The sequence below is a fragment of the Ipomoea nil genome, unplaced genomic scaffold, assembly GCF_001879475.1.
Source record: "Ipomoea nil cultivar Tokyo-kokei standard unplaced genomic scaffold, Asagao_1.1 scaffold2805, whole genome shotgun sequence".
NCBI classification, from domain to species: Eukaryota; Viridiplantae; Streptophyta; class Magnoliopsida; order Solanales; family Convolvulaceae; genus Ipomoea; species Ipomoea nil.
Window position 1 is genome coordinate 3,886,035 of NW_017619233.1, and position 144,179 is coordinate 4,030,213.

The window sequence follows — 144,179 nt, forward strand, 5'->3', positions numbered from 1 at the left end:
AACCTTTACGCCTCTCCAACCTTATATCAGTTCCAACCTGTACCTCCAGGCCACCCTACATACCATCATCCTTATCCCTCCGGACCACCACATCTCCCCGCCTACATAACCGTCAACAAGACCACCGATCTCTTAGCACCCGCGGTGCCATTAAATCACACACTGGTACCGCAGTACCATCACACACAAGCACATGTAGTGCATCAAACCACCAACATATCTTTTTCACCAATCTCATATCTTTTCTCATCATGGACAACAACACAATAAACAAGACTCGACAACGACTCCATAAGGGGATAATCAAGAGAAGGGCGCATCATGCATATTGACTCTCAACAACAAGTGACCTCAAGGCGACCACAAGACTCATAAAGACCATTATAGACCATACTTTGGTACCACACGACACAAAGTATGGGCCACATGCAAAGACACGATTCACAATTCACATTACGGTACTTAAGACATCGTACTGGACTCACAAATATCAAACGGGGTACATCGGGACACGGGGAAACAATCAACAGAGACCGACAAAACACCCCACCAGGTACGGCGGGAGGACAACCTCCTGCCGGACTGCCCGCCGGCGGGCTGCCGGGTTCCAGCGGGCATTCCGGCGGGTGGTCGTCCACCCGCCGGCCACCCGCTGGAGCCGTGGCCCTTTTTCCGACGGGTGGTCGGGTGGGGGTTTGTCCTCCCACCGACTACCCGCTGGAACACAAGTTTCTTGGCATTTACCCATCCCGGGAATTCTCTAATTTTATCCAAAATCAAGTCCAAACACGCCCAAATACATATCAACAACAATAGGGACTTGAACACATAGAATAGGCCAAAAAACAACACAATCGAATCCTAAACACAAACTCTAAACATGCCAAGACTCAAGGATAACCACATAACGATTCAAGGGCATCAAGAACCTCAAGAACATTAAGAACCCATCATAGAAAAACCCTAAAGACAAGCTCTAACATGTTTAAACACAAGAACATGCATATACACACTTACGAATATCAAGAATATCAAGATCATCAAGATATCACAATATAAACCCTAAGACAAGTTCTATCAAGGCATAATCACAAAAGCACACATACAATCATTCAAATGAGCCAATCAATAAAAGATAGCAAGGAAAATAGGTTTTGTAAGACATGGGTTACCTCGTAGCTTTAATTAAACTTCTTACGACTTCTAGGATCTTTCCTCAAGGTCCTCTTCCTAACGATCTTTCCTAAGCTTGGTGGCGGTGGAATTCTTTGTCTGGATTCTGGGAGGGGATTTTCGAGTGGTAGAGAAGTAGTTGGGAGGGAAAGTGTGACACCCCGTAAATCCAAAATCTATTTAAGGATTAATTAGATAATTAATCCTAGCTTATTTGGTAATTTATTCCTAAAATCCTGAAAATTCAATAGTCGGAGGACTAGAAATTGACTAGTCAATCCAAGTCAAAGAGTTGTACTCTATGCCTTATGAGTTGTTCCCTTGTCTCCTTATTCTCCCAACTTTAGTAAGGGCAAAGAAGTCTTTCTACCTTATGTTTGTGCCCCAAGCTAACCTAACATCATCCATTCATTCCATCCACTAACACCCTAAACATAAAAGCTCCACCTTCTCTCTAGAAAATTGATAGCTTATTCTTCAAGCCAAATTTTGGGTGTCTTAAATCCTACAAGTTGGTCTCCAAGATTCAAACTTTCTTAACCTTGAGCATAGGGGAGGGTAAGATCCTTGATCTCTTGGTGTTTTTAGTATCTTTTTCTAAAGATGGAATCTTTGTTGTCTTTGGTGTGTTTATGAAGTTGAAGTTGAAGGAGAGCTTTAAGATAAGCCTTTAAGGGTGTGAAAAGTGAAGTATTAGGCTACAAGAGGTAACCCATGCTTTACAAAATCTATTTTCTTACCTATATGATGATTTCTTGACTTCTACTTGTGATTTTTGTTATGAAATGTGAGTTTTGATGCATTGTCTTGTGGTAATGCATATCTAGAGCTTGTTATTAGGGTTCTTGTATGCCATTGTTTGGCTATTTCTTGGATTCAAGTCATATTGTTGTATTTTGTGAGATTTTGGGTGTTTTGGACTTGAATTTGGACTTGTTGTTGAAAATCCCCGAAGGGATTATTTTGTGGTACAGGGTGTACCCGCGGCGGAACAGCGGGCAGAGCTCCACCCGCCGCCCCACCCGCGGGGTGCATATGGTTTTGGAGTGTGGTACCCGCGGGCGGAACCACGGGTGGAGGTCCACCCGTGGCCCCACCTGCGGGGTACACATTTGTAATCGGTCGGGGATTTGTTCCCTGTGATTCTTTTGACTCGGTAATTGATGTTTTGACCTCCCGATGTTGTTTTATTGGGCTATTGAGTGTCTTCTTGATGTTTCGTATGTCTAGAACGGTATGTTAGGAATCTATGTAGGATTTTGGTGTCTTGAATCGTGCTAAGTGTCCAACTTTGTGATTCGTTGGACTATGATGAGTCTTGTATGTTCTATGGAACTATGTTTGGTTTACCCGTTTGATAAGCATGCTAGTTTGATGTTGAAATGCTAGTGTGTGCGGTTTGTTCTTTCCTATTGAAGTTGGCAACTTGTGTTGACCATCGTTGGTGTCGGATTGTAATCCTTCCTTGTTGAGTATGATTTCATATCTTTGTTGTGATCCATTGATTGATGTTTGTGATGGAAACGTGTGTATTGGTTGTACCTTGATTGCACGGTTAAGGGTATGAGACCTTAATCTCCAAGGTACAGATGTGGTCCTCATGGTGGCCATGAATGAAATTGGTGGTGTAATCTGAGCGTAGGCTCACTTGTTGGAGATTGTGTGAATGAAATGAATGGTACCCTCGTGTACTCATATGCCGGAGACTTTGTTGGAGATTGTTGGAGTGGGGACGACGGTCCTCGGAGGCATAAGGTTGGACTCAGAAGTACATGGGTTCTCGGAGGTAATGGTTGGAACTGTAATAAGGCCGGGGGTAACCATAAGGTTGGAACAGGGCATAATGTTGGAACTTGTGACATGAAGTGTCACTGAGGCATGTAGTTGCCAATGTTTGAATGTCTATTCTTTGTTAATGAGCATGTCGAGTGGTATTCTACTTTGTGATCAGTAGAATACGCATCGAGTTGTATTTGGTTATTATTGTTGTCCTTGTCTTATCGTTGTCTTGGGATGTTGATTTCCCTTGTTCCTTTGAGAGTGAAATAGAGTCTTTGCAGTTGATCTCTCTATATGATGTTTGAACAGATATATACTGTATTTCGTTTCAAAAATGGTTTTGGTTTATACTATCTATATATGTTATTTAACGCGTATTGATGGGTTACCAGCAATTTTCGCTGACCGGGCATCGTCCCCTTTCTTTATGTGCTTTACAGGTCCTGAGTAGCTTATGGCGAGCGCATTAACTGTCGGTTTGTTAGTGTAGCTCCCTTAGACTGATTAGTTAGTGTCTTGGGCCTGTGTGCCATAGTTGTATGGACATGACTTAATACGTTTGCTTAGATTTTAGCCTGTACACCTATAGATGTATAGGTGTGGCGTGACATTCCCCGTATTTTGTCTTTTGCTTCCGTGTTAATCTAAACTTAATGAGTAGACTTATCTCTTTACTAAGCTTTAAATGTTTTTGAAAATTGTGAAAATCGGGGGTGTTACAGAAAGGGTTCTAAAGGCCTCCTAATTCATTTTATATAGGTTTAGGACTCCTAATTAGAATCTGATTAATACTGGTCCAACTTCTTTATTCTAGCGGGCTTTAAGGCTTAAATATAGGCAAGGGTCCACGGTCCACCGCAGACCACACTAATTAATTAAGGGATTTTGACTATATTAAATCCTTTCTAACTATTCTTAACGGAATTAATTAAATAATTAACCCGAGTTTAAAGGGCGTAACACGGGGTGTTACATAAGCCTATCAAGATTACTTAAGACATTGTTCTAAACGTACGAAACATCAAATGAGACACACAATTACACAACAGTTCAACAAAACGGAGGCCAAAGCACAACGTACCAGTGGGCGGAACGGTGGGTGGACAACCACCCGCCACCCCCTTACACTGTACCAGCGGGTGGGCAACCACCCGCGGCTTCCCTCGCCGGCCATCACCAACGTTCCCCGTGGGCGGAACAGTGGTAGGTTGCATGCCCGCTGTTCCGCCCGCGGGTTCCCCTGAACTCAAAAACAATTTCCCTTCGAGGGGAAAACATTAACAATGCCAAGTTCAAGTCCAAAACACCCAAAACCTCACATTCAATAATAAAGGAACTTGAACACATGAAAAGCTCAAAGAATAGCATTTATGAACCCTAGATACAAGCTCTAACATGCATAAACACAAGATTATGCATCATTTCACTCATGAATGTCAAGAATAGCAAGAAATCCATATTATCAAGTGTAAAATAGGTTTTGTAAAACATGAGTTACCTCTTGTAGCCTAAGTACACCTTCTTCAACCTCTAATCCTCATCTGGGAACTCTTCTTCTACAAGGTCTTCCCAACACAAACCAAAAACCACACAAATAACCAAAAATTTAGATAAAGTCAAGGAAGAACTAGGTAAAAACACTATCCAAGACTAAGCATTACCTTTCCTAAGATCTTGGTGGAAGAAAGTTGTAATCTTGGAGGGTTCTTGGCAAGATTGAGGAAGGGTTTTGGTTGGTTTGGGGAAGAGGCTAGGATTTTAGAGAGAAGGTGGAGAGAAAAGATCTTTCTTGCCTATTGTGGGAATACAATAGTGGTGTGTTAGGGAAAATATCTTGGATATCAAGTAAGGGTGTGAAAGGACTATAATAGCCTCTCTTGACAACAAATTTGTTATGAAGAATTTTAAAGGCTAGGTACAAGGCATAAGACTCAAGGTACAATTCTTTGATTAACTCAATTGACTAAAGAATCTAGTCAATTTATGTCCTCCGACTATTGAATAAGGAATTAAGAAGAAGTTTACAAGGCAAGTCTAGAATTAATTAAATAATTAATTCCATTTAGAGGATAGATTTCCGGGGTGTCACACTCTTATATCATATGGCAAGCTCTGATTTGCCTATATGGTACTGTTCGCTACCATTTTCGACAATAATAGATAAGTGTGTTGTCAAACACTAAGGTAGTATAACGTCAATCGTTATGCTGTGGAACTATAACCACCTTGCAAGGTGGACACGGTTTTATATTCATAATTACTGAACTATATGTTCATAATTATAAAGCTATATATTCATAATTTTTTAATTTCATATTCACAATTATTGAATCTCTATATTCATAATTACAGAATTATATGTTCATAATTATATTCACAACTCTATGTTTAAAATTATGGAACTATATGTCCATAATTTTTGAGTAATATATTCATAATCTCATAAATTGAATCAAACAAAGTAATATACCGAACTCTGATTACCTAAATCAAACGCACCTTTAAAATAATATAACGTTATCAGGTAATCTCATAATTTAAACTAAATATGGTGATATAATATTACCAGATTACCTAGGTAATCTAAACCAAACGCCCCTAGGGTTTTCCAAATCCCTAACCTCTGTGCTCCGCTTGCTGAGTGCTGCCTCGTCGAGTCGTCGCCGGACCAGTCACCAGAGACCAGTCGTCCAGTCCTCCACATTGCCTGCTGCCGGCGGCCCTGCTCCAAGCGACGAACGGACCGTCACCAGAGACCAATTGTCCAGTTCTCATCGACGCACCACAGCTCCGGTCTCCTCCCGGACCTCTCCTGTGGACGAAGGTACTCACTACTCAGGCTTGATTTCTGATTTTTCTGATCGCATACCACAAAACCTTGATTTTTTATTTGAATTTCCTTAAATTCTCTTACGGCATGCTTTTGCTGATGCTTTAATGAATATGGCATACCAAAAGCAATGGCCCTTGTATCTCAGTACAAAGAATACCATTCTCAAGATATATGATGGGAGCTAATCCACTTTTCATCTCCATTGGCCTTCTTTTATATTTTACTTGTTTACCAAATTGTATTTCTTCATTTGAGCTAAGCTTAACAGTTTCGTGAAGGTTTAAGGACATCTTTCAACAAGTCTATGAAGCTTAATGGAAATGAAAGCTTAATGGTGAGAATTCTCTTTCTTGGGATAGATAGATCTTGCATTGATTATTGACTTATTGTTGAGACTAATTGTTCCATTTCTGGGGTAGGTACGAACATGGTCTCATTGATGATGATATCATTCATATGGTTGCTTATGCATTGAAAAGTGATGGTGGTTATGTATGGGTATGCAAGAACTATGATGGGGATGTGCAGAGTGATTTCTTAGCTCAAGGTATGCTGAAAATGATTTTATGTTTTCCCTGTCTATCTGTGTGTGAATGATATAGATTATTCTGACTTGTATAATGTATATTTTAGTCTTTTGTGTGGATACTGTTGGTTGAAAGTTGAAACCTTTGTGTACATCTGTGGAAGTAGTTTACTGAAGGACTTGTTCATTTCTCTTTCAATTTTCAGCTCATTGTCTCTTTCCTAGATACCTATTCTCTTTATCTTTGTAACAGGTTTTGGATTCCTTGGGTTAATGACATTTGTCCTAGTATGCTTCACTCTGTCCATAATAAGTGCGGAATGATAGTGTATTTTAGTTATGATCAAGAATGATTGAAGTTTCAAAGTCATGAATTCACAAAAGAGAAATAAGATTGAGATGTTGGAAAGATAAACTATTCATTCAAATATGTGTTTTGGTTTCCCTGTCTAGATTTTGGTTAATGTAAATTATAAGGATTGGTTGAGTGATGAATACATTCTTGTTCTGTTTACTATTATAGATGTTTGCTTGTTAGTTTGCGCTAGAAAACTAGAAAATGATAGGAATTGGGGTTTCCTAAACCAAACTGAAACCAAACATTTTTAAATCGAATAGAAACCAAACCGAACTACAATGTTAGACCGAATGGTTTCATTTTTTAAAAACCGAACAAATACTAAAACGCCCACCCCTAGTCTTCTACTTCCTCAGGCTTACTATTTGTAGGCTAATGAAGTAGGGAACTAGTGATGATATAAGCCCAAATGGTCCAATGATTGTGAAGGCCCAAACACTGCTAGAAAGCATCTTTTTCTGACCACCCAAAAATTTGGTTGCAAAAAATGCCTTTGTTTCATTTTTTCTTTAGAGGGTCGTGGTGGTCAAAAAAGTTTTGCCAAATTTAAATTTTAAAATCAGTGTGTATTTGCAAGCACCTTGGTGGTCGGAATTTCCAACCACTATTCAAAAGTGGTTGGAAATTCTAACACCAAGTTAGGTGGTGGGAAAGTTTCGGCATTTTGAATTTTTTAAAATTGGAGACCTTTATATATATCTCCCCTGCACATTATTTTATAATTGAAGAATATGTAGTGTGCATATATATATATATATGTGTGTGTGTGTGTGTGTGTGTGTATATTTATTTATTTATTTATTTATTTATGTATAATGTATGTGCTTAGAATTATTTGTATATTTATGATTTTTTTTACCTTGCATTTTATATGTGTGTTTATTTATTAGTATTAGTATATTGGTATATAATTATTTTAAATATTTATATTATTTGTAATATATTTATATAGGGATCCCTATTTATATATGTTGTGTTTGTATTGTATATACTTTTGCAGTTGTTTAAATGGGTAATGTACATGAACGTCGGAAATGGATGTATAACCGATTGTTACCCGGAAAAAGGGGTTACACTGATGAGTTTTTAGCGGGTGTTGAGGAGTTTATAAATTATGCAAGCACACTTCCTGTATACAAGGCTTCAATGCAGATAAGGTGTCCATGTAGTAAGTGTAAGAATAGAGTACACTTGTCTGCAGATGATGTTCGTGTTCATTTGTATAGGAAGGGTTTTGAACCAAATTATTGGGTTTGGACGTGTCACGATGAGCTTGACCCCTCAATACAAAGACATATGAATGAGGGCCCGAGTGAAAACAATCGGTATGAACAAATGGTTTTTGATGTATCTGGTCCATCATCTTTGCCATTAAATGCCGATAACGACCAAGATGAAGAGCCACATAGTAGTGCAAGAAACTTTTATGATTTGTTAAATGTTGCGAGACAACCTTTATCAAAGAATGTTGGTGAGGAAACAGAATTGTCATATGCATTGATGATGATGAATATCAAGACAACTTTTAATATACCACAGCTAGCAATGGATCAGATATTTCAATATAATAAGCGTATAATGGGTCCTGATAATCGAGTACCTACTCGGTATTGTGATGCCAAAAAGTTACTTACAAAACTTGGTCTTGGACATGAGAAGATTGATTGTTGTATAAACAGTTGCATGTTGTATTATAAGTCTGAAATCAATGATAGACACTGTAAGTTTTGTGGTGAGCCAAGATTTAAATCGCGCCCACCTGGATTTGCTCGTGCAAAAGAGGTGCCACGCAAAAGCATGCATTACATTCCTCTCATCCCTAGATTGCAACGTTTGTATGCATCACATAGCTCTGCTTCACATATGCGGTGGCATTATGAAAATCGCCGTGAACCTGATATTATGTGTCATCCTTCAGATGGGGAAGCATGGAAGCACTTTGATAGTAGGTTTCCTGATTTCGCAGCAGATCCTCGAAATGTGAGATTAGGCTTATGTTCTATTGGATTTTCTCCTTTTGGTTTTGCAAAGTCGTACTCTTGTTGGCCTGTTATGGTTGTTCCGTATAATCTCCCACCTTCAATGTGTATGACTACACCATACACATTCTTAACTTGTATTATTCCTGGGAAGAAGAATCCAAAAGCCAATATTGATGTCTATCTGCAGCCTTTAATTGATGAACTTCAATTGTTATGGGAAACAGGTGTCTTAACTTATGATGCGTCACTTAAACAAAATTTTATGATGCGAGCTGCGTTAATGTGGACCATCAATGACTTTCTTGCTTATGGTATGTTATCTGGATGGCAGACAACTGGGAAACTAGCATGTCCTTATTGTTTTCAGTATTCTAAATCATTTTACTTGAAGAATAGTCATAAAACATGTTGGTTTGATTGTCACCGTCAATTCCTTCCAATGGATCACTCATGGAGGAAGAATCGAGATGCTTTCATCAAACGACGGGTAGAGAAATCAAGACCTCCACCGATTTGGACAGGGGATGAGTTGTTTTGTAGTTTGAAAAATATCCCAAGGATTATTGATGGCCCAATTGATCGCATTGATGGGTTTGGACAATCACATAATTGGGAAAAAAAGAGTATATTTTGGGATTTGCCATATTGGAAGGACAACTTGCTACGTCATAATCTTGATGTGATGCATATAGAGAAAAATGTGTTTGACAACATCTTCTACACAGTTATGGATGTCAAAGGCACAACTAAAAACAAAGACACGCCTAATGCACGTCTCAATATGAAGGACGTTTGTAATAGGCCACAACTTGAGTTGGTAGAACAGAATGGACGTTTTCTTATGCCCAAAGCGAGCTACAGTTTGAATTGTACTAATCAATTGGCTGTTTATGAGTGGTTACGAACTTTGAAGTTACCTGATGGGTTTTCTTCTAATTTGGCTACATGTGTTGATTCCGCATCTTCTAAATTAATTGGGATGGAAAGTAATGATTGTCATATTTTTATGCAGTTTCTTTTACCTGTAGCCTTCATGTTTTTACCAAGCTGTTACTGGAAGCCTTTGACTGAGTTAAGTTCGTTTTTCCAAAATCTTTGCTCTACATCTCTACGTGTAGACAAAATATGTGAAATGGAAAACTCGATTGTTTTAACATTGTGTAAGTTAGAACGTTTTTTCCCTCCAGCACTATTTGACTGCATGGAACACTTGCCTGTCCATCTTCCCTATGAAGCACGTTTAGGTGGCCCAGTACAATATCGTTGGATGTATCCATTTGAAACATTTCTCAATCAGTTGAAGTCCAAAATGAAAAATAAGAGATATGTTGAAGGTTCAATGGCTGATGCATATATGCTTGAAGAGTCAACACACTTTGCATCATTTTATTTTGATGATCATGTGCAGAGTAGAACAAGGGTAGGTCGGAACCTAAATGATGACGGCATTAATCCCAACTTGCCAATTACTCTGTCAATATTTAATCGACCAGGTCGATCGATGGGCAGGAGAAAGTCAAGATATTTAAGTGCAGAAGAACATTTCTTAGCTCATCAATATGTCTTACTTAATTGTGAGGAGGTTCAACCTATTTTAAGGTATGTGTGCTTCATTTTATAAATGTATTTCTCTATTTTGGATTCAAATGTATATATCTAACTGAACTATTGTAGGTTGTATGAAAAAGGTTTGCGGCGTTGCAATCCTGGTTGTACTGATCAAGATGTAGAGGATGAAGTCGAAAGGAGTTTTGCACATTGGTTTAAAGAATACGTAAGAAGTTAATGCTTTGTGATTCTTGATTCTTTATTATTCATATATGTTGTTACATGACTTTTTTATATTTATTATTATTAGGTATATAACTCAAAGAATAATGTGAGTAACCAATCACTCATTGATTTGGCATCTGGGCCGTTAATGGAGGTAAGCACATACACTGGATATGTTGTTAATGGTTTCAAGTTTCAGACTGAAGCACATTGCCGTATAAAGTCGACTTCTAACTTTGGAGTGTCTATTAAGGGAACTGGTTTAGTTGAATCAAATTGTTTTGGCACGTTGCAAGAGGTTGTTGAGGTTGAGTACCCAAATGTCCCAATTAAAAAGGTAGTTCTCTTTAAGTGTGAGTGGTTTGATCCAACACCGAATGTTGGGTCGCGATTGAATTCTGAATATGGTATCACTGAGGTCCATTGCAATAAACGATATGAGAAGTATGATCCTTTTATCATTGCACAAAGTGCATGTCAGGTGTGTTATATTCCATACCCACGAGGAATAAAGGAAAAAATGAATTGGTGGGTAGTGTTGAATGTACGACCTAAAGGAACTATTGACAGCGGGTATAGCTCTAGTTATACATATCAACAACAGAACATACCGTTGCTTACATATGGGGATAGTCAAAGTATTGAAGATGACATGCAAGACTTAGTGCACAAACCCTTACAAATGAATGAAGTGGAATTAAATCAAAGCGGAAATCAAGGTTCCGAAGAACGTGTCCAAACTGAAGATTTTGAAAAAGATGATAGTGAAGAGATTGAAGAGGATAATGACAATTATATAGAAGATGATAGTGGAGATTCTGATGACAAAGATTCTACACCGTTAGAGGATGATGATAATGAGCAATCCGAAGATGACGAGGGTGAACTTTAATTTTTAGATTTGAATTTGAATTTATTTTAATGTTTATTTTAATTTGTGATTTATATGTATTTTCATTTGCCTAAAAACTTTTGAAGTGATTTATATGTATTTTCATTTGCCTAAAAATGTGTGTACTTTATAAGTTAATTTATTTTTGTTAACAGTAGAATGAAGAGGCGTTTTTTTTGTGCTTGAAATTTTTGCGCTATTTTTTTCTTTCCGGCTTTTGACAGAGTCACTGCTGGGTTTGAAAGCCATTTGAACAAATTTCTGCTAGCTAGGGTTTACTCTCTCACCACTTCTCCTTTGCCATTTCTCCGTTGAAAAGAAGCCCGTCACAACTCAGGTACGCCATTTTTATGTTTTGATTTTTGTTTTGTTTTGTTTTTTTTTTTTTCTCTAAATTTTCTACATATTTGGTACTTGTTTTTGCCTAGATTTCCACTTGTTTATTTTTCTAGATTTGTATTTGTTGTTTTCTCAATTTCTACTTATGCTATGGTTAACTTCTCATGATTCTCTATGAAAGAAATTTCTGACAAAAGAAAATATTGGGCATGTTGATTGTTAGTATTCCATTTTCTTCTGGTTTTTATTGTTCTGCAACTGTGGAAAATAGAGTTTGAGACATCCGTGTCATATCAGAATGATGGAATGAGTATGTTGTGTGCTATGATAGGTAGTTCACTGCATCAAACCTAATAAGTCACTGCTTTGGAATGAGACTTTTGGCTGGTTTTGCTATAGTGGTTGGAGTAAAAAAACTTGAGTTGTGCGAAAGTCTACTTACAACAATGTAAAGCAATAAAGTAGCATGGGTGCATTATTCTGTACAGTCCTCAATATACCCTTTCCAGAAGTCTTTATCCTCAAATTAGTTTTCCCCTACAGAAAATTTTTCACTTCTTACCCTTGCTTATGAAGTTACTTTGTGCCATAGACTGATCTTCTGTCATGATATTGCAAAAGCTTTGCAACAGTTGACAGAGGAAGATTATCAATCATTCTTATTTCGACATTTTGCTTTCATCAGTAATATGAAAAAAAAAAAAAAGGTTTCAAATTAAGAAATAAATATGACCATATGCATCTAACATTTAGGGTGTGTTTGGAAACCCGGAAAATGATTTCTGGAAATCATTTTCTGGGTTTCCAGTGTTTGGCAAAGTATGGAAAATCAAAGTCAATGGAAAATGACTTTGGGTCAAAGGGAAAATGAGGGTGTTTTTATGGAAAATGACTTCCCCCAATTCTCCAGAGCTACAGTGGCTACACGAGTACATGACAATCTTTGTTTTCTTCTTTCTATCGTCTTCTTCATTTTCTTCTTTCTTTCAAACCTTCTTCTTTTTCTTCTCCCAAATTCCTTCTTCATTTTCTTGTGCAAACGACCAAAGGCGTTCTCCATCTTCTCCATCGACTTTCTTCCCCGTCTCTCTTGCCAAAAGCCACAGCCGAAAACCAGACCGAAGCAGGGAAACTAGTATTCTGATTTCTGGCTTTTGTGTGCAAAAAAGCTCAACATGTCATGGTAAGATTGCAAAAAAGCTCAACAAGTCATGGTAAGATTGCAAAAAAGCTGAACAAGTCATTGTGTGAAATGCATTTTTCCTGCGGTTTTGCCTAGATTTGGTTTGATATGCATTCCACTTGCAATAAATGTTCATATAATCTGTGAATTGAATGTCAATGAAACCCATACAATTTGTAACAATTGAAACTGTTATTGTAACAATTGAGGTGTTGATTGATAAGCATAACACTGTTATTGTTATCAAAATAGTTGCTCAAACTTAAAAGGTGTACTATGGATATTAAACTGGGGTAATTTTCTTCAAAGTCTTGCATGAGCTTCTAAATATTCTCAAAATTAGTGGTGCTATCAAATTGCATCCGCTAGTAGATTTTCTTATTACAGGTTGAAGGATTTATCATTGTCATTCTTGACTCCATCCATTTAAACCAAATGATACTTTCAAGTGTGGTATGTGGTAAAGTTGCAAAAATATGCAATAATGCATTACAAATGTGTGCCTATGGTTTCTCATGGACTGTGTAGTTTATTGTCTTTCTTGTTTTTCATGTAGCAGATTATTAAACAATTAAAATTGTGCCACAGAGAGGATCTATGAAATAGAGATATTAACTCTTTTTGGTGTGCAACGTAGTTTTGCATGTTTTCTCTCTTATACACCATGGGTCTATATTTTAAGAGTTAATATCCAAAACCCATACAAGTTACTGGCTAAAATTGGTAAATTTTCCAAACCAGGTGAGTTTTGCATTAAACTAGCTATGCCAATGCGTTCATGGTTAAGGAAACTTGTTTCCAGTGTAGAGACTTGCACTTCAATATGGGAATTCCGAATTTGAATACTGTAAACAGTAAACTTCACAGGCTGTAAACGACTTTACACATGCCAAAACTACGGGAGGGCATGTGTACCCAATTGAGGGGCAACATTTACACTACGGGGGGTACTATAGGTACCGTTTTAAAAATTGAGGGGTAATATTCACACAATTAATAATTCAGGTGTGACATTAATAATTGACATATTATGGAGGGCATAAATTATAATTTTCCCATTATTTTTTACAATAAATATTTTTCATTGAACTTAGTTTTTTTTAATGAAAAATTGAATTAACTCACACAAAAAGTGTAAATTATTTTTTTTAAGGCAATTAATATATTCTGATATAATTTTAATTGATTTAAAAAAAATTAAAAAGTATAAAAATAAAAATAAGGTATAAAAAAGCAAGTATTAATTGGTGTGCTGGCTTGGGCAACACGCACCTAAAATAAAGCACAGTTTGACTGCATTATACACCACATGGACATGTTGACAACTTGACATGGACTTGCTCCCCGAGTATTTTCCCATTTCTGTTTCTTCTTCTATTTAAACTCTTCAATCTTCATTTTCCCTTCCAATATATCTCTCTTAGCTCACAATTGACTTCCAATCGACAATGAAGAAAGAAGGTCGCCAATATGGAATGCTCCCATGGAACTCAAGATTCGGCCCCTACAAGCTGTCCGACTCGCCCCCAACACGTCCGGTCCAAAAGCTTCCGGCCACCATCCACATCCGGTCCAAGTGCTTCCGCCCCCCTCATTCGGTCGGTAAAACCAAAGACAAGGGGACGCACAAGCTCAAGTCCCGCGACGTTGTCGTTTCTAACTCTAGATTGACCACTTGGCGGGTCACGGAAGGCGGGCCCGACTTTAAATTTTCTGGGTTATCGGCCACTGGGATTTTGGATCGCTTGGCCATCGCGGATTACATGGATTATGATTACGATTACGATGATGTGCATGAAGAATGCGATAGTTTGAGGTAATGTCCACCTTTGTGGCTTGGTGGAATTGTGGGGGCTAAGAGAAGGCTCAGAATGGCTAGAGATATGGGATTAAAGAGAATTTGTTGAGTTTCCCTCATATAAGGAATATGAATATGAGTCTATCATATCTTATATAAGGAATAGGAGTGAAGCGGTTGTATCTTTAGGTGTTGTATGGACCATCACTATGAATTAAAGAATAGTTTTACTCCCGTGGAGGTAGGCATATTGCCGAACCACGTAAATCATGTTTTTTTTACTTTCCGTCACTTTTATTGTTTATTGTTCTTCTTAATCCCAACAAATTAGTATTAAAGCACTATTGAGATAACCAGTTCAAGTGTAAAATTTGAGGTATCAAAGTTTGATGGTACAGAAAATTTTGAGGTATGGTAGTTTAGGTAAAGGGTTTGATGGTAGTCTAAGGCAAAGAATTTGTTGGCACAACAAGACATTCTCAAAACCTTGATGGCAAAAAGTTGTAGACTCAATCCATGAAAAAAATCTCTAACAAACACATTTTATCTAAAACAAAGGTTTTATGAGCTTAAGATGCAGAAGGATTCGACTTGGTGCATCATATTAATGTTTTTAGCCAGATAATCTCAAATTTGGTCAAGATTGATGTCAAAATTGAAGATGAAGACAAGACAATGGTCTTGCTATTTTAACTGTCTCTTTCCTTTGAACATCTAGTAACTACTCTTACATACAGAAAAGTCACGATTAAATCTAATGAGATCAATGTAGCTCTTCTGGCTCTTAATCAACGCAGACAGAATGCATGGGAGGGCTCTATTGGTGATAGTTTTATGTTAAGATGAGTCAGGATTGTGGAAGGAAGAGCAGGAGAGTTATAATTGTGGGAAGAGATAAAGTCTAGGTCTAAGTACAGAAATAATAAAGAAATTGGATGCTACAAGTGTAAGGAGATTGGGCACATGAAAAGAGACGGTCCAAAGTTGAAGAAGCAGAAAGCTGGAAACGTGGTACAAGCTAATGACTCAGATTATAGTGAAAGTGGTGTTCTAATGGTTTTTAGTAACAAGATGAACATTTTTTGGACTTGTTGGGTGTTTCAAAATACTAGATGAACATGTGAGTGGTGTTATAGCGATGGGCAACACGAGTGCTGGGTGGGATGAGGACTTAGCATGAGTCGCAGACGGTATGGCAAGTCGACAGTTAGGGGCAAACGACTTGTGATAAAGTAATTCGTGAGCATGCACCGGGAGAACGCTAGATGGTGCATGGTGCATGTGGTTGGCCAATTAGGATGAGCATGGTTATTCCGATTCATTTGTATATGTGAGATAAGTCTTTTCTCTTAAAAATGCATATTCGTCAAGGTGAAGATTACTGAATTTGTCTCATAAATAATATGAATTTGTCTCATATAAAGAATATGAGTATGTTTTCATATAATAAATACGAATGTAGTGGATTGGGTCGAACTAATTGTATAGGGATATACTCCTATAAATACATTAGTTGTATCCTAGGTAGTGTACCATTATAATCACCATCATTATGAATAAAAGAATAATTTCATTGTGTGGAGATAGACACATTATCGAACCACGTAAATCATGTCTTCTTTACTTTCTGTCATTATTATTGTTTCTTATTCTTATTAATCTCAATAGAATTGAAGTGGAGATGGACTCGGAGGCGTTAGTTCAGGTAATAATTGGAATGGATCGATTGAAGACCTGAGGCAAACACGTTGATCATAAACTGTAGGGAGCTACTTAATTAGGAGGGTGGAGAGCTTAAACTTGTCACATATTCAAAGGGAAGAGAATCAAATGCCCCTACTTCCTAATTAATTTGGGTTAAGCTAGGGACTGAGGAAAGACTACGATTCTTGAGGAAGTGCCACCTCCAGTGGAATGGTGGGTTATTAGATTCAGACGAGAGGAGTTTGTCATTGAGGAGAATCAAATAAATGTGAGCTCCTCCTATGCAAAAAAAAAAAAAAAAAAGATTAATCATATTACTTTTTTACCCCTCTTGATTGAAGAAGATATCTTGGAAAAAATATATTTTTAATACACGCTTTGAGAGCTACACTGCGTGGGTTTATATACATAAGATCTAACAGAATATTAGCTATATAGGCTATAGGGGAATACATACTCTTTAAACTGAATATATACATAAGATCTAACAGAATATAAGCTGAATACCAGTTTAATGGCTATAGGGGAATACATACTCTTAGCTCCTAGGTTTAAAAAAATGGGGAGAAATCTCAACCTTTAATATGGTCTAGATCAACGCCCCTGAATGTAGAGAAATTTTAAATAATGTGGTAGCATTTAGATAATTTTTTATAATTTTGAAGTGCACAAGGTTATGCACTTATACTATGAGTGTAAAGAGTAATAACTTTGAAGTGCACTAATTTTGTAGTACAAGTGCACAAGTTTTGCACTACTGGTGGATAGGTTTTATACAACAAGTGCTTAGAGTAATATAAGTTTAAAAACGTAGTGACATTTTGGTAAAATTTTCTAACTTTGAAGTGCACAATTTTTACACTACAAGTGCACAATTTTTACACTACAGATGCATAAGTTTCACACTACAAGTACAAAAGGCTATACTATGCATGCAGGAAAATTTGCTCATTTTTTAGAACAATGATATGGAAAAATGAATAGCTCAAATTTCTTCGCATGTTTTACTTGGACACCTCTTCTCACCTAATCTCATCTATATCGGCTCAAATTGCTTGTCATATTTTACCTGGATGCCTCTTCTCACCTGATCTCATCCACACACACATTATTTATTTATTTATATTTATATTTAAATATGGTGGATCAACTGCGATTCTAGGTGGTTTTGTATATAGAACCCGCATCTAACCCAGTTTACCTCCCGATCCACCACCAATTATTATCCAAAAAAAATTCAATCCATGCAGGTGAATATTCGCGTAGCGGATTGCAATTTCCACCACTACTGCCACCGCCAAAAAATTATAATATTTTACAAAAAATGAATAATTTTCTAAAAAATATTTTTCAATTTTTGTTTCCAGATTTCTAACAGACCTTAAATTTAACTTTTTTTTAAAAAAAAATGAAAAATTTGAATTACCTCAGACAAGAAGTGTAAATTATTTTTTTAAAAAGGCAATTAATATATTCTGATATGAGTTTAATTGATTTAAATTTTTTAAAAAAGTATAAAAATAAAGAATAAGGTATAAAAAAAATATAAAAAAAAAAGCATTTTTAATTTGCTTGGGCAATACGCACCTAAAATAAAGAACAGTTTGACCGCATAATACACCACATGGACTTGCTCCCTAAGTTTTTCCCCATTTATGTTTCTTCTTCTATTTAAACTCTTCAATCTCCATTTTCCCTTCCAATATATCTCTCTCTTAGCTCAATTCACTTCCAATCGATAATGAAGAAAGAAGGTCGCCAAAATGGAATGGTCCCATGGAGCCCCAAATTCGGCCCCTCCACCTCCGCCAACAAGCTATCCGACTCGCCCCCAACGGCGGCGGGGCTCTTGCTCAGAGTCTCCCCGACTCGCATCCGCTCCAAGTGCGCCCATCACGTCGGTAAAGCCAAGGACAAGGCCAAGGGGACGCACAAGCTCAGATCCCGCGACGTCGTCGTTTCTAGCTATAGATTGACCACTCGGGTCGCCGATGGCGGACCCGGCTTTAAATTTTCCGGCTTATCGGCCACCGGGATTTTGGATCGTTTCGCCGCCGCCGATTACATGGATTATGATTATGATTACGATTACGATGACGTGCACGAAGAATCCGGCGGTTTGGATTATCTCCCACCCGGTTTATTTGTCGATTTGGATTTCGTCCCGTCGCCGTTGTCCGTCCAAATTGAGGCGGACGATTACGGTGACCTCGACGGCGGCGATGACGTCGACGTCGACGTCGATGACGATGCGATAAGCTTCTGTGAGGTGGGATTCCTGTTGGAACAAGTAGAGGGAGATGAAGGTTGGTGTCTAGTTGAAGAAATGTAATTAATTAATTAATTAAGATATGATTAATCACAGAATTAAATTTAATCCGTATCTTTTAGTCATATAATAATTGTATGTATTACTCTTATATATATATATTTAAAGTTTTATGTTAATAAATGTAATGTAGGTGTATTCGAAAAAAAAATGTAATGTAAGTGTTACGTGTAGGCGGGTGCACGCAATTAATTGTAAGTTTGTACAGTGTATCTCATTATTCAATATTCATATTCATACGTGCACATTATCACTTCCTTTAAATTATACACACACAGACTCTTAAAATATTATTTTAAATTAACAGGCTTGGTTGGTGTAAGTGATTGTGCATTTTTATTCTTCAAGAGAGGTCAATATGGTAAATTATTGTTGTACATTATTTTTGTACTGAATGTACATTATACAATATAATATACACTCAGTACAACAATAATGTACATCCCCTGAATACAATGTATATTATTTTTATGCTGAATGTACATTATTTTTGTACTGAATGTACATTATTTTATAGTCTACAAAATATGATCCATACAACTTGTATAGATCATGGTCCACACAATAATAGTTGGGTCAAGACTTCGAACCTCCTCTTGTGTGGAAAAATCAATTTGGCAGTACATTGCTCTTTAATTGGGCCGGTCCACCTTGTAGTCTGTCAAAAAAAATGTGCTTATAAAAATGATGACTATTTTGTGAGATTGTTTCACGTGACATTAGATTGATCAGATCTAATATTACATGGGTCCAACATTCTTCGCAAATTATGCTGTGTAACCGTGTGCACCATGTATGGTGCACACGGTTGCAAAAACGACGTCGTTTTGACTAAAAACGCGCGTTATACTTTAAAAAAAAAAAAAAAAAAAAAAGTAATGCTGTGCAACCGTGTGCACCATGGTGCACACGGTTGCAAAAACGACGTCGTTTTGACTAAAAACGCGCGTCCTACTTTAAAAAAAAAAAAAATATTCAGGTTTGATTCCCAGCGATAATATTTTTTTGTGCATAATTTGAATTATTTATCCACAAATTCATAACTATATATCCACAGTGAATGAATAACACAAAATTCAGAATGAATGAACTAAATATCCATAAATTCATAACTATATATCCACAAATTCATAACTATATATCCACAGTAATTCATAACTATATATCCACAATAATGCTGTTGAGGGAAATCGAAACTGATTTTTTTTTTTTAAATAGGACGCGCTTTTTTAATCAAAACGACGTCGTTTTGCAACCGTGTGCACCATGGTTGCACAGCATAACTATCCAACATTCACTTGCTTCTCAAATTTTCTTAAGTTGAGCCCTAGTTCTCTATCAATAAATTCTTCCAATCCATCCAATCCAGGTAAAAATATCATCTTTACCTTAAAATTTTAAAAAAATTGTTGAATATATTTCAATTTAGTAGAAAAATATTACCAATTTTGATTAAATATAGAATTTCAAGTTATTATCACATTAATGTATTTAACAGAAAATATTATTAATATGGAGTGTGAAAATTCACATTTTTTTTAGCACTATGTTGTAGGATGACAATCGAGTTAGTCCTTTGATTTCGGGCTAGTTCTATCAAGCTGTCGGACTTATCAGGCAAACTCAATTAAAACTTTTGACATTTTCAAGTTAACATTATGAAATTTCAATTTTGAACTAACACATTTACATTAATAAATATAAACTTATACATCATTCAATCAATATAAATATCCATTTCTAAATTCTAAGTAAAAATAATTAATATATTTATACTATATAATGTAATAATAAAAATAAGTTGTGTTATTTTTTTTAATTTATTTTCATACAAATATTTTATTTTGTAATGGAAAATTGACACTTTTTCACGCTGAGTTATATGCTTATAACACTTTTTTCATGAATTATTCATGTATCTACATTTGTCCCTTCAATTATGTTAAAAGTTGCAGTTTTTTCCCATTTATTGTTAAATGAATATTTTTACATTTAAAATAATTATTTTGTATAGGTTAATTTGACTTAGATGGTAAGACCATTATTTCTCTCTCTCTCTCTCTCTCTCTCTCTCTCTCTCTCTCTCTCTCTCTCTCTCTCTCTCTCTCTCTCTCTCTATATATATATATATATATATATATATATATATATATATATATAATATAATATAATATAATATAATATAATATAATATAAAATGATGAAATGGTCAATGGTTCAAATCCCGTATTAATAGTGAGATTCATGAAATTTAATTTTTGATATTTTTTAATATTAGTAGTGAGAATTGTAATAGAATTTTTTTATTTATAACATTGTGACTTCTTCTCTTTTTTATTTTATTTTTTTATTTTTAATATTAATTAATAGTGAGATGTGTGATTTATAATATGTTTTTCATTCAAATTATTTTATCTAATTAATTATATTTTATATTTTATTTTAAATATTTTTTAACTTATGTATTTTGTTTTTTCATCTCTAATCAACAATATTTATGATTCGATCTCTTAAGTGTTTTATTTTTTTTTCAAAATATCTCATTAATTTTAATCTTTTGCTCCCACTGAAAAATATTTTTGTATCCGCCCTTGGTCACAAATTAGTTTTGTCTAACTTTATCTAAATTTTTAAATTTTTTTTTTTAAAAAAAAAATCTAAAATTTAAAATAGAGTAAATATCCAAAATGGTCCCACGACTATAGCTAAATTCACAAATTCAACCTTAAGCTTCGGAATTTGACTCAATTTCGTCCTCTGCTAGTCTCCCCGTTTAATTGTCGTGAAATCGAAGGACAGCTTGGTAATTTCACATGGTTTCTCCATCGCCTGTTTAGTTGTTGTCTTTCACATGGTAATTGCCATAAAAAACTCCAGTACTCCAACATCCTTTTCCCCTGTCGGCGTCGTCTCTCTGGCGGAAGCTGTCTGCGAAGGCTGAGGCGAGAGATGGTGTGTGTCGCGAAGATGCCTCGGCCATCCGATCAGAAAGCTCTGTGTGTCCCTCGAGTTCTCCATCCTGGAATTTGCCGGAGATTGAGCCATTGCATGGACGATCGAAGGGTGTAGATCGCGTTGGGGATGTGCCGAGAATATCCCCGCTGGTCAGATTGTCGATCGGAAGTCTCTGGACTTCTCGGGATTTGTTGTGCAACCGGCGAGTTTCCGGCGAACAAAGGAGGCCGACAAAGGAAACGACGGTGGTGATGGTCTCAGTGTGGTTGTGGCTACCTGTTCACCTGACTTAAGCTCAATTCGACAGCCCCCTTGCGACAGAGTCGCGACCTGCCGGTGGTCCAGTCGTGGGAGCTCTTGGCTTCAATTCGACGAAATACAAAGAAAATTGGGTAGAAATTGCAAAGTTGACGGTAGAATTTAGCCCTCGTCGCCACGATTATGATGAGCCCCAAGAATCGCCCTATAAGACATTGCCTGTCTTGTATCCGCTCGCCGGAAGGCTTCTTGAAGATGGATCAACAAATGAGTGCAACGATGAGGGCGCGGAGTTCGTCCGAGCTCATGTTACAAATTACGATTTGGGTGAGTTTCTCCGGCAACCGAAGCTTGAAGATCTACAGCAGCTTCTTCCAGTTGAACATTCGTATAGTTTGTTTATGTTTATGAACAGGTTCCGGTGCGGTGGAACTGCGGTGGGGTTCTGCAATTTGTACAGGTTACTGGCCGGTCACTTGTAGGAAGAGTGGTAGATGCATTGGGTTTCACGGTTATGAGCGCAACAATGGCTTCAAGTGAAATTACAACTTGAGTGAAGAGATAACGCAACATTCTTCAACATATTACAACATGCTGGTGAAGGGATAACGCAAGCATGATGTGAAATTACCACTTTGTTCTTCAGTTTCACGGCAATTAAACGAGAAACTAACAAAGGACAAAATCGTATTAAAATTGCAAAGTTAAAGACTTAATTGGTTGAAATTGAAAGTCGAAGACCAATTTGTGAATTTAGCTATAGTCGAAGGACCATTTTAGATATTTACTCTTTAAAATATTACCTATTTTTGCTTATCACAATGTATATTTGTCTATTTCAGTCAATTCTCTTCTGCCTAGCAGAGTAGCAGGTAAAGGTAAAAGGTGTATATTCTTTGGCGGTGCAGGGTACTAGCTGCATCTGAGAACACAACATAACTCCCCTCAAACATTTGTAATATTTTGGCTTTTTTATTTTTATTTTTTAATATTAATAGTGATTTTTATTTTTTAATATTAATAGTGAGATGAGTGAAATTTAGTTTTTGACATTTTTTAATATTAATAATGAGAATTCTAATAGAATTTTTTATTTGTAACATTGTGACTTTTTTTTTTAATATTAATTAATAGTGAGATGAATGATTTATAATATGTTTTCCATTCAAACTATTTTATCTAATTAATTATATTTTATATTTTGTTTTAAATATTTTTTTATCTTAATGTATTTTGATTTTTCACCTCTAATCAATAATATTTATGACTCGGTCTATTAAGTGTTTCATTTTTTTTTTCAAAATATCTCATTAGTTTTAATTTTTTCATTCCCACTGAAAAAGATTTCTGGATCCGTCCTTGATCTCAAATTAGTTTTGTCTAACTTTATCTAAATTTTAAAATGTTTTCAAAAAGAAAATCTAAATTTTAAAATATTACCTATTTTCGCTTATCACAATATATATTTGTCTATTTCAGTCAATTCTCTTCTGCCTACCAGGTAAAAGGTAAAAGGTAAAAGGTGTATATTATTTCGAGGTGCACGGTACTGGCTGCATCTGAGAACACAACATAACTCCCCTCAAACATAGCCGTTATATCTGGGATGCCCTGCCCAAAGATTCAAAATCTAACGGTTATTTCAAAACCCTAGCGCAGGGCGAATTCCGACATGAGAGAAACAATGGCGAAGGAAGAGGAGTGCCCCCACCCCCAGAAGCCAAAATCTGAAGATGGAGAAAAATCAAGCACTCTGTTTAGCCCTGGGTTCCGGTCCGTGGCGGCGATGGCTGGTTGGGACGAAGAGGCGCTTCTGATGGCGTCTCTCGTAGTAGAAGACACTCCCGACCGAAATCCGGAACAGAAAAAACGCACTGGTCTCCTCAATTCCACCACTCCATCCACCAAATCGAGAAGGTATTACCATACATCTCTGTCTGTATTCATGGCGTTCCATTGTTTCCGTCTAAAATTCGGTGTTTCCAGGAAAAGGAGGGCTCAGATACGCGTGACGGTTCTCGATCTCGAAGAAGTTGAATGCGAGAAAAAGGAGACAGAAACCACCGAGTCCGGTGGAACTTCCGACAGTAAGAAAGGAGGAAATGCTGAGTCAAAGGCAAAGGAACCATCAATCCCCTGCAGCATTGATAAGCTTCGTGAAGAACTTTCTTGTGCTGTAAGAGTTACTCCCCCAATCTCAATTATGTATTTATAGCTTGTTTCTTTCTATGATCTTGCAATTTAGAAATTGGTCCATGGAATTTGCAGATTTGTTTGGAGATTTGTTTTGAACCAAGTACCACTCCTTGTGGACACAGGTACAATCTAACTTACCAATTCTAGTCCATTCAGTCATTTAGTAGTTGAAATTTATGAGTAATTTGCATTCAATTGGTTTGTAGTTTCTGTAAAAAGTGTTTGAGATCTGCTGCTGATAAATGCGGGAAGAAATGCCCAAAATGCAGGCAGCTTATCAGGTACCTTTTGGATATCTCTATCACTCCGTGTTTTTAGCATATAATATAATATATAAACATAAATGTGCAATCAAACTATCAGCTTGTGTTGCTTAGATTCCATCAATCCAACTATCAGCTTAAACTTTTAGTTGAGATGGAGCACATGTTTCAATTCTATGTAGTAAGCGTCAGTAAGGTTTGTTTGTTTGTTTCAAGAATCATGGTTGATGAATTATGTATATATAATCTTCTGAGTTTTGATCTTACAGCAATGGAAGATCTTGCACTGTGAATACAGTTCTCTGGAATACAATTCAGTTATTATTTCCACAAGAAGTTGAAGCAAGGAAAGCTAGTAATGGTAAAGTTCAGCAACAAAGTCCAGCAAGAACTCATCATCATCATCATAATAGTCGAAATCGAAGAGTTGGGATGTTAAATAATAATAATAGTCCAGAGGCAGAAAGTGAGCAGCAGCAGCATCAAAGCCTGGGAAGAGCAAACACCAGCAGGAGTAGAGTAAGAAGAGAGAGTGGGAGGCCAAGTAGAGGCGATTTCGTGAGTGTAAGGTCAAGAAGGGAGTTGCCAAGCCAGGATGAGGATTCTGCATTGGCATTGAGATTGCAAAGAGAGGAATTCATGGCAGCTTTCAGGGATGATTCTGAGGAACAGGAGGAACAACGCAGGAGGACCTCCTCCCTTGCAGTGGCCAGAGCAAATCTGAGAGCTATGGCGTCAAGAGCCATTAACATTCGAACTAGAAGTCGGGGAACATACTGAACTCTGGTTGGCATGTTTTAACAATTACTCTATTGTTATGGTTTTTTCTCCACCTTCTCCTCTGAATGCCCCTTGGAGGTTAGAATCCATCTGTTATTTTGTACTAATACATTGAAATGGCATTGAAACTTAAAAGATATATACAGCCATTTTTAGTGAATGTATTGTAAATTTCTTTGGGGTATGAATTCAAATCACTACAAAAGGAAGAGAATTAGGATATATTTCATTACAAAAAAGTTTTATTCACAAGAGATGGTACAAAAATGTAGACAACTGCAACAGTGTTTCCTGCTACATCGCCTCAAAATATTTTACAAGGAGAAGAGTGAACCTCAGGAGAAAAGCCCACCCACCATGAATCGAGTATGAAGACACCTAAACTATAACTCAACCATCAACTTACTTAGTATGAAAACTCATGGCCTCGAAGTGAAATATACTTCTTAACCCAGATCGAAATGTCCTCAGCACAAGCTTGAGCTTGAGGAGTATTAAGAAGCATGCCAATTGTTGCAAATTCATGGACCGCATCCTTATAGTAGAGAACAGGAGCATCAACATTGACCTTCCGGAGTTTCCCTGCGTATGCAATGGCTCTATCTTGCATCCAGTCATGCTCTGCCACTACTGTCAATGTTGGAGGCATCTTCTTTAATGGAGGACCCCTTCCCGGGACAAGTGGATTGGCAGCAGGGTGGTCTAAATCGAACTCCTCCTCGGGAAATAATAATTTCCATGCAAGTATACATGTCTCCTTGTCGTAGAAGTAGGAATTTGCCAGTTTTATCTCTGAATTCATTGGAACACTTCCAATGAAAAAAGGGTACATCAAAACCTGTGCAACCACCCTTACTGGGTCCAAAAGCTTACCTGCCTCTACAGCTTTCCGAGTCACATAATCTACAATGTTTCCCCCACAGCTTACCCCAAGAAGGACACATCTGCACAAGATGAGGATGCAGGAAGTGTTAGGCTTTTAGCAGGGGTTACTGGGTTAGGACACATCAAGTAATATATGAATTTACCTTATTAGAAATCATATGCAAATGGCCTCTTAGCATTCGTATCAAGTAATAAATAAGTAGACTTATAGGTTTGTTCCTATTAAGAATTCTACATTGTAGAAAGTTCACAAACACCCACACATAACTGAAGAATTCAATGATCACAGATAATATAAATTTCTTTGAGGATCTACCCTAGCCATTTGGAAATTGCTTATTGACCAAAACATACACTTCCTTTTCTTCTGTTCTCAATCACTTAATATGATTAAAATACCTCTGCACTTTCCAGTTCTGGAAGGAGACATGGAGTAGCAGCCTAGGAGGCACTGAAGAATTTCGCTGTGTGTGTGTGTTAGACTTTGGTGAATCTTAATGTCTCAAAAGTGAAAAGACCAAGGAGAAATGGAAATAAAGATTCCTACCAATGAATTTTGGGAATACTTGTAAAGTAGGTAGTCATATGGGGCGTATGCACCATGTATATGTTGTTCATTACCACCATGCTCACATCAATCTATGTTGGGCAAAGGCCGGTGAAGAGCCAAGTCCAGCACCTGGTTAGGGAGATCGTTGGGTGGAGGCCTAAAAGGGCCAAGTTCAGCACCCTGTCTCAAATGTGGCAAAGTTGCGCTATTAGCTATAGCTTTTGGCATAGTGATAAGCGCTTAATCCCAAGTCACGGGGAGAATTGCTACTACACTATAGTTTTTGGCTTATTCATACTAGCATTAGAATTGTAGCATTAATAACCAGAAATAAGGCAATACAACAGATATACACTTGTCAAATCCACATTTCTGTTTGATCTTCAGTTCAATCAATCAAATTACCACAATAGAAGAGAATAAGCACCACACCAAAAGATGCAAACTAACCTTGATGGATCAGCATGAGCAGCCAACCAAGGCTCCACCATTGATGCTCCAAAGGCATCGGCAACATGCTCCTGAACATCAGACTTTCTCAAATCTGCTCCTCCACCACCACCGCGCTTGCTCCTACTTTGTGATTTACTACATCCTGCCAAATTCGACTGCTTCGCCAACCAATGCAGCACCTTCAATCCATCCTCAAAGGCTGCCGGGAACCGATTCTCTGGAGCTAACCTGTATCCAACTCCCAAAACAATCACATCGCACAGTTTTGCAATTCTCCTACAGAACAAATCATTCGCCACCGTATTGTTGCTCCCGCTAACAAATCCGCCAGAGTGAAATTGCAACATCACCGGCAATTTTCTAGGTTTCTTACCGGCCGGTGAATATCCGATGTACACCCCATTCTCGCCGCTTATCAAATTCAAGTCAATGTCACGCCATCCGTCGCTATTTCTCCGATTATGACCTTTCCTCTCCGTCTGCGAAACATCCGCGATATTGTTAAAGGCAAGAGAATCAATGCTGTTCCGGCGAAAAAGAGGCTGGTTAGGATCGGGTCCTGAGAAGGAATCCGACTTTTTAAATGAATCGTTGTCCTTAGATTTGGATTGGAGCTTGGGATGGGAGTCCGGGGAGTTGAGGCAGGTATCGGGAAGGAATATTCTGAGGGAGAGAGAAGTTAAGGGATCGATATGTATATCCTTGGTGGCGACGGCGTCGGCGAACACAGGATTAGCGGCGGCGATCGGTTCCTCCTCCGGGCGGGACGTGACGCCAAATGAGGTGGCGCCATCGGTTCCATCTACGTTTTGGATTCGGTTCTGCAGCCGATGCTTCAACATATGCTTAAAGACAACACTAGAGAATTTTACACCGACGCTAGGCATTTCCACCCACCACCCAACCCCAGACTTTTCTCCTTCCTCTCTCTTTCTCAAGAATCATAACCTTGCCGGAGACTCTTTTTTGAATTGGATTCCAAAACAGACCGATTTTTAAATCATATCAAAACAAGGAATTACTTACTTTTGAAAGTTTTATTATCCAAGATTTTGAAAGTTTTATACTTTTGGAAGCCGTTTTGTAATAACATTATGACTTATGAGGAAGCAATTGAAAAACATTCTCAATTATTTGATTTGATATCTGTATTTTTTATATTAATGTTAAGAAAGTTGAAATGTAATTTTTTTATATATAAAATGCAATTATACTTTGAAAAAGAAAGTTAAAAAAGATTAGTGGTATTTTTGTGAAACAATGTTATGGGTTGGACATTACATACAAAAAAGGATAGTACACCCGTCAAAAAACAGTTGAAAAAATATATGAGAAGTTTGAACAATCGTACACTGAGCTCCCAAAATTTTTGTAAACGTTGAAGAGTTCGAATCTAGATACGGTTGTTGAAATACAAGTCAATCCATGTTGGTGATAAAGAACCAAAATCGATTTAATATCTCAAAAATAATATTTATATATACACACATAAGTATATAAAATAGGCTAAAGTGTCATTCCGCACCATAAACCAATAGCGATTCTTCATGCCGCACCACGAACTTTCATAAGTGCTGATGAGATGCACAAATTAATTTTTTTTTTTTCATTTAGAACTTTTAACAAGTTATCCGGTAAAGTTGATGACTTGGCGCCGGTAGTATTGATGTGGACTTATTAAACCTGAGAGATGGAGTCCACAGAAGCATTTTTAATTATTAAAAAAAAAAAAAAAAAAAACTTGACACCAGCGTGAGCTCTCTTTCTCTCTCGCTATCTGGACGAAGAAGGAACAAGAGACGGAGTGAGCTCCGGCGTTCCCTTCCGGCGAAGCAAGCAGGCAGCAACAATATCTATCTATCTGAATCTGAGATTTTTTTTCCTTCCTTTTTCTTGCCTATTCCCTTTTCGTAACGGTGATGGAGAGGCAGCACTGGGGAGTGAGAACCCCATCGTATCTTCAGCCGGCGACGGTGCCTCAACCGCACCAGAATTCTCCACCGCAGAGGAGCAGCTTGCCGGAGATTTACCCAAACCCCCCGATGTTCTTGGCCTCGAATCAGTTCTCTCCCATCTGCGTGTGTCATCGGATTACGGGCTCCGTCGTTACCACCCTCTGACGGTGCCGGAGATTCCTTTCTTTCTTGCCCATTCTTTTTCGAATGCTCTGACCTGTAATTTGACCAAGAAGAATGAAATTCATCAAGGAACCTTGAATCTTGAGGATATTCGAGGAAAGATAGTTTCTTTAGCAAAGGATCAAAATGGGAGCAGAATATTGCAGGATAATCTCGTTTTCTTGGACAATGAAGGAACTGAGATTGTGCTATCTGAGGTTATAGAATACGTGGTGTGATTTAATTTGCTGAAGAACCAATCTGGGAGTTACCTTATTCAGAAGTTTTTCTCAGTGGGCAATGAGAACAAAGAACTAATATTATTATAGCAGTGCACGACGGTGTTTGGCGGCGTCTAGAAGCGAGACAAAGTGTAGTTGCCAACTTGCCATCACCGTTGTCCGTCGTCGAGGAAGAAGATGGAGGGCGAGATCGAGTTGGAGAGATCAAGTAGGGTGTTGGCTAACACTCTTCTTTCTGCGTCGATAAAAGAGAACTTCCCGATTATCATCGCCGTCAATGGCTAAAAGAGAAATGCTAAACATGAATAAGTCCACGATTATCATCGCCGTCAATGTTGAATCAGCGAACTTCCCGAAATAAACTGTGGTGAATCCTCCACTGCTTACAGAGCCTGTGTGATCGGGTCTCGACGCTGAAATTAGAGTTTGACCGGTTATAGCGGGAGAAGAAGAAGACAAAAGTTGGGGACAAGAAGTACACCTGGACGTCGGAGATCAAGAGTTCGAAGGAGGATGGGTTTGACCGGAAGTACAAATGGGTGGTGAAGATTAACAACGACTGACGGGAGCAAGGGAGCACCCGAGAAGAGCTACAAGTTGACGGCTGAGATCAAATTAAAGGAGAGGGGAGGGCGAGAAGACTGTGTTGATTACATGTGTTGATGAAAAATAAAAGAAAAAATCCATGTCAGCAAATTATAACCTGCAACCTATAAGTAACCTGTAAAAAGTTCTAGATGATTTTTTTTGTTTGGTTTGTGCATCTAATTAACACTTATAAAAGACTAGGGTGCGGCATGAAAAATCAATGTTGGTTCATGGTGCGGAATGACACTTTAGCCTATAAAATATTATTGGATATTTATCCGAAATATATATATACACACCAATATATATAAACGGACTTAAAGGTTATATATACATGTATATCTACGAAAAAGATATACCAATATATATCAACCACGAATATATCAAAAGATGGAGAACGGATTCTTGCTTACAAGTATAATCTAAACAAGAAAGAAGGAGAAGGAAGAAAGAAATGTACGAGTTAGGCGAAGTGTCTTTCTTTCCTTAAAACCTTATTTGCCACATCCCAAAAGTGCTAGGAGCGTTGTGGGCTAGGTCTCCCAGGATAAAACGTACAACGGTTCGACGTTTGAGTACCCAAAAGAACGAACCCGGCGAACAAGAGCACGGGCAAAACACAGCTTCAAGAATGGAGTAGGAGCAGAATTTTGAGAGGAAAAGAGAATTTCTTTGTGTGTGTTCTTGTGTTGTTTCTCACTTTCTTTCTCACATTATCTCCAAAAAGGTTGCTCCCACAACATGTTTATATAGGAGATTGATACTAAATAGCATCATCATGACACATTAACCAACATAAATTCAATTTAAAAATTGAATTCTAACGTTTGAAACGGTCGTACTTATTATCGAAATAATATTAACAGTCACGAACTTAATATCCGATTAATTCGTACCAACCATAACGACCTAGTTCAAAATATCTGATTGACCGAGAAGTTCGTATAAACCCGAAAGTTTAACGAATTGGGACCGGAAACCACACCCGAGTGGTCTGCAAGCACCGAAACGGTGCAGCACGAATCAATGCATAAAGCATTGACTCGTGCTGCTGCCACGATAGGAGCACAAAAGGAGCCAAAGATTATTAAAAATCAAGGCACCACACGAAAGCTTAAAAATAAGCTTTCAAGTTTCGTGCATGCATCATTGAGCCACGAAACTTGTGCCAACATGAATTTGTGCTTTCAAACCCAAATTAAGCTTTCTAATTAAAGCTTACAATTCTTAAGCTTATCCATGCACCTTTGTCCCAAATTCCAATTAAACTTTCCAAAGCTTAATCACACTTAAGCTTTTAACACAAACTTTCGTGCAGGCAACGAAAGTTGTTAAAATGCTAATTTTTTAATTAGCATCTAAACTTAAGTTTTTGACGTCTCTCAAATAGGTTCACTTTGATAATCAATTTCTCATTCACCTATTACCCATTTTGAGCGTACATTATATCAAATTCTTCGTCTCACTACGAAGAACCTGAATCCACATTGACCCGACCCAAATTGAAAGTGGATCCCACATATATTTGTACCACAAAATAATCACTCAAAATGTCATTTTAATGCTATTTTTCCAACAATCCATCCGAGAGGGGTCCGAAGTATGACCATTTTTTGTATTGCTTTCTGGACTTTTAAGTCATCGATCGACGGTTTTCGTTTTTGCCTCTCTGTTATTAGTGTTGACGATTTTCGTTTTTACCTCCCTGTTATTAGTGTTGACCGGCGTACCATCCTCTTTTATATGTAATGTCCAACTTTTAACATTGTTTCACAAAAGTACCGTTCATCTTTTTCAACTTTCTTTTTCAAAAGTATAATCGCATTTTATATAAAAAATAATAATATTAAATTTCAACTTTCTTAACATTAATATAAAAAAACACAGATATCGAATCAAATAATTGAGAATGTTTTTTAATCGCTCGCTCGTAATGTTATTTCGTTAATTCAGACCAATGAAAAAATATAAACCATACGAAAAAAAAAAGAAAAACAAAAACAAAAACAAAAAACAAAAACAAAAACAAAACAAAAAATCATTTGGCAAAAGTACTTTTTATGGTCTTTGATAACACGGCTTTCGAAAGTACATGATTCCTTGTTTTGCCATAATTTAAAATCCGGTCTGTTTTGAAATCCAATTCAAATTACCATCATCCTCAAAGAACGCATCCCTTTCTCAATGGGTGGGGGTATACACATGATGATTACTTGATGATCATTAAATAATACTTTTATCCGTAAATTATACGATATATTGGTAGAACTTTTTCTAGAACTTATAGTTTATTTTAAGTTATAAATAAGTTATAATATTTTAAATTTTTATCATTTATTATTAACTCATTCAATCATTTTTTTTAAATCACTCATTTTTTAAAAAATTGATAAAATAGTACTCTAAAATATTTTAAAGAGAAAATTTCAATTTTGATCATATAACTATAGGGGTCTTGTTAATTTCAGTCTCTGACTTTTAAAAGTGTCAATTTAGTACCTTAACTATGCAATTTTTGTCAATTTTGGTCACTCCGGTCAAATTGTCGGCCAAATTGTGCCGGAAAATTTTAATTGTTAAAATAATGAGGGTATTCTGGTCATTCACGTCTCTTTTCTTCTTCCCAAGCGAGTTCATCACTTCCTCTCCCGTTTCTAGCGAATGCAATGAACTAAGATGATGCGGAAAGGAGGCTTGATGATATTAAAGATGGGGTTTACAGGGAGAAAGAACACCGGAAACGGGAGAGAAAGGGATGAACTTGCCGGAGAAGAAGAAAAGAGGTTTGAAATGACCAAAATACCCTCATTATTTTAACTATTAAAATTTTTCGGCAAAATTTGGCCGGCAATTTGGCCGGAGTAACCAAAATTGACAAATATTGCATAGTTAAGGTACTATATTGATACTTTTAAAAGTCATGGGCTGAAATTAACAAGACCCCTATACTTTTAAATGTTTTCACTTTCAACGAACTTTATATTAGAACATTCTAAATATTTAAATTAAATCATAGTTGAAAGTGATCATGGTGACGAGGTCGCTATCAAGAAATAGGTCAAACCTATATTAGATTCTCTAAACATCACACCAATGTCCAACATACATCATGAGTGACCTAAGTCACTAGTGCACCGTTGCGTTAGACTTGTAACTTGTTGGTGAGAGTTTAGCATTGTGCTCTATATTCTAATACTATAATAGAGGTCGCTTTTAGCTAGTTGAGGGTTCTTTAGTAGATCTTAGCAGTCTCGTTCACATTATATTCCAATGAGGCTAGAGAGTGCAATTTCTCACACAACGAAGTCTTCAAAGCGCTTTGACAGTCTTGTTACCCAAGCCTATGATGACACACTTATTTATTTATTTATTTATTTATTTATTTATGCCAGATTGTTTTGTTTTGTAATTTAATTACTTACACATTTTACTTTAGTATGTCTATAAATATTTCCACCAACTCCTTGTGACATTCATTCAATGCTTTGAGACTAAGAGCATCCACATTTGTGGATTATTTGGAGATATTTCAGACATTAATTCTCCCCACTCAAGATAATAGCTAATGTGGAGAAGAATTATTTGAGAGATAATTCTCCTGCAAATGAAGGGAGATTTCAGACAATGGTGGGCCCCACCAAAAAATTAAAATAAACCATCACAGGTGACAGCCACGCGTGGCTGTCACCATAGCGCCTGACTGGCGCGTGCAGTGCACGCGCCTGACATTCTTTTTTTTTTTTTTTTTAATTTTAAAAATTTAATTTCCCTTTTTTTTTTCCTTTTTTTCTCTCCCCACCCATCTTCTCTTTCCTAATCATTCTTACATTATCCCCCAATTCTCCCCAACAAATGTGGATGCTCTAAATAAAAGAAAACCTAGGCGGTTATTTCTCTTGAAAATTCAAGTTTTAATCAAACCTTGTGAATTTTTTCACTTATCAAGGTACTCTTCCTTGTGGCGTGTTGGATTTTACACCTTCTAGGTTGCTATTATGGATCTCATAGAGGTTTAAAAGTAAAATCATTTCCTTGTTTTTAGAAATTTTGAAACCTGATTCTATTTCACGACATTAGTTACAACATCAGGCCTTGTATGGGTGACATCATTTTCTGACATAGTTGGTTTAGGTGAAATATATATTTCAATTATTACTCCATTAATATTTATTTTAATATATGTTTTATAATTAGAGAAATTTTCAATTTTGGTCACATGACTATAGGGACTTTGTTAATTTCAACACCTAATTTTTAAAAGTGTCAATTTAGTACCTTGAGTATGTAATTTTTGTCAATTTTGATCACTCCGGTCAAATTTGGCCGGAAAAATTTAATCCAACATTTAGTATATAATCTGAGGGGCAAAATGGACTTTTGATCCTTTCTCCTAATTGTTGTTGACCCGGTTCATCTTGAAGAAGAAGAAGAGCTGCATGACGGAAGGCGCAGCGTCGACGCCGATCAGAAATCCTCTTCCTTCGCTCGCTCTTCGCGAAGAAGAAGTGCGGTGCCGAGGAAAAGAGCGGCCCGCCGCGCTCGACAACCTTGAATTCCACGTTCGGCAAGAGCCAGAGCAGTTCCAGCGGAGGTTCAAGCATTTTCTGAAACTTAATCTCTTGCAGCATCGTGGATACTAATGATTAAGTTGTTATGCCGATGCAGCAGTGCCAACCGCCATCCTCCAGCAGCCCGTTGTTGGATAATGACGCCAAAACCTCGGCGAAGATATGTAAATCGGAGAAGCTAAAGTCGAACCTGGTCAAATGTGTATGAACTGGGTCAACAACAATTAGGAGAAATGATCAAAAGACCATTTTTCCCCTCAGATTATAGACTAAATGTTGAATTAAATTTTTCCCGTCAAATTTGGCCGATAATTTGACCGGAGTGTCCAAAATTGACAAAAATTACATACTCAAGGTACTAAATTGACACTTTTAAAAGTTAGGTGTTGAAATTAACCGTCATGGGACCAAATTTAAAATTTTCTCTTTATAATTGTATGTATTTATAAATTGTAATTTTGATCATCAACATATTTATTTGTGAAATTTAAATATTCATCAATATTCAAACCAAATGTATGTTACGATACACCATAACTGCAAAATAATTTAAATCAATAACCAATTAGGTTCACTCAAAATCTAAAACTCTATTCAAATTTTAAGTTTTAAGTTGAATATTAGAACAACATTTAGCCCTATGTTTGAGCTAGGTAAATGTGAGGTACCGTAAAAAAATGACAGTGGATAAAGTAAAAAAGAGATGATAATATATGTAGTTGGAGTAGTTAGTATGTATTTAGATTACCGTGAGGTGTATATATATATATATATATATATATATATATATATATATATATAGTAGGGCTAGAATACACAAGTAAATAGTAGTGAATGGATGAAAACAACGATTATAATGGAATTACATATGATGAATAGGTGGGTAGATGGGTGCAAGGTGTGATAGGTAGGTGATGAGTGGATTGGTAATGAGATAAGTAATATGATGCATAAATAAGTTTAACACAAATGACAAATAGTGTGACAAATAAGTTTAACACAAATGACAAATAGTGTGACAAATGTTTTTCATGATTGGTTTAGTGAATTATGAATGTTCTAGATGATAATGAGATTATTTATGCAGTGGCTCTACTATATTATATATGGCGAGCAAGAAATGGGGCTGTATGGGATGCATGCTTGTCGAGGCCACGGAAAATAATTGTTGCAGCATTCTCAGCTGTACAGTCGTGGCGGCTTGTCCACCCCGACCGGGGACACCTGGTGGCCGAACACGCTGGTGGAGTCAACGCCACAAATGTGACCCCAGGCCAGGATACCACTGTCGCACTGCCCAATATTACGGATGCCGCTACAGCTGCACCACGAAGCCTTCCGCCTACTGTCTTGCCGAGCCAGAGCATAGCAGCCACACGTACGGCCACACCCCACGTTGGCCCTACTACAGTACGGAATCGGTGCTACTTCGACGCCGCTTTTTGTAGTTGTAGGGGCGATCCTCCTCGACGAACAAGGAATGTATATCTCAGCTTTTTCTGCACCTATGACAGACTGCTTCTCCCCGCTTATGGCAGAGGCGTTCGCATGCAAAGAAATCTTGTCTTGGTTATGGGACCGTGGAGAACGATCGGTCGAGCTCTTTACAGATTGTTTTAACGCTTCAACAGTATCTATCATCTGCGACTAGTTCGCCTCGCTCGTATCTTGGCTATGCTATTGATAGCTGCAGAGTCCGTATGACTTCTTTTAATTATTGTTCGCTTCAATTTGTTTCTAGATCAGATAATTACTTAGCTCATACTTTAGCATCTACTGCTTTTATTCAGTCAACTACTATGTATTCGGATTCTAGCCTGCCAGACTCTATTTCAGCATATTTTCAATAAATGCCGCACATGCTCCTTTCAAAAAAAAAAAAAAAGTTTAACACAAATGAGTGAAACAAAAGTTTATAAATAATCCTTTCAAAAAAAAAAAAGTTTATAAATAATGATGGTAGTGGTTAGGGATGAATTGCAACATGTGGAGCACACAATTTATTATTATTATTATTATTATTATTATTATTTGTTGAGTTTCCAAATTCCTTTTTTAATTTTTCATTTGTTTCCATTTTAATTTGAAAGATAAGAATTTGAACCAAAAAATAATAATAATAATAACTCCAATTTTCCTCCAAAAAAAAAAAAAAAAAAAAATCTCCAATTACATACATGAGATTGAGAATAATACATACATGAGAGCTCATCTCATACTCGGCAATGGAGAGACTAGGAGATGATGTACTGGCCTTGATTTTCCACCGGATCCAAGACCGAAATGACAGAAAGTCATGTTCTCTAGTTTGCAAGCAATGGTTCATAATCGAGGGCATGACATCTTCAAATCTCCGCGTTTTCGAGCCCAACCTTCTCCGAAACTTCCTTCCCAGGTACCCAAATCTTCTTAAATTCGAATGTTCTGAGGTAATCTCGAATTCCCATGTCGAATTTTTGGCCCAGACGTGCCCAATAATTCAGTCATTGAACCTGAATTTCAAGGAAAAAACTCAACTTTATTATGAAACGGATGATAATCTGAGCTTTGATGATTTTGATGATGAGGGTCTGCGTGCTATTGCAAAGGGCTGTTGTGATTTAAACTCGGTTTTATTGAGGAAAAGAAGTGGTGTAGGAGATGCTGGGGTTTCTTCACTGGTTAATTTTGCGCACAATTTGAGGGTTTTGGACTTGAGTTACTGTCGAAGGGTTACTGATGAAGGGCTTAGATCTATTGGGACAGCCAATTCTTTGGAGAGTTTGAATTTGCAGGGTTGTTGCTTGATATCGGACTTGGGTTTGAAGTCCCTAGCTTTAGGGCCTTTGTGTCATACCTTAAAGAAATTGATGATTGCTGAATGTGATCGGATTTCAGACTCTGGGGTTGAGAGTTTGATGAAATTGAGTTGTTTGGAGGGGTTAGATTTGGGGGACTGTGGGCCAAAAGTGACTGACATTAGTGCAAGAGCTTTTGCTGCAATGAGAAATCTGATGAGATTGAATTTATCCTGGCTTGTAAATGTATCGGATCAAACGCTTATATCTTTGGCTCAAAATTGCAAGAACTTGACGTCCCTTAATTTGACAGGTTGTGAATTCGTTACTGGTAATGGGATTTGCTCCTTCCAGAATCACGAATCATTGAAAGAGCTTATTTTGAGATATTGTAAAAATCTCTTGGTTTCTGATTTGGTGTATTTGGTGCATGGATGCGAGACGCTAGAGCGGATCGTGCTTGATCGAGCACTGAAGATATGGATTCCCGCACTAGCGGATCATAATGTAAGAAATACTTGTAGGATTGAGTGGAAATGATAAGCATGAATACTCATTTAAAACAAGCCTACGATCAAAGTGTTCTAGTGGAGGAAAAGGGGCAGTCATCCACAACCATTGTCGATCGGGAAATGCTTCTTACCCCTACAAAAACCACAAGTTTGGAATGTGTTATGATGATGCTGGTGGTTATGGAAACATAGAAATTGTAGTTTTGGAGCATATTAGGTTTTATCCATTCTGAATTCTGATAACTCTCTGCTGCAGATTCTGTTTGTGTTAATGGCTGACTTTTGGTACAGACATCATGATTATCTGCTTCAGGTTGGAATGGTTTTCGGGAGGATCCTGGACTGGATTTCAGGGACTGTTAGAATTGAGTTCCGAGGATGTTGCGAATAGCTAGCTGCTTTCTTTTGGCTGCTGGAGTTTCTGAAAATTTTGTGTTGCAGATTCTATTTGTGTTAATAGCTGATTTCTACAGACAAATACTATGTTCCACTGGTTTTTGAAGGATGCTGGTTTGGTTTTTAAGGACTCCAAGTTCTACTCCCAAATTTTACTCCACTCTTATATTCTTGATGTAAACATTTCTTTTAGAACCCGCATAATAACAATAGTCTATCATTGTCTACCACATCAAAGAGTAAAAGTGAGAGTGAGGGAGTAGAATTTGGGAATACATGTAATAAAACTCGTAAAACAATTGAGTTTGGTTTTTTGGGTGCTGGACTTGGAAGGACAGGACAGGACAGTTGCTGCTAGTTTTATTTGATCTAATACTTGTACAGGGATTTGCATTTATTCATTATTAATGTTTTGACAACATCCACAATGGTTCTCTCCTTTTTTCCTTATTTTGTGGGTACAACTCCTCCACATCACCATCTAATTTCTTATTTTATTTTCTTTTGAGTTTTACTATATATACTCCTAAATCTTTCTCTGATATGACGGACTCTGATAAGTTATTTTTTTATGTGAGTCCCAATACAGATGTTTATATCAAAATTTTGTGTGTAAAAGTAAAAGTTGAGCGTATAAAAATATAAATAATATTTTCCTTTCTCTCAATCCCCCTTTTCATTTCTACACATTATTTTTTATTTTATTTACTTTTCTATAATTAATGTTTCAACTTTATTTTATTTATTTTTCTATAATTAATAATTTTAGCTTTATAATTTTTAATTTTTAATTTCAATTATAAATATAATTAAATAAATTACGAAATAAAATATATTTTAATTTTATAAAATATAATTTATTTATAAATTTAATTCAAGCAATTAAACTCGTAATTAAATAAAAATATAAAATTATAAATTAAATAAAAAATCAAAAGCATAGAGGCTGATTTAAAAAAAAAAATTAAAAAATCATGAAATGGGAATAAATTTCAGCCTCTAACGGCTTTTGATTGTTGAGGTTGAATACCCATAATTTTTTTTATTTCTTTTTTAAAGTAGCATTAATAGTGGGGGACAGACTTATCCCCCACCATTTGTGTTGCTGCGTGCCGCGTTTCGTTATGTTTGTCTCTGAAAAACATATTTGCTCCTTTTCAATAGCTTTCTTCCCTCTCTTTCTTCTTAGTTGGAGATGCTCTTGCTAATATTGTACTTCAAAACTCAAGGGTGAAGTTGGTATTTCAATTATTTCTAAGCTTGGTTATTTTCTTTTGAAAAAGAGGTAAATAACTTTATACGAAAAAATTATTAACTTGAACTCTAAAAAATTGTAACTAAATACATTAATTTTTATTTTTGTGCATTTGTCATTTATTCACATGTAAAAATTGGTAATGAAGATTATTTTAGAGTTGTCACCGGTCAACTTCTTCAGTGAAACATGCGATCAGCCAGTCGTTAGTCTTTGGGCTTGGTTGTCAAAAACTTAAAATAACCTTCATTACTAGTTGTTATTGGTGTATCACCAAGTGCTATTGGGTCCAAATGATGTATTTAATTATAATTTTTCTTTTGTATAAAATTCAAGGGTTTATTTGACACTTTTGAGTATGGCAAGGGACATTGGCACAACTTTGAAGCCTCTTTACTCTGTTGTTGAAATATGATATGGTACGATACAGGCACAGGTCCATCTGATTCAGCGCAAATGGCATTTTAACTAAGCAGTCAACACAAGCCAAGATTTGTAAAGCAAAACCTGTCCGCCACTGCACTGGTAAGCAGGTCCACCATCTTCAACAATCAAGAATCACTTTTTTTTTTTTTTTTTTTTTTTTTTAATTTACATTCTCCCAAGTCCTCAAAATCCCTACCCAAGGGTGCTGGAGGAGATAAATCGTGAATCGCTCAGTCAGTGCTCAATTGTTTTCGCCCCTTTATGTACACTCTGCACACAAGAAATCTTCGCCCCTTTATGTACACTTTGCACACAAGAAATCTTCATTACCTCTGATTATAAGGGCACTGGAGGAGGTAAATCGTGAGTCGCCCAATCAGTGCTAAATTGTGTTCACCCTTTTATGTCCACTCTGCGCACAAGAAGTCTTTATTACCTCTGATTATGTCTTCAGTGGGAATCAAATCTCCACCCTGCCACTGGAACAAGACTTTTACGGTGACCCTTGAATCATTGAGCTAAGTCCCGTGGTGCACTTTTTAGTCACTTCTGTTCATGTAACATCATCATCATCTATGCATCTTTCTTTTAAGTCTAAACTGAAGCACTTTTCAGTTTTCATCCATCCACAGTATACCTAAAGTACTTTTCCTACAAAAAACACTTGCTCTCAAGATTATGGCAGAACTCAAGTCTTCTTTATCAGTGGAGGACACAAAAATGCTTTGGCATTAGCCTTAGATGAGCAGTTCCTGAGCATATACCTACATTTCATTCCAAGAATATTAATTTGTAATCATCCCATCAACACAACTGGACTTCAATTATTCACCCTTGCATGCAGGCATTCATCAGCTTGCTCAATCATCATCAATCAACACAACACACATTAACTATAATACTCAATTGTTATACCATGGACCAGGGTTCATATTGCATTGTGAACCCTTATACAAAAATTCTGTATCTACCGTTAACAATTTATCTACATGTAAACAAATAACTTGATAATTGCTGACACATAATACGATAGCTATTGGTACAGAAACTATCAACTGCAGGTACAGAATGTGTCAACTATAGATACAAAATCTGACTTGATAATTACTGACACATAATATGATAGTTACAGGTACATAAACTATCAACTACAAGTACAGAATGTGTCAACTATAGATACAGAATCTGACTTGATAATTGCTAACACATAATATGATAGTTACAAGTACATAAACTATCAACTGCAGGTACAGAATGTGTCAACTATAGATACAGAATCTGACTTGATAATTGCTGACACATAATATGATAGTTACAGGTACATAAACTATCAACTGCAGGTACAGAATGTGTCAACTATAGATACAGAATCTGACTTGATAATTGCTGACACATAATATGATAGTTACAGGTACATAAACTATCAACTGCAAGTACAGAATGTGTCAACTATAGATACAGAATCTGAAAGTTATTTTTGGACCAGGGTCTACAATGCAAGGTAGACCCTAGTCCTTGGTATAATTTGCCTATAACACTCCATAGATTTGAGTGAAGAAAGAAAAATCCATATACCTGGCTTCAACAGAACTAAATTGGCTTACAAACTTAGTTGAGTTAGTTGCATTTCAAGGCAGGCAGCATTTGTCAAGCATATTATGATAGAGTACGATATTGACTGCGGAACATTGTACATAAATTTCAAACTACAAAATTACCTAAACAGACTACCAGCAAAATGAAGCCCTTTCAGTCTCATAATTTCTAGAGCAATGAAGACCGAGTTTACTAACCAAATTCACTCAAGCTAAGCGTGCAGTGCAGACTAAAAGCTTCAGCCACTTTCACCCAATTCCATATGTACACACCTCGTGTCTAAATTGAATAGAGGTAACCTGGTATCCCGTATGCAACATAGTGTCCCATTTACCCCATGTGACCTGTGAAACCAAAAAATTTCAGGAATAATGAAAACGCCAAGAAAGAAAGACTAGTGTGATTTTCCCATTACAATAAATCGAGTTCCTTGCTTATGATTCCTATCCTTGTACATACCACCGAGCGCAATGAGGCTATTTCTGCATAAATAGCATATCGGGTACCACCTAGCCAGATGATGCACGAGGAGTCAGCTTTCGAGAGACGAGCACTGGTTCGTTACTTGCAGCTTTCATTGCAGCAATCTCTTCAAGACGCTTCCAAGTTGCTTCACGTTGCATTTTTTTCTGTTGTTCTTGGGCCTCGCCTTCCTGAAATTTGGTCATGCACTCTTCAAAAAGTTCGGGATCAATATCAGAGAAAAGTTTGCATACATTCAAAGTCAAGCTTTGCACTGCTGGATTCCAGTGGGTTCTTGAATTTTTCTCCAAGGCAGGGTAGATGACTGGCAGTATAACTTTGCGATTTTGTTTGATTAGGTTCTCGATGTGATCGTTATTCCATAAAAACAAGGCCCTCTCAGCCACCTACATGAATAAAATTGAATAACATGATGATATAGATACTATTATTGTCCATAGACTAGTGGAAGTGAAAAGGGAATGTGAAAAGCAAGCAAATGTAACAATCAAGTTAAATTTTTAGTCTATACTACCATTACACAAGAAGGCAAGAAGCAATCTTTTATGTGCATATTACTCCCTCCGTCCCGAATTGGTTGTCTCATTTGCTTTTTGCACGCTTTTTAAGGAATTAAAGTAAATGCTATGTATTTTCCAATTATGCCCTTCACTTTTTCACTTTTGGAAATAAAAGCAAAAGTCATAAGGGTAATTTGGGAAAAAGTAGAATGATGGTGATGTTCAATTTTAGAAAGAGGACAACATTTTGGGACAAACTAAAAAGGAAAGTAAGACATGCAAAATGGGACAGAGGGAGTACTTTTCAGCAAAGGTTCACACTGTTGAATTTGAAAGATCCAAAGGCTTGGCAGGTGGAGAATAACAACCACCCGCCAGTTAGGCAGAAGCAAAGATGAAGAATCTAGGAATGAAAAAATGTATATAATACTGAAAGGTTACAATATACTACTATAATTCTACGTTTCTAATGAAGAAACATAGTACATATATACAAACACATAATTGTTAATTTAAGCACCTATTCATAAACAGACATAACCCTTTGTTTTTCAACACTCCCCCTCAAGCTGGAACCTCTGGAAGTTCCAAGCTTGGATTAAAACATACACTCCACTTTACTCTAAATTACAAATGAAGATTAAATGTAACTAGAGGATAACATTGTTGGATGGCTTCAGAGAGACGACGCTATGCACAACCCTTGGGAATGAAGATGAATGCACCAAGGGCGAAGCTTAACACGAACAACCTCACAGCAACATAAGCACTCTAGGTGAGTCTAGGACTTGCCAACAACAATCTTCATCAAGAGCGGCAGAGCAAACAAAGCATGAGCAGCAAAGGGGATGTAGTAGAGCCCATAGTAATGACAAATATACCCAAAGAATTAAATAAAGTATGAACACCGAGAACTCCAAAGGCCTGTCGGGTGGAGAACAACAACCACCCGCCAGTTAGGCAGAAGCAAAGATGAAGAGTTTAGGAATGAGAAAATGTATATAATACTGAAAGGTTACAATATATTTCTATAATTCTATGTTTCTAATGAAGAAACATAGTACATATATATACAGACACATAACTATTAATATAAGCACCTATTCATAAACAGACACAACCCTATAGACAGACATAACCCTTTGTTTTTCAACACACACCACTCAAGTCTAATTTCCCAGTTCCTCGTTCTTTTGCAAAACTAAGAACAGGTGAGGATGCAAGAAATGTCTTTGTAACAAGGATAGTTAGTGGAGAAGATAAGCAGGCAGTATGAGTAGTCAATGTTGAAGGCACATTAAATGTGCCAAAGAACCGGAGAATGCCAGGAAAGAAGTTCATTGGGACCTAGTTGTATCTACAAGGAATTTATTTGCTAAGTTCTCTTAGAAGCCCTTGGATTCTTCTCCATCTAAGAATTACTAGGAAAACGCCCAGATTTCAGGCAAGCTGATATACATTAATTTAACGAGTATTAAATATCAAGTTGAAAAGTTTCAATGAGTTCTATCAGCTTTTACTGAAATTAACTAATTCAGTGAAGTGGCAACACCAGTGTATAAAGAACTAAATCAACTAATAAACTAAAACCACTGACCTGAAAATGCGAGCTGCTCAAGCAACGACCAATTTGTTGAAACAAGGGAACCATACAGCGCTGGAATTCTGGGGGCTGTGTAGCCTCCAAGACCTCCTCGAGCTCACCTAAGAACATAACTTCCTTCGAACTGTTTGTGATTGGCCAATATTTCAATAAACCCCTAATAACAGTATCGGCAAGCTTGCAGTCCTTCTCCACAAATTGTGTAATGCAGTAAGATAACTGCTGATGGTACATTTGTATGCACTTGGGCCTGTGAAGTGGAATAAGAGCTCGAACGAGGAACAGTTTGTGCTCCTCCTTCAGTGGTAATGCAAACCCATTAATTATGCTGCCCAAGATTTCCAGCAGCTCTGCAATTCCATTATGTTTCTCGGTTTCAAAGATGAACCTATAGAATATATTATTGATTGTTTTCCTAATGAATGGGCGGTGCACCATGAACTTTCCATATATCCGGTGCAGAACTGTTTTCAGGTATTCCCTTTCTCTTGGATCTTCAGAGTCAAACAGATCTAATAGCTTCACGACGAAAGAATGATCAATGTATCGTTTTGCCAACTTTGCATCTGTTTCAGGTGATGCCACAAACCTGAGAAGGAATTCATACACAATTTGCAGATGGGGCCATGCAGGGTCCATCAAGGGCTCATCTTCTTCCAGGTCAAAAGCTTCCAATATTTTGTTCTCACGAGGCTGAGGAGTAAGCACCCTGAATAAGTTAACGGATACCATTTTAACAATTTCTTGCATGGAATTTTCCGTGAATTTCCCATTTGCAGAGGAAACATAATCAACAAGCTCTACCAGGGTCTGTCGTTTGATGTCTTTCTCTTTCAAGTTTTTTGTGGGATCAGTAAAATCAAACGGCACAGAACATAAGTTCAGTTTCTTTATGAATAAACTTTGCTTCTCGGAATTGGGAACATCTCTAAAACTCGGCAACAAGGCTTCATAGGGAGAAACTCCCGAACTCCCATTCTCCTTTGCATTTACAGCCTGGGGAAGTTTAGTTCCATGATTGAGCCCGGGAGCAGAGTTGGAATTGACTCCTATTGGACTTGGAGAGAAAGCAGAGCTTCCGCCATCACGATTTTCCACAGACCTAGATGGCTTCCGAGGGAGCTTATTGAATATCTGTTTGATCATCACTAGGAACTACACACTCGAGTTTCTTTTGTATGAACCCAACAAGCTAGGTAGATCAAACAGTGTTTCAAAACAGACACATCCCCAAAGATAAACGACACTAGAAACCGAAATCCTAACAGCAACTCAGCAAGATCTCATCAGATCATAAACCTCTGCTGTTCTCCACCACCATAAACCAATCCATCCTTCATATGGTTTCAAGTTCTTCCAGTCTAAGTAAATAACTTCCCCTCTCATCTGGGCATTACAAGAAGGTGAGAACTCCTAAATGAAGAAAATTACAATTATCAACTGTATCAAAACTCAGATTTTTCAGTTGATCCTACATCAATAAAAGTCAATTTCCCCATTCCCTTTAGTGGAAAAAAATTGACACCAAGTCCATATTTTAGAAATATTTACACATATATATCAAATCCCCCTTTATCAGCAGACTTAAAATCATGTTCTTTTTTCTTTTATGCCATAAACAGAATAGTCCAAAAGCTCAAATTCCAGTAAAGGTTCAAACCACAATCATGCAATTTAGGCTCTTCTCACCTGAGAAGAAAAGATGTAAACTAACCGCAGCTCTTCCTTGTGTCAAAACTTAGAGAGGTTCACAGCCTACAGCGAGATCAAAAGATTAAAAGATCTGGCCATGATCTACGAAACCCAGATAACATTCCTTATCAAGAATCACCTGCAAAAAGCGCCCAAGAAATACAAGCATAAGACACTCAATAAACAACAGGAGCAGCACCATTCACCAGAAGGATATTTGATGCTTACAAGAAGATAGATAGCACAAGTTATTGGTGATAAAGAAAAGCCGGAACTGAAAAAGATTGAATCTTTCTGGGTTGGGTCAGTAATCGCAATCTGAAAAACAGCCCAAGACGAAAGAAAAAGGGGAGACGGGTTGAAGAAAAGCAATTTCTGGTTGTTCTCGATGTGTTTGGTTCGCTGGCATTATTGTTATTTTGATTTTCTCTATGCTTTATTTTCTTTTTATCTTTTTTTTTCAATTTTAAATTTTTATTCTTTGCTTTTTTGGGAGATTTCAATTTTCAACTTCTCAAAGCACTCCCCTTTTGGGGTTCTCCAGATGGAAAGAAACGCCCTGATTTGACTAGTTTCGCCCTTTATCTGCTAAAGAATTTTATGGAAGAAAAGGACTATATGGTCCGAACAGCTGATTTTTTTTTTAATGGTAAAATAAACCTTAAACTGGTATACAAAAAATTAATTAAATCATAAAATTTTTAAAAGTTACAATTAAACCATTCAACATGTTATTTTTGTGCATTGGATGAGAACTGATTGTATTATATTTTCTGAACTTAATTACAATGAGATCAGATGATGTGAATATATAGAATAGAGAGTCACAGTGTGACAATGATAAGAAGTAGAGAGTCACAGTGTGACAAGGATAAGAAGTTCTAAACAGACTCATATACATACAGTCCTAATACTCCCCCTCAAGCACAGTGTATACTAGTAACCTGTAGCTTGTCCCTTAAGGAAGAAAATCTAGGTCCAGGCAGAGCTTTGGTGAAGATATCAGCAAGTTGATCCTTTGTGGAGATGAAGTTGACTTGGATATCGCCCGAAGCTACTCGATCACGAACAAAATGATAATCAATCTCCACATGCTTGGTGCGCGCATGAAAGATTGGATTGGCACTCATATATGTAGCTCCTAGATTATCACACCATAATTTTGGAATGGAAATACCCGGAATCTGTATCTCACGCAATAATGACATAGTCCATAGAACCTCAGCACAAACATCTGCAAGAGCTTTGTATTCAGCCTCAGTGGATGACCTGGCAACAGTTCTCTGTTTCTTGCAAACCCATGATATAAGATTACTCCCCAAGAAAACAGCAAAACCACTCGTGAATTTTCGATCGTCAGGACAACCAGCCCAATCAGAATCAGAGAAAGCATGAATGTCTCTAGATGAGCACCGTCGTATGCGTAAACCATGATCAACTGTTCCCTTAACATACCCGAGTACCCGTTTGAGCTGCTCCCAGTGTGATATGGTGGGGGCATGCATATGCTGGCATAACTGATTAACTGCAAAGGATAGGTCAGGTCGTGTGACAGTGAGATATTGCAGTGCTCCAGCTAGACTCCTGTACTGTGTGGGATCATCATATAGATCTGAATTGAAGGGGACAGTTTTCGAGACAGAGATAGGTGTAGAAAGGGGTTTGCATTCAGACATTCCAGCCCGTTTTAAAATATCATTCATATACCGTTGTTGAGATAAAATAATCTCATTGTCACTCTTAACTGTTTCAATACCCAGAAAAAAATTTGGTTCACCAAGATCTCTGATTTTGAATGTAGCAGACAGTTTGGACAAGAGCTGAGACATAATATCTTGATCACTTCCCATTACAAGAATGTCATCCACGTACACCAATAGATAAACCAAAGCAGAGTCTTTAGAGTAATAGAACAGAGAGACATCTGTCTTGGATGCTTGAAAGCCAACCGATAGTAAGAACGTATGTAGTCGATTAAACCAAGCTCTGGGAGCTTGTTTTAACCCATACAGAGATCTTTTTAACAAACAAACATGATTCGGGAAGTTAGCATCAATATAACCAGGGGGTTGCTTCATATAAACTGTTTCAGCCAGATTACCATTCAGAAAAGCATTATGAACATCTAGCTGTTTGATAGACCACCCAGATGATAAAGCTAGAGATAGAAGGAGTCTTACAGTCGTAGGCTTTACCACTGGACTAAAAGTGTCGAAGAAGTCCTGACCTGGAACCTGATTAAAACCTTTCGCAACCAGCCTGGCTTTATGCCTTTCAATAGCACCATCAGCCTTTCTCTTCGTACGAAACACCCATTTACAACCAATAATATTCATACCTGCAGTGGGTGGAACTAGAGACCATGTGTGGTTATGCAGGAGAGCATTGAATTCTTGGTCCATGGCTTCACGCCACTCAGGATATTTGACAGCTTGAGAGTAACATGTGGGTTCCGTGGGATGCACTTGAGCTGCTAGAACAAAAAGAGGAGCATCTGCGTTGCTGCGAGTGGCCATAGAGTGAGTACGGACATTGGGCCTGATGGACCGCCCACGTGGACGGCCTCGCCGGCGAGCAACAGGCTCCACAGGATCACCCGACGAGGCAGCCTGTCCAGGATCCACGGCTGGTTCGAATGAAGCAGGTAGCGGCGGTTCTGGCAGCTCATCATTGGACACGGCAGGAATAGGTGTGCTGTGACTGAGAACAGATTCCGCCCAAGGTCCAGAAAACGGAGTAGATAGATCCTGCAAAGAAGTTTTAATAGCAAAGGGGAAAACTTCTTCATCAAATCTGACATGCCTGCATGTGTAAATCTTATTAGTATGTAAGTCCATGCATCTGTACCCCCTAAAGGACTCAGGATAACCTAGGAAGACACATGGAGAAGACCTGTATGACATCTTATGACGATTATATGGTCGAAGATGAGGGTAGCATAAACACCCAAAGACACGAAGAAAAAGATAGGAAGGAGGGGATTTATGTAACAGGAGATGAGGACTGGAGTTATTTAATACAGAAGATGGCATTCTGTTAATTAAATAGACAGCAGTCTCAAAGGCAAAATCCCAAAATTTCAAAGGAACAGAGGCATGAGCTAGAAGAGCCAGACCAGTTTCAACAATGTGACGATGTTTTCGTTCAACACGACCATTCTGTTCATGTGTATAGGCACAAGATTGTCTATGTTGAATTCCTGTACTCAGCACCTAAATCAGACTGAATGGCCTTTATTTTGCAATTAAAGGACCGTTCAACAAGAGTACTGGTAGGGAATATCCCGACCGACATAGCTTCACCACGACCGAGGAGCCTTTGTCTCTTTCTCCTTGTCTTTGCAGGTAACAGGTCGGGCTCCACGAGAAGAACCCGGTCGTAGATCGACCGGGAGTTGCCCGAGCGACGGTGTCGACCACCGAGCGATAGCCCTTTGGCGAAAGAGCTGACGAAGGACACGTGGCGGCTCTCTACATCGACAGGCAGGGCACCCGGGAGGATGACACGTGGTAGCTACGTGGAGGGCATGCCGAACGGCTGGAATCTTGTCCCCAGCATAGCGGCTATAAATACCCACAGTAGCTACAGTGTAAGGGACTTTTGGACGATCGATAGGTTGTTGTTAGAGAATCCCGACCGCAGTCAGTCGGTACTCAGAGCAACCAAGTAGATTGTACTTAGGGCCTTTACCGTGATCAATAAAGATATTTACTTGCTTTAATTGGTCTCGTGTTGTTATATATTGCTTACGTGTAATTAGCAGTATCATTTTGGCGCCGTCTGTGGGGACCCGTGCAAGAAACCAACGTCTTGACGAGCACCCGATCACCATATCGACATGTATCCGTGGGCACACAACAACTTTGCTGACGACCAGGCGGATGCGGCGAGCTCCTCCGACCACTATGCTACCCAACAGCAGGGTCAGACGATGGACCTCAACCTCAACCTCTCGCCACCGCATCCGTCAAATACATACCCGGCCGCCCAGCAGCCGGTGAATTACATACAACCAGGATACCCAACACCCGGTCTGCCATACCAACAGCAGCCGATGATGTATCCCGCCCAGTATCCGTACCTGGTCCCACCTCCACCGTATGGGTACTGGCCAGGCCAACCAATGTGCTACACTTCCCCGGTTGGGTATCCACCGTATACGCCAGCTTATACAGCTCCAGCCGCCGCCCCTCCAGTACAACCGGCCGCCCAAGTAGAGCCGCAGCGTCAGTCCGTGTCCCGGGCTCGACGCTCGGCTCATTCGCGGTTGGGGTCGGGGGGTGCTGATGCGATGGAGGCACCAGCTCAGGCCGTTCAAGCGGAGGACCCTGAAGAAGTTGCCCGAGCGGTAGCTTTTGATCGTCTTCGACCGGAGATGCGCCAACGTTTGGGACCCCAAGACCCGGACCGCGGGCACGAAGACGTACAAATGCAGGAAGCTAGCCACGAGGCTTCATCCGGGTATAGCGGGTCGAGATCTCACCGGCGGCGACGCGCTCGGGATACAGCCCAAGCCGCTCAAGCCGCCGAGCTCAACGAAACCCGGGGACTACTCTATAACCTCCAGGCGGAAGTTGCGCAGCTCAGGAATGCGTACCCAGGAACTCCCCCGGTCAACCAATCAACCTTGCACCAGACGCCTTTCACAGCAGCGGTAATGGCCCAGCCTTACCCGCTCGACTTAAAGGTCTCGGGAGAGAAGAGTTATGACGGACGGGCAGATCCTGAGGCCCACGTGAATGATTTTTTCAGCAACATGATGCTGAAGGGCGTTTCGGACGCCGTGATGTGCAGAGCCTTTTACTCGACCCTCACCGGTCGGGCAGCAGAGTGGTTCCGTACCCTGCCCCCGGGGTCGATCGACAAATTTGAGACCCTGGCGATCAAATTTGTGAGGAAGTTCATCACTTCCAAAGTGGTGAGGAAGTCCTACATGTATCTCGAGAAGGCCAAGCAGCTGGAAGGGGAAAGCTTGACCGATTTCCTCATCAAATGGAAAGCGGCAGTCGGGGAGGTCGAGCCTATGGACGATGCGACCGCCACCCACATGCTTCACATATCTCTCCGGGCGGGACATTTGTACCAGGACTTCATCCTACACCCCCCGACCACTTACGAGGAGGCCCTTCGGAGGGTCACAGACTATGCCAACGCCGGCGAGGCGAATGCCGTCAAGCGCTTGCAGGAGGTCGGCTCTTCGTCCCGTAAACCGGCCGGCCGGGCGGAACATAGGTCGGGAGATGACAACCCCCGATCCCGCACCAGGCCTGGGGAATTTACGGCCTTGAACCGATCCGCAGCGGAGGCCATGCAATACGCCCAGTCCTGCAATCTCATCAAACTCCCCCATCCCGATCGAGACGGCCCTGACAAGAGTAAGCACTGTGCTTACCATCGATGCGCTGGGCATGACACGGAGGAGTGTACCCACTTGCGCCAATTGTTGGAAGATCTGCTTAACAGGGGAAAATTGGACAAGTGTGTGGGGAAGAGAGAGGAAAACAAAAGGAACACCGATCGGAGGGATCATAGACGTTCCCATCACCGCTCTGATCGATCTGGGCAAGACAGAAGGGATGATCATCATGACGACCGACGGGACCCCGACCCTCCGTCCGGCAGCCGCCCGTCCGGAAAGCCTACCATCCACGTCATTTTCGGTGGGCTGGAAGATGCTTCCCGACCGCGGGCTAATTGCCCGGTCGCAATAGTAGATTCCCGCGGAATCGGGAAGAGGCAGAAGATGGAACCCATAACCTTCACCCTTGAGGACCAACCTACCAGCAGCGATCACGGCATGGAGGCGCTCGTGGTCACGATTGACGTTAAGGGGACAGACGTCCAGAGGGTTATGGTCGACACGGGCAGCAGTGTGAACGTCCTATACTTGGACGTGTTTGAAAAGCTTGGCCTCGACAGGAAGGAGCTGACTCCGGTCGGTGTACCACTGTCAGGGTTTACCGGGGCTCTTATCTACCCCGAGGGAAAAATAACGCTCCCGGTCGAGATCGGCACGCCTCCAAAGTCGATCCAAACGAAGCTGGAATTTGTTGTGGTCAACCTCCATTGCGTCCACAACATTATCTTGGGCCGACCCGCCATTATGAAGATCGGTGGGATAATTTCTATGCCCCACCTGTGCATGAAATTCCCCACCCCCAACGGGGTCGGCGTGGTCCGTAGCGATGTCCAGTCCGCCCGGAAGTGTTACACCCGAGCGGTCAATAGACGTGACTCCGGTCCATCTTCCCGGGTGAACACCATAGCCAAAGAGGAGGCTAAGGAACGGAAGGAGCAGCCTGAACCTTCCGAAGAAATTGAAGAAGTTCCCCTGTCCGAGGACCGCCCGGACAGGAAGATAAAGATTGGACGAGCCCTCACCCCCGAGATTCGAGCGGAAGTTCTGGCCGTGCTCCGGGAGTACGCTGATATCTTTGCATGGGGGCCTGAAGACATGCCCGGGATCGATCGGTCGGTCATCTGTCACAAATTGGCCGTCGATCCGGCAGCTAAGCCGGTCGTCCAAAAAACCCGGCACCTTTCCTCCGATCGCCGCGAGTTTGTAAGAGAAGAAGTCAAAAAGATGGCGGCGATCGAACACATCCGTCCGGTAGTCTACCCCGAGTGGGTGGCAAATATCGTTCTAGTTCCTAAGCCCCCAGCCTGGAGGATGTGTATCGACTTCACGGACCTCAACAAAGCCTGTCCGCTCGACCCGTATCCTCTACCGAGCATTCATCAGATGGTCGACGAGACGGCCGGGGCCGAGTTAATGAGCTTCATGGATGCCTTTAAGGGATACCATCAGATCATGATGCACCATGAAGACGAAAGCAAGACAGCCTTCGTGACCCCGGATGGGCTGTATTGTTACCGAGTGATGCCGTTCGGCCTCCGAAATGCAGGAGCGACCTACCAAAGGATGGTCAACATGCTCTTTGCTGATCTACTGGGCCGAACGATGGAGGCTTACATCGATGATATGCTGGTCAAGAGTCGGGACCGATCCGACCACACTCGGGACCTTCGGGAGTGCTTCCAGATCATGAGGAAGTACCAGTTGCGGCTGAACCCGACCAAGTGCACATTCGCGGTTCAGACCGGCAAGTTCCTCGGCTATATGATGACCAAGAGAGGAATCGAGCCTAACCCGGCCAAAGTAAAAGCGATTCTGGACATGCAGCCACCTTCCACCGTTCGGGAGGTCCAGCAATTGACCGGTCGGTTGGCAGCCCTCAGCCGGTTCCTCTCCAAGCTAGCCGAACGCGCTTTACCTTTCTTCAAGGTATTGCGGAAGGTTAATGGATTCGTCTGGGACGAAGAGTGCCGAGCGGCTTTTGATGAGCTGAAGGAATACCTCATGTCACCGATCGTGCTCTCAAAGCCTGAGCTCGGGGAAGAGCTAGACGTGTACCTCGCCGTGTCCGATCGCGCAGTAAGCGCAGTGTTGTGCCGAACCGATCCGGAAGGGGTCCAGCGACCGGTGTACTACGTAAGCCACGCGCTACATGGTCCCGAGCTCCGGTACTCCCGGCTAGAGAAGGTCGTCTATGCCTTATACATTGCCGCAAAGAAGTTGGCTCCCTACTTCCAAGGTCGAGCAATTCGCGTGTTGACCGATCAGCCGATCGGGCCAGTCCTCCGAACTGCTTCATCGTCCGGCCGCCTAGTCAAATGGGCGTTAATGTTGACCCAGTACGCGATCGAGTACCGACCGAGACCGGCTATTAAAGGTCAAGCTCTTGCGGATTTCTTGGTTGAGTGCACCGCCCGGGATACCCGGCCAAGGAGCCTTTGTCTCTTTCTCCTTGTCTTTGCAGGTAACAGGTCGGGCTCCACGAGAAGAACCCGGTCGTAGATCGACCGAGAGTTGCCCGAGCGACGGTGTCGACCACCGAGCGATAGCCCTTTGGCGAAAGAGCTGACGAAGGACACGTGGCGGCTCTCTACATCGACAGGCAGGGCACCCGGGAGGATGACACATGGTAGCTACGTGGAGGGCATGCCGAACGGCTGGAATCTTGTCCCCGGCATAGCGGCTATAAATACCCACAGTAGCTACAGTGTAAGGGACTTTTGGACGATCGATAGGTTGTTGTTAGAGAATCCCGACCGCAGTCAGTCGGTACTCAGAGCAACCAAGTAGATTGTACTTAGGGCCTTTACCGTGATCAATAAAGATATTTACTTGCTTTAATTGGTCTCGTGTTGTTATATATTGCTTACGTGTAATTAGCAGTATCAAGTACGAAATTTATCAAAGATGACATAAAGATCAGACTTTAATTTCATAGGAAAGAACCATGTATACCGGGAATAGTCATCCACAAAGATCACAAAATAACGGAAGCCAGAAGTAGATAAAGTGGGCGCATGACCCCAAATGTCTGTGTAAATAAGATCTAGGACTTGAGAACTAGAGGAAGCAACACGGGGGAGGGGAAAACGGGCAGATTTGCCTAATTGACACGCATTGCATAAAGAATTATGACAACGAATATTATCACGAGACCCACTAACCAAACAAGAACGAAGTATATGGCTAAGAACACGGTTATGAGGATGACCTAGACGATTGTGCCAAGTGTAAGCCGAGGCACGAGCGGAAATAAACGCTGACGGAGACGAACTAGGTAATGAAAGTGTGTATAGTCCCCCCGAACTATTGCCCCGAAGAAGTATTTCCTTGGTATTGATATCTTTTACAACAAAAAAGGAGGGGTGAAACTCAAAAAAGACTTTATTATCGGATGCAAACTTCTGAACAGATAATAAAGAATTAGACAAACGCGGAACGTGAAGTATATCAGACAATGTAAATGATCTAGAAGGGGTATTAAAAGAGGCATGGCCAACATGACTAATAGATAAACTCATACCGTCACCGACACGTAAAGTGTCATTACCAGTGTACTTCTCCGATGTAGGAAGGGTAGCGATGTTCGGAGTTGCATGATTTGTGGCTCCAGTGTCCGGAACCCAAGTATGAGAATTTGACGAGGTTTTAGCAACTAAACCATTCTGAAACACCAAATTAGCCTGAGAACCCGGAGCCCCTGAATATTGCCGAAAACAGTTGACTCCCGTGTGACCGAAACTTTTGCAAATTTGACACGGATCATTATAGCGCCAAAAACAATTGGCTCCCGTGTGACCAAAACGTTTACAAATTTGACACGGATCATCATAGCGCCAAAAACAATTGGCTCCCGTGTGATCAAAACGTTTACAAATTTGACACGGATCATCATAGCGCCAAAAACAATTGACTCCTGTGTGGCCGAAACCTTTACAAATTTGACACGGATCATCGAAGCCACGTTGCTGACCTCCACGGTAATTAAGGTTGCCATCGCAGCGCTGCATCTTCTTAATTTTATGAATCACAAAACCCTAGCTAACTGATACCAGATGAGAACTGATTGCATTATATTTTCTGAACTTAATTACAATGAGATCAGATGATGTGAATATATAGAATAGAGAGTCACAGTGTGACAATGATAAGAAGTAGAGAGTCACAGTGTGACAAGGATAAGAAGTTCTAAACAGACTCATATACATAGAGTCCTAATACATTGAAGTTCAAATTTGATCAATGACCTGTAATAGCATGTCACTAGAATTCTGGACAAGAATTTGATTCTCCTAATTGAAAAAAAATTGTACCTCCAATTTGTATACACTGTGATAGTCAAGCTGCAATGGGAACGGTACAAAGTAATATGTACAGAGTATAATGGTAAGTCTAACTAGAGATATACGTCGTAAACATAACTCTATTCAATAAATTATCACAATGACACAATATAATGGGTGTTATTTCTGTTGACTACGTGAAGTCGAAGGAAAATATAGCGAATTCGCTAATCAAAGAGTTAAGTAGGGAGTTGATAGAGAAGTTATCACGATAAATGAGACTAAAGTTCTTGAAATAAAAATTTTATTGTGGATGTTCAACCTAACTGGCACTTAGGTTCAAATTGAACAACTAAATTATAGAATGAAATGTGGTCATTGCGAGGGTCTCGAACTCCTATCGAATCCTCATTGAAATAGTGACTCCTACATGAGGTTAGCATGTATGCATGTTTTAATGATTCTAAATGTCTGTTGACATGAGTGCAGTATGCAGGATACTTGGGAAAAAAATCACGAAAGAAAATGGAACCGCTTCAAAGGAGAATTGTGCTCGCTCAATCCATTTGAAACTTTGTTTATACATTCTTTTCATTTGTAGTATACTGTTTATGTACATTAAATTTTATTTTTATAAACATATAGAAGAAACATTATGAACTTGCTATAAACTGAATGGAAATACATATGTTGTACATTTAATTTAGTGTTTATGGTGACTGATCCCTTTGTTGAATTGTAGGCACTTCTAACCGGAGACGAAGAAGATTTCTTTGTCTCTGGCCACGAAGACGAAACTCTTTTTTTTTTAAATCATTTTAAATTTGAGTGACATGTTAGAAATTGAAAACCCCTGCAAATTGAACGAATTGCATGAAATGGGTTAATTTAGCGATTCAATTGTAATTTTTTTTAAATTCAGTGACCTAATTGCATTATCGTGTGCAATCCAATGACCTACTTGACCCTAGGATTCCTAAAAGTGAAAAAAGTTTTTGAATACCAATAAACTTTATAAACTCTATAAAAGGAGTTAATACCCAAAATGAGTTAATACCCAAAATCGTCCTCGACTATAGTGGTTTTTCTCAATTTCGTCCTAAACAACTTTGGTGACCTAATATCGTCCCAGACTTTTGTGTTTCGCTCAATTTAGTCCCAGACTTTTGTGTTTTTGCTCAATTTAGTCCCTCATTTGTTATTCTGTCCATTTGGTGTTAAATAAATAGACAATTCAATAATTTTAATATTGGCATCTCTTTACTCATAGACATGTGAACTGCGAAATCCTTTTTTTTTTTACGAATTACTCCCAGAATTACTCCTAAAACTGCGAATATAAAATTTGATTTGCAGGTCCGGGAGTAATTCTGGGTGTAATTCGTACAAGAAATAGGAATTTCGCACTTCACAAGTTGAAAGTAAAGAGAGATCAATATTGACATTACTGAATTGTCCCTTTATTTAACACCAATTTGACTGAATAACAAATGGAGGACTAAATTGAGCGAAACACAAAAGTCTGGGACGATATTAGGTCACCAAAGTCGTTTAGGACGAAATTAAGAAAAACCACTATAGTCGAGGACGATTTTGGGTATTAACTCTACCCAAAATTGTCCTCGACTATAGTGGTTTTTCTCAATTTCGTCCTAAACGACTTTTGTGACCTAATATCGTCCCAGACTTTTGTGTTTCGCTCAATTTAGTCCTCCATTTGTTATTCCGTTAAATTAGTGTTAAATTAAGGGACAATTCAGTAATGTCAATATTGATCTCTCTTTACTTTCAAGTTGTGAAGTGCGAAATTCCTCTTTCTTGTATGAATTACACCCAGATTTACTCCCGGACCTGCAAATCAAATTTTATATTCGCAGTTTTAGGAGTATTTCTGGAGTAATTCGTAAAAAAAAAAAAGGGATTTCGCAGTTCACATGTCTATGAGTAAAGAGATGCCAATATTAAAATTACTGAATTGTCTATTTATTTAACACCAAATGGACAGAATAACAAATGAGGGACTAAATTGAGCAAAAACACAAAAATCTGGGACTAAATTGAGCGAAACACAAAAGTCTGGGACGATATTAGGTCACCAAAGTCGTTTAGGACGAAATTGAGAAAAACCACTATAGTCGAGGACGATTTTAGGTATTAACTCTCTATAAAAGTCTGAACTAAATACCAGTATACTTTTAAAGATTCTTTAACGGGTCATTTGGTTGGAAGGAAGGAATTAGGGAGGAAAAGAATTGTAATTCAGCGGGAAAAGAATAAGGTGGAAATAAAGTAGGAATTCAAATTACGTTGTATGGTATGGAGAAATAGAATTATTGGAATCGAGAAGGAAAAATAAGTGGTATAAAGATTAAAATACCCTTGTGTAATAATAATAGTAATAACAACCAAGGGTAATGATGTCATTTCATATGTTTTTCCTTTCTCAAATTCATTGAATTGCAATTCAACAAAAGGAGAGAATTGCAATTCTGTAGAATTGCAATTCCTTCCAACCAAACAATGTAATTGAGGCATCCACTAAATTGCAATTCAACTACAGCTAAAAACGCCTTGTAAAACTCTAAATTGAATGCCGATAAACTTTTAAAAAGTCTTTAAAAATCTAGATCGAATACTACTAAAAATTTATAAAAATTTTGATTGAATATATCCCCTAAGAATGAAGGTGGATTGGATTGGGCACCAGAGACAGACTGCAGAACTTGCAATCATGCTCTCTTAGCCAAAACTTTGTGGAATATACATGGTGGGAAGGAGTATTTGGACACCTAAGCTTGAGGATTCTCCCTTATTCCAGAGTATAGCTGGTGGACAACCAGGTGAATAACAAACTCTGAGATGAATATATGATAAGGATTAAATCTGAGAGCAAGCAGTGGATGTCCTCAAGCAACCTGTATGCTGAAAATCAGGATAAAAATTCTGTTCTGTCAGAATAGCCTAGACACCTGAACAGCTTCTTTTAAAAATAAAAAATAAAAAAATAAAAAATAAAAACTTAAGTGATCACAGTTTCACCGTACCATCTCCTTAGAATCATTAAAAAGATAGATAAATTACGAGTAACGCAATCAACCTGGACCGCCCAGTTAACAGAATTAGTCATGTTGAAGATTTCCTAAGTACTTCAATGATACAAAGCAAACAAGTAATTCAATAAGGAAACTAGAAGATAATGCCAGATAAAGATTATGAAAGGTCATTCTTTAACCACACTCACTCAAGCCCATCAATCAAAGAATATATATATGGCATAATGCAAACATGATAAATTAGTTGATTAGTAATCTTGCTATCAAACTAGTACAGGATACATCAAATAATAGAAGAGCTTTTGTATCCCACAGCAGGCCATGAAACAATCAAAGATTTGAGAGGGTGTTCTTCCCATTGCACGGTCCACACCACAACTCCACAATGCATATCCAAAAAAGAGCTTTAGGCATCCGTGACCGGGTTTGAAGAAGCATAAGCCTTAAGGTGAAGGATTCAAATTTGAGGCATCTGCCAAGCTGACCAAGAAATATTACCAGATATCAAATCCTCTGGACTCCTCAACCCTTAACCATTTGAATAGATGAATTTGGTGCAGAAATGAAGAAAGAAATCATACAATGATCACATCTTAAGTACAAAATAAGAGAGAGGCTGAGCATCCCCTATCAAATGAGAAGACATACAAATTTCCGGCATCACTTTCAAGGCATATCAGCAGACTAATCTCAATGCTCTATTAAAGCAGCATCAGTTTCTGACAATGGTGCTGCAAGGCAACAGAAATTTCAATTAAAAGGATGAGAACATAATGAAGTAAAATGATCGTCAACATAAAACTAAAAGAAAATGCATTTACAAAACGCAAAGAGAAAATACTGAACAGACCAAACTCCAAAAGCAAAGAGTAATTAACAGATTGGTCTTTATGTATGTTCCCCTCCAAAACCTCAACCATTATTAAAGAACAGAAAGATGGGGCAGTGGGGCACACATATGAGACCAAATAGGTTTTTTTTTTTAAAAAAAAAAAAGAGAACAATGATAAAATCATTACAAACTACAATTACATACAATCTGACCCGCAAAGGAAAACTTTTAGTTGGCATCTATACTGCCCATCTTCACTTGTTCATTTAGTATTATACTCTATTTATATTTAAGAAAACCATTGACGAAGAGGGTTCATTTCCAGAGTTGGGAACTATTCCTTAGTCCCGTGGTTAAGAAAATGATTCAATAATAGCAATTTTCAAGATGCACATCTACTCAAATAGAAAAAGCTGTTCACATGCAATACTTCTAGAATTTAGATAATGATTTCAATGAAATTAAAAATGACAAGTTGAGTGAGCAACAACAGTGGTTCAAGCATCAAGATTAGCTTAAATAAGCAGGATTCATAAATTCTCAACATCATGTGTTTTAGATAGGAAAGGAAAGCTCTGGGCAGTAATGAATTCAAATGTACCAATGAGATTTTCTAAAATACATCTAAACTCCACACAAGCAGGCATAGAAACATACCAAGCAAGTCTTCGTAACCATCAGCCAATAATGAAGTGTCAATGAGCAAAGGGGGTGAAAATACTTCATTTGGAGTTTCATCCATATCATAAAATGACCTGGGTGCATCAGAAACTGAGGAGTTTGAACCCCCAGCAGAAAGAAAACCATTCACAGCATCAAAGTCATCAAAAGAATCCAGATCATTTAGTAAATCTGGGATTCCATCAGACTTGCCCCCCACATTATTTTCTGAACCACTAGTTACTAGATAGGATGACTCTGATCCATAAGCAAACAACTGTTTAGCACTTGATAAGCTTGATTTGTTCTCTTGACCAACACGAGTAAACCCAGCTCCTGAGAGCGGTACAAAGTAATGGTCAGAGCTATCATCAGCACGACTATCTTGAGATGATTCTGGATTGTAAGATTGAGACAAAAGTGCAGCTTCTCTGACTGATCTTTTCAAGTTTTGTACAAAATAAATGTCATTATCTGCAAGAAGAAATGAGTAGCATTAAGAAACTATAACTACAGAGAGAGAGAGAGAGAGAGAGAGAGAGAGAGAACTGCAGCAAAGTAGCATATGCACCCAGCAAGAGATTAGACAGGAAAAAGAACACAAACCTTGTGATGGGTTATCCACATGATTATTTAATAGAGGTTGGTCAAGGAACTTTTTCTCTGAAATGTTTTCTATGTGACTGCTTTGTGCTGGCATCTGTCTCTTCTGAGTGTTCCCACCCTTCCCAGAAGAGTTAGGTGTTAGACTAAACAATGGTGGGAGCTTTAAAGCAGGGGGGCTAGCTGATACTTTTTCAAGCTGAATGGCTGACAATCTAGAATTCATTTCAGCAACCTCATCATTGCTATTTTCCTAGAAAAGTCAAGATTGTGTTGAACTTAGTGAGAAATTCAGAATCTAGCATCTACATATATCATTGAAGCTTATGTTCTCCATAGAAAATACCAATGCTCTTCCACTGCTCTGTGCTTGGATAGGTGAGTTCGATCTTCCATGATGCCTGGTCAACACAGGCATACTTGATGAAATACTATTAACCTCCTCAGTCAGCTCTGAAACTGAATTCTGTATAGCTGGAGCAACTTCCTTCAGTTGATTAATGAGGACCTGAAGAGTAGAAGTATATTCATCAGAAAAATTTTCAAACTGTAAATCACAAGAATAAAGGAGAACCAAAATCTAATATACGAATCAGTATGAGTTGAAAATGACTACTCTCATTCCTCAAGTAATTTACAGTACTATCCAGCAGACAAATTGCATTAGTATATATCTTTCACCTGTATGCTAGCTAGATGTTGCTGATGTTCAGCAAGTGTTGCTGCTAAAGATTCAGCATGACTGCTTGTGCCACCATCATGTGAATTTCGTAGCAGCTCCGGTCCTTCTCCGTCATTTGCTTTTGCCTACATAAAAACATAGCATACCAAAACCTCACTGTACCACTGGAAAAAAACAAGTGAAAATGGTCTTAATGGAAAAACTACTGTAAAAACAGTTTACTTTATCATATTTGTCATTATACAAAAATAAATAAATAAATAAATAATCAAGGAGTTTTCCCCCCGGTAGCAATTAAGAAGATGCCATAAGAAAGAATTTGACTACAAAAGGTTCATCTTCAGAATGCTTACTTATATATTACATTTTAGATGCTTCACTACAACATATTGTGCAAACTCAAAACCTCTATCAGGTCAGAGCAAGTAGGTAAGATAGTTACTGAATGACAGTGAAAATCAAGGTTAAAATCATTAAAGACCAAGCAGTTAACAAATGAAGATATGGAGCTGTATGCATGATTCATTTGATGAGTACTGGGAGTTCTGGCAGTTACAGTAGGACATAAAATGCAATGTGTCCACTTGGAACATTGAAATTTTAGGACACGAATTTCAAAACAAAGAATTGCATTAGAATAGCTGGCAGTTTGTTGGCAGTAAGTGTTTAAATAAGAGCAATAAACCTTTGGTCAACATAAATAGCATACCAGTTGAAGTGATTGCTTATGAATACGTTGTAGGGAATGTGTCCAACGCCTTAAGACTTCTGCTACATCAACAGTGGGGTGGCCTCTTGAGGTTCGATCATCCATTCGAGAAAATTTTTCATCATTTCCTTGAATATGGGAAGAATCTGAATTGGCTTTGTAATTCTCTCTAATTACATCTTCGTGTGATCTATCATTTTCATCATTCTTATCAGAATGTGATGCAATTATATCACGAGGAACTGCAGAACTTTGATCCATCGCTGCAAGCAAAGATGACCCAGAGATGCGATACCTAAACATGTATAAATATGACTATTAGCTAAGTCCCTCCTGTAAATCTAAAATTAAATCAACATGACTATTACCTATGCTCACGGTGAGCTATAAGATCCTCAATGGGCCCCGAGGCGAGTACTTCATGCTGGCCTATAATATGCAAACAAATATTGAAGTAGGTGAGTAGAATCATGGAACAAATTAAAATGCATAGAGAAGCCTTATGATAAGTAACTCACCTTATACTTTTGGTAAAAGAACTCGGTAGACAATAGCATTTGAATAAATTGCATACTGATTAACTGTTTGATGAATCTAGATATATCAAAACTAAGCAGAAGTATCAACAGTGCCGACTTACTCTTCCGAGATAGTAATGAGTCCCACAGGCGAGTAGCTCTTTGAACCATGTGAGAGTTTTGACTGGAGCTAGACACAAGTTCATCCCATTGCTCACCTTCCAACTTGACTTTATTTCTCAAATCATGAAGTTTTTCAAGTTCTTGCTGCAAATATGCCTAAAACAAGAAGATACCAAGGAAGCACAATGAGGAACAATCATTCACTCCCATGAGTAAAGGGATATAAAGGTCCTCAATGAAAACCATGAAGAAACTTTTCTTACCTCTTCAGCACAAAGGCCACGAAATTCTGCTGTCATTTCATGAGCCAAATTAGACCACATTGCCTGTCTGCGTACAGCTGTTTCTGCATTTTTCAGAAATCTTCTTCTTTCAAGAGCAATCCTTGCCTAGTTGAAGAAAGGACACTCAAATTAGCAGGCATCTGCAGAACCAGAATACTTTTGCAAACAACTAACAACAAGCATTCACAATGAAGGTAAATAGATTAGATCAAATGCACACAGCAGTGTATGCTTGAGGATTAGAACCTGTGGGCTATGCCCTAACAGTCAATTGAGCACTTGGATAGTATGCTTAACCCAAGACGCAGTGGCTTTATTCTCATTTCCTTGTCAAATAAAGAGAAAGAACTGAAAAATATGTTACCTTGGTTACAGGAAGTAGCGAAGCAGCATGTGAGAAAGCTACATCTGTCAATGAGGCAGGCAATGGACTAGAGGCTACATCAGCTGCAAAAGTTCGTCTATGAACTTCCCTCAAAGCATGCAGAGAAAGTTGCCAAAGGAGTTCAACAAATCTGAAATTACATGAGAAGCATATCATGAGCTTTCGTGCACCTTGAAGGCTACCATGATGTGATAATAGAAACATGTTTATGCAAACAGTGTTGAAGAATCTGACAAATATGACACAGAATATGGAAAGACAAATGACAATGATATTTGATGAGTCTACAATGGTCTTGCCCACAGAAAATTCAAGATACAAAATAAGGAAACTCATGGTCAGGCACTATATTCATTTATCTGTTTAATATTCAGAAGGCTCAAAGTATAATGGTAAGTATTCTTTTCACTACTAAGTTGAACTCCTTGGGGGCCTAATAAGTGCCAGCAGTATGTATGAGTTCTAAATGTGTTATTTCAGCAATCCCATAAAGATGAAGGTAATAGAAAAGGAGTGACCCAATGACTTTCTGCTAGATTCAACAATGATATTAATTAGCCCCATACACAATGGGTACTTAATCTCCAACACAGACAAAAGCTTGAATAGGACAATCAGGCTATCCAATGACTGAGGCTCAAAATAAAGCTACAAGAAAACAACTACGGAGTATCTCATCCAAACCGAAATCAAATCCAATTGAAGTTGGAATCAGGCACAAACTAACCTTGGTCCACAACATGTGGCAAGAGACGATACCCTCGAATTGCTCCTCGGTAGTGCCCCTTGCGATTCCAACTCACTTATAATTCCTTGTACGACCTAGATATTCAAAAAGGCAAAGCATTTAACAAATGTCAGCTTCCTAAACTACAAATTTATATTTAGGGCATCCATTCCATTCTCACCAACGTAAAACCAAATTACCTTGCGGAAATCGCGAGACTGCGCTGAATCGAAAATTGGCCATACCTTATCAAAGTCCTAAAAGAGCTTCCAAGTTAGGAAACGGAAAACAAAGATCCAAATGAAACAAAAAGCAATCAAGTTGAATGTGTGTTCGTACTTTAGCGGATTGAGTTGGGCCTCTAAGAGAGGATAAGATGAAGTAGAGAAGCTGTTCGCCCAATTTAGGGTTGGAGTGGCGGAAGAGCCCGACTCGAGGCGTGCCGTTGCCGGCTCCGATACCGATGATCGACGGATCCAATCCTAACAACAAACAGTTGGTGTACATTGCACTCTCCAGCTCAATCTCTCTTTCCTTCTCACGGTCCATCGTCATTCCACCTTCCACTCTCCCTCTCCCTCTCTCTCTCTCTCTCTCTCTCTCTCTCTCTCTCTCTCTCTCTCTCTCTCTCTCTGCAATTTTGTGTTCCTCTCTCTCTCTCTAAAGTTTGGTTTCCAGATTTGATTTTTGTGTAAATAAAATTTCAAAAAGTAGGCCTCCGGAAATAAATAAAATTGCAGAAGGGGCCTTGCTGTTGGACTGGCTTGAGACAGCGGCTTCAAAATTTGGGGCAAATTTTTAAATTATGAAGTTTGGTGGGGGTGATTAGTCAACTCCTAAGAGTAGCGAATAGCGATTTCAGAAAGTTTGAAATGCGTGGGAGGGGTGTCACTATTCACTAACGTGCGCCGTGCCACTCATCATTTCATTTCTTATTGCCGGCCGGCCGTGCTTTGCTGTCGTCATCTTCCCATTCAGTGTCGTCGCTTAACAATTAAAGGAGTATTTGGTAAATAGCTTAATTAATTGGATTAGTAAGTTTGATTAGTTGATGACATTAGCTTATTAATTAGTTGCTAGTTGATAACTGATTATATACGAAATGACTTTCTCAAAAAAATTGATTGATAAAAGTTGTTTTGAACCGTTTTTTAAAATTTTAGTATTTTGAAACAATATAAGTTGTCTAATTAGTCAAATACTTGTATTAAGTTTAACAAATCAAACAGCTATTAGTTGTCAAACAAACAAAAATTTATTGATAGGTTAATTATTTTACCAAACAGGACCCCGTAGGACGAAGATATATGATGTTTTCTTTTTCCAATTTGTTTTAACACCAATTACGTACCCTAAAATGTAGTTAAAATTGGAGCATAATGGTAACATTTTGTGATTTAGTTAAAATTTTTGTTATTAAATATTTATAGTTGCAACTCCTTCAAACTATCTTTGGAAAAAAAAAATAGTAAAAGTTGTAACATTTTCATAGCTAGTTAAAGACCGTTATGAATTTTTATTATTGTTAATATGTCTTTAATTGTAACTAATTATTTTATTCAATTTTAAATTTCAAATTCTTGATCTTATTGAACTATATTTTAATCCATTCCTAGTTTCCGACACATTTGACGTCCATTTTAATAAAGTTTAAAATAGTTTAAATATTTCATAATTAATTATCACTTTTAAATTTTATTTGTCACACTTCTAATATTACTAGCATTTTGTACGCGCGATGCGCGAAAACTTATGCCCAATATTAAAACATTGATAAATAGAAATAATTAAAAAATTACAATTTGAATTATATATACACAAATAATATATGTATTTTGTACACACACATATATAATTTATCATTCATAGAAATTTAATTAAAATATAATTAAGCATTAACTTAATATATAATGATTTTAATAAAATGATAATTAAGAAATAAGAAAAGATATGATAGATATAGGTGTATGGTAATAATGATGGGTTATCAATGTTAGAATTAAAAACTAACGGTGTTATAACGGTGTAAGGATAGTTTTGTCTAATAACATTGAAATGTACAACATTTAAAGTAAAATGTACATATTTATTTGCATACAAAAAGTGGGACATAAATCAAGGATATAACCTTAATTGAGGCTTATTATGTTTTTAGATTATAACTTTTTCAATCTTCACTATCATAGTTAAACTTGCATGACAATGAATTGCAAAGAAGTATTTTCTTGCACCATTTCATATGACCTTTGTGAGTCATCACCATTCTCTTTACCACCCACCTAGTACTGTCAAAGTGGGTCGTCCCGCCGCATTAGGCCCACCCCACTGCGGGCCGACCTGCGAGCTAGGGTTTATGCAACCCTAACCCGCCCCCACCGAGTAATGGGTGCGAGTCAGCCTACGGGCTTCAACTCACTTTGACACCCCTACCACCACCCCATTTTGGCCTTTTCCCCTATTATTTCTATCTATTTCCCCTTTCTCCGTTAAACCCACCCTATGACTTCCCCATATATATCCTACTACTACTTTTACTATTAATTTCTTTAATTATATATCTAATTGCTATTATTCCAGAATGACCCAAGGAACCATAAGAAACTGATCCCAATGATGTTGAGGTGCATGTTGAGCTAGATTTTCCTAACATCTTTGATTAAAGTAATGAACTAGAGGAAGAGTGGCATAGCTCCTAAGTGACCCTATCTTCAAACATTGCAAGACAAGTGTTGGATTTGAAGAACAAGTTAGGGTATTACTTGAGGAGGCTAATAGACCACGTGGAGCCAACCTACTAACTGACTAACTGGAGGAAGTTGAGAGAGGTATAGAAGTACCTCAACTTTAAAAGGTTGTGTATGGAGTAGCAAAAGGAAGCGAGTCTGTATAAAGAGCTTAAGAAGCTAGCATTATACACAAGAACCTATGGGTGATATTCTTGAGCCCCAACCGGTATAAAGGGTTGAAGGAGGAATAAACCCTACACAAGAACCGACGAAAGGAACTTATTAGTAAGAGTTGGTGAACTTGAAAAAAGCTATCAATGCAAATATTTAGAAGATGTACCAGTTCATAGAAAAAAGTATAAAAAATTAGGAATGGCATTCTGAATTTCTCTAATGAGAATGATTATCTTCTGAGGTTTACACAACTCAAAATCAAATTGCAAAGGATGGGCATTGAATTTTCCATTCTTAAAGCCAAGTTAACCAAAATGAAGAGAAGGATATGACATCTCTCACCGAGGCAGCAACCAAACACTCCTCTAAACTGCTCAATGTTAAATTAAAATTGTTATCTCAGGCATCACCAAGGATTTGGTCACTTTTGAGAATGAGAACTAGAGAAGACATAACCTCATATAACTATGGAGCAGTTGGACTTGTTGGTGGGACTTCTCGCTTCTAAGGATGATCCCAAAAGGGGGGAAGGAAGTAGTAGAAAAGGACTTAGGTTTGGAAATACCACACAAAAGGAATTTAGTCGGAAGTAGTATGACAAGCTCTACTCTAAGTCATCCAAAAACAATTGATGAAATTCTGAAAATAAAGGACCAAATTCTGCAATGGAAACAAGCAAGAGACGTCTATGCCACCTAGAAAGAATCAAGAAACGTATCAACTTCTTTCGTTAGAGAGACAATGAAGGTTGCCTTAGATGAAACAATAGACAAACTTGTTGGTGAGATTTTACAAACTCGTGGAAACCCACTCTAGGTCAAGCAATATAAGAAGAACACGGCGAGCAAATGTACTAGGCGTGGATTTGCCTAAAAGAATTCAATTACGCCTTCTTGGATGGATGTTTTGGAAGAGATAAAAAATATGCTTTTTAAACATTCAAGAAAGGTGGTTTAGAACACTATAAGAAATTTAACATTTAGTGACAACACAAGTTGTCACAAAAAAGTATCAATTTTGGTCACTAATTTTAATATATCCTCCGTCACCGGTTGTCACTATTGTAATAGTGACGACATTTGAAAAGTTATCACAGTTAATCAAGATTTTTGTGTATTATTTGAGTGATAACAATAATAGGGGTCACAATAAATTTACATTTTGTGACCAAATTACTTGGGTATTACGAAAAAAATGATAGAGCGACAACTAAAATCCTTGCTATTAATCATTTTATTGTGACAGCACTTTAGTCACAACAATTGTACTTATTTGTGAGAATTGTTGTTGACTAAAAAATGGCTATCAGTGATCTAAAAAATGGTAACAAATAATTACTTTATTGTGACAACACTTAGGGCATTTTTGATTAATGGAAAATATTTTCCTTGAATTTGAGGAAAACTAAGATTTCCTTTGTTTGGTTCATGGAAAACATTTTCCATGGTCCCCCCCCCCCCCCCCCCCCTCCCCTTGGTATTTTGTTTTCCATGAAAAATGTTTTTCATGGAAAACAAGTAGGACAATTATGCCCTCACCAACTTTTCTTAATTACCATTATTATTATTGTTGTTACTATTATGTAGGTGTATAATTGTCTTTATACACATTATTCCTTACAATTCCAAACTCAACCAAACAATGGAATCGATGTTCCTAGTAATTTATTTTCCACCAACCAAACAGTATAATTAATCTTCCCGATAATTTTTTTTCCATGGAATTTCAATTCCATTTCCCTTCAAATATTTTCCGCGAACCAAACAAGGTTATTGTGTCCCCCTTCAACTCTTTAGATGGGATATTCTACTACTTGGTAATGCCCTTTGATCTGAAGAGTTTAGGTGCTACTTATACCTAGATGGTGGGGTTAAACTCTTCATAAATGTGCTTGGCAACGACATGGAAGCTTATATAGATAACATGATTGTCAAAAGTCGTAAAGCCACCACCAATGTCGAGGACCTGATTGAGGTATTTTCCATTATGAAACACTTCAATTTGTGACTAAACCAAAAAAATGTGCACCTTGGGTTTGATGGTCATGAGGAGCGAGATAGAGTCAAATTTAGAAAAGGTAAGGACTATCATTAACATGGAACGTTTGTGGTCCATCAAGAAAGTCCAAAGGCTTAATGGTCGATTTTGATCCAAGTCCACTCAGTGGTCCCTTCCCTTTTTCAAGATGTTGAAGTAAAACAAAGAGTATGAGTGGACCCAAGATTTCAAGCAACGTTTGATTAATTGCAAAACTATTTGCTATCCCTGCCCTTGATTGCTAAGCCTGAGGCGGGTGTCACTTTACTTTTGTATTGTGGTGTGTCATATGGTACAATAAGCTCCATGCTGGTCAAAGAAAGAAGGACCCAATGTCCCATCTACTATGTCAACAAAGCCATACATGGGGTTAATTGAAGTCCGATACACCTTGGTGGAAAACATTTATTTATAGTGGTGACCTCAACAAAAAGATATTAGCTCATTATTTATAAGATCATCCAATCCATGTTCTAATGCACTTCATAAAATGTATTTATATTTAAATAGTTGATAGTATTAGAGTTTAGTAAAGAATAATAAGTAATTTTTTTCAATATTAAATTCTTTCATCTCTTCCTTCTTCATAATTGTCTTAGTATTATTTCTTCCAAGGAGTTAGCCACCGCTCCAAGCAGTGTTGGTTTGATACGAGACCATATCAACTTTTGCCACCACCCCCAAACTAATGCTCAAGGCTATGTGGTGCGGTAGCTTTAATTTCATGGGTCAAATCATTTTGAGGGATATATGGGCACTACTGGAAATTATGAAATTTCCGACCACCTGAAAGTGATATTAAATCAAGTCGAAAGCCTTGTTTCGATCACTTTTGATATCCGGAAAAACCTTTGTTGCTATTTCCGATCACTTTTTGGTATCAACTTGATTTAAGATTACTTTCAGGTGGTCAGAAATTCCATAATTTCCAGTAGTAGGGTTACGGTATATATGGTCGGTTGTTATGAGACAAACATTGGAAGAGCAAAATGTGGGGGCATGTTTAAAAAATCTATAGGTGAGTGGATCACTAGCTTTACACAAACACTGGTGGATGACGGATAGAAGCTTGGGTAGTAGTGTAGTACTAAGGTGGTTTCAACACACTTGGACTCGACATTTATGTAAAGTGATATTAAAATCAAATTCATTGATGCTAATCATCTAGCTCTACCAAGGTGAGTATTTACATGGTCCTTTAGCTAACCTACAAAATGCTTGTGGTATAGAGCAAGGCCGTTTCTAAGAAAATTGAGGTCCTGTACGAAAATTAACATTGACCCCCTTTTTGTATAATTGTAAATATATAAAAGATATATTGTATTGTACCAAAATATATAATAGTCTATAAAAAATTTTATTATTCAAAATTTCACTTGAAAAGTAACATTCTTCTTCTTCTTCAACCAATATTTAGATGTAAAATTATTCACCAATCCATTGAGTCTTTTTTACAATATAGTTGATCTATCACAAGTAAGATTTCAACAACTTTAACTTTAAAAAACTTCTTTATGCATAAATAACAGTAATGAAAATAGTCCAGACTAATTGATATTGCAATTGTAGTATCAAAATGCAAGAAATTAGATTGTTATTCACCAATCAAAAAAAAAAATCCTAGCTAGGGTTAGTTATTGAATTAATAATTTTAAAATTTTGAATAAAATTAAAGAATTAAAATATTTAATTATTTACATACCTTCATCCTTTTATCGTGAAGAATAAAAAAATTTAGGATGCCAAATGAACAAACAACGCACTTCAAATTAATGATTACTGAGACCGAATTCTTGCGTAGTAAATACAAATCTTGTGTGCATGCATTATAATAGGAATAAGAGAAATTTTTTACTCTTTATATATAATAATTTTTACAATAATCAAATAGGCCCGCCTCAATTCCTATAAGTTATAGGACTATAATTATATACGCAAATCAAGTCCTTAAAAATTAGGAATATAAGGGGCCGTTTACTAACTGAAAATTTCCGGAAACTGGAAAACAGAAAACAGAAAACATGTTTACTAACATAGTTTTCATTTTCAAAACTGAAAATAATTTCTGGAAAACTGAAACACACTTAAAAACTGTTTTCGAAATGGAAAACAGAATCATATATCATCTATTTAGTTATATGTCACTATAACCACATTACTATGATTACATTCATTATCATCTTATTTTACTTATCACTATCTTCCATCTTTTCTACTTACTTTACTTATTTAAACATAATTTATTTGCTTACACTTTAAAGTTAGACATTATTTACATTATCAAAATTAAGAATTAAATTCTATATAATGTTTTAGATTTTGATTGAACTCAATAGATTATTAGTTCGAATATTTTTAATTATGTTATATCATAATACAAGTTCGGTCCAGATATCGGATATTGAAATCTCACATATATTAGAATTCAAAGTAAAAGTTATATATTCATATACATGTCATTCAAATGAATATATCCAAAAAAATATTAATATTATCTAAACTAAATTTTAAGTGAAAACTGAAAAATTAGAAAACATAGAACATTTTTCTGTTAGTAAACAAGTTTTCTTAACAGAAAACAGAGAATGGAAAACAGAGAATGAAAACTGAAAAATTAGAAAACAGAAAATAGAGAACAGTTTTCTGTTAGTAAACGGACCCTAAACTTTTTAGAATTTTAGACCGTCTTGATTTCTTTATACATAAATTACACCTACACTAATATATAAAATATAAATATAAAATAATAATTTTTCTTTAATAAAAGTGCCCTCAAAATTTGGGGGCACAATGCACATATATACTACGTATGTAATATTTGGGGCCCCCATTTGGGGGCCCTGGCTAGACATGGCCAAGAACGACCATGGTATAGAGCTATCAAAACAATAGAAAATATAAATGGTGTATAGATATAAGCAGGGGCGGAGCCAGGAAATTTCAGTTGGGGGTCAATGTAGTAGAGAAAATTTACAATGTTAATCGATATTATAATTAATCGTACCATATTATTATATATACTATACATTAATGTAATTATTATTGATAATGGTTTCAAATTATATTCTGTGTAATAAAGTATGAAATACCAAATTATATGAGTACGATCGACATATGTGTCGATCATTACTTTAGAAATTTTTCACATAACACAAAATATAATAAAAATAACAATATTTATTTAAATATAGATTATCACTTAACATCAAATAAAAAGTTTTGTCAATTATTTTGTCACCAACTTTTTTTTCTTCATAATTAACTGATTCATTTTACTAATTAACTGAATATTTCAAAATTTGAGAGATAAAACAAAACCAAGATCAGGAATTAAATAATTAATATTAATTTTTTTAATTTCAAAACTAATCATTTAATCTAGCAAATGTACATCTTAAAAGTGTAAATAAATAATTAAAACACACAATAAATCACTAATTAATTAATCAACATCAACATAACTAATAAACTTAAAGCATATATCTAAACTTTTGAGATTTTTTTTTGAAATAAAAACGTATACTTGATGCCCCATTATTAAATCTTGATAAAAGAAATTAGATAATAAAGAAAAATGGTGAGTTTAATTATTTAATTCATTTCTTTTTATTTAATAAATTTGAACTTTAATATATATTTTGAGTTCATTTAATTAATATAAACATAATAGATTGTTTTTTTTTTTTTAGTTTTAAATTAGAGGGGAATCAAATGTGTATTTTATCCCTACTATATCAATATATACATACATATTTACTAAAAACATACTAAAAACAAATTAGGGTGAGGGTAAGGGTGTGGTGGGATGGGGTGGGGGTATGGGGGGCAGGGCACCCTACCCTTTAAGGTAACTCCGCCCTTGGATATAAGGAGGTTGTATTTATATGGTGCCAAGAGCCTTGTAGTCTATTTACACCAAATTACTTTTTATACAAAAAGTTATGAATGTATGTTCAGGTGAAGACAATATTAACTCTTTGTGCTTCAGTAAATTGAGGAAGTAGTTATAATCACAGAGCTAATGTTATTGAAGGCTCTAGAGTCCGGGATGAAAAATTTATTTGACACTTGTAATCAAATAAAATTGTCTAACAAAATTAGGATAGCACACCATAAAATTAGGATCTACAGCATTCCAGATGCTCGTGAGCACCTTGCTACGAAGCTAATCGTTCATTTCAGAGAGAGAGAGAGGGTCTCTGTGTGTGTTTTAGTTTGCAGTGACTCGGCGATTTCATAGGGAAATGGCAGACGAACAGACTAAGATTATGATGGCAGTGAACGAATCGACGATCAAGGGGTATCCACACCCATCTATCAGCAGCAAAGGGGCCTTCGAATGGACTCTCGACAAGATCGTCCGCTCCAACACCGCTGGCTTCAAGCTCTTCTTTCTCCATGTCCAAGTTCCTGATGAAGACGGTTCTCTTTCTCTCTCTCTCTCTCTCCCCCTGTGTGTGTATCTCTTGCTTTCAAATGTCAGTATTAGGGGGTTATATACCTTGATATTGCGGTTTCCGATTAAATTCGGGAAAATGGTTGAAAGTCCTGAAAGATTTGTTTCGACTTGTATTCCTTTGTTTATCATAAAGCAACGTTTTTGGATTTAGAAGTTTCCTGAACTGTTCATATTTTGAGAATAGGTGAGAACTGATTTTATGCGCTTTGTGGATTTCTGCAATATGTTATCTTGTCAATTTTCAAAATAAAAACAGTAGTAGAACGCTGTAATGTGCAACTGGTCTGGATTTGTGAACTGTTCACAGGGGAAGGTGAATTTTGGAATAGGTGTTTGACCTATGTGAGCCTCAAGTAATTCCTCTCATGGTTTTGAACTTCCACTTCCTCTGAGTCTTATTTGATTTGATTGGTTTATGTACTACTTTTTTGTATTTGTTTTGACTAACTATGTGCATCTGTGGTATCTCCTGGCATTTATCAATCTAAATTTCATATATTGGAAGTGAAAAACTATGAAATTGCTGGGTTAGATCTAGTTATCTGTTTGAATTTCCAGGGGAAGTAGGATGCTCTGACAGACAAACTCCTCTAATTGTGTTGAAAGCTTGGTGACTGTAGGTGGTGGTTGTTGAGTGTTTTTGTGTGTTGTTTTTTTCAGTATTACACAAGCCTTTATACTTAGTTGTTTGGTTTATGTTGTAAATACAATCTACTTTTAGCCAATCTATTAAATCTTGTCAAACATTTAATCAACAGGTTTTGATGACACTGATAGCCTCTTTGCATCACCTGAGGATTTCAAGAACATGAGACACAAGGACAAGATAAAGGGACTCCATCTGCTGGAATACTTTGTCAACCAATGTCATGAGCGTGGGGTACCAATAGACTCCATTCAACACCGCTTTTCACTCTATTGTAGTGATATACCATATTTTCTGTACCACTTTAATATGTAATGCGACTACTGAAGTTTAATAATGGTATGTGAAAACACTTGCAGGTATCTTGTGAAGCATGGATCAAGAGAGGAGATGCCAAGGAAGTCATCTGCCATGAGGTGAAACGTGTGCATCCTGATCTTCTTGTAGTTGGTTGCCGTGGTCTTGGGCCTTTCCAGCGGTATGCCTAGTTTTAACTTCAGTTAGAAAAGATATGGATTATGTTCTATGCCCTTGGTAAACCATGCACTCTGTTGCTGTGTTTCCATCATCAATTGGGAAGTAGGCTCTAGCAGCACCAGACTCCCTCTTTTGGGTGACGAGGGAAACCCACAGCCACTACCCGAGTGCACATCTGTGCACTGGGTATACCCCGTCTTGTGACCCTAGTAAGCAAAGAACCATAAAGAGGTAAACCAAACTAGGTTGCCCCTAGTTGACATGCTCAAATCAAGAAGGCTGAGATTTGAACTTGTGACCTTGTAGTTATAAGTTTGTATCCTTTGCCATCTTGGTTGGGGTTACGCCCACCAGGCTCCCTCTTCAGATGGTTTACTTGTGTTCTTCTCACTATGCATGGGGCAACAGTACATCACCTCAATTTTGATTTTTTAAAAAAAATTTATCTATTTTTTTTTGCAGGGTATTTGTAGGAACTGTTAGTGAATTTTGTGTTAAGCATGCTGAATGTCCTGTTGTCACAATCAAGCGCAGTGCTTCAGAGACCCCTCAGGACCCTGTTGATGACTAAAATGTTTGTGCTATCTATGGATAGATTTACAAATTCGATAAAGATTTGTTTCATTGTATAAGAATATCGAGTAGATATGTATATGCTCTGTAGTACATTGTGGGTTGATTTGAATAGAGATATGCCTGGATTTTCTTGAGACAATTTAGTATATTATTAATGTGTTTTTAAAATGGCACTTGATTCTGCCAAGTTCAGTTCAACCGAAGATTGTTCTTGTCTTGTGCTTGTTTGGTCATGCGACCAAAGAACATCAGTGAACTGGTCGAAGAACATCAATGCTTATTGATGATGTTTTCCAGACTGTTAAGATCCTCAGAATCTCCATAATGAGCTCTTGGAGAGCAGTTCTCCATAAAAAAGACTACAAGGGAGAATCTCATCAATAGATCAGGGGAAGAAGATTCAAAACCACACAAGCATTTCAGCCATCATTTTAGAGTAATAATAACTAGCTTCTAAAGAGCAGTAAAGTATATCTTATGAAACTAGTTACAACTGTCCCTCTGAAAGTTCATGAAGCCATATTCCAATCTACCATCCTATATAAATAAACTGTCCATCCCTCTACTTCCACACAAGAGTCTAAGAAGTCATCTGATTATTTGAATGTCCATCCTTGACACAAAAAGGTAGCACTAAGTACTATATATATAAATATATATCATGGGGCTACTACATCCATTGTGCTCACCTTCTCCAGCAGTCCCTTGATCTCACCCTCCAGGTCGAATTTCTCCTCTGGTGATATTTTTCCATTACACTTTCTCAGCATAGATTTCAGAATGTTGAGGTTCTGCTTGATTGAACCAATCTCCGAAGCATCATCGCGTTCCAACTGCGAGTCGAGCAAGACTCTGGGATCCTGCTTGTGTGGAGAGTAACGGAGCCTGTAGTTAACATGGGCACCGCCAAATGGGCTTTGCTTAACAGATTTCCTGAAGGCCGCTTCTGCATCAGAGCCATTCTCATAGACAACTTGAGCGCAGTTAGAGTTATAGAAGGTATTAGTTTCCTTTTCATTCAAGTCACCATACCTGCTGAATATTCTAACAAGCTCTTCTTTAGATGGCAGAGGATACCCAGGTGAGAATGTTACGACGAGGGATACAGGAAATGTTTTTCTAGCAGCTTCCTTGTCTTCTGCTTCCCCAGAAGATGTTGAAGCGGGTTTCTTGAGCTTAGATGTTTCTGCCTCGGCCAGTTTAGTCTTCTTTCCTCGTTGCTGTGACTTAGCATTAGTTGCACTCGGTCCATCTACATGGTTTTCTATCGGGGAGCACGGTGATTTTCTCTTCCTCCCAGATTGCCTACTGGTATGCACCTTGTAGTTTGTTCGATTTAAATAGACTGACTTCCTGAATGCACTAATGAATTCTCTAACCATATCAAGGGTTCCAGAGTTGCTTGAAGGGTCAATGGCAGTAGATTGAAACTCTGTTAGGACTTGATTTATAGATGCATTCGTATAAACAGTGCCAGGTGTCTTCTCATGATTTTCTTTGCCAATTTGAGTTTCCATGTCAAGATCATCAGGTTGTTCCAGAACCTTTTCCTTCATTTCCTCGGAATTAGGAATTCCGACTCCTTCTGCAGCAGGCTTCATCTGCTCGCCAACTCTAGCAGTTTTGGAAATTTTTTCAGAATCTGCTTCAAATTCTCTCTTAGCACTCGACCTTCCAGTAATCCACCTAGGGCTTGTGTATGGAGGTGATAGATACTTGCTCTTTTTCCTTTCCCTTGAAGCAGGACTCTTTTCAGATTCTTCTTTGGCCTCTCCTACATTGTTCCCAGAACCATTTTCACTGCATTTAATGGACAATAAAGGATTCCTCCTTTTCTTTGCAATTTTTGCTGAACTATAGCAGTCGGTCTCCTTCCCACATTCCTTAATACCCGTTTCAGTAACCTGAGCAACACCATCACCGCTATTCCCAACATCCGACCTGACGTTTTCTCCCATTAGTTCAGCCACGCTTTTTTGTTTCCTACGGTGGTAAAGCTTATCATCAGCAAGTACTGGGCAATTTATAGGGCCGGTATTTTGGCAAGAACCCCATTCGTCATCCAGGGGACCCTTGATAGGTACCTCAATAGAAACACTGAAATCAGTTTCATCCAAAGCATTATTTCTAGTCTTATCCTCCAGGCCTTCAATTAGACTGGGCTCAGAATACAGAGATAACCGGCAACCCCCTTTTGCCCGATAGAAAGCAGATAGCCAACTAGTGAGGACAACAAACTCAAGCCTCCCGGGAACAGAAGTGGTCCGAGCAAGATCCCTCAACTTTAAAAGTACCAACCGAGGGTCATAACTAGGAAGGGAAAGCGTACGGGTGTCTCCTTTTGGTACAAGAGCTCCTGTCTTGATTCCAGCGTTCATTGCCATGGGCCAACCACACCCAGCAATGTGGTCTCGTGGTATACATTGACAAGTCATTCCCAGTACCAACAATGTGCCAATTTCATCGAGAGCCTTATCCACCGCATAAAGGAAAGTCTTGATACTGCTCTGCTTCGACATCTCCTCAAAGTTATCGGCAAAGGGCTTCAGCTGCGATGGAAGGCACCAAGAGAAAGAGCCATCCCCAAAGTAAACCACGAGGAGCCTACCCGTCTGCCTGTACTTCTCCGCAAACTCAGAAGCATCAGACGGGTCGTAAATCCGGCCAGGCCACCATGGATGACTCTTGATTTTACCCCAAACATAGTCACCTACAGAATAGGTGTGTTCAGAAACACCTTCATCAACACTATCCTTTCTCTCATCATCATCATCAGCTTCATTTCCTAATCTTCCATCCCCATTAATAGCTTCAGTTTGTGGCTTCTCCTCTTTCTTCAAAACAGGAGAATTATTATTATTATTATTATCATTTCCTCTTAGTGCCAATTCCTCTTTCTCAGTCTCCAATGTACCATGGACTTGTACCAAAAGAGAAATCCCATCACCAATAACGGCATCCTGTTCATTAACGGACAAAAAGTCCCCATTTTGATCACTGCCCAAACCTCCATTATCACCAGGAGGGGGGGTTTTGGAATTGGTGAGTTCAGTAAAACCAGCCGCTAGGGTTTCAGCGGTCTCTGATTCTTTCTGCGTTGCCATTTTAGGGGAAATATCTTAAAGATTGCCCTGCCCTATCTAATACCCCGATAATCGCGGGGACCAAGTCTGGAACCAGAGAAGTAAAAATAGTATTATAGTTGGAGAAAAACAAAAATAGAAATAGCCCCAACATAGGAGGATATGATACACAGGAAATCTAGGGATTTCGATTCCTCATGGAAACATTAGTAAACACACAACACGAGTGAAGAAAAGGGCATTATTACCTCAACAAAAATGGGACCTTTGGACTCTCTTCTTCTTCAACCAGTCAACACAGATTTCTGCAGCTTCTAGATAGGCTTCTTCTTCTTCTTCAGAGCTTCCCAAACCAAGAAATGAACAAGTCAAGAAAGTTTGAGAAACGAATAAATAAAGTGATGAATAGGTAGCGCTCTTCTTTTCTAGTTAAACGCGATTTCGACCCGGCGCTTATCTCAAGATCAAAATATCACATCATTTTACTGCTCGAAACTCGAAACCTTTTTAATTAATATGTTTTGAGTTTTTTTTATTTGTTTTTTGAGACGGTGAAGTGAGGATGATTGATCGCGGAGGAGGTCTCACTCACTCGCTGGGATGCAAAAATAAAAGCATACTCGCTTGAGGCTGAGGTGGTGAGTGGTGGGTGGTGTGCGGTGTCGCCACCCAATGAGTGACAGCCGTACAGTAAAGATTCCACCAGAAATAGGATGTACGTACGGCAACCTCACATGTTTGAGAAGAGGGGTGTTTGAGTTTGAGTCTTTTCCAGCTTGAGCTGCGTGAAACAAACAAAACAACGTTGGGCAAGGGGCATGGGCATGGGGTTTGGTTTGGTGTCAATAATGGCAACAATGGAGCCACCCAACCAACCAATTCATATTTTGTGGATCAACTCCATCTTATATTGTGAATTTTGATCTAAAAATTATATATATGTCGTTAATATATTCTCAATAAATTAGGTGTCTAGGTACATGACTATGTAATTTGTATCATATTTTGTTCTTGACTATCAATTATTTTCAGATTAGGTGCATGACTATGTAATTTGTTTCACATTTAGTCCTGTCGTCCAATTTTTCGGTCAAGTTTCTGGCCAATTATTGCAGGAGTTTCAACGAGAAAAATAATATATTCTAATTAAAAAGCTATTTTCGGCCAACTATTGCCTACAAATTTATTTTTCTTGTTGAAATTTTGGCAATAGTGGGCTGAAAAATTGAACGGCATGACCAAATGTGATACAAATTACATAGTGATACACCTAATTTGAAAATATTAATAGTCAATGATCAAATTTGATAGATGTACAATAGTTAAGGGATCAAAAGTGAATTTTTTTTTTAAATAAATTAAAGGCTTATAATATGTTAACTGCAGACACATAATATATCAACTATAATAAGATGGATCATGGTTCATGGTATAATTTGCCGATAAACTGTGGACTAGGAAGTAATACAAACTAGTTTAAATAATTTGAGCAAATAAATTATGATCGTTAACAATGGTAGACGACAAATTTCGATAAAGTCTATGTAATAGTCTCTCTCATGTTCGTTGTGATCTTGTCATTTGCTTCTCTCATCTTTGTTTTTCTTCTAAGCTTCTCCTATATTTGTTTTGTTGAGTGTATTATCAAAGTTTTATCGATCATGGATCTCAATCAACAGATAGAAGCTAAGCAACAAGAGTTCAATAACTGCGTGGATCGTTCAATTTCATTTAATACACATTGTAGTTTCATTACAGCACCACTAAAGTATCATTCTAATTCAACTACGGTTTAATTACCAACTACGGTTTCAACTACGGTTTCATTTAATACACATTGTAGTTTCATTACAGCACCACTAAAGTATCATTCTAATTCAACTACGGTTTCATTTGACAATATACACTCAATACGTGATACATGTTATTTAGTTTCATTTTATATACATTATAGTTTCATTACAACACCACTAAAGTATCATTATAATTCAACTATAGTTTCATTTGACAATATACACTCAATATGTGAGACATGTTATTTAATTTTATTTTATACACACTGTAGTTTCATTACAGCGGGCACCACTAAAGTATCATTATAATTCAACTATAGTTTCATTTGACAATATACACTCAATATGTGAGACATGTTATTTAATTTTATTTTATACACACTGTAGTTTCATTACAGCGGGCACCACTAAAGTATCACTCTAATTCAACTATAGTTTTATTTGACAATGTATACTCAACATGTTTGACATGTTATTCAGTTTTAATTTATACACACTACAATTTTATTACAATACCACTAAAGTATCATTCTAATTCAATTATAGTTTCATTTGACAATATAGACTCAATATATGAGACATGTTATTCAGTTTCATTTTATACACACTACAGTTTTATTACTGCACCACTAAAGCATCATTCTAATTTCTAATTCAATTACAATTTCATTTGACAATATACACTCAATATGTGAGACATGCAATGTTATTTAGTTTCATTTTATACACATTGTAGTTTTATTTCATCTTGAGCATGTCGTAGACATAATCATTTGAACGTAACAGCTGCTGTGTGGACCCATTGAATGTAACAACTACTGTGTGGACCCGTTGAACGTAACAGCTGCTGTGTGGACCCATTGAACGTAACAGTTACTGTGTGGACCCGTTGAACGTAACAGCTACTGTGTGGACCCGTTGAACGTAACAGCTACTGTGTGGACCCGTTGAACGTAACAGCTACTGTGTGGACCCGTTGAACGTAACAATTATTGTGTGGATCCGTTGAACATAACGGCTGTCGTGTGGACCCGTTGAACATAACAATTATTGTGTGGATCCGTTGAACGTAACGGCTGTCGTGTAGACCCGTTGAACGTAACAGTATAATTGCCGTGTGAACCATGGTCCACATGATTGATAATTTGCTCCACCAACACAACACAATGATCACACTTCACATTTTCATTTTCAAATTAAGATGAATAACAATAATACAAGGAAATTTCTATCTTCATTTTCAACTTTTAAAAACTTCTTTTTAAAATCTTTAATTCAAAATTTGAAAATGTGTTCAAGTTCAATGATATTTTAATTTTCAAAATACGAAATTGTTTAATTCAAATTATTTTCTTCAAAAAATAATAAATGTCATTAATATTTATAAAATGTTGGTGGCGATACATGTAAGTACACTGCATTGTTATGAGATAGGTAATGCAGGAGCGAAGTTAGAAGTATTGTTCAATGGGGAAATAAATTAAATAGGGTAACAAAATATAAAGGTTTATTGTTGGAACAAATTTAAACATTTGCACTTTGTTGTGATTATATCCAAACACTTGCGGAGTACATTTCTTTTAGCAATTTTACCTTATTATACTACCCAACTTACCATTAGGACGATACAATCTAAATTTGTTGAATTGGACTATTATTTGGCAATAAAGCATCTTTACAATCACAACATTTTTCAAATTATCATTGTTGGTCTCAAAACAGTGAGAAAGTTTAGAAATGGGGGAGGGGGAATGGGGATGAATACACTTTCTACGATTTTTTGAAAAGAGTTAATACCCAAAATAGTCCCTCGACTATGTCGTAATTACCAATTTGGTCATCGACTATCATTCTTACCCAATTAAGTCCTCAACTATACAATTTTTACCCAATTTAGTCCTTTGTCAATTTGACTGTTTGTTGACTGTCAAAAGTGGAAATAAAGTTGCAATTTTACAAGTTTTCTCCTTCCTCCTCATTTAGCAGCGCCAAACCATGTAGCAATAAGCTCCGGTTGGGTTCTAAACCTGTCAGTATCGAAGTAGTGGTTATGCATCGGATAGCCCATGAATTTGATTTCCAACGATTTTTTGACGATCGAAATCTGATCGGAGTGTATTGCTGCATGGTTTGGCGCTGCTAAATGGAGAGGAAGGAGGAATCTTGTAAAATTATAATTTTATCCCGACTTTTGACAGTCAACAAACAGTCAAATTAATACAGAGGACTAAATTGGGTAAGAATTGTATAGTTGAGGACTAAATTGGGTAAGAATTGTATAGTTGAGGACTTAATTGAGTAAAAGTTACATAGTTGAGGACTTAATTGGGTAAGAATGGTAGTTGAGGACCAAATCGGTAATTATGGCATAGTCGAGGGACCATTTTGGGTATTAACTCTTTTGAAAATATTAGTGAGCTTAAATTTCCAAATATAAGTTTTTAAACCTTTAAAAATATTATTTCAATCAAAAAATTGAAGTGTGTTGCAAAAGGCTTAAAGAAAATTGACTAAATAATTTTGTAGCGGTTTGCTTGGAAACGTTTGTGTGTGTGTGAAGCTCGAATAGATAAATAATCAAAAATAAAAAACATATGGTTAGAGAGATTGAGTCAAGTTTTTATAGTGATTCGGGAAACCACATACTCCACTATGCTCTTAAATACATGAGCGATTTCACTAGTATTTCTTCCAAATACAAGTGACAACACCATCAAGTCAGTAAGAACGACTTTCTTTACAAAGCTGCATGTTCTTCATTGCAACACCTTCGTCTTCAAGGGTATACCACCAAGTCGTTTTGAAAAGGATGAAAGATGAACTGAGTCGTTAGTCAACAAGAATAATCTTTAGACAGAATCGCAAGGATTCTTAAAGTGCTTAGAGCTGGAATGGCTGAGGGCTTTAAGAAAATTTGCGTAAGCTTGTAGAGATGCTCGTTACTCGTTAGTCGTATTTTCGTCTTGACTAATGCTTTAGGGGGGTGCTCTATTTATAGAGTTGAAGACTTTGAGAGCTTAAAGTTTGAAATATTTCCGTTGGTTTCTTTTGAAATGGTATGTGTCCAAAAGCTTGTAACTAGGGATGTCAAATGGGCTAGCCTGCTGGGTTTTGGACTAGCCCTACAGGGTTGGTAGACTTGTTGGTTTGGGCTAAATGGTTTTTTATTTTTTCTTTTTGAGTTGGCTTGGCCCTAACCCTAAACAACGGGTTGTTAAGCTAATTCAACGAGCTAAATCACTAAACAAAATTTTTATTACAAATAGAGTAGGTTCATAACTATATATATATATATATATATATATATATATATATATATATATATATATATAGTGTGTGTGTGTGTGTGCGCGCGTATAGTGTGTGTGTAGTGTATATATAATGTGTGTAGTGTATAAAAGTACATTATTTTATATATACTATCAAATAATGTACCTTCAATACACAAATAATATACATTTAGTATATTAAAAATATACTCTATATTCATGATCCACACAAGTTGTATGGACTATGATCCATCCAATAATGATTGGATATTACACGGGCCAGCTCAACAATCCATGAGCCGGCCCAACTCAATCGGGCCAACCCAATGAGCTTACTTTTTTATTGGATTGATCTTTTTGGATTTTAACCCTGCAATTTTTAGGACTTATTGGGTCAGCCCATTGGTTCAGGGCTAAATTAACATCCTTACTTGTAACTTCCTCCTTTTATGGCTACACGCAATTGACCTTTGGGTAATGCAAGCTTTTTTCCCAATTTGAACATGATACGACCAACCGCTTTGTTGTAGCGGTCAAAAAACATGGTGGCTCTTTGTCACAAGATGTGAGTCAGATATCTTTGAAGAATATGCATAACATCTCTTATCACCAAGAGACAAATGACTTTCCTCTTAGGCTCCATATTTCTTTATCGGTTATACTTGTTGAAGATGGGCTAATATGAGACTTGGAACTGATGTAACTAAGGTTGGATGCTAAAACATGTATCGGAAGACCCTACAACATGTACATTAGATCTACCATTTTGACCTTACTAATGCTACAAGAGGTATGCTTGACTGGGTCTACCGGAAGTGAACGCAATCACCTTCCCTTAGGCAATATTTTGCAATTTGTCGGACCTCTACTACAACTCCTAAGATTTTCCGAAGGCAAACCTCTGTTGAAGGCTCTTAAGATTGATACAAAAGAAAGGGGGGTCTAAGTTCTTAATATACATCTGTAACATCATCAAAATCTATATAAAAAATAAAATAAAATTAATGGCCTAATGTAATATTACACAGCAAAGACCAAAACCTTATCTTTCTTCATGTTGCAACGAACTACAAAGGGTGAGCAACAATTAACAAATATGAACACTAATAACCACCAGACTACCACTACCACAAGACGACGACAACCACCACCACAACTACCACATCACCACCACCACTACAACCACTACCACACCACCATCACAACTACCACCACCACCAACACTACCACCAAAACCAACCACCACCACATAAGTAATAGTAATTGAAGCAGTAAGGAAAAAGGGAGGAGCTGGAATTGAAAACTACTCCGTAAAAATTATTACATCCATGCATCAAAATCGTTACAGATTAATTAGCAAACTGTAAATCTGTAATTGTTAAAGCTTGCGGGAATTGCAGAGGTTATTTTATCAGCAATAGTTAGAATTAGCTTGAAAGGAAGCTGTTACTGTTATGAGGGGTATATTGGAATGAATTCCTGAAAAGTGAAGCCATGAAGATGGCTATTCAGTGGAAATCTCATGAAGCTGAAGCAGAAGCACAATGAGTGTATGACCCAAGTAAATTTCTATATTGTATTAACGTGGTGGAGGCAAATCCTCTCACCACCTTCGACGCCTCGTACCATACCAATAGGCGAAGGCAGCAATAGATGCGGCCAATACAACACCAGCCGTAGCATGCCAAACATATAACGGTTTCTCCAAAATAAAACCAGAACCACTGGCATCAAGAGGCTGTGAAGTTGGTGGCGTGTGACTCAATGTTAGAGCGAATCCCACCCCTTTCGTTTCAAGTTCAGCTAAGTCTTCAATTCGCGGTCTCAGCCGTGTGACCTTGGATATAGCTTCGTACTCTTCTTTGGTTCCACCCTCGAGAAAAGATCCGACAAGGTGGCCGTTGTTCACCCAGTATGCCCCGAAACTATGTCCTGAAAAATCACCAAAATGAACTACTTCACCCGTATTGTCTCCATAGAATTGCCATGAGAGCGTGAACACTCTGGAGTAGAAAAATGGCAGGTAATCAAAATCTGTTGTGTTCTCTGGATCCAAGATTGCACTCACAGCATGCCTCGCTGATTTCCGTGCAGAGTCGACATGCTCAAGCCTGCGTGTTTCACCAAAGATTTTGACGGGAAAAGCAGCAACATCCCCAACTGCATACACTGAGCTATTGCTCGATTGCATTCTCCCATTTACTTTAATCCCCCCTTTCTCCAATGTCAGTTGGTCTTCAAACAGGCTAGTATTTGGATGGATTCCTGTTCCAACCACAACCATATCCGCAGGAAGCTTAGTGCCATCTCGGAGATTAACCGCAGTAACCTGCATCAGCAGATCATTGGTCCAACTTTCACAATTAGAAGTAATTAGCATACATGGTTGAGAATCAAATGTCTAAATGCATTTATTTCAATAAATACTTGTATCTGACTACATGGAAGAGTCACTATTGTCACAGAAATGGAACTACAGCATTCACAAGAGCATACGTTTCATATGACTGCAGATAATCTTGATGCACTAATTTCTTCAAGCCATTTTTTTGCTGTAGAATATTTTTATAGGTTCAGCTTAGTAATGGAAGTATACTTACCTTCCCATCATCATCAAAATCAAATGATGTTAAGACAGTTCCTTTAGTAAACTTCACTCCTTTAGACTCGTAAAACTCTTCATAGTAACTTGCAATCTTTGGAGTAAAAAGCCGGCCCACTAAACCAAAGGAAAATAAAATAAAGGTGAATATTAAGAAATCTTGGATTAAACCTAAAACTAAGCTTTTAGTATAGACACTAATACATGACAGAGAGAATGAAAAGAACATTAGTTGTATACAATATGGTTTCCAATAACTTCCTAGGAAGTCTCTGGTCTGAGAAACAAGACACACAGGAACTTATTCCTCAAATAGTCTAATGAAACTCACATGAGCCAGGGTTGTGAAACAATATAAAAACCTAAAGTACTTCCTATATCAACTTTGCCCCAAAGAACATTTTTAGAATTTCAGGGATCTAGATACTTATTATTTGATGATTGCAAAGAAGTGCAATAGATAAATAGATGGAATTCCCTGACAACTCAGAGACAAATTGTTCTGCCAAAGTTTCCATCTGCTCTTCAAGCACCCTTTAGAAGCTTGCTAAATGATTTTAAAGCATAAGATAACTACTCACTACAGTGTGCTTCTGGGAAGACCATAGTGACATTTATTTTGTTTATTGCCAAAGAAGCAGCGCACTCCATCCCAATGTATCCACCACCAATGACCACAGCATTTTTACCAGAGCATGATTGGATAACATTTACAAGCCTGTTTGCATCATTCAAATCTCGTAAATAACAAACATTATCAGCATCTGATCCACGCACTCCAAACTCTTCAAGCTTCAACGCCTAATTCAAACATGTCAATCAAACTTAGATCAATTTATACATGTTTGACATTTCATCGGAAAAGTTAACTTAGTAATATGCTTCTTGTTGGCAAGAAGGTTATATACACATTCATCGATCATTAATTCCAAACTTTTCACTACAAGAATTCATTGAGTTTGTTTTATGCAAATCAAAGATTTGCTCTTATACCTTTGTACACTCATTGTCTATTATAGATCTTAGTGAGTAAATGGCATTATCACTGGACAAGACATCATCATTGTTCACTGGTCAAAAATTGTACCGTTGTTATTAACTCAATACAAAGAGTGGCTGCTAAAGTATTTCTAATTTTCTATATTAAACTGCCTGTCCATGCATCATGCTGCAAAACTAAAAATTAATCTGATGTGGTGAAGAAATCAATCAGATAGGTGCAATAATAATTTAAGTACCAGAGCACCAGTTGCAATAATGAGAATCTTGTATGTTATAGTCTCTCCAGTTGCAGTTAATAACGTCTTCCGCTTCACAGCAGCTGACTTAACCCGAGTTCCTAGAACCAATTCAATACCTATAAACAAAAATGCAATCAAACAGCAATCATGATAAAAGTAAACGTGCAAGTGATCCTTAATATTTTAAGGATTAGTAATTCAGTAACTGTCCTTGAAATTTTGCAGTTCAAAATCAACTTTTGCATAAGGAAAAATCAGATATGCAATTACCATGTTCTTTGTACCATTTTGGTGTTAACCTCTGCTCATTAGTACCTACGCAACAGTGAAATGCATTGATACGTGCAGGAGCTGCATGTCACAAAAAATAGTTTTTGAAACACAGAGTTAACAGGTGTCCATGAAGTTTTGATAGGATTACAGGGGAAGATTACTTCTTCTGAGAAATTCAAAACGGAAACATGTTAAGCAACAAAATCACTGGATTAAGGAGAAAATCAAGCTAAAGAATTCCGTGATGCAACCAGGAACAAATCAAGAAGAGTACCTTCTGGAAGTATATATCCTTTGCTCAATGCAGGCCTTTCATATGGTGCAACCTGAAAACCCCATAAGAATTTCAACATACTCCTAATGAGCGCGAAGATAAGGAAAATCAAACTGAAATTTAGTGAATACTGAATAGTGATTGATAACACAGAAGAATCAGTGAGAGTTCTCAGCTTCCATCACACTTCACTGAACAGTATGCAGTTTCTTAAATGCAGCAATAAGCAAAAGAACAGAATTACCTATCAAAAAATTCCCAAAGAAAAATGAAAGGCGGAAAGGGAACAAAGAGGGATTGAGGGAATAAGTTCTTTTGGATATAAAGGAACCTGTGACACAGTTTCACAGCAAATTGAAATTAACATTGAACCGTGCCACAACCATCAAAGCAACTCCCTCAAAATCTAAAAGTTCATTCTACACTCTTACACAGTTCATAAGAAGCAAACAACTGACACTTTAAAATGTGTCATTAGACCTAAATAAACAGCCTCCCAACAACAATTTGCCTCAGAAAATTTCACTGCAAAAGTCCTGTCCTTAACACACCTAATCAGAACTTTAGACCAAAGGTCTAACTGCGTCATTTACTCTACTTTGCAGTTTGCAGCATTAGATAAAGGACAGAAAAATGTAATATACCAACCAAATGTTAGTTCTTATAATTCAAATTGCCTTAACCCCAACTCCATACCACCAATCGGGATTAACAACTATCCAATCGAAAGGTTTAAGCACAGACACGACGCGGAGCATTCATTTCACCAGATGCACAGCACAAATAAATAAATAAATAAATGAATCAACAGAACACGCAAAAGGAAACTTTCTGTGAACATAAATTTGTTTTTAAAGAAGAAATTCATACAGTTTCTTCGGAGATGATGCAAAGTTCGCCGGGAGAGACGCCTCTCTTCACGAATTCATGGGCTGCATACCCAGCTGCCACTCCTCCGCCGACTATCACATACAGAAACGCCCTTCCCATTTGAATTAATGAATTGATTAATTACCAAATTAATGAATTAATAATAATAATATTATTGATTGATTATATCATCCAGATTCCAGGCAGCAAGTAAAAGTGTAAAACCCTCCCGCTCTTTCTTCCCCTTCGCAGTGGACAAACAAATTTGAACACGATATGAGCAACCCACGCAAGTTCTCACCATTTATCATTTTATCCTCCATCCGTAATCCTATTATGAGTTTATTTGAATTGACAACTCTACCCTTCCATTCCATGGACCCCGGATATTACTTATTAGCAGCCATGAAAAAGTTATGATTATTATTAGAAAAAATGATCAAATAAGCCTTCTAACTTCTAACTTTAGTTAATTAAATTCCTAAGTTTTTTTAAAAAGTAATTAAATCTATCAACATTGTATTTTGGTGCAATGAAGTTTAAAAATTAATTATTAACCTATTATCATATGTTACTATGGTTTCTGTCAATATTTCAACCAATTCCGACAATATTTCTGACAATAAAGTGACCAGTGACCGTTCTAAAGTTGTTGGTGAATCAATGGAAGAGTTGGTCGGAACCCTAATAACCTGTGATAACAGATTATTAACAAGTTTCTGAATTTTATTGTATCAAATTAAAATACAATATTAATAAATTTAATTATTATTTTAAAAATTTAAAGACTTAATAGACTTTTAAGTAAAGTTTATTATTATCTGGTGCCTTCATCATCACACTTCTCTATGCGAATGCATTAGAAGTGAAGCACGTATACGGTATACAGGTATTACTTACCCTTAAAGAAACGAAATAATTACCTACCACCAGCGAGAGCAACGAATTCGTTCTTCTCCCAACTACTTAAGATATTAAAAAATAAAAAGGTAGAATTGTCAAATAGTCTTATTTATTACTTGTAAATGTTCAATTAATTTTTTATTTTAAAATAAGATTTAATTAATCACATTTACTTTTAAAATTATGTTCACTTAATATTTTCTCAAAGTTTTTATAAGATAATTCTTCTATAGTGCTAACATTGAATTTAAATAAAAAATAATTTGATAACTTATTTCATTGTTGACTTATTGAAATTCAGAGAGAACTAATACTCTCTCCCTCCTCATCTTCACCACAATCATCACAGCTGCGGATCTGAAAACAAATTAAAATCAACAGCTTCTCTTGGCTTTGCACTACAATTTAGGCTCTTCCTTGTGTGCTCGTGAAAGGTTAGTGATTGATAGCACTATCGACACTCTACACCTCCAAAATGAACAGAATGTAAGATTTTCCCTAATAATATATATTATATATTATATATTATATATTATATATTATATATTAGGGCCTTAATTAAGTGGTGCAAGTTGACTAGGCTTATTAAGTGGTCTGGTTGGACTTAATAACTAGTAGTTGTTAGTCAACCAAACTCTGTGCCTAATATAAACCTGGATTGATGGGATACAGGGTTATGGATTAGATAGCACATTCAGTTACGGTACTCAGACCGCTCAGTAGATACCAATACACCATCTAGGGTTCTGAGTCAGGTCTGAGGCAAAACATGGCTGACGGTCTACCGTTAAGAGGCAACACAACAGGAACATCAACTATGGCTGGAGATCAACACGGCTACGCTTCCACTATCATACGAGGTCAGGTTTCTCGTATACTATGGTTCATATAGTTAGACTATTGTATATCTAACATTTGGTATTAGAGCCTTTTATAATCTCTGTCTGGTTGATTATTATGCCTAAAATCAACAATTAATTTGTTTTATATACATTGAGTTTTGGTATATATTCTGTATATATTAATTCTTCGAAATATGCATATATCTATTTGGTTTTTGATATAATAATTTGTGTATATTTCGGAAGAATTATGTAAGGGACGTTGAAATTGTTTTTCAACCTTAAGCATTAATTTTGTTTTGTTTTTACAAAATTATTGAATCTAAAATTGCCTACTGTTTGCCTGAATTTTTGGATTTATTATCCGTTTTAAGTCTCCAATTTATTGTTTCTCCGGGACTGCTACTGGGAAGTAATCGGCATCTACAGATAAAACAATATTAAGTTAATTTTCATATACATTCTATTTTTGTATATGATTTTGGACGGTTGAAAATTATTTCCAGCATTAATAAACACGATTTTAATTTCTTTTGGGTTTTGAGATTATATGTCGTGATTTTTGGAAATTAACATTGCTGGATTTATTATTTTCTGTTTTTCACCAAGAGGCCGGAGAAAACGGAACAGAGCTAGAATATGACTGCAATCTTCTGGTACTCTTAATTTCCTATTCAAATGCAATTACCTTTATTTTACCATATATTAATATTTGCCTAATTTAATAATTATATATATATATATATATATATATATATATATATATATATATATATATTAATTTTGGTAATGGTGATTATTTGGTTTAATATTGCCATATTAATATTACCTTAATTAATATTGTAAATTATTTTGGCAAATGGTAAATATATAGTAATTGCTTAATTTGAAATTTTAATGCCCTTTAGTTTCTATTTAATTTTGGCATTAAATTCATAATTAAATTATCATTCAATTTGGAGCAAATATTAAGTTTTAATTTGCTATTTGAATTTTAATTTAATGTTAAGGCGCATATTAAATTGCCTCAAGTGTTGCAATTTATTAAGAATTTAGGAGTTCATAATAATATATTAATATGCAAAAATTCAAGCATGCTTTGTATATTCATAAAATTATTTTATTATACATTTAGAAAAGCATATATATTAAGGTTGGATTTAGCATATTATTAACTCATAAATTCATTTTTAAATATCACTCAATTTTAGATCCTTAGGCCAATTTTATGCACTATGGCCTATTAAGGTAGTTTGTTGTGGTTTCCCCTTAATTTTGAACACATTTTAGTTTTATGTGTCTTTGGGACTTTAGAACCTATATTTGAACAATCTATTTTGGGTCCTATCTTGGGTCATTAAAGTATGGATCCTACCATTTTGATTGATATTTTAATAATAATTATAGCTCCTTATAACATGTTTATTAAGTTTTAATTATTACTAACTACCATATTTTGGTATTCATCGTTGGTAATAATATTAAGTTTTGGGTCTACTTCAGTATTAGACCATTTTCCATCCATGTTATAATTCACTTGGGTCATTGAGGTTTATGTGCCTAATTTGAGTGATTAAGTGCTATAATTATTGTTTTGGCTTGTTTAGAGACATTAAGGATTTAATTGTTATTTTGGCCATTAAGAACTATTACTATTGTTTAAGTTGATTAAATTTTTAATCTATCAATAGTTTTTCAGGGCCTTAATAATAATATTAAGTCTTTAATTTTATGGCAAAAGCAATATAGTTGGTATATTGTCTATATAATGGTAATTTGGTTATTACCTTAACTTCAGTCTCCCTAAGTATCATAATAGTCATGATTAATTATTATGTGGTAAAATTGAGATTAGTATTTGACATCCCTTAATTACAGTTTTGCCACTTATTAAGCTAAATTCGGCATTATTAATTACTGTTATTAAGTTTAGGGGCTAATCTCATTTTATTACTTTTCATAATAATTATCATTTCATGGTAATCTGCTATATTTGGTACATTGGCATGATTACCACTTCATTTTACATGACTATTAATGTTGGTAATTAAGTCCTACCAATAAATTTTTTAACGTAACATTGGACGCTGCATCGAGTTTATTGACACCGATAGTGAAGATTGGGAGAATTCTGGAGTTTTTTCTTCTCTTGTGGATCGTCATCGTTGTTAGCGCAATGGGCAGATGCGGTTTGCATCATTAAGGTTAGCCATTAATTATCTTTTATGGTTATTATTGATAATCAGTGCTACATTTATGGTTAATCGCTAATTTGGACTAGTCACATATTTTATCTTTAGAAAAATGGAAACATTTGAAGGCGCATTACCATAATTTAGTTTGTCGTTATTGTTAATGTTAATAGTGATTATAATGTTATTTATTGCTATTAATAATTAATTAATGATGATAACATTAATATTGTTATGGTATTCAGATATGTACCTTGAGCTGTTTCCATATAAATAAATGTGACAATATTCCAGTTAAGAAAATATTTTTCTTGACATTAATGTTTTTCGGATTTCAGATTTTATTAAGTTTTCAAAATTTCCGAAAACGTTTATAAATGTTAGCAGTTTTAACCATTGTTTTTTCATATTTAGTCTCCTACTTAATGTGATAATATTATTATGGCTATTTATTGCTATTTTGGTTATTTGCAATTTTGCCATTAATAATAATAATATTATCAACTGGTTATGGAGAGTGATTTTGAATCAATTTAGCAATCTTGGAAAAACATATTTTCTAGGCAATCGACTATTGCTATTAATTCCATAATTCATTTAGTTCTTTGAGTTATGATTGCCCATATTTGATCAAGTATGAATAAATGAATATTTTGTTTAAATTCATATTATTTAGTTGGTTCATACTCTTTAGATTGTTTTATGCATTCGATCATATTAAGTGCATAATATTAAGTTTAATTATGCAATTAGGGCTTATGAGATTTTAATTTACAAATGCTAGCATATCCTTTTGGTTTGATATTGTTTGAATTTGTAAATTCAGTTATTTCTCATAAATTTGATCTTTATGCATTAAAACATTTTTCCATGGGCTTACAGTTTAAAAAATTTTTAAAGTATATATTCAGTACATTATTATTCAAAATGTTGGGTATCTTTTGGTTTGGACTCATCGGTGTTTGAATATTAAGTTTATACTTTAAAATCTCATATTGTAAATTGCTTTAAGTTATGCAATTTATTTGGAGTATATGAGTTTAATGTTTAATTTTATGCATATTTGTCCTAAGCATAATATTATGTTTTAAATTATGCAATTTTATTATGCCTTTAGCAATGCATACTTTGAGATGGAATTATATTAGTTCCTATTTAAGTTGGACTTATGCATAAACTTTAGTTGCGGTAGTGCCTGAATTTAAGCACGTTTAGTCCGCTATTTTTAGTTCACCATTTAAGCTTTAATCATAGGTGAACCATACAGTTTACTGGTGTATACCCTACAGTTTTAGGTTCATACCCCCAAACAGTTATACATTAAGTATATATGAATCGGGGAGACATACTATTTTTAATGGCCATGACTTAAGAACATCTTGTGCCACTAGTCTCCTTAAATTGATACTCTATTTAAGGAATTGGTTTTCAGTGAGACTTAGTCTCTAACCACTTTTCCTTGGAGTATATTTAGATTTTCCCATCACAATCTGGTATAATCTGTTTGTCAAAATTTTAAGTATTCATTGCCAATGTGATTTTATTTCGGTTTATTAAAGAATAGCGAAAGCATCTTTAATTTACTGAAATATCTTGAGTTCTCAATCTTGGTTAATTAAGGAAATGCTACAGGATATTCAGCTACCTAAGATTATTAAGTTTTAATCACATAAAATTTAGGCAAGAATTTGATAATTGTCTAGTGATCTTATAATTTTAATTTGGTTTGGGAGTAGCCACAGCATCCTTAATCTGTTAAAATTATATATTAAGCGGTTTATTTTGATCACATAAAGTTTTGGACATATCATTAGTGATTAATTGTATGTAATATGATGAAATTTAGCCCACAGGCAATTTCGTTATATTTGTATAATTAATCAGGATGAAATACTGGACTATGGTCATAATTTAGCCCACAGGCAATTATGTATCGGAATGTAGTTTAGTAGTTTTATCAGTGACGATAGAAATAAATCAATTTATTTACTTTATGATTATTTGTAAATATTTTTCAATTCTATCATGAAGTTTAAATTTTATGATGTAAACTTTATATCATATTTCTTAATTTGCCCACATGGATTAAGAAAAGGAACATGATCTCTTAAGTTTTTTATCATAATGATAGTAATGAATCTTATTGATTAAAACTTTAGCCTACAGGCAAGTTTTATGTCATTTGATTCTTCAACTCATTTGATAATAGTTTCATCATAAATAAAATTTTTCAGTTGGATCTAATTGAGTAAAACTTCAGCCCACGGGCAAGTTTTATGTCACTAGATTCTTCTGGCTCTTTAGTAATTGTGAAAAATATTATCATAAGGGTTTCTTAATTGGATTTAATAGAATTAAAACTTTAGCCCACAGGCAAGTTTTATGTCAATAAATCCTTCGACCCATTAGATAATGATTTAATCACAATTTCTTAGAGTTATAAATTCAGTTCAATTATAATTCTAAGTTTCATGGTTTGCATTGGCAAAACATGTATTCAGTCACTTCCCAAAATTTAGCAACTTTTATTAATTAATCCACGAATCTTGCTCGGTTCTTCGGACTAACTGTAGTAAGTTACGTGATTTGACATACCTCTTGGATTCCAATAATGTTAAAATGTTAAAATGTTAAAATGTATCTTTTGAGCCAAATTCTAACTTGGTTTTGAAAGATGTATTTTGTTTTTTTTAGTATGTCCAACTATGGTGGGGAAATATATCTTCATTATTTAGTTGGACTTTAATTGGAACCAAAAATTGATTATTTAGTATGTCCAACTAATGGTGGGGAATTATGTCTTCATTTGTTAGTTGGTCAATAAATCAATTATGAGTATGTATGTTATTAAGTTTATTTTATTAATTTAGCTGAAGAATATTTTAATCAGTGGGAGTGATCATTTTGAAAAAAAGATCATTAAGATACTCCACTAAAGTTTATGGATTTAATTGTTGTATGTTAAACAATAAGTCCAAAATATTCCACAAGTATTAATCTTGTATTTGTTCATATAAATTCATAAGTTCAAATTATTGAACATTTTGTAGTGCAACATATTTATGAAAATGTTGTAACCAAGGAATTTATTAGAACAAAAGCATTTAACTTGTGGTGCATTGTAATTTAATAAATTCTTCAGTGATTAATAGAGTCTTTAGTTTCTTCAAAATTAATCCTGGACAATTTTGTGGGGCATATAAGTAAAACTCATTATGTTCAGTTCATTTAAAATGGACATTGAAGTTATTTGGGAAGTTATGGTGTATGATTAAGATTCCAAATTTATGGACTTAGACGTTTGGTTTATTGTCTAAGTTATTGGAATGCTTCTGTGACTTGACTATCTTTTGGCTATTTTTGATGAGTGGGAGTGACAGACGTGTCAACTCCAAGCTCTTAGCTGTTAGAGATAGTACTTAAAGTTAACTTATAAAGAAGTCATAGAATATAGTTAGCATTATGCTAACATTAAGAGATCTCTACTTAAGGCATGCTTATAAAGTTTTAGAGATCATACAGTGTACTCTTTTGTACAATTTGGATGTGTTTTCTCCTTCAGTTGTGCACATAATGTATTTTGAGAAACATCCCTTAAGGTACCGAGAATAAACATAGGGTTTGTTCATTAAGGACCTAAGTTGGAGAATTAAAATGCATGTGACCATAATGGATACTACTCTGATTAAATAGAGGACATGTCATTATGATTCGTGTGTTTTGTTCTTTGATGAAGGTTGTGCTAGTACTTGCACCAAGTGGGAGAATGTAAGATTTTCCCTAATAATATATATTATATATTATATATTAGGGCCTTAATTAAGTGGTGCAAGTTGACTAGGCTTATTAAGTGGTCTGGTTGGACTTAATAACTAGTAGTTGTTAGTCAACCAAACTCTGTGCCTAATATAAACCTGGATTGATGGGATACAGGGTTATGGATTAGATAGCACATTCAGTTACGGTACTCAGACCGCTCAGTAGATACCAATACACCATCTAGGGTTCTGAGTCAGGTCTGAGGCAAAACATGGCTGACGGTCTACCGTTAAGAGGCAACACAACAGGAACATCAACTATGGCTGGAGATCAACACGGCTACGCTTCCGCTATCATACGAGGTCAGGTTTCTCGTATACTATGGTTCATATAGTTAGACTATTGTATATCTAACACAGAATAGATGCGCTCATTGGCTATCCAATTCAAAGTTTCCTGGCAAATTTGATTTCAAACACCTCGTAGATTATATGACATTTTACAGTTGGTGCACGCCCAATTGAAGCAATTGAAGTAAACAAGAGAAATGAAATTTCAAATTGTGACTAAGAGCGCAAGGGCATGAATAAGTGCTGCCTCTGAGCATGTTCAAGAATTAGGCATAGAAGAGTTTCAAGAAGGATGCTAGTGAGCTCTACAGTAAAGTATGAAAGGGCATTGTAATAGGCATATAAATACCATGCAACTATAGAAAGTTTTAGCAACCCCATATTAAAGATATGGGTCAAGAGTGTAATTTATGATGAAAAAAAATTAAACCCCTATTATTCTATGTATTTTGTGTAATTTTATTTTGTAAAAGGAGTCAAGAAAATAAGTCCAAGGGAATATATTAAGCTCAAGCTAAGCAGGGCTGGACTAATGGATAAAGTTCACATAGCAACTTAAGTATAAGCAAATGTTGGAGGACCGATTTTGCATATTAAATTTGAGCAATAGTTGATATTAGAGCTCAAGTTTGAGAAGCAGTTAAAAAAAAGTTTGAGAAGCAGTTGACAAAGGAGATAAGAATTGGAATTAAGGTTTCCTATAAGTTAAGGATTGGAGCTAAGATTTTCCATGAGTTAAGGTATAAAGCTAAGGTTTGCAAGAAGCCAAAGATAATTAATAGAGCTAAGGTTCCTAGAAACGGATTAGAGTAGCTAAGATTTGAAATATAGCTAAAGTATCATTTCCTGCAGTCCAACTCTCTTCACGACGTTGCTTGCTAAATCAGGAAAATCCTATAAAGTAAAAAATAGCCTGACACCTAGATCAATTAGCAAGAAATAAATGTCAACATACACATCAAATCATCGCTACCAGATCAACAGACAAATTTTGAATTTGGAATTGTTTCTTTCAAAAGGAAAATTTCAAAAAATACATCTATAAAAGGAGATGAAGACCTAAAGGAATGTAACGACAAAAAAGAAAAAGAAAAAGAATAAGAGTGATACATGAGACAAGTATAGAGACATACAAACAAGAAGTGAGAAGTGCAAAAGAGGAGTGAATATAAAAAATCCTTCTTGCAGGTTTCATCTAGAAAAGAGACTTAACAAAATTTCAAATGGTAGATAGAGGAAAGTAGCATGGACTGTGAAATCCTGAGATTAGTGTTGGCTTTGTGATCAAGTTACTACATCTGTTGAAGTTGAGATTAGTGTTGGCTTTGTGATCAAGGCACTACATCTGTGGAGTTTGAGATCAGTGTTGGCTTTTTGATCAAGGCACTTGATCACTTTTCACGGTATCTTAACTATCTTTTATCTGGGTGATTGATATAGTGAATTTTCCATGGAGATAGGAGTAGAGTGCAGTACAAGGATTACAGACACCTTCGAACCACTATAAAATTCTTGTTCTCTGATCTATTTTATTTTACTGCTTTCATGTACTGTATTCTTTCAATATTCACAATCATTTGAATTGTTGAACATTACACTTTACATACATTTATTATATTGTGCACTCTAAGTCACATTTTATTACTTAATTTTCTCCATACTTCTTTTATACAAGTGTGAGTAAAAACCTAGTAAAGTGTGAAAAAGTTTAAAAAGTCTATTCAATCCCCTCTAGACTTTTTACCATCCAACCTGGGCCAACACCGTCATTACCACTTTGAGCAATTGGCCAACCATATACCAAATATCCGCAAACAATGGCCATGTAATTTGGATTACCTTCCCCACCTTTAGAAAGTGGCCAACGGGAACTGGAATTATGGTATTTATCGGCCACTAATACAATCAGACTAGACTGTTGCAAACTACTAATAGTTGCAGGACAGTTTGGACTACCATCACCCCTTTGTGCAAGAGACCAACAATGTACCAATGGACCCAGACACAAATAGAGATAGAAACAAAGAAAGAAGTTGGCAAAGCCAAAACAAACAACTAATCATCAACATTATCATATACAAATGAAGACATGTCATTTAACGAGACTAAAGAATGCACACGAGGAGGCAAGTCAAGTAAGGTGCAAAGAAGAAACTCTCTGTCCTTTCCCGACACCCAATCAGCCAAAGCAGAATAAAACATTAGCCATAGGCGCACAAATCAGTGCAGTCAAAGAGGCACAAGAGGCAAGAAACCTAAGATGCAAGACCTCACTACTGTCCAAATACTAAGGAGCACATGAGGAAGACTTAAAATAGTCAATGAATTCCAATATCGATGTCTCCATAAGGATAGACCTGGTATCCTCAAACAAACACCACTCAAAACATGCAAAGAGAGCCTGAAAACGACCCTGAGTTCCATCCACAGGGCTTGAGCGGGTAACGCCCTAACAAAAGCCACCCCTTGGTTATGCACCAAGACAGCAATTCCCCCCATGGAGCCAAATATAGAGAGATAGATTTAACTTTAGAGATCCAACTGGAGGAGGCAACCATCGAACTAGTAGAACCACACGCCTTGGAAAATGACTATCCAAGTAAGCAAGAATGAGGGGCCAACTTAGAGGCAAGATGTGCTCCCCAACCATTGGGGAAAGATGTACTTCGCAACCGGTTTAGCCACACCAAATATCACCCAAGGGATGCTAGGTAACCCATGACCATGCATACATCCATTCCTGTGCTTCCACAGCTTCCAAATGATCAAAGTAAGGCAACCTTGATGTAGAATATAATTATTGAAATATTTCCGTTCCATTATTTGAAATTGTAAAAGATTTATGATATAATTGTGATTTGATTTATTCTACTATGCAATATTATTGTGAAAAATTAAAATGCAATAATTTGACCATTTCTTTTTCCGTTTTAGTCAATTATGGATCATTTTTTTTTATTTTCAGTCAATTATTAATATTCATTTCCGTTTTCAATTAACCTAATTTCCTTTCATTTTACCATTTTTAATTTTCAGTCAATTATTAATATTCATTTCATTTTCCAATTTACATAATTCTTGTTCCATTTTTAATTGATTATGTTGAATATTATTGTGACATATTTCTATTATTTTTTTAGTTTAGGTTCCTTTTTTAATTTACATTTACTATTTACTATTGTTTGGGCAGAAAATCAAGTAAATAAGATTTTATTTTTAATTATATTATAGATTATAGATTATTATTATTATTATTATTATTATTATTATTATTATTATTATTATTGTAATGTAATTTTATTTTATTATTACATTATTACATATGATTTTTATTATACTTGAACAATATATACAGGGATGGAGTCAGAAAACTTGAATTGGAGGGGCTGACGTAGTAGAGAAAATTTACAATATTAGTCAACATTATAATTAACTGCACCATATTATTATATATACCATATATTATTGTGATTATTATTGATAATGATTTCTAATTATAGTATGTGTAATAAAGTATGAGATACATAATTAATTATATGAGTACGATCGACATAGGTGTCGATCATTACTTTAGAAATTTTTCACATAACACAAAATATAATAATAACAATAACAACAACATTTATTTAAATATAGATTGTCACGTAACATCAAATAAAAAGTTTTTCAATTATTTTGTCACCAAATTTTTTCATAATTAATTTATATTCATTTTACTGGTTAACTGAATATTTCAAAATTTGAGAGATAAAGACAAAAATCAAGACGAATTAAATAATCAATATTATTTTTTGTCAATTTCAAAACTAGTCATTTAAACTAGCTAATGTACATCTTAAAAATGTAAATAAATAATTAAAACACGCAATAAATCACTAATTAATTAATCAACATATATAACTAATAAAACCAAAGCATATTGCATATATCTCAAATTTGGAGATTTTTTAAAATTAAAATGTATACTTGATGTCATTCTTTATTAAAATCTTGATAAAAGAAATTAGATAATAAAGAAAAATGGTCACTTTAATTATTTGATTTATTTCTATATATTTAATGAATTTGAACTTTAATATATATTTTGAGTTCATTTAATATAAACATAATTGTTTTAAAAAAAATTAGAGGGGGACCAAAAGTGTATTTTATCCCTACTATATCAATATATACATACATATTTATTAAAAAATTTAAGGTGAAGGTAGGGGTGGGGTGAGGTGGGGGGCCAAGGCCCCCCTAACCCCTTAAGTAGCTCCGTCCCTGAATATATATATATATATATATATATATATATATATATATATATATATATATATATATATATATATATATAAATTAACGATTACGTTTTATTCTATGTTATAATTTTTACGTTGTTGTTATTATTATTATTATTATTATTATTATTATTATTATTATTATTAACACTTGATTACTTTTAGATATTATTATTACCACTTATATTATTATTATTATATTATTATTATTTTTCCTGTCAAGTTCTGTTAGTATATAATGATCGTGAGGCACAATAATAATATAACTATAATTAAATATTCTTGTATCCTACTCCATGAGACACAATAATAATATAACCATTATTAAATATTCTTGTATTCTACATTCTTCTAGGATTTCTATTACCATCATTAATTATTCATAGTTTACCATAACTAAATAATTTGACTAATACAATGAGTTTGGGCTGGAAAATGCTAGAAGGATGATTTTACTTTTAATTATATATATATATATATATATATATATATATATATATATATATATATATATATATATATATATATATATATGAATTTTATCTTTATATAAATATTAATATAAAGTTTATTTATTACATAAACTATTGTATAAACTTTATATAACTTAATAATATTATACTTACAAAAATATAAATATTATATGTAAACTATATTAGTGTTAAATATAAATTAAATAAATTATAATTATATATTACAAAATAAAATTTAATTATCTAAATATATATTCTATATACACACACACATGGAATTTGTTCAAAAGGTGAAAAAGGTTTAATGTGTTAAAGTATTAATCTTTAATTAGTTGGCAAATTATGCTGTGCATCCGTATGCATCATGCATGGTGCATACGGATGCAAAAACGACGTCGTTTTATTAAAAACGCGCGTCTCTCCTTAAAAAAAAAATCAGGTTCGATTCCCAGCAACAACATATGAATTAAAATTCCAGAATTGATGAACTATAATTCCAGAATCAATGAACTATAATTCCAGAATCAATGAACTATAATTCCAGAATCTATGAACTATAATTCCATATCTAATCTATGAACTAAAAATTCCAGAATGAATGAACTAAAAAATTTCAGAATCGATGAACTACAATTCCAGAATCGATGAACTATAATTCCAAAATCAATGAACTAAATTCAATATTCTATGAACTAAAATTCCAGAATGAATGAACAACATAATGCTTTGCTGGGAATCAAACCTGATTTTTTTTTTAAGGAGAGACGCACGTTTTTAATAAAACGACGTCATTTTTGCATCCGTATGCACCATGCATGGTGCATACGGATGCACAGCATAACTATCCTAATTACTAGGTTAAATTTTGGATCTTGGGCTATATAAAAGCTTTAATATTTTAACAAATAAATTATAAAAAAAATACCATTAAATAATTAATAATAATTGGGTTGGCTAGTTTAGCCCACCAGTCCACTGTTTGAAGGGTTGGCCTGGCCTGTTTTCAACTTAGCCCGCGATTGGTCAACCCATATGGGCCAGGTAGGCCCGTGCGTTTTGACACCTCTATTACTTGTCCTAATTAACTCATTATTATTTGGGGTCCATTATTTATTATATATTTATTAGTTTCTTAGACTGTGATATTGTGTTGTTATAAATATATTCTTTTGGGTCTAGTACCTCTATTAATAATAATATTATTTTACTCTCCTCTTTCGAATATCTATATCCAGTTTATGATTGGTCTATATCTCATAAAACCATCAATAACGATAAACAAAATCAACATGCCTTTAATAATTAAAAGACCAAAAATATATTTTTCCTATTAACTAAATATATTATATAAAGTTGGACAAATAAAATTATATATTCAAGAGTACGTAGTTCTATCATTTTTTTTTTTTTAAAGAATATTTCACGTGGGTCCTGCCGGTAATGGATGATGAATTGATGATGCATATGCATGCGTTTATAAATAAAGAGTAGAAGACTTGCGTAATGCATTCTCATTTACTTTCACGCTATACACATTGCCGACCCGCCATGTGATTTTTTTCAATCCTTCACGTGGGTAGTGTTTACCTCGTTGTGCTTTAAACGTGATTTTTACATTTGAAACATGTGACTAAAAGAAAACGAGTGGCACAGATTCGATGACAGTTTTATTTCGTGACACTCTCGTACAATGAAACCCCACAACGATATTCCTTTTCTGTTCTACCTTGGCTAAATCTTTATCTCAGCCCTCTGCGTTCCAGGTCCGATGTCTCCCCTCTATTCACATATCATTAACTTAGCTTGCATGTGGTAACCACTAGGTCACGAGTTTGAATCTTAACTTTCTTGGTTTGAACTGGTCAGCTATAGACAACCTAAGTTAGTTTATCTCCTTATAGTCTTTTCTTGGCTGCTAGAGTAACAAGACAAGGTTTACATAGTACACACCCTCGAGTAGTGTTGTAAAAATCGTCCTAGGCGCCTCTAGGCCGAGGCGATTTCAGCCCTAGGCGGCTTTTAGTTGGCTGGCCAACTAGGCGTCGAGTTGGGTGCCTAACTCCGCCTAGTTGGCGTCTAACTAGGCTGTGTCGGCGTCCAACTCGGCCTATTGGTATGTTTTGCTTGCTCGGTTGCTTATCTTCTATATTTTTTCAGTCATGTACTGAACTAACCATCTAACATATGTAGTTGACTAGTTTGTGCGATTATAATAGTCTACCAACTTACATCCCTGAGTGAGAAAAGTCGAGACTATATACTCGAATTACTCGACTGTCTATGAGGCGCTAGGTGCCCGACTAGGGCCTAGCACCTTTTGCAACATTATCCTCGAGTAGTGACTGCTGTTTTTTCTTGTATGTCACCGAAACAAATTATATCTAAAGTTACAACTCAATCTATAGACTATAAGTGGAACATAAGTGCGGATCGGAAGTGGATGAAAAGCTAAGTAATTAAGGTAATGTACATCGACCAACAACATCCAACGTTAACGAAAGCAAATTAAAGGAGAAATTGTGGAAAGAGAGTGAGAGAAGAAAGACAAGTCATTGTCGTGCATAAATGACTGATTTCCCAAAACAAGAATTAGGATGGGATAATCCGAAGCGCATATGCGGTGTTGCCACTGGATAGCACTTTAATGATTAGATTAGGTGTGGATGGGATGGGATGATGAGGAAATTAAATGATATGATTAGTCGCCCAGATCCATGAGAGTTGCAGTTAATAAGGTGTTGAAAAAGTTAGATGGGGAAGTGATGATAAAAGCAGCATGTGGAAACTTCCCTTGGGGATGATCAAAGAGTTAGGCTCACGTCCATCTTCATACACGTAACCCCATCAACACATATGGGTAAATTTAAAAAGATAGGATTGAATTTGCCATAAATGGCTTCTTTGCCTTTCCACATGTCCTTTTTCTGTGATCCCAGTTCGGTATTTGTTCCTACCTAGATGCTCCAATCTCCATTATATTATATCTCATAACCAACCATATATGCATGCATATATAACATATATGCATGCATGCATGAATTGAAGTTATTAAGTTATTGCAATTAGTTGTAGAGAGATTGATTGGAACAGAAACGCAAGTGGGCACGTAAAACATAATGGTGATGATGACATCATGCCTAAGCTAATTAAGCTATCCGGTTTACGTCACTATCACCCAAAACCCTTTCTCTCAATTCACTCACTTATAAATAGAGCAATCAACTGATGAAGATTGACAATAAAACTAACACTTGAACGCACAAATTATTCTCTCGCACAAATTATGTCACTTCAACCAAATTAAGGCCCAGTTTGGTAAAAAAAATTGGCCTATAAGTCCATTTTGGCTTATTTGACGACTATTGATTGTTTGATTTAGTTAAAATATCAATATAAGTATTTGGTTAATTAGCTTTTTGCAACTCCAAAATGCTAAAATTTAAAAAACTACTCCAAGCAACGTTTTCAATTAGCTTTTTCATAAAAAAAAAAAAAAAAAATCTATCAAACACTTTTCTACAACAGCTAATGTTATCAACTAGTTATGCCCTCTAATTAACACAATCAGCTAACAGCTAACAGCCATTTACCAAACATGGCCTAAATGTTTCAGAGGTAATAATTAAGGTTAATCATTGATCATAATTAACACAATATAAGTAGACTTGGATTTAGTATATAAACAGAGGTGTACGATTATCATCGTATATTACACAGTAGTCGTCATTACTTATGAATAATGCAGAATTTTAAACATATATGTATAATATAATATATATAAACTACGTACTACATGCATGCAGTAGCGGCGGGGGAATATGCCGGCCGGCCGGCCGGCCAGGCGGCCGGAATGATTATGGTAGATAGGGTTTAATTTAATTAGCTAGGATATTGGCATCCTGGGTAGCTAATTAAGGTTTAATCTGCGTTAAGCAAATGCATGGACCAGAGGTCTTCCATGCTCCACATGTTGTCGTTTGATTCAGTGGCGAAAGGGCCCTGCTGAAAGGTGGCGTCCATGTTGTTGTTGTTGTTGTTACTGGCGTACGAGGTGGGAGAATAGGTTTCCACCGTGTCGGGCGCCGACGCTTGGCTTGTGCTCGCTTGCTCGCCGCCGCAGCAGCTGGAACTGCTCTGCCTTGTCGCCGCGTTTTCTCCTCCGGCCGCCTGCGGCTTCATATGCTTCTGGATCCTAGTCCTCCAGTAGTTCTTTATCTCGTTATCTGTTCTCCCCGGCAAATGTTTCGCAATTTTCGACCACCTATAGTACAATTCAACGTTATAGCAATTAAATTAATTAATACCATAGATTATGAAAATAAAGACAAGTATTGATTTGAGGTTTGAAATATGCATGCATGGCCCCACATTTACCATTGTATTTCGACGCAAATAATAAACAATTTCGTGGCTCAAAATGAAACCCCCCTCACGTTTTGTGGCTGAAATTCAAAGTCCCTATTGCCTCCATTCTTTTATTTAAAGAAACTCACATTCTCCTATAACGAAAGCCAACATTTTTCAAATTGGCTTTGAACCCTATGCTCAACTCAGGTCCATATATAAGCTCATTCATTTCTACCAATCCTTGCCTTATAAACCTTCCACCACACTATGATATGAGCTTAATTTCCGCGGTACAAATCTACTTCAGCCCGATCACGTCATGATATATATGATGGTAATGTGTGATGATTAGTTATCCCGTTTATTATAATTCAACGGTATAAACCTCTGGAGTTTAATCTTTATTCCTCTAATTAAATAAAAGAAAAAACAATTTAACATTTTCTATTATTAGTAGTTCTTTCTGATCTGTACAGTTGTACAAAAAGCTAAGGTTTTAATTTTAATTTTGGCAGCACCCTAATTAGGGTTAAGTTAACAATATGCTTTTACTAATTGTCTTAATCATGGGTATTATTAGACTATTATTATTATATTGTGATCTTTAATTACTTTTGCTCTATCTGATAGTTGGGTTTTGGTTGTTCTTCCTTTTTGTTTTATGGTTATGAATGGCAGGCTTATATATGATTCGGATGGAAGGTGCGCCGTTTTGTTTTCGAAAACCCTAAGGTACACAAAATTAAAGGTGGGGCCCTTTGACTTGAAGAGGAAAAACAATAAGGTAGCTGTCTATTTCAGCAAAAGCAAGTTGGAGCTTCCTTTTCATCATGATTCCAACTGCACTGCTAGCTAGGAAATGGCTCAACACGTGACTCAATTCCTAAGGGTCCACCTTAAAATCACTTCTTTTAAAAACAAAAAATATATATAAAATACTTCATCTCCCTATTTCTACAATACCCTTTTTTATTAATTTATTCGTCACCGAGTACTTTTTATGATATAAAATATTATAATATATATAGATATATACTCACTGTGGGCACGATAAGTTAGTGATTACAATATATATAGATATATACTCACTGTGAGCACGATAAGTTAGTGATTACATGCTAATTAATCATGTTTAAGCAATCAGTTAAGAATAATTAATTTATTAATTTAAAAGAATAGAATCTAACATTATATTTCAATTAGGGGATTCATTAATCATTTTACATATTTTTTTTTTAAAAAAAGCAATCAAATAATGATGTTATATGCTAATTTTATGAACTTCATCAAAGAAACTAATAATTAAGTAAAAACAAGGTAGCAAGTAGAATTTCTTGAGTTTTTTTTTTCTTTATTTTTTGGGAAAAAGTTTGAGAACAAATTAAATCTGGGAAAAGCTAGGCAGAAATCTTAGTAGATGAACACTGACCATATATTGATTTCCGCACGTGGATTGAAGAGATCGATAATCCCCACGTTGCTATTCTCTCTACCAATGAACTAATAACTCACTTTGACTTGAAGAGATCACACAGCCACAAGCTATGGATTTTGATTCTTTATTTATTTATTTTTTGGGCGACACAAAAGGGTACACATAACACATATAGCTTGCGGCTCATCTCTTCTTTGTCTTACGGCGAATAATCGAATTCTTGGATGAGAAAATTCCACATTTTTTTTTATATATATACAAATTAAAATTTGTTGTTCTAGCAATTCATCAACATATATAAAACTCAAAATTAAAGAATATATATACTCACTCACCTATTTCCCCACTTAGCATGCAATTCCATAATCAGGAGTTGTTCCTCCGGCGTAATATTCCCCCGCCGGACGTCTGGCCGGAGGTAGTTTAGCCACCGGAGCCGGCAACTCTTCCCGGTACGCTTCAGACCTATACCAACAAAACAAAATCAAAACATGGAGTGAATACATAATTTTGGTAATTTTTAGGGTTTTGCTACAAAAACCAAAAAAAAAAAAAAAAACAAAAAAAAAAACACATAAATATATATGTTGTGCTATATATATATTGTACCAGCAGATCGAGCTAGAGAGTTCCAAACACCTTCACCATGATTTGCAATGTAGTTTATGAGAATCAAATCCTCTTCCATAGTCCAAGGTCCCTTCCTTATTTCAACATCTTGAGAGTTGCAAGGTTTTTTATCCATTTTTTTCAGGGAGAGAGAAGGGGGGGGGGGGGGGGGGGGGGGGGGGGATGGAAAGGAGGGATAATGTTGAAGTGAATTTTGTGGAAAATAATAATGGGGGTGGACTCATATTTATAGACCCTCATAACAAAGATTATATTATTTTACCACTTGTAATTAATTTTATTTAGTTAATATAATGTGCTTTTAGCCTAACTTAATTATTTTCTTGTAAGGATAATAAACAAAAGACTATATTGTCTAGGGCAATGCATGTATACATGACACACTCAATATGTCCATGCATGGTCACGTTATATCATTAATAGGTTATTGGTGCACAATTTTTTTAAAAACAAAAATAAAAATGTATATATATTTATACACATATATTATTATTATTATTATTATTATTATTATTATTATTATTATTATTATTATTATTATTATTATTATTATTTGCTATAATGTGTACATTAATTTATTTCATAAATTCATATATACAGCAGTCGCACATGCATGTTGCATGCATGGACACGTATTACCTTACTCCAACCAAAGTTCATTCGTTCTCTAATTGTTTGAATGGCAATTTTCCTTTGATTAGAGTAATATTTTATTGTAATTAGCGGGGTAAATGAACCGAGTCCTTCAGTCAAAGCTTGACTTGAGCTTGATCAATTTTGAGCTCGAATTAAATTCTAGCTGACTCGTTTCGCAATCGAGCCGAGCTCAAGCGTAAATATTTTCAGCCCGTGGTTTGTCAAGTCGCTCGTGAGCCCTACACACATACGTGTGTGTGTGTGTAATTGAGTCAAGCTGTTCGGTCAACTTTAAGCTCGAGCTAACTCGTTTTGTAACAGAACCGAGCTCGAGCTTCAATTTTCTAGATCGATCGAGCTCGAGCCCACACACCTATTATTTATTGAGCTCGACTCGGCTCGTTTACCGCCCTAATTGTAATGTAGTGGTTTATCGTATATGAAGAATTTACCCTAATTATATTACATAATAACACATACATTTCGGATCAAGAGGCAAATCAATAAACTGAGAAAAAAAAATACATAGATGAAAGTATTAATTAAACTAAAGAGAAAATGAAATTAGCTATTGAATTAACTTGTTTTTGCCAACCACCTTGTACTCAGATGGCATGTAGTGACTTTCCTATATAGGAGGGTTATGAGATCGAGCTTCAGTGGAGGTAGTGTTGACTCTTTGTGTTGTGCTTCAGTAGGTTGATAAAGTATAGATGAACAGATACAACAATTTAATAGAGTTAGTAGTACTAAAAAAAAACTTGTTTTTATAATGTACGCGTGCGCAAGTTAAAGGAGAGTGATGGCATCACCGATTAGGAATGTCAATTGGGCTAACCTGTTCGATTTCGGAGTAACTGAATCGAGTTATTGGGCTTAATGATTTTTTTTTTTCCTTTTTTTTATTTAATTTTTTTGTCCAAATTCTAAAACCTAGAGTTATCGAGCTTAATTTTGATAAAAAAAATTGCATTTACACTAGTAAATATAAACTTATATATCATTCAATCAATTAATATATTTACACTATAATATAATAATTTTATTTTTCATTATTTATTTTAATAAAATATGCTTAATTTGAGGTGTGGGCCAATTCGATTTTCCCACCGTACTAGTTCGATTTAGTAATATACCGAACAACCGAATGGAAATTGATTCTTGTATACCGAACAGAATAGTTCGATAAAAATCGACCGAACTGAATACTGTTTTTTTTTTCTTTTTTAAACAACAACAACAACAACAATAACAACAACAACAACAAAGAAGTAAATTCAAAATCCCTTGTTGCCTGCTCCGTCGTTTAGCTCATCATATTCTTACTGGTATCTCACTTAAATTTTTATTTGATTTTTTTATGGCTTGTTCTCTATTTTGCACTTTTGTTGTTTACCGCAATTGTTATTTGCCTCATAATTATCTCTAACTTGAGTTATTCTTAAAATATTCAGTATTTTCCTTAGTTTCATGTTTTTTTTTTTTTTTTTTTTTTTGAAAATAAAGAAGCTAATTCATTAATCATAGGCATAAACGTTTACAATAAAAATCGATGGAATGGTTAAACATCCCTTACAGTCAGAAATAGAAACAACTTCCGTAGCAATGCTAAAGAAAACTTGTTCGCAGACTGTTTCAAAAATTTGAAGCTGGATTCTTTGGAGAAACTTAAAACTTCTTGAATGATTTGGTCAAACGTACATAAGACTCACAGTGGTTGAATAGTCTTGCACACCACATAAGTATCTATTTCTATTCTTCTATCCATTGATAATATCTCCATCGGGCTGAACTGCATATCATAGTTCAGACGAGTTTTTTTTTCATTGTCATGTTTGTCACCCAGGATGAGATTCACATACGCCATAACCATTTTTATCGTTTCACGCTTTATGAAGAAAAAAAAAACTCGCCAAGTAAAAGAGAGGAAGTAACTCATCAAAACAACAAGAGGAAAAACACAGAAACGGCAAACAAAATTAAACTATTAAAACAAAGTAAAGGGAAATAATCGTGCGAAGGTGGAGAAGAAAGAAAGAATGGTGAAGGCAGAGAAAACAATGAAGGCAGACGCTGTTTGTGGTGGAGATGGCGGCAGGGGAAGACGATTGGACGCCGCCTCTGATCCGCTTGCTTCACGGAGGCGGCAATCGTGTATGAGTTTGAGTAGTTGAAAAGCAGAGATGAAAGAGAATTAGTTTTTTTTTTTTGTTTTATTTTATTTTTTTTTTTTCTAAATCCTTAGTTTCATGTTTCTATGAAATTAATGTGCTTCAACATCATTCTAATTTTGATTTCCAGTGTATTGAAAAGTAATATTCCAGTGCACTGAAAATATATTCTGCCAAGCAATGACGGATTGTGTCCAAAAATTAACTACACAGTATTTTACACTTGTTCTCCAAATATTAACTATATAGATGGATGTTTCTTCATCTTGTCCACAAAACATTATTATATTCCAAGTGAGTCAGTAGAAGAGTCGGTTGGGCAAAAAAGTCAACTGATGTTTGGTAATTAGTACTTAATAGTGTGTTTGAACTTTGGATTACTATATTGTTATATAATGTTTAGACTTTGGATTTGGACTATGTGAATATGTATTGTTTGATAGTCTGTTTTGAAAATTAGAAAATGTTAAAAATTGGAGTTCTTAAACCGAACTAATTCCGAACCTAAACCAAACCGAACTATAATGTTAAACCGAATGGTATCATTTTTTAATTCTAAAATATCAAAACTTATAAAAAAAAAAAAAAAAAAAAAACCGAATCTCGAAATGCCTACCCCTATTTTATTTTGTAAAAAATTTATTAATATATTTATAAAAAAAATTAATTAACAATTTAAAAAAATATATACTAAAATTAAATGAGCTTACATATACTTTAGATTCATAATTTCTAAACCGTAGATTCATAATTTAAATACAGTAGGTTCATAATTTCTATACAGTAGATTCATATTTTCTATACTGCATATTCATATTATATGTACTGTAGATTTATAATTTCTGTACTGTAAATTCATAATTTCTAAACTGTATAGTTATCAAATTATGAACATATAGTTCTCTGATTTGTGAAAACAGAATTCAACAATTGAAATCTAAAGTATAAATTTTATGAATCTACAATAACAAAATTACGAATCTACAATATAGAAATTATGAATATGAAACCGTGCCCACAGTAACAAAATTTGCCAAACTCTTTGTATATTTTGTTCCACATCACTCGTGAAACAAATAATAGTTTTAAATGACTTCAGTTATTGGGTTAGCCAATCCAAGTCATCATGCTTATCAGTTTTGGACTTATCAAGTTAAAACCTTTTGATCCTAATTTTTTTTTTTTTTTTTGGGGGTCTTATCGCATGGTCAAATTTATCTATTTCAAATTAAGATTGACATCCTTATCATTAATGCAAGGCTAAAACCTTCTAGGATGTAACCTATGATACTTTGTAATTGCCTTTTTTTTTTTTTTTTTTTTTTTTAAAGAGGATGAGTAATAAATTATTACCTCGAATTTATTATTTTAAAAGTGTTGCACATCACAAGCTTTTATGGATAAAGTATTAATAAACATGGATAAAATTTGTGACATTTTAAATTAAGATACAAAAATTCAAAGTGTAACAAACTAACATATTCACATTAATAAATATTTTTTTTTTTGAATGTTACTGGCTCTATTACGTTGTAGTATCTGTTCATATACTTTCTCAACCTACTGAAACACAAAAAACCAACCAATAACGCCTCCACTAAAATTCGAACTCACAACCTTTCAAATGGAAGTCCAACCCAAATACCATTAGACCACATAGTTTTGGTATATTTACATTAATAAATATAAACATGAAATATCATTAGATCAACTCCAAATCTTTAATTTCAAATTTAAAAAATATAATTTAATAGTTAATTCACACTTTAAGGGGATGTTTGGTTGGATGGAAAAGTTTTTCCATGAAAAATATTTTCTTTAAAGTGGAGGAAAATGTTATTTTTTTGGTGTTTGGTTCATGAAATATATTTTCCATTAGAAAATGAATTCTTCAAATTTGAGCAAAACAAAATCCTTAGTTAGACCAAGGATTTTGTTTTCCATGAATATGAGAAGAAAAAATGATGTGGTTTGACTATTTTGCTCTTGTTTTCTTTCTTAATTATATTAATCTTATTAATTTGTAAAGGCATATATGTCTTTATATTCGTTATTTTTTACAATTCCAAATTTAACCAAACAATAGAATTAGTATTCCTAGTAATTTTATTTTTACCAACCAAATAATGAAATTCATCTTCCTAGTAATTGCTTTTCCATGAAATTTCAATTCCACTTCTCTTAAAATATTTTCTGCGAACCAAACGAGCCCTAATTCTCAACATTCAAGTGTTAAAATGTAAACATTAAAATAAAGATCGAACAACGTTATTATTATTTTGGGAAAATGGTCAAATAGGCCCTCGAACTTTAGCTTAAAAGTCAATTAGGCCCCTAAACTTTTTAAAGGTGCAATTACACCCATTAACAATTCATTTAAGTGCAATGAAGCCCAAAAACAAATTAATGACCTGCATGCTATCATCATTAAGGTTTAGGCCACCTTCCGGCGAATTTTCCGGCAAAAAAAAAAAAAAAAAAAAAAAAAAAAAAAAAAAAAAAAGTGACCGGCGAAATTTTCCACAAAAGTGGCCTGAACCCTAATGACCTGTGGTAGCAGGTCATTAACTTGTTTTTGGGCTTCATTGCACCTAAATAAATTGTTGATGAGTGTAATTGAACCTTTAAAAAGTTTAGAGATCTAATTGACTTTTAAGCTAAAGTTCGAGAGCTTATTTGACCCTTTTCCCTGTTATTTTTAATCTAAACCCAATCTCCTGGATTGAAAAAAACACGCATCCTATGCTAATAAGCAAAAAATCTATACTTATTTCTAATTGTTATAAATAGTAATGATTGTGGACATTATTGTGTATAGGTTTCCTTTATGTCTCCATTATTGTATTCTGTTACACTTGTTATTATATATATATATGTCATTCTAATGTAATGATCATAGGTGTGGTATAAAGGAATAAGAAACCCTCTATTTTGTCTCTACTCTTCTTCTTGTTCTTAGTGTTCTTCACGAGCTAAAGGCCTGCAAACAAACTTGCAATACAACACGTTATCAGCACGCTCAATCCAGGTGAACGGTAACTTTTATGAGTTTTTTATGCCTTATTATTTTCCGGATGCCTCAAAGTCATATGTGTTTATGCTTTATGCATTTTTGAATTTATGAAAACTTGATCATATGATTATATATTTCTGATAATATACTTCTGCATCCGTAAGTATATACTTACTGTGAATATGTATATCATGAATGAATAAGTTTACTGGGCAAATACATATATTTCGTAGCAATGAACCAAAAATATTGATGTTGACGAATATTTGATGAGGAACCAAAATTTTTTGGCCTATGCTTATATATGACTTCATATCAAATATGCGTACAATTTTTCTTGCAATATCTAAAATTCTAGTTGCTAGATGTACTAAGTCTGGAATTTTGCATATGATATATATTTTTTTCCGGAAAAATTGTATTGCTTTCAATATATACACTATTTTTTACATACTGGCATGAAAAATATGATTGATTAATTATTTTTGGTATGATAATTCGTTTAGTACAATGAGAAATTGTTTAGAATGAGTTTTTTTTCATACCTTTCTTCCCCCTCCATCGCCGTCGCGCCTGTCATCTGAGCCACGTCGGAGGTGTTGCAGCGGCGGCATGGGGCGGCTATTTTTTTGCGGCGGCTGTCCAGCAGTCCAGCCCCTGTTTTTAGAAGTGATCAGAGAGGGACAAAAATAGATCCCATTTTTTTTCGGCCGATCGTCCCCCATTTTTTTCTGATCTGCACCATCATCGCATGGTGGGCTGTGAGGATGGCCCTATGGGTGGCCGCGGTAGAGGCGAGCGGCGGCTATTACGAAGATCGTGGCCGCGTTACTGATGACCGGTGGTGGTCTGCGGCAAGGGCGACGATCAATAATGGCGGTTGGCGGAGGTCTCTTCGTTTTATCGAAACCGTTTGCGTAAATACAAGCCCCATAACGCCAGAAGCGTTATTAATTTCGCGTTGTTTACGGATGATTTTTGCTTTTATTCCTAAAAAAAAAAAAAAAAAAAAAAAAACAATGCCAGAAGCGTTAATTCCTACTTAGGATTTGGATTGGACCACCTTTAAAATAAATGGACCATCTTTATTTTTGAACCATTCTTACATAAAAATCCTAAGTCCCATATTTTTTTTATAAAATATGTTTTTTCCTTGGTCCTCATTAAAACTATTTTCGGTAGAAAATAGTTGCTCTTGAAAAAAGAGAATTCACTGAGCTCGCACTCAGTGGAAGAAATTTCTTTATTTGGGTGTTTGATGTCGGAATATATCTTGCATCTATAAAACTGCCAAACACCATCAAAGAGGCATCTACGAGTATTGAGGCCCAGAAGGCAATACCGCTCATTTTTCTTCGTCACCACCTTAACCATGACCTCATACAATGAATATTCAATCTCTATTCCATGCCTCCGAGCATGCTTCTGCTTGAACGATTCTTTCATATCTGAATGCAAATATACCATATAGTGGATCGTTCTTAAGCATTATCTTGATACCCATTTTTTCTCTCAATTATATTGTGGGCTGTTTTTGGAATAATAAAATATTCCTAATAATTCTTGTAGCTTATGCCATATGCTTTTGCATCCCGTCGATGCGCATGCATAGAATTAGAGAGCTTAATTAAAATACATAATATTGTGACACTTTCTTGATGTGACCACCAAATACATTGTATGGTCGGTGCACTTGTTGTCAAGTGTCAAATTTTTGTTGTGTCACAAATTGCTATCTCATGCCTTACAGGGATGTGAGTCATCCCAAAAGAGCATTTACTGATTTGCTCTTGATGGTAGCAATTGTTTGCTATACGCCATATATTTTAAGATTTATTATAAATCTTACTAGAAGCTTTGCCCGGATGGCAAATCAAAGCCACTGTTTATTATGGGACAATCCCTGAAGGATCGTTTTAATCAACAAGTGGTCATAGTCTGAATTCTAAATATAGTTTTGCCTAGAAGGTAAATCAAGAGCACTATTTTTATTTGTCACCCGTTATCTTGCCCCAACCCTCGATTATAGATATTTGATCTAAAAGGATTTATAAACCCTAAGTCAATCCCTGAAGGATATTTGGTGTATGCGGGTCTTATTGTCAATGGTCGTATTGTACTCCAGTAGTAGTACATGACAAAATTATGCTAAGTGTTTGGTCATTGGGCTATTTTTTTTAATAAGGCCTGGAAGACCCTGAATGTGGATTGATCTTTAAGGTGACTAATGACTCATGAATGAAGTTTGCAACTTCTATTTCTAATGCTATGCTACTCTCCAAAAGTCAATATTGACTCACATCATGTTGGTTTGCCTGAAGCAAACAAGTTGTGATTTTTTTTACACATAGTAATCACTGCCTGAAAATTCTGACCGGCGCAGTTTGAAAATTAAATTCGTGAAAAATACTTGTTGAACTCCTTTTGGCATGAAATTTTTTCTGGAGAACCTAGACTCGTGATATTTGATGTCTGTAAAAATATTTTGTTAAAAATATGCTTTGGTTATTCCAGAAAAATTTGTAAAGTTTTGGCAGTGTGCTGCCAATTATTTTTCTGCCTGGAGCAATGTTGTGAAAAATTTCAGAAAAAATACTTTCACACCTTGGATTGACATGAAAATTTTTATGTACATTCTAGACTTACTGAACTACATATCTGCCAAATTTTGTGTCAAAATGTGTTACCTTTTTCCCCCAGAAAATTCTGCAATCCAGGTCAAAATTCTGAAAATTTTCTGCCGTTTTCAGCTTGTATATCTTGCTATTTTGTGATGTTTTCATGTTGAGATATGAAACTATGAAATAAAATGAGAGTTTGCTTGGAAAAGTGGTGTTTTTGACGCCCCGAAATAGGAATCAATGGGCCCGGCAGCGAACATGTGCTCATTATTATTCGGCGAACGATACTTCTCTCATTTTTCTAATTTATGAATTAATAAACAATATCTCTTGTCATGTCATGCCTTGTGTGTACCAAACATGATATTCTTTATTTAATGGATGTGCATGACTCAATTGAGTGTTTGGTGTCCAAGACATAAGGGACAATTATATCACATGTTGCATGTGCTTCTCTTTAATTGACAACATTTAGCATATAATCTCTTGATTATGTTCACATAAGAGATTTTGTTATTTATCTTGTTGGCAATTTATGATTTGTTATAGGCCATAGCTATTGAGATTTATCACCCAACTTATAAGTGGGAAAATAGCATGAATTCTCAATATGGTTAGGTTGCACCTGTCGTTGCTAAACCTTAGCTTGCATGTGATAATAGTTAAAGGCTATGACATATTTACAGTGCTAGTTTCGGCTATAGAAACTTTTTGACATGAGATTTGGGCATATGATATTTAAATTTATAGCCCTCATTATTTTGTATATTTATTTGCCCAGAAGGTAGATTAAGGATTTTAATTCTCTAAGTCATCCTTTTAGGATGAATCTTGACAATGAATTCTTGACCAAAAATGGTCAACCTATCCCATCAATCCTCGAAGGATTGTTTGACGTTACTATGAGTCAAATTCTTTTTATCCAAGTCTAACTCAATGCATATCACAAATCAATCCCTCAAGGATTGCTATACCCCCTTTTTCACCTAGTACGTGATTTCAGAAGTAACATTTTCCTATCTGCGTTATTTTATTTGCGCAGTCTATTTTATATCACCACCACAACGTACCTCTAAAAGGGCTATCAAAGAAACCTCCGTCTATTGATTAAATACAGAAAGCCCATGATAGGGGATCAATACATATAATTGGGTACGTTGACTGCATTCCTAATGAAGATTGTTTCTCGGCATTAGGGGGAGATAATATACTACTCCGTAGCTTTTTGGAATGCCAAGAAATTTCATAAGGATAAAAACATCTTCATTATTTAAATCCATGTACTAGTTAGATTGAACTGGAAGTTCAAAAGATAATCTATTTGCGATTTTAGCAAATAATCTGCCGAATACATCTATTGATCATAATGATCATAAAAGAAGTGACTAGGTCCTATATCCTTGGACCAAACATATCTATCGATACTCCTTAACACCAGAAGTGTAGGAGACCTATCGGTGAAAGAGATATGAATCATAATACTAGATCTAGTAAAGAAATATTGTCACTCTTGAAATAGTTTGAATAATTATGTCCTGCAGACGTTCGTCCAGATGACGAAAAACCCTGGTAAGACTTATAGGTGCACCAAACAAACATAATACTAGGGATGCGGAACGACCAGATCAAAATATCTTTGGGAAATGTTTAGAATCTGGTTGTTTTAGAAATTGCCATTACTTTTACAAATATGGGAGTTTTACAAAAAAGTTATAGTTGTCGACAACACAATTGCTATTACAAATTGCTCGTTATATAATCTGGATCCAGAGTTAAGCACCAGAAGTGCCATGACTATTTAATATATAAAGGAGCAATTAAGGCATAGCTCGACTCGCTAAAATGAATAAATTCTCTTTATAACAATACACCATTTGAGTGTTAACCCTGAAGGTTACAAATGGGTGTGTGCATGAAAGAGAAATAAGAATAATGAGGTGATAAAGCGAATTTGTAGCTTATGGGTTCACGCAGAGACCCTTAATTGATTTTAATCAAATATAATCTCCCACGATAAATGGCATTAAGTTCCGCTACATAATACAATTGGCAGAATAAAAAATTTAGATATGCAGTTAAATTTATCTTGAGAAATCCCTGATGGATTCATAATTCTCATTTTTAAGTATTATTATGTGTCATTATCTACTCTTTAAAGGGTTGCGAATGGAGTTAATATCCTCATTGAATGAATAATATGTACCATTGTGTGCTCGATAAAGGGTTGATAATGAACTTATTTATTATTTATTATCTCAGTCAAGATTGATGGTGTAAACATCAATGAAAGATATAAAGAGCTTGATGATGTCAGTTCATGTTTAAAGACTGAGACTTTTGAAACAAAAAGCTTGTGAAAGCTATAAGTATTATCTCGACTTGAAGATCGAGTTTTTCTTTACAGTTTTTTTTATACACCAGTCAGCCTACATCTAAAAATGCTTTTTCATATGTCTATATGCATATAAGTGTCATGTTTTATCAAACTAAAGGTTGCCTAATAATCTCTTGAAGTAGATAAGGAACCTTTTTGGACTCGAAGTCCCTTACTTCATTATCATTGGAGCACCATTACAGAACCAGAAGTTCCATAACCGCAACATATTTGCGATAAAATTGCTAGCAAAATCTAGTGTTCCCCCTACAAATGAAGTACTTGAATAATGATTAACATATCCTCCGGTATCTTTGAGATACAAAGACATGACATTTATGTAAGAAACCATGATACGGTTTTAATAGGCTACTTGGGTACTGGCTGTTTTGTTTGATCCCCGCAATGCCAAGTCCAAACTGGTTATACAATGAATTTCCCTAAATGTTCAAAATGAGGACAATAACACTTGTGTTGCACAAATGTTATATTAGCACTAGAAGAGCCATAAGATTATTGTACACTACTCTAAGTGACAATCCAGAAGATTTGTCCAATCCATCTCTTCAAAATTTGAAATATATGTAGAACTTGAAGATTGTTATCTTCAGGGGGAGACTGGAAGTACATTTACTCGAATCAATTCGGAAGATTGAACATTGAACATAAAATCCTGAAGATTAAGTCATAAAAGACTAACAATTGCGCACTATTTGCAACACATAAATACATAAATATCATGTACTCTTTTCCTCACTAGTTTTCTCCCATTGGGTTTTCTAGTGTGGTTTTTAACGAGGCATGAGTATGATATAGTAATGACAATGAGGAAAAGTTGCAAAATAATTGCTTAAATGGACAAACCCCAAAATCCTGAAGATTATGCGGTTTGCGCCCTGAAGGCTTATGGTTGTACTCTTTTTCCCTTAACTAAGTTTTTCCCACAGGGTTTTCTTAAGTTAAGGTTTTTAATGAGGCGACCAAATACAATATATGTTTTTATATATGTCATGTACTCTTTTCTTCAACTAGGTTTTTCCCACGTGGTTTTCCTAGTGAAGTTTTTAATGAGGCATGAATATATTTTCTATTGTACTCTTTTCTTGTCTAGGTTTTTCCCACAGGGTTTTCCTAGAAAGTTTTTAACGAGGCTAGATCATCGACAAATAATGTCCAAGGGGGAGTGTTATAAATAGTAATGATTGTGGACATTATTGTGTAACGGTTTCCTTTATGTCTCCATTATTGTATTCCGTTACACTTGTTATTATATATATGTCATTCTAATGTAATGATCATAGGTGTGGTATAAAGGAATAAGAAACCCTCTATTTTGTCTCTACTCTTCTTCTTGTTCTTAGTGTTCTTCACGAGCTAAAGGCCTGCAAACAAACTTGCAAAGAATCCCTCTATTTTGTCTCTACTCTTCTTCTTGTTCTTAGTGTTCTTCACGAGCTAAAGGCCTGCAAACAAACTTGCAATACAACACTAATACTATTATAATCATATTCAAGACTTAATTTTATGAGATTATATCAGTTGGGATCTTTTGACTATTGCGATTTCTCTGTAAAATTTTCTTAATTAATTTTTTTTGCTTGATTTAGTCTCTTAACTACGAAAACGTTACCTAAAGTCGTCTACTGTTAGATTTCACGTTAAATCTCAATTTGACACAGAAGTATTCTTCTCCTTAAGTTATTTTATGTTTTATTTTATGGACATTCAAACATTCATACAAAATACTTTGAAGGGAAAATAACACTTTTCTCCCTGAGTTATATATTTATAACATTTTTCTCCATGAATGATTTAAGTGGTAGTTTTTCTCCCTGAAATGTTAAAATGACATATTTATCTTTAAAATAAATATTCCATTTATTTTTCTTTTCCAACAAATAATGACCACGATTTGGTTCAAACCGAACGGATACTATGGCAACCAAATCGAAATATTCCAATTACAATTTAGAATCGAAACTCGATATTTAGAATTTATTAAAATCGCGAACCGGAACGGTCGGTTCATGTTCCGAAACTGAAAGAAATAAAATACATTTATTGTTGAATTTAGACTATATTAAAAATAAAAAATAAAATTTTAAAATAAAGTTTGAACCAGCAGTTCAAACTGGATCCGGAACCGTGAACCGGCTGTTCAGAATCAAACCAAATCGCAGTCATATATACTTATATGTGAGAATCAGAATAAATGTAAAAATGAGCATACACTATTTGTTAATATTATAATTCTAATTTTAAACGAATGATAATGCCTAGTAGTTGTTCCAATTCGAAATGCCGGTTCACGGTTCATGATGTTATCACATCTGTGCATGTTTTTATAGCTTTTCTGATTCATTTTAGAAACAAAGTTATTGAATCATGTCCATTTATTGCTTGTTTTCCTTGCTTTCTCGTTAGATTATGTTTTTACACTTGTTTTGAATGTCTTACGGTGTTCGGTAGTGTTTTTCTTCACCATTACAGGGTGAGCGTGAAAGCAAGGGAAGAATTTCAAGCACGAAATGATCAAAAGAGGAAGAAGCCAAGGCATCAGCAATTCGACGCGTCGAGCCCATGCCTCGACGCGTCGAAAATTTCCAGTAGCCTCAAACATCGCACAGGCTGGAGGCTCGACGCGTCGAGCAGACTTTCGACGCGTCGAGGTCGCGGGCAGCTGTTGACTTAAAGGACTCCTAAATTGATGCCATCAGGGTTCTACTATTAAAAGACCATCTTCTATCAACCCTAGCTTTTTTTCTTCTGCGATTTGGGTGTTTTGAAGGCAATCAAGAGCAAAGCACAAAGAGGACCAACTTGAAGATTTACAACTAGCTTTGGAATAGAGAATTAGCTAGAAAGATTCGGGAGAACTCTTTCACTCTTACTCTTATCCTCGTTGGTATTTGTTTATCTTTGAGCATTGAATTTACTGTTATTATGGCCATGAGTGGCTAGATTCTTTAGGGATTTTTGGGTGAATTTGTTTATGAACCTATGTGCCTTGTTCGTTAGTTTCTTAATATATTTATGTTTGGTTTTATGATTTGTGTTGCAGTCTTGTCTTAACCTGTTGTTGTTGGTAATTAAAGGCCTAAATTACTAGCTTCATAGTCATATTTGTGTCACCAATGGGAATTGGGGCATAAACTAGGGCACACACGATTGCACCTAATAGTTAGACCTTGGCAAAGGGGAACTTATTAGGGGAAGTTAATTCCAGATTGTTACTCATCGGGAGATGGTAGTAATTAGGAATAATTGAATGCTTATCTTCGATCTTATGGGGTGTTTAAGCCACGGGAGTGGAAATTCACTAGGAATAGAGATTACGGGAGTAATTCGATTCCACTTTGCATTCCCACACAGATCTTAATTCCGAACCAAGTATTACAAATGTTAATTGGCACTAGGTGATTAAACATTATGATCCCAAGAATCCCATTTTGCTCTATTGTTTACGAAACCTTAATATTTGTTTAATTTCTTGCTCGTTATCTTATGCGACCAATCAACCATCAAGTTTCGATCAGACTAGCTCTTGTAAGTAAGCGAGTAATTAGTATTTAGTACCCCATCTCCCTGTGGTTCGACTACCCGAATACTCTGGGTATTATTTGTTTGCAAATATACTACGCATCAAATTGGCGCCGTTGCCGGGGAGGTGGCGCTACGTGCTAATATTAGTGAAAGTTTTATTGTTGGAGTCTAGTTTTTTAATTTTCTTTTCTTTTATTTTAATTCGTTTTTCTTATTTTCGCTAATCGATAACGAGTTTCTTGTGTTGAGCTGTGTTTCTGTTATCAGCGGACTTGGTGTTATATGCGAACTCGCTCTTCAGGGAACGAAGGATTAGAACCTTTAAACCCAGAGATCGAAAAGCGAGCCAAGTTCTTAAGAAAACAGGTTAGGATGGCGAACAACGCGAATCAGAACAATCCGGCTCTCGGTGGAGAGGGAGTCAACCAACCACTACGCATTGGGAGGCCCATTTCAGATTACGTTGCTCCAGATGCAGCGGGACATGGAAGTATCAATGTGCCAGGGGTTGATGCTAATAATTTTGAGATAAAACCGGCTATAATTCAGATGGCTGCTTCGGATCCTTTTGGTGGGGCACCAACAGAAGACCCTAATGCTCACATTGCAAAATTTCTGAGGATTTGCAGCACTTTCAAAATTAACGGAGTCCCGGGAGATGCTATCAAGCTCCGCCTCTTTCCATTCACTGTAAGGGACAAAGCCAACAGTTGGCTTGCCTCTTATCCGGCGAACTACTTTGAAACTTGGGACCAGTTGCACAGAGAGTTCCTTAAGAGATTTTTTCCCATATCTAAGACTCAGAAAATGAGGAGATCTATTCAGAATTTCAGACAGTTAGCTGGTGAGTCTTTGGCAGAGTCATGGGAGAGATTCAAAGAGATGAGGATACAATGTCCTCATCACGGTATTCAGAATTGGGATTTAATGATGGCTTTCTATGAGGGACTTCTGGACAATTCAAAAATCCTAGTCGATGCTTCATCGGGAGGATCATTTACAATCCTAGAGCCAGATCAAGCTGAAGAATTATTGGAGAAGGTTGCGATGAATGGGACAACTTGGTATTCAGAGAGATCTCCCCAGAGGTTGATAGGAGGCGTGTCTGAAGTTGATCAGATATCCGCTCTATCGGCTAAGTTTGACAATGTAGCCACTTTAGTCCAGCAGTTGGCTCAGATTACTATCAAGAATCAGGCTTCGGGCTACGATTCTAAAGCTCCTACTCCTTCAAGACCTGTACTGATGTGTGAGTTGTGTGGAGGAGAGCACAATTCCGAGGAGTGTCTCAGTGTTGATTCTCCAGCTACAGTGGAACAAGTTGATGTGGTAGGGTATGGTGGTATTCAACCGGCATTCCAGCAACGAGGAACCTACAATCCGAATGCATCGAGGAATCATCCTGGTTTCTCTTGGGGTAATCCAGCTGGGGCGGCTAATCCCCAGTACTTAAACAGTAGAAGTCAACCACCAGGATTCCAGGGGCAGCAAAATTTTAGAGGAAATCATCAACCGCAATTCAGGCAGAACCAAGGATATCAGGTTCTAGTAAATCAGTCCAAGCCTAATGTGGAAGCACCAGTCCAGTCGAATATGGAATTATTATTGGAAAAACTGGTTAAAGGACAGCTGGAGGTTACAGAGAGGTTGGATCGGATGGACGCTCGCCAAAATATGTTTGAAAATCAGCTAGCAAATCAACCATCTATATCAAGTACTAAAGTCACTGGTAAGCTGCCAGCTATGCCCGAACAACCAAGAGAACACATGAACGCTGTCACCACCAGGAGTGGGAAGCAATTATTGGACCCACCGTATCCAAATGGGGAACAAGTGGTGGTCAGGAAGAATCTAGGGGGTGATAATGAGAAAGTGAATGAGGGTGTTATTGCTCAAGATAAGGAGGTTGAGATACAAGAAATTGAACCCGCAAAGAAGCATATACCACCTCTACCCTTCCCACAAAAATTCCAGAAATCTAGGGAAGAGGAAAGAAGAGCAAACTTCTACAGTTTGATCAAGCAACTGGATATCACCATTCCTTTTATTGATGCTGTGACCGAGATTCCCTCGTATGCTAAGTTCTTGAAGGAGATTTTATCCAACAAGAGGAGAGCTGAGAATCGTGAGACAGTGGCAGTAAGTGAAGAATGTAGTGCTTTAATTCAAAACAAGCTTCCTCCAAAACTTAGGGATCCAGGGAGTTTCTCTATCCCTTGTGTTATTGGAGGATCACTTGTTCAAAAAGCTTTATGCGATTTAGGGGCAAGTGTGAGTTTGATGCCCTACTCTTTGTGCCAAAAGCTGCGACTTGGAGAGCCAAAGCCTACATCCATAACTCTTCAGTTGGCGGACAGATCAGTGAAATATCCTATCGGAATTCTGGAGGATGTGCCAGTGAAGATTGACAAATTTTACATTCCGGGAGACTTCGTGGTTTTAGAGATGGAAGAAGATGCTAAAATTCCTATTATCCTTGGGAGGCCATTCTTGGCAACCGCTGGAGCTATAATCAATGTCAAAAAAGGAACTTTAGTTCTTGAGATTGGAGAGGATAAAGTTGAATTTAATGTTTTTGAATTGGCTAACAAATCTTCTTGTCTTGATTCTTGCTTCTATGTAGACGAAATCGACTCATGTGTTGCGACTTACGAGTGGGGTAAATGGATCTCCAATGACCCTTTACAGCTCGAAGGTGAAGATTCCACAAGGAATGAAGGCTTGGAGGATGGTACGAATGATGAGGAATCACAGGAATTGCCACTAGCACTCCTTGCCTGTAACCTTGAGGAAAAGGGACCACCACAGGTAGAATTAAAACCTTTACCAACAAACTTGAGGTATGCTTATCTTGGTCCAAATTCTACGTACCCAGTAATTGTAAGTGCGCATTTGAAAGATGAGGAAACGGAAAAGTTATTAGATGTGTTAAGAAAACATAAGAGAATCATTGGATACACTATTGATGATATTGTTGGAATTAGTGCTTCCTACTGCATGCACAGGATTAACTTAGAGGATGGGCGTAGACCCAGTGTTGAGCACCAACGTAGGTTAAACCCTACGATGCAGGAGGTTGTGAAGAAAGAGATCCTAAAACTGTTGAAAGCTGGCATCATTTATCCTGTTCCTGACAGTAAGTGGGTCAGCCCTATTCACGTGGTCCCGAAGAAAGGGGGGACAACTGTAGTCCGCAATGAGAAAAATGAGCTCATTCCTACCAGGTTAGTCACTGGGTGGAGGATGTGTACGGACTACAGGAAGTTGAACGATGCTACCAGGAAGGATCATTTTCCTCTTCCGTTTGTTGATCAGTTGATTGAAAGGATGGCTAAGTACTCTTACTTTTGCTTTCTTGATGGTTTTTCGGGGTTCTTTCAGATCCCAATCCACCCCGATGACCAAGAGATGACTACGTTTACATGCCCCTATGGCACCTTTGCATATCGAAGGATGCCATTTGGGTTATGTAATGCACCAGCTACATTTCAAAGGTGCATGTTAGCCATTTTTTCCGATTTAGTTGAGAAGACTATGGAAGTTTTCATGGATGATTTTTCTGTCTATAGTTCTTCGTTTGATAATTGTCTAGATAATTTGGATGAGGCACTAGGAAAGTGTCAAGAAGCAAACCTTTGTCTTAATTGGGAAAAATGTCACTTCATGGTACAATAAGGGATTGTTCTTGGGCACAAGATATCAGAAAAAGGCATTGAAGTTGACCCGGCCAAGGTGGAAGTCATAGAGAAACTGCCACCACCGGTTTCGGTAAAGGGAATAAGGAATTTCCTTGGCCATGCAGGGTTCTACCGGAGATTTATCAAAGACTTTTCAAAAATCTCTAAACCTTTAACTCAATTGCTTTTAAAAGATGCTAACTTTGTTTTTGATGATGCTTGCCTTGAAGCTTTCTGCAGATTGAAGAAGGCATTGACAACAGCTCCCATAATGTCACCGCCAGATTGGGACTTACCTTTTGAGATTATGTGCGATGCTAGTGACTACGCTGTGGGGGCCGTCCTTTGTCAAAAGAAGGGCAGGTGCCTACACCCAATTTACTATGCAAGTCGTACTCTGGATGCGGCTCAGGTTAATTATGCCACAACAGAAAAGGAGATGCTGGCTGTGGTTTTTGCTGTTGATAAGTTTCGGTCCTACATAAACGGATACAAGGTCATTGTCCATACCGATCACTCGGCACTGAAGTACTTGATGAGCAAAAAGGAATCCAAGCCAAGACTGATGAGATGGACCCTTCTGCTTCAAGAGTTTGACCTGGAGATCTTAGACAAGAAGGGAACGGAAAATCTTGTAGCTGATCATTTGTCCCGATTAGAGAACCAAAACGAAGTGGCTGAAGGAGAAAAGGTTCCAATCAATGAGTACTTCGTGGGAGAGCAACTGATGGCTCTTCGTGCTTTTATGCCATGGTATTCGGACTTGGTAAATTATGTGGTTTGCCAACAATTTCCACCAAACGCTTCTAGGTCATTGAAGAAGAAATTACAAGCTGATGCAAAATTCTATCTTTGGGATGAACCGTTTCTATACAAGAAATGTGCAGACGGAATATTAAGAAGATGCTTGCCCGAGGACGAGGTAGAAAGTGTCTTAAAGCATTGTCATTCATCGCCTTATGGAGGGCACTTTGGACCTTCTCGAACCGCGCAAAAGGTTTTACAGTCAGGATTTTATTGGCCCAGTATATTCAAAGATTCACATGCTTTCGTAGCTCGTTGTGATAAGTGCCAAAGAGTAGGCGCAGTGGGAAGGAGAAACGAGATGCCTCAACAAAGTATTCTTGAGGTGGAACTATTTGATGTCTGGGGTTTGGATTTCATGGGTCCATTCCCCAAGTCTTTTGGTAACGAATACATCTTAGTGGCAGTGGACTATGTCTCCAAATGGGTTGAAGCCATTGCTTGTCCTACTAATGATTCCAGGGTTGTTATTAAATTCATCAAGAAGAATATTTTTGCAAGGTTTGGGGTACCAAGAGCTTTGATCACGGATAATGGGACACATTTTTGCAACAAAGCGTTGGGGAAAGTTCTTGAGAAGTATGGAATTCATCACAGACTCTCCACACCATATCATCCCCAGGCCAATGGTCAAGTGGAACTGTCAAACCGAGAGATCAAATCCATTCTTGAGAAGGTGGTCAATCCATCCCGGAAAGATTGGTCCGCAAAGCTCGATGATGCATTGTGGGCATACAGGACCGCTTTCAAGAATCCTATTGGAACTTCACCTTTCAGACTTGTTTATGGGAAACCTTGTCATTTGCCCGTGGAGTTAGAACACAAAACCCATTGGGCAGTCACGACGCTCAACATGGATTTGCAACTCGCAGGTGAGAAGAGGCTGCATCAACTAAACGAACTTGATGAATTCAGGCTCGAAGCCTATGACAATGCGAAAATCTACAAGGAGAAGACCAAGAGGTGGCATGACAAGCACATTCTAAAGAGAGAATTTGTCCCAGGGGACGACGTCCTTCTATTCAATTCAAGGATGAAATTATTCCCAGGAAAATTAAAATCCAAGTGGACTGGGCCACACAAAGTGATTAAGGTACATCCGTCGGGTGCCGTGGTGCTTCAAGGAACACAAGATGAATTCACGGTCAATGGGCAAAGGTTGAAGCACTACTATTCACCCGAGGAACCTAGGGTCAATGTGATACATTGTCTTCATCTCCCGACCTACATGTGACACCTGAAAGGAGGTACAGTCGAGCTAGCGACGTTAAACTTAGCGCTCCATGGGAGGCACCCCATGTTATCTTTTAATTTATCGCATTTTCATTTCGTGCTAATTATTTCGTTCTAGTTCGTTTTACAAAATTTGAGTGTTTTTTCTGGTTTCTGTGGCAAACAGCAGTATAGGGGTAGTTTTTGACTAAGTAAAAAAGGCCAAAAATCGACTTAGGTGGAAAATTCCGTACTGGAATTTTTCGACGCGTCGAGCCCAAGGCTCGACGCGTCGAGCTCCCACAGATTTGATCAAATTCCCTACTGGAAATTTTCGACGCGTCGAACCCAATTTTCGACGCGTCGAAACCAACGTGCCTCGAAAATTTGCCTACTGGAAATTTTCGACGCGTCGAGCCCCTGTCTCGACGCGTCGAAACCATCGCGTCTCGAAAATTTCCCTACTGGAAATTTTCGACGCGTCGAGACGCGACAGAACAGATGGGTTAAATCGCGAACAGTGGTCCATTTTTCTCCCCAAACTCATAATTTTCTCTCAATCTCCACTCGCCCAAGATATCCCAAGTCTGAACCCTCTGGTTCTCCTCTCCATTCACTTCCTAAACCTACAAGGTAACAACAATAACTCTTTTCTACTTTTAATTTCTTGATTTGGTGGTGCATTTTTGCTCTATTCTTGGGTAGGAGCCCTACCCACGAATTTTTCCCCTGATCTTGAATTTTTAGTAGATAAATTGCCCATTGTTGATTACTAAAGATTGATTGTTGCTATATACATGTTGTAATTGTTGCATTAGAAACCATTGCACTCACATTTTGATCCTATTTTCTAGGTTTCTTCGTTGGTTGTTTAAGCTAAATTTCACTTTGTTTTGATAATTTTAATTTCTTATTTTAGTCTAGGATGGTTGTAGACCTTACTGCTGATGATAGGTATCCTTGTTTTGATGTGTGGTGATCTTGTGGGATGAATTTGATATGTCAATTTTACATAAAACTAGTGTTAAAGTTCATGCCCACAAGGTGTTTGATTAAATGCCCAAGTGAAGTTTGTGCCCTTGATTGAAAACTTTGAAATCCTTGGACGCACTTTTGACATTCTGGCTATAAATTCTTGATCAAGTACTTGAAAGTTTTGTTTTATTATTGAGTCTTGTAGGTTTTTCCTATGGCACCAAGAGCCCGTCAACCGTCCAAACGGCCAAGAGCCGAATCTTCGCAGGTCCGGGAACAACCACAACGTGCTGCACAATATGAACGTTTTGTAACAGACGCAGCGGCTCAACGGTACCAACAGTTGATATCTGCCCGGCCCGTTCTGAAAGAACGTGGCGCACATATAGTGGTCCCGGAAGCGTGGAATTGGGGGCCCCGATTCCTTGCTCAACCAGGAGATGCATTTACCAATTTGGTGAGGGAATTCTATGCGAATGCAAAGGATGGCCTCGAAACCAATGTTTGTATTGTCCGGGGCGTTCCGGTCGACTTCTCGGCGGAGGCCATTAATGCGTACTATGGTACGCGTAATTACATGGGCGATGATTACTTTAACCGAGATTTGCGTCGTGGCCACATGGACCAAGAGTTGCTGAACCGTATTGCACAATTCTTCCACCCGAGGGCCGAGTGAAATATCAGGGGGGGTATAGCCTCCCACATGGACTACAAGTATTTTCAGACGGCTGACAGGGGAATCTTGGACTTCATCAAAGCGAGGCTTGTCCTAAATTCTCACAAGGGGACTGTCCGAAAGGACTTAGTGCTCCTTACCTACTGCATCCGGCAACACAAGACTATTGACATTGGCCATATCATCAACGGCAATATCCGCGAAGCTGCCGATGCGAAGGGTCGATTCTACCTCGGCCACTCCTACCTCATTACGCATCTTTGCCAGCTGGCTGGGGTTCCTATTGATGAATCCCAGGAGGTCAAGTTAGCTCCACAAGCCTTCATATCTGAGCATTACCTAGAGAAACGCTACAAGACCGGTCAGCAATTCGGGGAAGAGGAGGACGATGAAGATGATGAAGAGGGCGATGATGCGATTGCCCCACAGACGGCTGCACCTGCACCTGCCCCTGCGCCTGCCTTCCCTCATGATTGGCAGGATTTCATGCGCAGAACTGATGAGGTGAATTGGTTCATGGGCACCTCCATACACCAGCAGAATCAGGCCCATCTCGGCTTCCAGCCGAACTTTCCACCACCACCACCTTGGCTGCAGGATCCTCGGTACATCCCAGACTTCTATCGAGGATACTACCCACCACCACCACCTCCAGATACCGACCAGTAGAAGGTTCTACGGCAATACTCCAACTCCTTTTTCTTCACTTAATTTATTACATTGGGGACAATGTAATTCTCTAAGTGTGAGGGGGAAGGATTGAAGTATTTCCTTTCTTTTCCTTAGTCTTTGCACTTTTATTTTATTTTCCTTGCACCTTAATTTTATTTAGTCTGTTCTCGTATTCCATTTCGCTCCCTTCACTTGAATTCTTGCTTGAATGACTCATGTGCCTCTATTTCCATTAAACTGTTGGTCTTGACACTTAATTGCTCTCGCTCTCTCGTGTCGGGTAGTGATCTGTTTTGGTGGAACTTGCTGCATCTCATTATGCCATGGATGAAATCATAGTGTAACACTTCAGTGATTTATTTCCCTTGTTAATATACTTGCCACCCACTCATAATCAGGACTAATTTTTTTGATCTAGTGGTTAGTGCATGTGTTAGTGAAAGTTTATGTGGAATTCCGACAATTAGTTGGCTTACGAAGGCTTGTCTCATTACTCCTCAGGTTTAGTCTAATTTTCGCATATATTGAAATGATTTAGGCCATCCTTGGTAGCTCATAGCCTTTAAACCTGTCCCTACGTATGTGTTATCCTTTGTGTCCCCTTTGAGCCTCTTATTTTCTTTATAATAAGTGCTAAGCACTTATTACCCCTTTTGTGATTGTTTTTCTATGATTTACCCCATTCATAACCCTTAGCCCTTAGCTAAATATTTCCCTTCCACCCTTGAGAGAATGAAACTTTTATCTTCATCTTTTCCGTAAGAAGAGTTTTATGGAGTTGTGCTACGATAAAAAGCAGCTAGTGTTACAAATGTTCAAGTGTGGGGGTCATGAAAGTTTGGATTGAAATTATCGTGCTATATCCAAAAGATGTCCAAAGACAAAGAAAAGTAAAAAAAAAAAAAAAAAAAAAAAAAAAAAAAGAGATTGAAAGCTTTTGAGTTTGGACCCCCACTTTACCAAAGAGTTGCTAAGTTCTTAAAAGGAAGTTGCTCCTTGGAATTATGATTATCTCATCTCTTCCAGATTTTGAAAAGCTATAGATAATTGTGTCATTCTCTCTCTTTGTTATCATTCTTTACCTTTTTTTTCCTATAAACCGTGACCCTTAGCCCCATTACAAGCTTAATAAAGACCTATTTGATCTCTACATGCAATGTTAGTTCTGTTCAGGAGGAGTAGGAAGGGCAAGCCTAGGATGTTTTTCTGATGTCGTGTTTTGCATAAACCTAACTGAGTACGTGTGCACACTAGATTTCCCACTACTAACAATCTGGGTGCTTGTATGTTGGCTTGGGAGTAGAACGCGGGTGCCAAGCAGAGATGATTCCGGAAGCATGTGTCCTGCAGTGAGTTGGCTTGTGGTTTTGCTAAGTTGTGCACGAGAAATTGGGAGCGATCCTTGTGTTTTGACCTGCGGTTTGATTTAGTGTTTTGCTTGAGGACAAGCAAAGTCTTAAGTGTGAGGGGGTGATGTTATCACATCTGTGCATGTTTTTATAGCTTTTCTGATTCATTTTAGAAACAAAGTTATTGAATCATGTCCATTTATTGCTTGTTTTCCTTGCTTTCTCGTTAGATTATGTTTTTACACTTGTTTTGAATGTCTTACGGTGTTCGGTAGTGTTTTTCTTCACCATTACAGGGTGAGCGTGAAAGCAAGGGAAGAATTTCAAGCACGAAATGATCAAAAGAGGAAGAAGCCAAGGCATCAGCAATTCGACGCGTCGAGCCCATGCCTCGACGCGTCGAAAATTTCCAGTAGCCTCAAACATCGCACAGGCTGGAGGCTCGACGCGTCGAGCAGACTTTCGACGCGTCGAGGTCGCGGGCAGCTGTTGACTTAAAGGACTCCTAAATTGATGCCATCAGGGTTCTACTATTAAAAGACCATCTTCTATCAACCCTAGCTTTTTTTCTTCTGCGATTTGGGTGTTTTGAAGGCAATCAAGAGCAAAGCACAAAGAGGACCAACTTGAAGATTTACAACTAGCTTTGGAATAGAGAATTAGCTAGAAAGATTCGGGAGAACTCTTTCACTCTTACTCTTATCCTCGTTGGTATTTGTTTATCTTTGAGCATTGAATTTACTGTTATTATGGCCATGAGTGGCTAGATTCTTTAGGGATTTTTGGGTGAATTTGTTTATGAACCTATGTGCCTTGTTCGTTAGTTTCTTAATATATTTATGTTTGGTTTTATGATTTGTGTTGCAGTCTTGTCTTAACCTGTTGTTGTTGGTAATTAAAGGCCTAAATTACTAGCTTCATAGTCATATTTGTGTCACCAATGGGAATTGGGGCATAAACTAGGGCACACACGATTGCACCTAATAGTTAGACCTTGGCAAAGGGGAACTTATTAGGGGAAGTTAATTCCAGATTGTTACTCATCGGGAGATGGTAGTAATTAGGAATAATTGAATGCTTATCTTCGATCTTATGGGGTGTTTAAGCCACGGGAGTGGAAATTCACTAGGAATAGAGATTACGGGAGTAATTCGATTCCACTTTGCATTCCCACACAGATCTTAATTCCGAACCAAGTATTACAAATGTTAATTGGCACTAGGTGATTAAACATTATGATCCCAAGAATCCCATTTTGCTCTATTGTTTACGAAACCTTAATATTTGTTTAATTTCTTGCTCGTTATCTTATGCGACCAATCAACCATCAAGTTTCGATCAGACTAGCTCTTGTAAGTAAGCGAGTAATTAGTATTTAGTACCCCATCTCCCTGTGGTTCGACTACCCGAATACTCTGGGTATTATTTGTTTGCAAATATACTACGCATCAGTTCAGGATTCAATTTTTTCGATTTATGATTTTAATAAACTGAAATTCAAATATTGGATTCTGGATCTGATGAATTATAACCGGAAACTTTCAATTCGATTGCTATAGTGTCCCGAACCGAACCGTGATCATCCCTACGTATAAACAATAATTTGTTGGAGAAGAAAAATAAATAAAATGTTTACTTTTAAGGGTAGAGATGTCAATTTAATATATCAAAATGAAAATCGTCACTTTTAAAATAATTGATGGACTAATATGCTTGCATGAATAATTCAAAGGAAAAATGTACTATAAACATATAATTTAGGGGGAAAAAATGTCTTTTTCCCTACTTTGAATATATGCATTTTCCAGTGAGGCCGTGAGGGCCTGCGCGGTAGCTGAGATAAGAGCGGAGGAGGCTCCGCCGCCGACGGAGGGCGGAACCGTCATCGGAATCTGTAAAATTTCCAGAATAATTCCAAAAGCGCAAAATCTGCATCAGAAGGTTCCGATCGCTATAGAAAATCAAGGAAGGTAGGAAAATTCAGAAAATGTTCAAAAAATCCAAAAATAAACGCTGAAATTCTGACTGAAGTTTCGATTGCAGCGGTTGATCCAGAAATTGCTCCGATTGAAACTGGAAATGCACATGCTGATCAAAATAATGCACATAAGGAAGGGCGAAGGCTCCCTGTTGAGCACATAATATATATAAAAATAAATATACAATCCAACTATCAGTTTAACCTTTTAAGTTGAGATGGAATTCCTGAAAATGAAAATGAACAGCTACATGAAGGTAAATCGATTATGTCTTCCATCAAAATCAATCAATTGATTAGATTAAAACCAGGGATCAACCTAAATTAGGAATAATATGTTTGTTACTTACAATTTTTATATATTTTTTAGGACAAATGTAATATTTTTACATTTTAATGTAAAAATATTATATTTTTCTTTATAAGTAATTTACTTTTAAAATATTGAACGATTTGATTTCTCTATCGCAAAGTTCATGCACCAATAAAGAATTCAATAAGCTAGCAATGATTGGTTCAAGAACAATAAAGAAACAAAATTGAATCAAAAGAAGAGAGAATTAATAGCAAGAAACAATCAAGAACAAGGTCTCAACCTAAGGTTTAAATCCGATAGTGGACTTTAAAACTCAAACCAAACTAGCCCTGGGTAGTCCATGTTTCTATTCATGTTCCTTGAGTAACCACTATGTATGTACTACACACCTTGGTACTTGGCTACAACCTTTTCTTACAATAGTTCAAAGAAAATTCAGGTACAGATATTGTTTTTTTTTTTTTTTTTTTTTTTTGTTAGTTCTTTTAGGTGTCTAAGAGCAACCACAATATTAGTTTTTTGCATAACAAAAATCAACAAATAAGTTTTTAACTCATGTGGGGATAGTTTTATTTGTGGATTTTTTCTTTCTGCAAGTTAAGTTTTTTATGGGATCCACTACTAAGAAAAATGGAGAAAGACTGCTGTATGGGGTGTGCGTTTGGGCAACATCCACACCCAATTTTGTTTTTGTTTTTGGTTTTTTTTTTTTTTTTGGATCAAATTTCTATTTTTTTTTTCATCTCCCCTCTTTCTTCTCTCTCCTACTTAGACTTGCCAAAATCAAGAAAAATCTCCTACTGAGGTTGTTATAAGATGGTTTAAACTTTAAAGCCACGTGAAATTACTTGACCCATACTGCATTCTCATTTAGCATTGTAATCAAGATAAATACTCGTAAACTACTTTGATAGATGTACTATAGTTTTAGAAAATTTTCAGAATTGAAATCTTTGGTGCTTCTATTTAATGCCTTGGTCCATGGTACCAGAGAGGCTGAGACTAGGCTTTTGGTACAACTTAGGATACTAATCGTAATTGGGGGCAAATTATTCTGTCTCCCGGGTTCAAAGGTTCACAATTTACATATTAAATGTTCATAATTACCTTTTAAAAATTCACAATTTGTATACTACGAACACACAATGTATATATATATATATATATATATATATATATATATATATATATATATATATATATATATATGTATATATATATATATATATATGATCCGGATCAGGTAAGGACCTAATCTTAGGTGAGGACGTGAGGACTAATCTTGTGCGTTTGTTTTTTTATTTGGATGACCCAGATTTGAGTTCTTGAGATGACATGGATTGATCTTTTTTGTTAAAGTGGGGTAGTAGTGTCTTTTTTTTTTTTTTTTTTTTTTTTTTTTTTAAGTGTGAACGCATGTGTAATCCTTGGCCAAATTGGTTTCCTATTTTCTTGGATAATCACCGTTGCAATTTGGAGCCGTGATTTCTTCATCATTGATTGAGTGTTCGCCCATGCAAACTAATCAGTATTTTTTATTTTTTTTCGCTCGTTCTTTTGAGTACAATATTGTCTATATTTGGATTGTCGTGTATATGTATAAATGTTTGGGTAGTACGATTGTGCATTCGTGTGTGTTGATTGTGCAACCTAGTATTGTAAGTTGTGCACTATAGGCTAGAGAGTTGTGCATTATAGAACATAGTTCAGTGCATCGTAGGACATTGGGATGTCCACTGCATGATTTTTTGGCGGGGTTTGAATGCACAACAATAAAGTTATCGATGCACAACACTCAGTATAGGAATACACAACATTTTGTATAGGAATACACATCTTTTAATAAGACTGATTTACCCTAAATTTATATATTTTAATATTTTAAAAGGATTTATTTTCTTAATCCGTGTGATTTGTTCCTTTTAATCTCAGTCATACATCATTCTGATTTAATGGTCGAGATTAGTCCTTACGTCCTCACGTAAGATTAGGTCCTCACCTGATCCGGACCATATATATATATATATATATATATATATAATTGATTACATTATTTTGAATTCACATACTGCAGTCACACAATATTAACATATTAGGATTTGATGACCATGTATTGTATTTACTAATTTCCTTCTACAATTGTTATGTGTTTTGACTTAGAAATACAATTTATATTCTAGAAGTTCACAATATTAAAAATTCACAATTTATACGTCATTTAGGACCAAGGTTCACCTTGCAATGTGCACCCTGGTCCATGGTATAACAACTCGTAATTGGGAGGTATAACAACTCGTAATTGCAAGATTCACCTGATTAATACCCGCTTGCTTCGAAAGGCACATGAGTTGGTCTAGGAAAAATTGTTACTTGTGAGAATTGAATCCAAAATCTTTTTCTTACAAAGAGAGCTCATTTGTCACTTTAGCTAACCATTGAATTAGCATTCAATGGAATTGAACCTTCAGCTAGACTCTTATAACTTCGGGGTCAATGGTCGTTTGCTACACCTAGCCCCCACTATTGTTGTATAATCCAAACACTTATTATTTCGGCTAAATCTTGGACCAACAGTTGTACACTAAGCCCAATCCCTTGAGGCCCTGGTTAATTTCCACCCTCCAAGCATCACCTCCGACAGTGTGGGTGTTGATATGTTCTCTCTGATCATTTTGTTGAGATACCGATCCTTGGGAGCAGGAAAACCTTCTTCCCTTCCAATTGAGGTGCTCGTCTTGAGATCGTTGATTTTCTGATTTGGTCATGTTGGTATTTTTCATCGTTTGATTGAGAAAAATGGGTTTATTATGTGATAGAATTTAAGAATACGTACTTTTCATAATGGTCTGCTTAGATGATGTTAGTGACGGTTTTAATGGATCATGTTCATCATAAAACTAGGTATTCAGGTCAATTTTGACAATAAACAAATAATTAGATAAAAATAAATCGTAAAAGTCTCTATTTGAGCTACAAACGATTATATAAAATAAAAGGGATTAAAACTAGGCCCATCGACCCAATTTCCATGCCTAACCAAGTGACTACTTGTTGCTTCTCTATGACCAATGGAGAAGTCATATGGAAAAGAGCGATTTTAGATGTGTGTCGTTGGATGAAGGTGATGTCTAAAGGGGACAACCCCCACCCCTCCTTATATATTATTCCTATGGCTGCAGATAATAGTGAATAAGTAGACTAGAATGTCTAGGGATTCCTAGCCACATACGTGTCCACACAAGCTGATAGAATCTCTCGCGAAGTCGCCAATTGCTTAGCACATTGCAAAAAAAAATCGAAAGACCGCCAAGCGCCAACTCCCTCCATTCTGGACAGCACCCCGTTGTCCTCAATCGAGGCCACTACAGGTCGCATGGCCTGAACAAGTGAGGGGTGACAAGACCCTTGAGTGTCTAATCCTAAAATGAGATCGACAGCTACCGACAGTGTCCCACATTGATTGGCTCGTCCCTTGCTCCTATCAACAATGTAGGGGGGCGAAAACCACCCCTCTTTCCCTTTCGCTTTTCCTAGATCATCCCCCTTTTTGTGTTTTCCAAACGAGTCCCAAACATTCCTTTTCCTAGTCTTTGCGTCTTGACATCCTATACTTTATGTCTTATCGCTCTTTGGCCCCAAATCCTCTTCCTCTATACCTCTGTCCCTTCTCTTATGTATTGCATCCTAATCCCTCAACTTCTCGCCTTGTCTCACTTTGGACCCCAACCCATCAACATTTGCACATTAACCCCCTTAACTCTGCTCCTCCATTCAATTCGCACCCCCAACTTTCTTCTCTTGCAATCTATGCCGCATTCCTCCATTATTTATTTATTTATTTATTTATTTATTTATTTATTTATTAAGATTATTATAAACTTAATACTATTTAATTTACGTGTTTTATATGGAGAATTCAGTTTTCGTGTGGTTGGGTGTATCTCGTGTGGTTGTGAAGTTAAATATAAGCCATTGATCTTGATTAAATCAACGCCAATGATTAACAATTTTTTTTTTAAAAAAATGAGGTGACAATTTGGTAATTTTTGCATCTATGTCAAATTTAAGGTGCGTGATTTTACTTCTTAAGGTGCGTGGTTTTTGTGCTTAAGGTGCGTGATTTTGTGCTTAAGGTGCATGGTTTTTGTGCTTAAGGTGCGTGGTTTGGGGCTTAATGTGAGTAGTTGTTGAAACTTAAGGTGCGTGGTTTTCCTTCTTAAGGTGTGTGAGTTGTTGAAACTTAAGGTGCACCATTTAAAAACCTTAGGTGCGTGATTTGTATTTTTAAGGTGCGTGGTTTGTGTACTTAAGGTGCGTGATTTGTATTTTTAAGGTGCGTGGTTTGTGTACTTAAGGTGCGTGATTTGTATACTTAATGTGTGTTGGCTTAAAGCTTTAGGTGTGCGTGGTTTGTGTTCTTAAGGTGCGTCAACCACACAATCGCACAAGAAGTTATACCCGCACCTGAACCCTTACATATATATATATATATATATATATATATATATATATATATATATATATATATATATATATATATATATATATATAATTAAGTTCCAGTGCGGGTGAATGTTTCCCGTGTGGTTGTGCGGTTTTAAGGTGCCTGTGTTTTGTACTTAAGGTGCGTGAGTCTTGTGCTTAAGGTGCATGAGTTTTTGTGCTTAATTAAGGTGCGTGGGTTTTGTACTTAAGGTGCGTGAGTCTCGTGCTTAAGGTGCGTGAGTCTTGTGCTTAATGCGAGTAGTTGTTTAAACTTGTTCGTGCGTTTTATGTTTTAAGGTGCGTGAGTTTTATGCTTAAGGTGCGTGAGGTTTGTGCGTAAGGTGCCTGAGTTTTGTGCTTAAGGTGCGTGGATTTGTGTTCTTAAGGTGTTTTGTTTGTGTGCTTAATGTGCGTATGTTGTGTACTTAAAGTGCGTCAGTTTAGTGCTTAATGTGCGTCCACCCGCACAACCGCACGGGAAGCCCTTCCCGCACCTGATATATATATATATATATATATATATATATATATATATATATATATATATATATATATATATATATATATATATATATATATATATATATATAAGATCATATGAGAACACCTGCTTAGGTGAGAACGTGAGAACAAATCGTGTGCATCCATCTAATATTTTTTAATGATCTAGATTAGATTAAGTGTGTGCGAACGCGCATTAAATGTGTTCAAACGCAATTAAGTGTGTTTGCACACATTTAATGCGCGTTCGCACACACTTAATCTAATCTATACCATTAAAAAAATATTATATGGATGCACATGATGTGTTCTCATATTCTCACCTAAGCGCATATTCTCACTGGAACCCTACCACATATATATATATATATATATATATATATATATATATATATATATATATATATATATATATATATATATATATATATATATATATATATATATATATATATATATATATATATATATATATATGTTCTTGTGCGGTTGACAGCCCCAGGCGCGGTTGTATGCTTAAATCTGAGCCATTGATCTTGCTTAAATCTACGTCTAGGATTACCAAAATTAAAAAAAAATGTGGTGGCAATTTGGTAATTTTGCATCTAGATCAAATTTAAGGTGCGTGAGTTTTGTGCTTAAGGTGCATGGGGTTTGTGCTTAAGGTGCGTGGGGTTTGTGCGTAAAGTGCGTGGGTTGTGTGCTTAATGTGAGTAGTTGTTGAAACTTAAGGTGCGTGAGTTTTGCGCTTAAGGTGCGTGGGTTGTGTGCAGAAGGTGCGTGATTCGTATGCTTAAGTTGCGTCAGTGTTATAAACTGAAGGTGCGCAATATTAATACTTAAGGTGCGTCATTTTAACACTTAAGGTGCGATGTTATAATACTTAAGGTGCATCATTTTTAGTTTATGCTTCTTTCTTTCAAACACGCGTTTCTAAAAAAAAAAAATTGATTGATTTGAACCGTTGATCTGAATTTGATTAACGACTCTAATCTAACTGCACAACTGCACGAAAAACTATACCCGCATCTGAACCCTTCCTATATATATATATATATATATATATATATATATATATATATATATATATATATATATATTGGTATTGACCTCAAATTAGATAAGGGTGAAATAAATGGCAACTAGGTAGCTAGTAACACGGAAATGAATTAGAATCACAAATGATGAAGAAAAAGGGGTTTTTGACAAGACATTGTTATCCTAGCTAGCTAGGTAGAATTAGGTGTAAACGTCAAGTTTTTGAAAAGAAATATAATAATAGAATTGAAGAAAGACGAGAACCGACAAAACCACACCCACAGTACAGTGATCAATTGTCTGTACTAAACCTATAATACTTCCGTATTAGTACAAGACTTGTTCCTAAACAACACCCCTCTCAAGTGCATAATCAACATAGATACCCACTTGTCTTCCTAATCTCCTTTTCACAACTGTATAGAACATGACATTTCATCCTAAACTTTTTCCTCCATAATTCTGTTGCGAGATTAATCGATTTTTCAATTATAAAATATAAATAGGGGGATTTAATTATTTCTACAAACAATAAGTTCAAAATATCAGTGATACGAAATTAAGGAAAATTCAAATTGTGTGTAAACACATTTTACTTAAAAGTGAATCGTTGCCTCCTGTGAGTACTATAAATGTTGTAGCATCAATCTTTAATGACAAAATAGATTACAATAATATAACTTTTACCCTCAAGCTATATTACCATCAATGAACATGAAGAACAGATTGAACAAAATATTTTTAAGATTGTCTGAACAAAAGTTTTTAGAGAGAGTTGACAACATTTAGGAGTAGAAAACAAATTTTACAGAATCCGTAAGCCATCTACCCAAACACTACGGTATATATAGGAGATCATAAAATTATAGCATTAAAGTGTCAATTAAATCTTATTTAAAAATCATATCATAATTCCCAAAACAGTCATCAAATATGAACATAATAACAGCAACAGTTACAAAATTAATTATCACGACTCAGATACGTTACACCAAGAGGTGCCACAGATTAGTCGAGAAGTGAAAATTCCTCTTCATTCTCAGCACTCCACTGAGAGGTGAGTTGGGCTTTGATTTGCACCTCATTTGCGTGAGAGAGAGCGAACATTTATGTTATACAATTCAAACTCCATTAAAAAGGGACTTGTATATATACTAGTGCAAATTCACTTCCCATTTCTAATGTGGACAAAGGCTTCTTCCAAGCCTTTCCATCTCCAACTTTCCAAGTCAAATGGATCTACATTAAGACTCAATTTCTTATTTACTCATTATTCATTTTAAGCGTACAATATATCAATTTAATTATTCGTCTCACTTTGGAGAATCCAAATTTACTTTGACGTGACCCAAAATGAAAGTGGATCCCACATATATTTGTACCACAAAAGTTATTTCAAATGCCATTTTAGCTAAAATTTTCAACAATCTCCACATAAATGAAAATTGATTTTGGAGACTTGAAAATGACACATCTATGTTCAACAGTCAATCCCTACATTGGATATGAGGTATCACCCTTTGTACCTTCCCTTATAAAGATATATTTACTATATTGTCTAGTCAATAGAATGCAATGTCTTTGAATTGTACTATCGTTTGTGTAAACGATTATATATATTTCACATGATTCTTCCAACATTGTTATGTTCTCATGGGTGTGCCCATTTTTTTCATGGAACACCGTTCCTGGTTCTTTAAGAGTTTTAAAAAAAAATTGAGCCCAATCAATTCTCCACGACTCACCCACATCTCTCTCACATGAGTGATTCTTCTCCGAGTATCCTGCATACTCACTCATGTTAACCGATACTTCGAATCATTATAACATAAACTCACCCATTATCCGTTTTTGAACGAACAATATATCGATCTCTTCATCTCATTACAAGGAACTCGAATCCACTTTGACCCGACCCTAATCGCAAGTGGACCCCTCATATATTTGTACCACAAAATAGCCAGCCACTTACAATGTCATTTCTACTAATTTTTTTTAAACAGACCCGACTTGACCTAATCCCTCTCATGAATAAGATGTGAGACAGTCTTACACAAATGTGACCCAATAATAAATATGCATATGGTAATCTTACACAAATGAGACAGGCTTGCACCTTTAGCAGTTTAGATAGATAATAATTATTTATTTCAAACTTTATACAATTTAAGATGATAACAAATTACTCTAAAGTTATTGCACCAAGTAATGCATATACAGATAAAATGTATGTGTTTTGGATTAAATATTGTTAATTATGACAACTATGAGTTCTTACATTATTTTCTTATTCAATCATACCAATATCTTTGAAATTAAAACTATAAATGAATAAACAAATAAAGAGACTGCCAAGCATCTTGTGCACAGATAGCATTCCGGTTGAACTCCCATATGAGAGATTGTGAGTTCAAGCCTTAGTGGAGACGTTATTGGCTATTTGTGCTTTAGTAGATTGAGAAAGTAGCTATGAACAGATACTACATTGAAATAGAGTCAGTAGCATTTCAAAAAAAAAAAAAAAAATTAAGTTGAATTCGATTCTTATTGCTTGTAATAAAAGTTAATCTTTAATTTTCAGGTAAATTAGTGACGGAGCCCCTGACCGGCAATGTTAAACAACTATTTTAGCTCCATTGTTCACTTATTGTTATTTTAGCCCCTGACTAGCAAGTAACAACGTTAGTTATCACATGACACATTATTGTTATTTTAGAGGCAGAGAAAGCTGCAAAGTCTTCATGAAACCTAATTTGCGACTCAAATAATTAATTATTAGTTAAAGATGTGGGTTGGTGGCATGCCATGTTTTATTGTCCATCTTAATCCCCCCACCAATCTAATATATATAGTGTTCTAGTCCATATATTAGCTGTCTTAATTAACTAGCATTTAATCTTTCAATTTGATTATAGCCACAAGATAATACAATATATGGAGGATGCATGATATTATGATAGTCTGGATGTTAAATGACAAAAATGATAATTGAAATTAAATTTTAAATTGCTACTAAAGATAAGGGACATCCGCTGGAATGAACTTCTTAATCATATAATAATAAAAAAGTAAAAACATTACATATAAATTATATTAGTGTTAAATAAATTATTAATTATATCCTAAATTAGCACACTTACAATAATAAATATAAACTTATACATCACTATATTCCATCAATTTAAACATCCATTCTAAATTATACAGAGTAACTAAAAATAATTAATATACTTAAAAAGTATAATATTTTATACTTTTTAGTAAGTTGTTAATTTTTTATTATTTATTTTCATAAAAAATATTTTTTATTTTGTAGCATATTTAATTTATTAAAATTTTTATTTAAAAATTTAATAAAAATAATAATAATGAGCTTACCTATAAATTTCATGTATCTTATGTTTCACATCACTTAAATAATAAACAATAACCTTATAAGTGACTTGGGCTACCGGGGTAACCCTCTAAATTTTGGACTAGCATCTTCGGGCCACCGGTTTATCGGGCATATTTTGTATCGGCCTAAAATATTTCGGTCTAACCTTAAAAATTTTCAATTTTGTCGGGTCAGCCCATCAAGTTCGAGCTAAGATTGACATCCCCCAACTATAATATCATTTTGATTCAACTATAGTTTCATTTGATAATATACATTCAATATGTGAGACCTGTTATTCAGTTACCTTTTATACGCAATATAATTTTATTACAACACCACTAAAGTATCTTTATTATTCAACTAAAGTTTCATTTCACAATATACACTCAATATGTGAGACATGATATTCAGTTTCATTTTATAAACTTTGTAGTTTCATTACAGCCAACCAAAGCATCATTTTAATTAAACTACGGTTTCATTTAACAATATATATTTAATATATGAGATTTGCTATTCAGTTTTATTCTATGCACAATGTAGTTTCATTACGGCACCACTAAAGTATCATTCTTATTCAACTACGGTTTTATTTAACAATCTACACTCAATATGTGAGACTTGCATGTTATTTAGTTTCATTTTATACACACGATAGTTTAATTACAGCACGACTAAAGTATCACTCTAATTCAACTACACTTTCATTTGAAAATATACACTTAATATGTAATATCTGTTATTTAGTTTCATTTTATACACGATATAGTTTCATTACATCACTAAAAAACTTAATGTGCCGCAAAACGCAATGGACGTAAAGATTGATGTTTCTTTTCATTAAAAGAAACAACGTGATTGAGGAATTACTATTCCAAATAACTAAAAGTGAAATTACATTTAAACTACAGTATAATTTGATATTTTGAGAAAGAAGGCAAATTATGCTATGGACCCGGATCCACCTTGCAAGTTGGACCTAGGTCCAAAACGCGCGTCTGGAGTCAATGATTTTTTTTTTTTTTTTTTTTGTGAATATAGAGTTTAAAAATTGTGAATATAGAATTCA

General features: G+C 36.4%; 11 protein-coding genes and 1 long non-coding RNA gene across 30 annotated transcripts; 5 read left to right on the forward strand and 7 right to left on the reverse strand.

Annotated features, from left to right (window-relative positions):
- Positions 1 to 5,557: 5,557 nt before the first annotated feature.
- Positions 5,558 to 11,473, forward strand: LOC109157962. Of its 2 annotated transcripts, none has more exons than XM_019305764.1 (6): positions 5,558 to 5,776; positions 6,041 to 6,119; positions 6,205 to 6,332; positions 7,670 to 10,250; positions 10,326 to 10,425; positions 10,510 to 11,473. In XM_019305764.1, the coding sequence occupies exons 4-6, from the start codon at positions 7,678 to 7,680 to the stop codon at positions 11,314 to 11,316; spliced, it is 3,480 nt and encodes a 1,159-aa protein (XP_019161309.1). In that variant the 5' UTR covers positions 5,558 to 5,776; positions 6,041 to 6,119; positions 6,205 to 6,332; positions 7,670 to 7,677; the 3' UTR covers positions 11,317 to 11,473. The 2 variants fall into 2 exon arrangements, with proteins under 2 accessions (XP_019161309.1, XP_019161308.1); XM_019305763.1 differs by having other exon boundaries at positions 6,064 to 6,119.
- Positions 11,474 to 14,236: 2,763 nt separating this feature from the next.
- On the forward strand, positions 14,237 to 18,933 carry LOC109158335. Its single transcript, XM_019306277.1, has 2 exons — positions 14,237 to 14,622; positions 18,415 to 18,933. Exons 1-2 carry the CDS (start codon positions 14,287 to 14,289, stop codon positions 18,670 to 18,672), a joined length of 594 nt encoding a protein of 197 aa, XP_019161822.1. The 5' UTR covers positions 14,237 to 14,286; the 3' UTR covers positions 18,673 to 18,933.
- Positions 18,934 to 23,439: 4,506 nt separating this feature from the next.
- On the forward strand, positions 23,440 to 25,239 carry LOC109157960 (E3 ubiquitin-protein ligase RNF169-like). Its single transcript, XM_019305759.1, has 5 exons — positions 23,440 to 23,799; positions 23,869 to 24,058; positions 24,151 to 24,200; positions 24,285 to 24,359; positions 24,611 to 25,239. The coding sequence occupies exons 1-5, from the start codon at positions 23,555 to 23,557 to the stop codon at positions 25,119 to 25,121; spliced, it is 1,071 nt and encodes a 356-aa protein (XP_019161304.1). The 5' UTR covers positions 23,440 to 23,554; the 3' UTR covers positions 25,122 to 25,239.
- Positions 25,240 to 25,327: 88 nt separating this feature from the next.
- On the reverse strand, positions 25,328 to 27,958 carry LOC109157959 (probable carboxylesterase 11). The gene is made up of 2 exons (XM_019305758.1): positions 27,007 to 27,958; positions 25,328 to 26,065 (listed from the first exon to the last, which is right to left on the reverse strand). Exons 1-2 carry the CDS (start codon positions 27,894 to 27,896, stop codon positions 25,528 to 25,530), a joined length of 1,428 nt encoding a protein of 475 aa, XP_019161303.1. The 5' UTR covers positions 27,897 to 27,958; the 3' UTR covers positions 25,328 to 25,527.
- Positions 27,959 to 36,749: 8,791 nt separating this feature from the next.
- LOC109158089 (F-box/LRR-repeat protein 4-like) lies at positions 36,750 to 38,314 on the forward strand. Its single transcript, XM_019305910.1, has 3 exons — positions 36,750 to 37,808; positions 38,070 to 38,171; positions 38,255 to 38,314. The coding sequence occupies exons 1-3, from the start codon at positions 36,750 to 36,752 to the stop codon at positions 38,312 to 38,314; spliced, it is 1,221 nt and encodes a 406-aa protein (XP_019161455.1).
- A 1,744-nt stretch (positions 38,315 to 40,058) lies between these two features.
- Positions 40,059 to 56,047, reverse strand: LOC109158254. Its single transcript, XR_002050342.1, has 3 exons — positions 56,021 to 56,047; positions 49,572 to 49,573; positions 40,059 to 40,875 (listed from the first exon to the last, which is right to left on the reverse strand). It is a non-coding gene; the product is annotated as an uncharacterized LOC109158254 (long non-coding RNA).
- Positions 41,437 to 46,173, reverse strand: LOC109158252 (serine/threonine protein phosphatase 2A 57 kDa regulatory subunit B' theta isoform-like). 10 transcript variants are annotated; one of them, XM_019306147.1, is made up of 5 exons: positions 45,904 to 46,173; positions 45,762 to 45,827; positions 45,309 to 45,485; positions 44,067 to 45,265; positions 41,437 to 42,355 (listed from the first exon to the last, which is right to left on the reverse strand). In XM_019306147.1, the coding sequence occupies exons 4-5, from the start codon at positions 45,216 to 45,218 to the stop codon at positions 41,996 to 41,998; spliced, it is 1,512 nt and encodes a 503-aa protein (XP_019161692.1). In that variant the 5' UTR covers positions 45,219 to 45,265; positions 45,309 to 45,485; positions 45,762 to 45,827; positions 45,904 to 46,173; the 3' UTR covers positions 41,437 to 41,995. The 10 variants fall into 10 exon arrangements, with proteins under 10 accessions (XP_019161692.1, XP_019161696.1, XP_019161691.1 ...); XM_019306151.1 differs by having other exon boundaries at positions 44,067 to 45,485; positions 45,787 to 45,903; positions 45,993 to 46,173; XM_019306146.1 differs by having other exon boundaries at positions 44,067 to 45,485; positions 45,762 to 45,903; positions 45,993 to 46,173.
- Positions 56,048 to 58,590: 2,543 nt separating the features above from the next.
- On the reverse strand, positions 58,591 to 64,651 carry LOC109158196 (AUGMIN subunit 6). Of its 4 annotated transcripts, none has more exons than XR_002050326.1 (14): positions 64,319 to 64,605; positions 64,180 to 64,236; positions 63,980 to 64,074; positions 63,232 to 63,382; positions 62,847 to 62,972; positions 62,583 to 62,739; positions 62,311 to 62,371; positions 61,943 to 62,237; positions 61,233 to 61,358; positions 60,898 to 61,059; positions 60,555 to 60,804; positions 59,946 to 60,422; positions 59,038 to 59,187; positions 58,591 to 58,936 (listed from the first exon to the last, which is right to left on the reverse strand). XR_002050326.1 is itself a non-coding variant. In XM_019306068.1 (14 exons), the coding sequence occupies exons 2-14, from the start codon at positions 64,532 to 64,534 to the stop codon at positions 59,147 to 59,149; spliced, it is 2,214 nt and encodes a 737-aa protein (XP_019161613.1). In that variant the 5' UTR covers positions 64,535 to 64,556; positions 64,591 to 64,651; the 3' UTR covers positions 58,591 to 59,146. The 4 variants fall into 4 exon arrangements, 3 of the variants coding, with proteins under 3 accessions (XP_019161613.1, XP_019161614.1, XP_019161615.1); XM_019306068.1 differs by having other exon boundaries at positions 58,591 to 59,187; positions 64,319 to 64,556; positions 64,591 to 64,651; XM_019306069.1 differs by having other exon boundaries at positions 58,591 to 59,187; positions 64,319 to 64,552; positions 64,586 to 64,651.
- Positions 60,471 to 75,272, forward strand: LOC109158197 (universal stress protein A-like protein). Of its 4 annotated transcripts, none has more exons than XM_019306072.1 (5): positions 60,471 to 60,494; positions 73,115 to 73,338; positions 74,134 to 74,255; positions 74,381 to 74,499; positions 74,961 to 75,272. In XM_019306072.1, exons 2-5 carry the CDS (start codon positions 73,161 to 73,163, stop codon positions 75,067 to 75,069), a joined length of 528 nt encoding a protein of 175 aa, XP_019161617.1. In that variant the 5' UTR covers positions 60,471 to 60,494; positions 73,115 to 73,160; the 3' UTR covers positions 75,070 to 75,272. The 4 variants fall into 4 exon arrangements, with proteins under 4 accessions (XP_019161617.1, XP_019161619.1, XP_019161616.1 ...); XM_019306074.1 differs by having other exon boundaries at positions 60,474 to 60,489; positions 73,112 to 73,338; XM_019306071.1 differs by having other exon boundaries at positions 60,476 to 60,494; positions 73,097 to 73,338.
- Positions 75,273 to 75,491: 219 nt separating this feature from the next.
- Positions 75,492 to 78,826, reverse strand: LOC109158195 (serine/threonine-protein kinase ATM). Its single transcript, XM_019306067.1, has 2 exons — positions 78,406 to 78,826; positions 75,492 to 78,244 (listed from the first exon to the last, which is right to left on the reverse strand). Exon 2 carries the CDS (start codon positions 78,176 to 78,178, stop codon positions 75,734 to 75,736), a length of 2,445 nt encoding a protein of 814 aa, XP_019161612.1. The 5' UTR covers positions 78,179 to 78,244; positions 78,406 to 78,826; the 3' UTR covers positions 75,492 to 75,733.
- Positions 78,827 to 81,611: 2,785 nt separating this feature from the next.
- Positions 81,612 to 88,802, reverse strand: LOC109158326 (monodehydroascorbate reductase 4, peroxisomal-like). Of its 3 annotated transcripts, none has more exons than XM_019306256.1 (8): positions 88,480 to 88,802; positions 87,610 to 87,661; positions 87,333 to 87,413; positions 87,060 to 87,178; positions 86,403 to 86,622; positions 85,820 to 85,938; positions 84,802 to 85,548; positions 81,612 to 81,725 (listed from the first exon to the last, which is right to left on the reverse strand). In XM_019306256.1, exons 1-7 carry the CDS (start codon positions 88,597 to 88,599, stop codon positions 84,823 to 84,825), a joined length of 1,437 nt encoding a protein of 478 aa, XP_019161801.1. In that variant the 5' UTR covers positions 88,600 to 88,802; the 3' UTR covers positions 81,612 to 81,725; positions 84,802 to 84,822. The 3 variants fall into 3 exon arrangements, with proteins under 3 accessions (XP_019161801.1, XP_019161802.1, XP_019161799.1); XM_019306257.1 differs by lacking the exon at positions 81,612 to 81,725 and adding an exon at positions 84,511 to 84,788 and having other exon boundaries at positions 84,823 to 85,548; XM_019306254.1 differs by lacking the exon at positions 81,612 to 81,725 and having other exon boundaries at positions 84,511 to 85,548; positions 88,480 to 88,801.
- Positions 88,803 to 104,923: 16,121 nt separating this feature from the next.
- LOC109157998 (myb-related protein 305-like) lies at positions 104,924 to 107,826 on the reverse strand. The gene is made up of 3 exons (XM_019305811.1): positions 107,670 to 107,826; positions 107,396 to 107,525; positions 104,924 to 105,539 (listed from the first exon to the last, which is right to left on the reverse strand). The coding sequence occupies exons 1-3, from the start codon at positions 107,803 to 107,805 to the stop codon at positions 105,197 to 105,199; spliced, it is 609 nt and encodes a 202-aa protein (XP_019161356.1). The 5' UTR covers positions 107,806 to 107,826; the 3' UTR covers positions 104,924 to 105,196.
- Positions 107,827 to 144,179: the final 36,353 nt, after the last annotated feature.

Coding starts and splice junctions, on each gene's coding strand:
- LOC109157962 (XM_019305764.1), top strand. CDS start 7,678: ATGGGTAATGTACATGAACGTCGGAAATGGATGTATAACCGATTGTTA. Junction 10,251..10,325: donor GAGGTTCAACCTATTTTAAG/GTATGTGTGCTT, acceptor GAACTATTGTAG/GTTGTATGAAAAAGGTTTGC. Junction 10,426..10,509: donor CACATTGGTTTAAAGAATAC/GTAAGAAGTTAA, acceptor TATTATTATTAG/GTATATAACTCAAAGAATAA.
- LOC109158335 (XM_019306277.1), top strand. CDS start 14,287: ATGAAGAAAGAAGGTCGCCAATATGGAATGCTCCCATGGAACTCAAGA. Junction 14,623..18,414: donor TGGATTATGATTACGATTAC/GATGATGTGCAT, acceptor TACATGGATTAT/GATTATGATTACGATTACGA.
- LOC109157960 (XM_019305759.1), top strand. CDS start 23,555: ATGAGAGAAACAATGGCGAAGGAAGAGGAGTGCCCCCACCCCCAGAAG. Junction 23,800..23,868: donor CCATCCACCAAATCGAGAAG/GTATTACCATAC, acceptor CGGTGTTTCCAG/GAAAAGGAGGGCTCAGATAC. Junction 24,360..24,610: donor AAATGCAGGCAGCTTATCAG/GTACCTTTTGGA, acceptor TTGATCTTACAG/CAATGGAAGATCTTGCACTG.
- LOC109157959 (XM_019305758.1), bottom strand. CDS start 27,896: ATGCCTAGCGTCGGTGTAAAATTCTCTAGTGTTGTCTTTAAGCATATG. Junction 26,066..27,006: donor GCTCATGCTGATCCATCAAG/GTTAGTTTGCAT, acceptor CATCTTGTGCAG/ATGTGTCCTTCTTGGGGTAA.
- LOC109158089 (XM_019305910.1), top strand. CDS start 36,750: ATGGAGAGACTAGGAGATGATGTACTGGCCTTGATTTTCCACCGGATC. Junction 37,809..38,069: donor CCGCACTAGCGGATCATAAT/GTAAGAAATACT, acceptor TCTCTGCTGCAG/ATTCTGTTTGTGTTAATGGC. Junction 38,172..38,254: donor TGGACTGGATTTCAGGGACT/GTTAGAATTGAG, acceptor TTTGTGTTGCAG/ATTCTATTTGTGTTAATAGC.
- LOC109158252 (XM_019306151.1), bottom strand. CDS start 45,218: ATGATCAAACAGATATTCAATAAGCTCCCTCGGAAGCCATCTAGGTCT. Junction 42,356..44,066: donor TGAGCAGCTCGCATTTTCAG/GTCAGTGGTTTT, acceptor TTATTCATGTAG/GTGGCTGAGAGGGCCTTGTT.
- LOC109158196 (XM_019306068.1), bottom strand. CDS start 64,534: ATGACGATGGACCGTGAGAAGGAAAGAGAGATTGAGCTGGAGAGTGCA. Junction 64,237..64,318: donor GCCCAACTCAATCCGCTAAA/GTACGAACACAC, acceptor AAGCTCTTTTAG/GACTTTGATAAGGTATGGCC. Junction 60,805..60,897: donor AGAGCAGTGGAAGAGCATTG/GTATTTTCTATG, acceptor TGACTTTTCTAG/GAAAATAGCAATGATGAGGT.
- LOC109158197 (XM_019306072.1), top strand. CDS start 73,161: ATGGCAGACGAACAGACTAAGATTATGATGGCAGTGAACGAATCGACG. Junction 74,256..74,380: donor ACCAATGTCATGAGCGTGGG/GTACCAATAGAC, acceptor AAACACTTGCAG/GTATCTTGTGAAGCATGGAT. Junction 74,500..74,960: donor GGTCTTGGGCCTTTCCAGCG/GTATGCCTAGTT, acceptor TTTTTTTTGCAG/GGTATTTGTAGGAACTGTTA.
- LOC109158195 (XM_019306067.1), bottom strand. CDS start 78,178: ATGGCAACGCAGAAAGAATCAGAGACCGCTGAAACCCTAGCGGCTGGT.
- LOC109158326 (XM_019306256.1), bottom strand. CDS start 88,599: ATGGGAAGGGCGTTTCTGTATGTGATAGTCGGCGGAGGAGTGGCAGCT. Junction 87,414..87,609: donor AGGATATATACTTCCAGAAG/GTACTCTTCTTG, acceptor TGTGACATGCAG/CTCCTGCACGTATCAATGCA. Junction 86,623..87,059: donor TTATTGCAACTGGTGCTCTG/GTACTTAAATTA, acceptor TGTTTGAATTAG/GCGTTGAAGCTTGAAGAGTT.
- LOC109157998 (XM_019305811.1), bottom strand. CDS start 107,805: ATGGATAAAAAACCTTGCAACTCTCAAGATGTTGAAATAAGGAAGGGA. Junction 107,526..107,669: donor CTCTCTAGCTCGATCTGCTG/GTACAATATATA, acceptor TTGTTGGTATAG/GTCTGAAGCGTACCGGGAAG. Junction 105,540..107,395: donor CATGCTAAGTGGGGAAATAG/GTGAGTGAGTAT, acceptor ATTGTACTATAG/GTGGTCGAAAATTGCGAAAC.